At 39.4% G+C, this 144,179-nt stretch overlaps 2 protein-coding genes across 3 annotated transcripts; one reads left to right on the forward strand and one right to left on the reverse strand.

The window, feature by feature from the left end:
- The first annotated feature begins 31,172 nt into the window (after positions 1–31,172).
- LOC142390771 (large neutral amino acids transporter small subunit 1-like) lies at positions 31,173–40,609 on the forward strand. The gene is made up of 11 exons (XM_075476478.1): positions 31,173–31,698; positions 32,249–32,770; positions 32,908–33,033; positions 34,433–34,538; positions 34,683–34,727; positions 35,117–35,240; positions 35,351–35,454; positions 35,602–35,698; positions 36,814–36,963; positions 38,136–38,310; positions 38,566–40,609. The coding sequence occupies exons 1-11, from the start codon at positions 31,623–31,625 to the stop codon at positions 38,640–38,642; spliced, it is 1,602 nt and encodes a 533-aa protein (XP_075332593.1). The 5' UTR covers positions 31,173–31,622; the 3' UTR covers positions 38,643–40,609.
- A 1,687-nt stretch (positions 40,610–42,296) lies between these two features.
- On the reverse strand, positions 42,297–119,963 carry LOC142390772 (TOX high mobility group box family member 2-like). Of its 2 annotated transcripts, XM_075476479.1 has the most exons (9): positions 119,394–119,963; positions 89,873–89,965; positions 81,006–81,065; positions 67,281–67,541; positions 51,852–52,082; positions 48,741–48,821; positions 45,636–46,034; positions 44,909–45,048; positions 42,297–43,991 (listed from the first exon to the last, which is right to left on the reverse strand). In XM_075476479.1, the coding sequence occupies exons 1-9, from the start codon at positions 119,496–119,498 to the stop codon at positions 43,949–43,951; spliced, it is 1,413 nt and encodes a 470-aa protein (XP_075332594.1). In that variant the 5' UTR covers positions 119,499–119,963; the 3' UTR covers positions 42,297–43,948. The 2 variants fall into 2 exon arrangements, with proteins under 2 accessions (XP_075332594.1, XP_075332595.1); XM_075476480.1 differs by lacking the exon at positions 89,873–89,965 and having other exon boundaries at positions 42,298–43,991.
- Positions 119,964–144,179: the final 24,216 nt, after the last annotated feature.

Below are 144,179 nucleotides of genomic sequence, written 5' to 3' on the forward strand. Positions count from 1 at the left end.
ATTGTGGATGTTTGTCAAGAGGAAACAATATGCCTGGTTCAATCCCGGGTTTCGGCAAAGATTACTATGAATTGTGGATGTTTGTCAAGAGGAAACAACCGCCCATGGTAGGAAAGTGAACTGGTAAAAAGGCATAAACTCAAAAACACTGGATTAATGAAAACACATGAGGCTTCTTCCTCAGCTACAACAGTCAATTATTGCATTTTTGTGGCCTTTATCTGGCTCTCCAGCTTTGTCGTCTATGCTACACTGAGCGAGTTCCAGGTTTTACTTTCCAAATGAAAGCTGCCATTTAAGCACTTAGTAGCCAAAATAGCTCAGTTGGGAGACTGAACATACCCATGGTAGGAAAGTGAACTGGTAAAAAGGCATAAACTCAAAAACACTGGATTAATGTAAACACATGAGGCTTCTTCCTCAGCTATAACAGTCAAATATTGCATCTTTGTGGCCTTTATCTGGCTCTCCAGCTTTGTCGTCTACACTCAACGGAGCGAGTTCCAGGTTTTACTTTCCAAATGAAAACTGCCATTTAAGCCCTTTGTAGCCAAAATAGCTCAGTTGGGAGAGCGTCAGACTGAAGATCTGAAGGTCCCTGGTTCAATCCCAGGTTTCAGCAAAGACTACTATGAATTGTGGATGTTTGTCAAGAGGAAACAACAGCCCATGGTAGGGTAGTGAACTGGTAAAAAGGCATAAACTCAAAAACACTGGATTAATGAAAACACATGAGGCTTCTTCCTCAGCTACAACAGTGAATTATTGTGTTTTTGTGGCCTTTATCTGGCTCCCAGGCTTTGTTGTCTACGCTACACTGAGCGAGTTCCAGGTTTTACTTTCCAAATGAAAACTGCCATTTAAGCCCTTTGAAGCCAAAATAGCTCAGTTGGGAGAGCGTCAGACTGAAGATCTGAAGGTCCCTTGTCAATCCCAGGTTTCAGCAAAGACTACTATGAATTGTGGATGTTTGTCAAGAGGAAACAACAGCCCATGGTAGGAAAGTGAACTGGTAAAAAGGCATAAAATCAAAAACACTGGATTAATGTAAACACATGAGGCTTCTTTCCTCAGCTACAACAGTCAATTATTGCATTTTTGTGGCCTTTATCTGGCTCTCCAGCTTTGTCGTCTACGCTCAACGCTCAACGCTCAACGGAGCGAGTTCCAGGTTTTACTTTCCAAATAAAAACTGCCATTTAAAACCTTCGTAGCCAAAATAGCTCAGTTTGGAAAGCGTCAGACTGAACATCTGAAGGTCCCTGGTTCAATCCGGGGTTTCGGCAAAGACTACTATGAATTGTGGATGTTTGTCAAGAGGAAACAATAGCCCATGGTAGGAAAGTGAACTGGTAAAAAGTAATTATCTCAAAAACACTGGATTAATGAAAACACATGAGGCTTCTTCCTCAGCTACAACAGTCAATTATTGTGTTTTTGTGGCCTTTATCTGGCTCTACAGCTTTGTCGTCTACGCTATACTGAGCGAGTTCCTGGTTTTACTTTCCAAATGAAAGCTGCCATTTAAGCCCTTTGTAGCCAAAATTGCTCAGTTGGGAGACTGAAGGTCCCTGGTTAAATCCCGGGTTTCGGCAAAGAGTACTGTGAATTGTGGATGTTTGTGAAGAGGAAACAACAGCCCATGGTAGGGTAGTGAACTGGTAAAAAGGCATAAACTCAAAAACACTGGATTAATGAAAACACATGAGGCTTCTTCCTCAGCTACAACAGTCAATTATTGCATTTTTGTGGCCTTTATCTGGCTCTCCAGCTTTGTCGTCTACGCTATACTGAGCGAGTTCCAGGTTTTACTTTCCAAATGAAAACTGCCATTTAAGCACTTAGTAGCCAAAATAGCTCAGTTGGGAGAGCGTCAGACTGAAGATCTGAAGGTCCCTTGTCAATCCGGGGTTTCAGCAAAGACTACTATGAATTGTGGATGTTTGTCAAGAGGAAACAACAGCCCATGGTAGGAAAGTGAACTGGTAAAAAGGCATAAACTCAAAAACACTGGATTAATGTAAACACATGAGGCTTCTTCCTCAGCTATAACAGTCAATTATTGCATCTTTGTGGCCTTTATCTGGCTCCCCAGCTTTGTCGTTTACGCTCAACGGAGCGAGTTCCAGGTTTTACTTTCCAAATGAAAACTGCCATTTAAGCCCTTTGTAGCCAAAATAGCTCAGTTGGGAGAGTGTCAGACTGAAGATCTGAAGGTCCCTGGTTCAATCCCAGGTTTCAGCAAAGACTACTATGAATTGTGGATGTTTGTCAAGAGGACACAATATGCCATGGTAGGAAAGTGAACTGGTAAAAAGGAATTATCTCAAAAAACACTGGATTAATGTAAACACATGAGGCTTCTTCCTCAGCTACAACAGTCAATTATTGCATTTTTGTGGCCTTTATCTGGCTCTCCAGCTTTGTCGTCTATGCTCAACGGAGCGAGTTCCAGGTTTTACTTTCCAAATGAAAACTGCCATTTAAGCACTTAGTAGCCAAAATAGCTCAGTTGGGAGACTGAACATCTGAAGGTCCCTGGTTCAATCCGGGGTTTCAGCAAAGACTACTATGAATTGTGGATGTTTGTCAAGAGGAAACAATATGCCTGGTTCAATCCCGGGTTTCGGCAAAGATTACTATGAATTGTGGATGTTTGTCAAGAGGAAACAACCGCCCATGGTAGGAAAGTGAACTGGTAAAAAGGCATAAACTCAAAAACACTGGATTAATGAAAACACATGAGGCTTCTTCCTCAGCTACAACAGTCAATTATTGCATTTTTGTGGCCTTTATCTGGCTCTCCAGCTTTGTCGTCTATGCTACACTGAGCGAGTTCCAGGTTTTACTTTCCAAATGAAAGCTGCCATTTAAGCACTTAGTAGCCAAAATAGCTCAGTTGGGAGACTGAACATACCCATGGTAGGAAAGTGAACTGGTAAAAAGGCATAAACTCAAAAACACTGGATTAATGTAAACACATGAGGCTTCTTCCTCAGCTATAACAGTCAAATATTGCATCTTTGTGGCCTTTATCTGGCTCTCCAGCTTTGTCGTCTACACTCAACGGAGCGAGTTCCAGGTTTTACTTTCCAAATGAAAACTGCCATTTAAGCCCTTTGTAGCCAAAATAGCTCAGTTGGGAGAGCGTCAGACTGAAGATCTGAAGGTCCCTGGTTCAATCCCAGGTTTCAGCAAAGATTACTATGAATTGTGGATGTTTGTCAAGAGGAAACAACAGCCCATGGTAGGGTAGTGAACTGGTAAAAAGGCATAAACTCAAAAACACTGGATTAATGAAAACACATGAGGCTTCTTCCTCAGCTACAACAGTCAATTATTGTGTTTTTGTGGCCTTTATCTGGCTCCCAGGCTTTGTTGTCTACGCTACACTGAGCGAGTTCCAGGTTTTACTTTCCAAATGAAAACTGCCATTTAAGCCCTTTGAAGCCAAAATAGCTCAGTTGGGAGAGCGTCAGACTGAAGATCTGAAGGTCCCTTGTCAATCCCAGGTTTCAGCAAAGACTACTATGAATTGTGGATGTTTGTCAAGAGGAAACAACAGCCCATGGTAGGAAAGTGAACTGGTAAAAAGGCATAAAATCAAAAACACTGGATTAATGTAAACACATGAGGCTTCTTTCCTCAGCTACAACAGTCAATTATTGCATTTTTGTGGCCTTTATCTGGCTCTCCAGCTTTGTCGTCTACGCTCAACGCTCAACGCTCAACGGAGCGAGTTCCAGGTTTTACTTTCCAAATAAAAACTGCCATTTAAAACCTTCGTAGCCAAAATAGCTCAGTTTGGAAAGCGTCAGACTGAACATCTGAAGGTCCCTGGTTCAATCCGGGGTTTCGGCAAAGACTACTATGAATTGTGGATGTTTGTCAAGAGGAAACAATAGCCCATGGTAGGAAAGTGAACTGGTAAAAAGTAATTATCTCAAAAACACTGGATTAATGAAAACACATGAGGCTTCTTCCTCAGCTACAACAGTCAATTATTGTGTTTTTGTGGCCTTTATCTGGCTCTACAGCTTTGTCGTCTACGCTATACTGAGCGAGTTCCTGGTTTTACTTTCCAAATGAAAGCTGCCATTTAAGCCCTTTGTAGCCAAAATTGCTCAGTTGGGAGACTGAACATCAGAAGGTCCCTGGTTCAAGGAAACAACCGCCCATGGTAGGAAAGTGAACTGGTAAAAAGGCATAAACTCAAAAACACTGGATTAATGAAAACACATGAGGCTTCTTCCTCAGCTACAACAGTCAATTATTGTGTTTTTGTGGCCTTTATCTGGCTCTCCAGCTTTGTCGTCTTCCAAATAAAAACTGCCATTTAAAACCTTTGTAGCCAAAATAGCTCAGTTGGGAGAGCGTCAGACTGAAGATCAGAAGGTCCCTGGTTCAATCCGGGGTTTCAGCAAAGACTACTATGAATTGTGGATGTTTGTCAAGAGGAAACAATATGCCATGGTAGGAAAGTGAACTGGTAAAAAGGAATTATCTCAAAAAACACTGGAATAATGAAAACACATGAGGCTTCTTTCCTCAGCTACAACAGTCAATTATTGCATTTTTGTGGCCTTTATCTGGCTCTCCAGCTTTGTCGTCTACGCTCAACGCTCAACGGAGCGAGTTCCAGGTTTTACTTTCCAAATGAAAACTGCCATTTTAGCCCTTTGTAGCCAAAATTGCTCAGTTGGGAGACCGTCAGACTGAACATCTGAAAGTCCCTGGTTCAATCCCGGGTTTCAGCAAAGACTACTATGAATTGTGGATGTTTGTCAAGAGGAAACAACAGCCCATGGTAGGAAAGTGAACTGGTAAAAAGGCATAAACTCCAAAAAAAACTTTATTAATGAAAACACATGAGGCTTCTTCCTCAGCTACAACAGTCAATTATTGCATTTTTGTGGCCTTTATCTGGCTCCCCAGCTTTGTCGTCTACGCTCAACGGAGCGAGTTCCAGGTTTTACTTTCCAAATGAAAACTGCCATTTTAGCCCTTCGTAGCCAAAATAGCTCAGTTTGGAAAGCGTCAGACTGAACATCTGAAGGTCCCTGGTTCAATCCGGGGTTTCGGCAAAGACTACTATGAATTGTGGATGTTTGTCAAGAGGAAACAACAGCCCATGGTAGGAAAGTGAACTGGTAAAAAGTAATTATCTCAAAAACACTGGATTAATGAAAACACATGAGGCTTCTTCCTCAGCTACAACAGTCAATTATTGTGTTTTTGTGGCCTTTATCTGGCTCTACAGCTTTGTCGTCTACGCTATACTGAGCGAGTTCCTGGTTTTACTTTCCAAATGAAAGCTGCCATTTAAGCCCTTTGTAGCCAAAATTGCTCAGTTGGGAGACTGAAGGTCCCTGGTTAAATCCCGGGTTTCGGCAAAGAGTACTGTGAATTGTGGATGTTTGTGAAGAGGAAACAACAGCCCATGGTAGGGTAGTGAACTGGTAAAAAGGCATAAACTCAAAAACACTGGATTAATGAAAACACATGAGGCTTCTTCCTCAGCTACAACAGTCAATTATTGCATTTTTGTGGCCTTTATCTGGCTCTCCAGCTTTGTCGTCTACGCTATACTGAGCGAGTTCCAGGTTTTACTTTCCAAATGAAAGCTGCCATTTAAGCCCTTTGTAGCCAAAATAGCTCAGTTGGGAGACTGAACATACCCATGGTAGGAAAGTGAACTGGTAAAAAGGCATAAACTCAAAAACACTGGATTAATGTAAACACATGAGGCTTCTTCCTCAGCTATAACAGTCAAATATTGCATCTTTGTGGCCTTTATCTGGCTCTCCAGCTTTGTCGTCTACACTCAACGGAGCGAGTTCCAGGTTTTACTTTCCAAATGAAAACTGCCATTTAAGCCCTTTGTAGCCAAAATAGCTCAGTTGGGAGAGTGTCAGACTGAAAATCTGAAGGTCCCTGGTTCAATCCCAGGTTTCAGCAAAGATTACTATGAATTGTGGATGTTTGTCAAGAGGAAACAACAGCCCATGGTAGGGTAGTGAACTGGTAAAAAGGCATAAACTCAAAAACACTGGATTAATGAAAACACATGAGGCTTCTTCCTCAGCTACAACAGTCAATTATTGTGTTTTTGTGGCCTTTATCTGGCTCTCCAGCTTTGTCGTCTATGCTCAACGGAGCGAGTTCCAGGTTTTACTTTCCAAATGAAAACTGCCATTTAAGCACTTAGTAGCCAAAATAGCTCAGTTGGGAGACTGAACATCTGAAGGTCCCTGGTTCAATCCGGGGTTTCAGCAAAGACTACTATGAATTGTGGATGTTTGTCAAGAGGAAACAATATGCCTGGTTCAATCCCGGGTTTCGGCAAAGATTACTATGAATTGTGGATGTTTGTCAAGAGGAAACAACCGCCCATGGTAGGAAAGTGAACTGGTAAAAAGGCATAAACTTAAAAACACTGGATTAATGAAAACACATGAGGCTTCTTCCTCAGCTACAACAGTCAATTATTGCATTTTTGTGGCCTTTATCTGGCTCTCCAGCTTTGTCGTCTATGCTACACTGAGCGAGTTCCAGGTTTTACTTTCCAAATGAAAGCTGCCATTTAAGCACTTAGTAGCCAAAATAGCTCAGTTGGGAGACTGAACATACCCATGGTAGGAAAGTGAACTGGTAAAAAGGCATAAACTCAAAAACACTGGATTAATGTAAACACATGAGGCTTCTTCCTCAGCTATAACAGTCAATTATTGCATTTTTGTGGCCTTTATCTGGTTCTCCAGCTTTGTCGTCTACACTCAACGGAGCGAGTTCCAGGTTTTACTTTCCAAATGAAAACTGCCATTTAAGCCCTTTGTAGCCAAAATAGCTCAGTTGGGAGAGGGTCAGACTGAAGATCTGAAGGTCCCTTGTCAATCCCGGGTTTCGGCAAAGATTACTATGAATTGTGGATGTTTGTCAATAGGAAACAACAGCCCATGGTAGGAAAGTGAACTGGTAAAAAGGCATAAAATCAAAAACACTGGATTAATGTAAACACATGAGGGTTCTTCCTCAGCTACAACAGTCAATTATTGCATTTTTGTGGCCTTTATCTGGCTCTCCAGCTTTGTCGTCTATGCTCAACGGAGCGAGTTCCAGGTTTTACTTTCCAAATGAAAACTGCCATTTAAGCACTTAGTAGCCAAAATAGCTCAGTTGGGAGACTGAACATCTGAAGGTCCCTGGTTCAATCCGGGGTTTCGGCAAAGACTACTATGACTTGTGGATGTTTGTCAAGAGGAAACAACAGCCCATGGTAGGGAAGTGAACTGGTAAAAAGGAATTATCTCAAAAACACTGGATTAATGTAAACACATGAGGCTTCTTCCTCAGCTATAACAGTCAAATATTGCATCTTTGTGGCCTTTATCTGGCTCCCCAGCTTTGTCGTTTACGCTCAACGGAGCGAGTTCCAGGTTTTACTTTCCAAATGAAAACTGCCATTTAAGCCCTTTGTAGCCAAAATAGCTCAGTTGGGAGAGTGTCAGACTGAAGATCTGAAGGTCCCTGGTTCAATCCCAGGTTTCAGCAAAGACTACTATGAATTGTGGATGTTTGTCAAGAGGACACAATATGCCATGGTAGGAAAGTGAACTGGTAAAAAGGAATTATCTCAAAAAACACTGGATTAATGTAAACACATGAGGCTTCTTCCTCAGCTACAACAGTCAATTATTGCATTTTTGTGGCCTTTATCTGGCTCTCCAGCTTTGTCGTCTATGCTCAACGGAGCGAGTTCCAGGTTTTACTTTCCAAATGAAAACTGCCATTTAAGCACTTAGTAGCCAAAATAGCTCAGTTGGGAGACTGAACATCTGAAGGTCCCTGGTTCAATCCGGGGTTTCAGCAAAGACTACTATGAATTGTGGATGTTTGTCAAGAGGAAACAATATGCCTGGTTCAATCCCGGGTTTCGGCAAAGATTACTATGAATTGTGGATGTTTGTCAAGAGGAAACAACCGCCCATGGTAGGAAAGTGAACTGGTAAAAAGGCATAAACTCAAAAACACTGGATTAATGAAAACACATGAGGCTTCTTCCTCAGCTACAACAGTCAATTATTGCATTTTTGTGGCCTTTATCTGGCTCTCCAGCTTTGTCGTCTATGCTACACTGAGCGAGTTCCAGGTTTTACTTTCCAAATGAAAGCTGCCATTTAAGCACTTAGTAGCCAAAATAGCTCAGTTGGGAGACTGAACATACCCATGGTAGGAAAGTGAACTGGTAAAAAGGCATAAACTCAAAAACACTGGATTAATGTAAACACATGAGGCTTCTTCCTCAGCTATAACAGTCAAATATTGCATCTTTGTGGCCTTTATCTGGCTCTCCAGCTTTGTCGTCTACACTCAACGGAGCGAGTTCCAGGTTTTACTTTCCAAATGAAAACTGCCATTTAAGCCCTTTGTAGCCAAAATAGCTCAGTTGGGAGAGCGTCAGACTGAAGATCTGAAGGTCCCTGGTTCAATCCCAGGTTTCAGCAAAGATTACTATGAATTGTGGATGTTTGTCAAGAGGAAACAACAGCCCATGGTAGGGTAGTGAACTGGTAAAAAGGCATAAACTCAAAAACACTGGATTAATGAAAACACATGAGGCTTCTTCCTCAGCTACAACAGTCAATTATTGTGTTTTTGTGGCCTTTATCTGGCTCCCAGGCTTTGTTGTCTACGCTACACTGAGCGAGTTCCAGGTTTTACTTTCCAAATGAAAACTGCCATTTAAGCCCTTTGAAGCCAAAATAGCTCAGTTGGGAGAGCGTCAGACTGAAGATCTGAAGGTCCCTTGTCAATCCCAGGTTTCAGCAAAGACTACTATGAATTGTGGATGTTTGTCAAGAGGAAACAACAGCCCATGGTAGGAAAGTGAACTGGTAAAAAGGCATAAAATCAAAAACACTGGATTAATGTAAACACATGAGGCTTCTTTCCTCAGCTACAACAGTCAATTATTGCATTTTTGTGGCCTTTATCTGGCTCTCCAGCTTTGTCGTCTACGCTCAACGCTCAACGCTCAACGGAGCGAGTTCCAGGTTTTACTTTCCAAATAAAAACTGCCATTTAAAACCTTCGTAGCCAAAATAGCTCAGTTTGGAAAGCGTCAGACTGAACATCTGAAGGTCCCTGGTTCAATCCGGGGTTTCGGCAAAGACTACTATGAATTGTGGATGTTTGTCAAGAGGAAACAATAGCCCATGGTAGGAAAGTGAACTGGTAAAAAGTAATTATCTCAAAAACACTGGATTAATGAAAACACATGAGGCTTCTTCCTCAGCTACAACAGTCAATTATTGTGTTTTTGTGGCCTTTATCTGGCTCTACAGCTTTGTCGTCTACGCTATACTGAGCGAGTTCCTGGTTTTACTTTCCAAATGAAAGCTGCCATTTAAGCCCTTTGTAGCCAAAATTGCTCAGTTGGGAGACTGAAGGTCCCTGGTTAAATCCCGGGTTTCGGCAAAGAGTACTGTGAATTGTGGATGTTTGTGAAGAGGAAACAACAGCCCATGGTAGGGTAGTGAACTGGTAAAAAGGCATAAACTCAAAAACACTGGATTAATGAAAACACATGAGGCTTCTTCCTCAGCTACAACAGTCAATTATTGCATTTTTGTGGCCTTTATCTGGCTCTCCAGCTTTGTCGTCTACGCTATACTGAGCGAGTTCCAGGTTTTACTTTCCAAATGAAAGCTGCCATTTAAGCCCTTTGTAGCCAAAATAGCTCAGTTGGGAGACTGAACATACCCATGGTAGGAAAGTGAACTGGTAAAAAGGCATAAACTCAAAAACACTGGATTAATGTAAACACATGAGGCTTCTTCCTCAGCTATAACAGTCAAATATTGCATCTTTGTGGCCTTTATCTGGCTCTCCAGCTTTGTTGTCTACGCTACACTGAGCGAGTTCCAGGTTTTACTTTCCAAATGAAAACTGCCATTTAAGCCCTTTGAAGCCAAAATAGCTCAGTTGGGAGAGCGTCAGACTGAAGATCTGAAGGTCCCTTGTCAATCCGGGGTTTCAGCAAAGACTACTATGAATTGTGGATGTTTGTCAAGAGGAAACAACAGCCCATGGTAGGAAAGTGAACTGGTAAAAAGGCATAAAATCAAAAACACTGGATTAATGTAAACACATGAGGGTTCTTCCTCAGCTACAACAGTCAATTATTGCATTTTTGTGGCCTTTATCTGGCTCTCCAGCTTTGTCGTCTATGCTCAACGGAGCGAGTTCCAGGTTTTACTTTCCAAATGAAAACTGCCATTTAAGCACTTAGTAGCCAAAATAGCTCAGTTGGGAGACTGAACATCTGAAGGTCCCTGGTTCAATCCGGGGTTTCGGCAAAGACTACTATGACTTGTGGATGTTTGTCAAGAGGAAACAACAGCCCATGGTAGGGAAGTGAACTGGTAAAAAGGAATTATCTCAAAAACACTGGATTAATGAAAACACATGAGGCTTCTTCCTCAGCTACAACAGTCAATTATTGCATTTTTGTGGCCTTTATCTGGCTCCCCAGCTTTGTCGTCTACACTCAACGGAGCGAGTTCCAGGTTTTACTTTCCAAATGAAAACTGCCATTTTAGCCCTTTGTCGCCAAAATAGCTCAGTTTGGAGACTGAAGATCTGAAAGTCTCTGGTTCAACCCTGGGTTTCGGCAAAGAGGACTGTGAATTGTGGATGTTTGTCAAGAGGAAACAACAGCCCATGGTAGGAAAGTGAACTGGTAAAAAGGCATAAACTCAAAAACAAGAGGAAACAATAGCCCATGGTAGGGAAGTGAACTGGTAAAAAGGAATTATCTCAAAAACACTGGATTAATGAAAACACATGAGGCTTCTTCCTCAGCTACAACAGTCAATTATTGCATTTTTGTGGCCTTTATCTGGCTCCCAGGCTTTGTCGTCTACGCTACACTGAGCGAGTTCCAGGTTTTACTTTCCAAATAAAAACTGCCATTTAAAACCTTTGTAGCCAAAATAGCTCAGTTGGGAGAGCGTCAGACTGAAGATCAGAAGGTCCCTGGTTCAATCCGGGGTTTCAGCAAAGACTACTATGAATTGTGGATGTTTGTCAAGAGGAAACAATATGCCATTGTAGGAAAGTGAACTGGTAAAAAGGAATTATCTCAAAAAACACTGGAATAATGAAAACACATGAGGCTTCTTTCCTCAGCTACAACAGTCAATTATTGCATTTTTGTGGCCTTTATCTGGCTCTCCAGCTTTGTCGTCTACGCTCAACGCTCAACGCTCAACGGAGCGAGTTCCAGGTTTTACTTTCCAAATGAAAACTGCCATTTTAGCCCTTTGTAGCCAAAATTGCTCAGTTGGGAGACCGTCAGACTGAACATCTGAAAGTCCCTGGTTGAATCCCGGGTTTCAGCAAAGACTACTATGAATTGTGGATGTTTGTCAAGAGGAAACAACAGCCCATGGTAGGAAAGTGAACTGGTAAAAAGGCATAAACTCCAAAAAAAACTTTATTAATGAAAACACATGAGGCTTCTTCCTCAGCTACAACAGTCAATTATTGCGTTTTTGTGGCCTTTATCTGGCTCCCCAGCTTTGTCGTCTACACTCAACGGAGCGAGTTCCAGGTTTTACTTTCCAAATGAAAACTGCCATTTTAGCCCTTTGTCGCCAAAATAGCTCAGTTTGGAGACTGAAGATCTGAAAGTCTCTGGTTCAACCCCGGGTTTCGGCAAAGAGGACTGTGAATTGTGGATGTTTGTCAAGAGGAAACAACAGCCCATGGTAGGAAAGTGAACTGGTAAAAAGGCATAAACTCAAAAACAAGAGGAAACAATAGCCCATGGTAGGGAAGTGAACTGGTAAAAAGGAATTATCTCAAAAACACTGGATTAATGAAAACACATGAGGCTTCTTCCTCAGCTACAACAGTCAATTATTGCATTTTTGTGGCCTTTATCTGGCTCTCCAGCTTTGTCGTCTACGCTCAACGCTCAACGCTCAACGGAGCGAGTTCCAGGTTTTACTTTCCAAATGAAAACTGCCATTTTAGCCCTTTGTAGCCAAAATTGCTCAGTTGGGAGACCGTCAGACTGAACATCTGAAAGTCCCTGGTTCAATCCCGGGTTTCAGCAAAGACTACTATGAATTGTGGATGTTTGTCAAGAGGAAACAACAGCCCATGGTAGGAAAGTGAACTGGTAAAAAGGCATAAAATCAAAAACACTGGATTAATGTAAACACATGAGGGTTCTTCCTCAGCTACAACAGTCAATTATTGCATTTTTGTGGCCTTTATCTGGCTCTCCAGCTTTGTCGTCTATGCTCAACGGAGCGAGTTCCAGGTTTTACTTTCCAAATGAAAACTGCCATTTAAGCACTTAGTAGCCAAAATAGCTCAGTTGGGAGACTGAACATCTGAAGGTCCCTGGTTCAATCCGGGGTTTCGGCAAAGACTACTATGACTTGTGGATGTTTGTCAAGAGGAAACAACAGCCCATGGTAGGGAAGTGAACTGGTAAAAAGGAATTATCTCAAAAACACTGGATTAATGTAAACACATGAGGCTTCTTCCTCAGCTATAACAGTCAAATATTGCATCTTTGTGGCCTTTATCTGGCTCCCCAGCTTTGTCGTTTACGCTCAACGGAGCGAGTTCCAGGTTTTACTTTCCAAATGAAAACTGCCATTTAAGCCCTTTGTAGCCAAAATAGCTCAGTTGGGAGAGTGTCAGACTGAAGATCTGAAGGTCCCTGGTTCAATCCCAGGTTTCAGCAAAGACTACTATGAATTGTGGATGTTTGTCAAGAGGACACAATATGCCATGGTAGGAAAGTGAACTGGTAAAAAGGAATTATCTCAAAAAACACTGGATTAATGTAAACACATGAGGCTTCTTCCTCAGCTACAACAGTCAATTATTGCATTTTTGTGGCCTTTATCTGGCTCTCCAGCTTTGTCGTCTATGCTCAACGGAGCGAGTTCCAGGTTTTACTTTCCAAATGAAAACTGCCATTTAAGCACTTAGTAGCCAAAATAGCTCAGTTGGGAGACTGAACATCTGAAGGTCCCTGGTTCAATCCGGGGTTTCAGCAAAGACTACTATGAATTGTGGATGTTTGTCAAGAGGAAACAATATGCCTGGTTCAATCCCGGGTTTCGGCAAAGATTACTATGAATTGTGGATGTTTGTCAAGAGGAAACAACCGCCCATGGTAGGAAAGTGAACTGGTAAAAAGGCATAAACTCAAAAACACTGGATTAATGAAAACACATGAGGCTTCTTCCTCAGCTACAACAGTCAATTATTGCATTTTTGTGGCCTTTATCTGGCTCTCCAGCTTTGTCGTCTATGCTACACTGAGCGAGTTCCAGGTTTTACTTTCCAAATGAAAGCTGCCATTTAAGCACTTAGTAGCCAAAATAGCTCAGTTGGGAGACTGAACATACCCATGGTAGGAAAGTGAACTGGTAAAAAGGCATAAACTCAAAAACACTGGATTAATGTAAACACATGAGGCTTCTTCCTCAGCTATAACAGTCAAATATTGCATCTTTGTGGCCTTTATCTGGCTCTCCAGCTTTGTCGTCTACACTCAACGGAGCGAGTTCCAGGTTTTACTTTCCAAATGAAAACTGCCATTTAAGCCCTTTGTAGCCAAAATAGCTCAGTTGGGAGAGCGTCAGACTGAAGATCTGAAGGTCCCTGGTTCAATCCCAGGTTTCAGCAAAGATTACTATGAATTGTGGATGTTTGTCAAGAGGAAACAACAGCCCATGGTAGGGTAGTGAACTGGTAAAAAGGCATAAACTCAAAAACACTGGATTAATGAAAACACATGAGGCTTCTTCCTCAGCTACAACAGTCAATTATTGTGTTTTTGTGGCCTTTATCTGGCTCCCAGGCTTTGTTGTCTACGCTACACTGAGCGAGTTCCAGGTTTTACTTTCCAAATGAAAACTGCCATTTAAGCCCTTTGAAGCCAAAATAGCTCAGTTGGGAGAGCGTCAGACTGAAGATCTGAAGGTCCCTTGTCAATCCCAGGTTTCAGCAAAGACTACTATGAATTGTGGATGTTTGTCAAGAGGAAACAACAGCCCATGGTAGGAAAGTGAACTGGTAAAAAGGCATAAAATCAAAAACACTGGATTAATGTAAACACATGAGGCTTCTTTCCTCAGCTACAACAGTCAATTATTGCATTTTTGTGGCCTTTATCTGGCTCTCCAGCTTTGTCGTCTACGCTCAACGCTCAACGCTCAACGGAGCGAGTTCCAGGTTTTACTTTCCAAATAAAAACTGCCATTTAAAACCTTCGTAGCCAAAATAGCTCAGTTTGGAAAGCGTCAGACTGAACATCTGAAGGTCCCTGGTTCAATCCGGGGTTTCGGCAAAGACTACTATGAATTGTGGATGTTTGTCAAGAGGAAACAATAGCCCATGGTAGGAAAGTGAACTGGTAAAAAGTAATTATCTCAAAAACACTGGATTAATGAAAACACATGAGGCTTCTTCCTCAGCTACAACAGTCAATTATTGTGTTTTTGTGGCCTTTATCTGGCTCTACAGCTTTGTCGTCTACGCTATACTGAGCGAGTTCCTGGTTTTACTTTCCAAATGAAAGCTGCCATTTAAGCCCTTTGTAGCCAAAATTGCTCAGTTGGGAGACTGAAGGTCCCTGGTTAAATCCCGGGTTTCGGCAAAGAGTACTGTGAATTGTGGATGTTTGTGAAGAGGAAACAACAGCCCATGGTAGGGTAGTGAACTGGTAAAAAGGCATAAACTCAAAAACACTGGATTAATGAAAACACATGAGGCTTCTTCCTCAGCTACAACAGTCAATTATTGCATTTTTGTGGCCTTTATCTGGCTCTCCAGCTTTGTCGTCTACGCTATACTGAGCGAGTTCCAGGTTTTACTTTCCAAATGAAAGCTGCCATTTAAGCCCTTTGTAGCCAAAATAGCTCAGTTGGGAGACTGAACATACCCATGGTAGGAAAGTGAACTGGTAAAAAGGCATAAACTCAAAAACACTGGATTAATGTAAACACATGAGGCTTCTTCCTCAGCTATAACAGTCAAATATTGCATCTTTGTGGCCTTTATCTGGCTCTCCAGCTTTGTTGTCTACGCTACACTGAGCGAGTTCCAGGTTTTACTTTCCAAATGAAAACTGCCATTTAAGCCCTTTGAAGCCAAAATAGCTCAGTTGGGAGAGCGTCAGACTGAAGATCTGAAGGTCCCTTGTCAATCCGGGGTTTCAGCAAAGACTACTATGAATTGTGGATGTTTGTCAAGAGGAAACAACAGCCCATGGTAGGAAAGTGAACTGGTAAAAAGGCATAAAATCAAAAACACTGGATTAATGTAAACACATGAGGGTTCTTCCTCAGCTACAACAGTCAATTATTGCATTTTTGTGGCCTTTATCTGGCTCTCCAGCTTTGTCGTCTATGCTCAACGGAGCGAGTTCCAGGTTTTACTTTCCAAATGAAAACTGCCATTTAAGCACTTAGTAGCCAAAATAGCTCAGTTGGGAGACTGAACATCTGAAGGTCCCTGGTTCAATCCGGGGTTTCGGCAAAGACTACTATGACTTGTGGATGTTTGTCAAGAGGAAACAACAGCCCATGGTAGGGAAGTGAACTGGTAAAAAGGAATTATCTCAAAAACACTGGATTAATGAAAACACATGAGGCTTCTTCCTCAGCTACAACAGTCAATTATTGCATTTTTGTGGCCTTTATCTGGCTCCCCAGCTTTGTCGTCTACACTCAACGGAGCGAGTTCCAGGTTTTACTTTCCAAATGAAAACTGCCATTTTAGCCCTTTGTCGCCAAAATAGCTCAGTTTGGAGACTGAAGATATGAAAGTCTCTGGTTCAACCCTGGGTTTCGGCAAAGAGGACTGTGAATTGTGGATGTTTGTCAAGAGGAAACAACAGCCCATGGTAGGAAAGTGAACTGGTAAAAAGGCATAAACTCAAAAACAAGAGGAAACAATAGCCCATGGTAGGGAAGTGAACTGGTAAAAAGGAATTATCTCAAAAACACTGGATTAATGAAAACACATGAGGCTTCTTCCTCAGCTACAACAGTCAATTATTGCATTTTTGTGGCCTTTATCTGGCTCCCAGGCTTTGTCGTCTACGCTATACTGAGCGAGTTCCTGGTTTTACTTTCCAAATAAAAACTGCCATTTAAAACCTTTGTAGCCAAAATAGCTCAGTTGGGAGAGCGTCAGACTGAAGATCAGAAGGTCCCTGGTTCAATCCGGGGTTTCAGCAAAGACTACTATGAATTGTGGATGTTTGTCAAGAGGAAACAATATGCCATTGTAGGAAAGTGAACTGGTAAAAAGGAATTATCTCAAAAAACACTGGAATAATGAAAACACATGAGGCTTCTTTCCTCAGCTACAACAGTCAATTATTGCATTTTTGTGGCCTTTATCTGGCTCTCCAGCTTTGTCGTCTACGCTCAACGCTCAACGCTCAACGGAGCGAGTTCCAGGTTTTACTTTCCAAATGAAAACTGCCATTTTAGCCCTTTGTAGCCAAAATTGCTCAGTTGGGAGACCGTCAGACTGAACATCTGAAAGTCCCTGGTTCAATCCCGGGTTTCAGCAAAGATTACTATGAATTGTGGATGTTTGTCAAGAGGAAACAACAGCCCATGGTAGGAAAGTGAACTGGTAAAAAGGCATAAACTCCAAAAAAAACTTTATTAATGAAAACACATGAGGCTTCTTCCTCAGCTACAACAGTCAATTATTGCATTTTGTGGCCTTTATCTGGCTCCCCAGCTTTGTCGTCTACGCTCAACGGAGCGAGTTCCAGGTTTTACTTTCCAAATGAAAACTGCCATTTAAGCCCTTTGTAGCCAAAATAGCTCAGTTGGGAGAGCGTCAGACTGAAGATCTGAAGGTCCCTGGTTCAATCCCAGGTTTCAGCAAAGACTACTATGAATTGTGGATGTTTGTCAAGAGGAAACAATATGCCATGGTAGGAAAGTGAACTGGTAAAAAGGAATTATCTCAAAAAACACTGGATTAATGAAAACACATGAGGCTTCTTTCCTCAGCTACAACAGTAAATTATTGCATTTTTGTGGCCTTTATCTGGCTCTCCAGCTTTGTCGTCTACGCTCAACGCTCAACGGAGCGAGTTCCAGGTTTTACTTTCCAAATAAAAACTGCCATTTAAGCCCTTTGTAGCCAAAATAGCTCAGTTGGGAGAGTGTCAGACTGAAAATCTGAAGGTCCCTGGTTCAATCCCAGGTTTCGGCAAAGATTACTATGAATTGTGGATGTTTGTCAAGAGGAAACAACAGCCCATGGTAGGAAAGTGAACTGGTAAAAAGGCATAAACTCAAAAACACTGGATTAATGAAAACACATGAGGCTTCTTCCTCAGCTACAACAGTCAATTATTGCATTTTGTGGCCTTTATCTGGCTCCCCAGCTTTGTCGTCTACGCTCAACGGAGCGAGTTCCAGGTTTTACTTTCCAAATGAAAACTGCCATTTTAGCCCTTCGTAGCCAAAATAGCTCAGTTTGGAAAGCGTCAGACTGAACATCTGAAGGTCCCTGGTTCAATCCGGGGTTTCGGCAAAGACTACTATGACTTGTGGATGTTTGTCAAGAGGAAACAACAGCCCATGGTAGGGAAGTGAACTGGTAAAAAGGAATTATCTCAAAAACACTGGATTAATGTAAACACATGAGGCTTCTTCCTCAGCTACAACAGTCAATTATTGCATTTTTGTGGCCTTTATCTGGCTCTCCAGCTTTGTCGTCTACGCTATACTGAGCGAGTTCCAGGTTTTACTTTCCAAATGAAAGCTGCCATTTAAGCCCTTTGTAGCCAAAATAGCTCAGTTGGGAGACTGAACATACCCATGGTAGGAAAGTGAACTGGTAAAAAGGCATAAACTCAAAAACACTGGATTAATGTAAACACATGAGGCTTCTTCCTCAGCTATAACAGTCAAATATTGCATCTTTGTGGCCTTTATCTGGCTCTCCAGCTTTGTCGTCTACACTCAACGGAGCGAGTTCCAGGTTTTACTTTCCAAATGAAAACTGCCATTTAAGCCCTTTGTAGCCAAAATAGCTCAGTTGGGAGAGGGTCAGACTGAAGATCTGAAGGTTCCTGGTTCAATCCCGGGTTTCGGCAAAGATTACTATGAATTGTGGATGTTTGTCAAGAGGAAACAACCGCCCATGGTAGGGTAGTGAACTGGTAAAAAGGCATAAACTCAAAAACACTGGATTAATGTAAACACATGAGGCATCTTCCTCAGCTACAACAGTCAATTATTGTGTTTTTGTGGCCTTTATCTGGCTCCCAGGCTTTGTTGTCTACGCTACACTGAGCGAGTTCCAGGTTTTACTTTCCAAATGAAAACTGCCATTTAAGCCCTTTGAAGCCAAAATAGCTCAGTTGGGAGAGGGTCAGACTGAAGATCTGAAGGTCCCTTGTCAATCCCAGGTTTCAGCAAAGACTACTATGAATTGTGGATGTTTGTCAAGAGGAAACAACAGCCCATGGTAGGAAAGTGAACTGGTAAAAAGGCATAAAATCAAAAACACTGGATTAATGTAAACACATGAGGGTTCTTCCTCAGCTACAACAGTCAATTATTGCATTTTTGTGGCCTTTATCTGGCTCTCCAGCTTTGTCGTCTATGCTCAACGGAGCGAGTTCCAGGTTTTACTTTCCAAATGAAAACTGCCATTTAAGCACTTAGTAGCCAAAATAGCTCAGTTGGGAGACTGAACATCTGAAGGTCCCTGGTTCAATCCGGGGTTTCAGCAAAGACTACTATGAATTGTGGATGTTTGTCAAGAGGAAACAACAGCCCATGGTAGGGAAGTGAACTGGTAAAAAGGAATTATCTCAAAAACACTGGATTAATGTAAACACATGAGGCTTCTTCCTCAGCTACAACAGTCAATTATTGCATTTTTGTGGCCTTTATCTGGCTCCCCAGCTTTGTCGTTTACGCTCAACGGAGCGAGTTCCAGGTTTTACTTTCCAAATGAAAACTGCCATTTAAGCCCTTTGTAGCCAAAATAGCTCAGTTGGGAGAGCGTCAGACTGAAGATCTGAAGGTCCCTGGTTCAATCCCAGGTTTCAGCAAAGACTACTATGAATTGTGGATGTTTGTCAAGAGGAAACAATATGCCATGGTAGGAAAGTGAACTGGTAAAAAGGAATTATCTCAAAAAACACTGGATTAATGAAAACACATGAGGCTTCTTTCCTCAGCTACAACAGTAAATTATTGCATTTTTGTGGCCTTTATCTGGCTCTCCAGCTTTGTCGTCTACGCTCAACGCTCAACGCTCAACGGAGCGAGTTCCAGGTTTTACTTTCCAAATAAAAACTGCCATTTAAGCCCTTTGTAGCCAAAATAGCTCAGTTGGGAGAGTGTCAGACTGAAAATCTGAAGGTCCCTGGTTCAATCCCAGGTTTCGGCAAAGATTACTATGAATTGTGGATGTTTGTCAAGAGGAAACAACAGCCCATGGTAGGAAAGTGAACTGGTAAAAAGGCATAAACTCAAAAACACTGGATTAATGAAAACACATGAGGCTTCTTCCTCAGCTACAACAGTCAATTATTGCATTTTGTGGCCTTTATCTGGCTCCCCAGCTTTGTCGTCTACGCTCAACGGAGCGAGTTCCAGGTTTTACTTTCCAAATGAAAACTGCCATTTTAGCCCTTCGTAGCCAAAATAGCTCAGTTTGGAAAGCGTCAGACTGAACATCTGAAGGTCCCTGGTTCAATCCGGGGTTTCGGCAAAGACTACTATGACTTGTGGATGTTTGTCAAGAGGAAACAACAGCCCATGGTAGGGAAGTGAACTGGTAAAAAGGAATTATCTCAAAAACACTGGATTAATGTAAACACATGAGGCTTCTTCCTCAGCTACAACAGTCAATTATTGCATTTTTGTGGCCTTTATCTGGCTCTCCAGCTTTGTCGTCTACGCTATACTGAGCGAGTTCCAGGTTTTACTTTCCAAATGAAAGCTGCCATTTAAGCCCTTTGTAGCCAAAATAGCTCAGTTGGGAGACTGAACATACCCATGGTAGGAAAGTGAACTGGTAAAAAGGCATAAACTCAAAAACACTGGATTAATGTAAACACATGAGGCTTCTTCCTCAGCTATAACAGTCAAATATTGCATCTTTGTGGCCTTTATCTGGCTCTCCAGCTTTGTCGTCTACACTCAACGGAGCGAGTTCCAGGTTTTACTTTCCAAATGAAAACTGCCATTTAAGCACTTAGTAGCCAAAATAGCTCAGTTGGGAGACTGAACATCTGAAGGTCCCTGGTTCAATCCGGGGTTTCAGCAAAGACTACTATGAATTGTGGATGTTTGTCAAGAGGAAACAACAGCCCATGGTAGGGAAGTGAACTGGTAAAAAGGAATTATCTCAAAAACACTGGATTAATGTAAACACATGAGGCTTCTTCCTCAGCTACAACAGTCAATTATTGCATTTTTGTGGCCTTTATCTGGCTCCCCAGCTTTGTCGTTTACGCTCAACGGAGCGAGTTCCAGGTTTTACTTTCCAAATGAAAACTGCCATTTAAGCCCTTTGTAGCCAAAATAGCTCAGTTGGGAGAGCGTCAGACTGAAGATCTGAAGGTCCCTGGTTCAATCCCAGGTTTCAGCAAAGACTACTATGAATTGTGGATGTTTGTCAAGAGGAAACAATATGCCATGGTAGGAAAGTGAACTGGTAAAAAGGAATTATCTCAAAAAACACTGGATTAATGAAAACACATGAGGCTTCTTTCCTCAGCTACAACAGTAAATTATTGCATTTTTGTGGCCTTTATCTGGCTCTCCAGCTTTGTCGTCTACGCTCAACGCTCAACGCTCAACGGAGCGAGTTCCAGGTTTTACTTTCCAAATAAAAACTGCCATTTAAGCCCTTTGTAGCCAAAATAGCTCAGTTGGGAGAGTGTCAGACTGAAAATCTGAAGGTCCCTGGTTCAATCCCAGGTTTCGGCAAAGATTACTATGAATTGTGGATGTTTGTCAAGAGGAAACAACAGCCCATGGTAGGAAAGTGAACTGGTAAAAAGGCATAAACTCAAAAACACTGGATTAATGAAAACACATGAGGCTTCTTCCTCAGCTACAACAGTCAATTATTGCATTTTGTGGCCTTTATCTGGCTCCCCAGCTTTGTCGTCTACGCTCAACGGAGCGAGTTCCAGGTTTTACTTTCCAAATGAAAACTGCCATTTTAGCCCTTCGTAGCCAAAATAGCTCAGTTTGGAAAGCGTCAGACTGAACATCTGAAGGTCCCTGGTTCAATCCGGGGTTTCGGCAAAGACTACTATGACTTGTGGATGTTTGTCAAGAGGAAACAACAGCCCATGGTAGGGAAGTGAACTGGTAAAAAGGAATTATCTCAAAAACACTGGATTAATGTAAACACATGAGGCTTCTTCCTCAGCTACAACAGTCAATTATTGCATTTTTGTGGCCTTTATCTGGCTCTCCAGCTTTGTCGTCTACGCTATACTGAGCGAGTTCCAGGTTTTACTTTCCAAATGAAAGCTGCCATTTAAGCCCTTTGTAGCCAAAATAGCTCAGTTGGGAGACTGAACATACCCATGGTAGGAAAGTGAACTGGTAAAAAGGCATAAACTCAAAAACACTGGATTAATGTAAACACATGAGGCTTCTTCCTCAGCTATAACAGTCAAATATTGCATCTTTGTGGCCTTTATCTGGCTCTCCAGCTTTGTCGTCTACACTCAACGGAGCGAGTTCCAGGTTTTACTTTCCAAATGAAAACTGCCATTTAAGCCCTTTGTAGCCAAAATAGCTCAGTTGGGAGAGGGTCAGACTGAAGATCTGAAGGTTCCTGGTTCAATCCCGGGTTTCGGCAAAGATTACTATGAATTGTGGATGTTTGTCAAGAGGAAACAACCGCCCATGGTAGGAAAGTGAACTGGTAAAAAGGCATAAACTCAAAAACACTGGATTAATGAAAACACATGAGGCTTCTTCCTCAGCTACAACAGTCAATTATTGCATCTTTGTGGCCTTTATCTGGCTCTCCAGCTTTGTCGTCTACACTCAACGGAGCGAGTTCCAGGTTTTACTTTCCAAATGAAAACTGCCATTTAAGCCCTTTGAAGCCAAAATAGCTCAGTTGGGAGAGCGTCAGACTGAAGATCTGAAGGTCCCTTGTCAATCCCAGGTTTCAGCAAAGACTACTATGAATTGTGGATGTTTGTCAAGAGGAAACAACAGCCCATGGTAGGAAAGTGAACTGGTAAAAAGGCATAAAATCAAAAACACTGGATTAATGAAAACACATGAGGCTTCTTTCCTCAGCTACAACAGTCAATTATTGCATTTTTGTGGCCTTTATCTGGCTCTCCAGCTTTGTCGTCTACGCTATACTGAGCGAGTTCCAGGTTTTACTTTCCAAATTAAAACTGCCATTTTAGCCCTTTGTAGCCAAAATTGCTCAGTTGGGAGAGCGTCAGACTGAAGATCTGAAGGTCCCTGGTTCAATCCCAGGTTTCAGCAAAGACTACTATGAATTGTGGATGTTTGTCAAGAGGAAACAATATTCCATGGTAGGAAAGTGAACTGGTAAAAAGGAATTATCTCAAAAAACACTGGATTAATGAAAACACATGAGGCTTCTTTCCTCAGCTACAACAGTCAATTATTGCATTTTTGTGGCCTTTATCTGGCTCTCCAGCTTTGTCGTCTACGCTCAACGCTCAACGCTCAACGGAGCGAGTTCCAGGTTTTACTTTCCAAATAAAAACTGCCATTTAAAACCTTTGTAGCCAAAATAGCTCAGTTGGGAGACCGTCAGACTGAACATCTGAAAGTCCCTGGTTCAATCCCGGGTTTCAGCAAAGACTACTATGAATTGTGGATGTTTGTCAAGAGGAAACAACAGCCCATGGTAGGAAAGTGAACTGGTAAAAAGGCATAAACTCCAAAAAAAACTTTATTAATGAAAACACATGAGGCTTCTTCCTCAGCTACAACAGTCAATTATTGCATTTTTGTGGCCTTTATCTGGCTCTCCAGCTTTGTCGTCTATGCTACACTGAGAGGGTTCCTGGTTTTACTTTCCAAATGAAAACTGCCATTTTAGCCCTTTGTCGCCAAAATAGCTCAGTTTGGAGACTGAAGATCTGAAAGTCTCTGGTTCAACCCCGGGTTTCGGCAAAGAGGACTGTGAATTGTGGATGTTTGTCAAGAGGAAACAACAGCCCATGGTAGGAAAGTGAACTGGTAAAAAGGCATAAACTCAAAAACAAGAGGAAACAATAGCCCATGGTAGGGAAGTGAACTGGTAAAAAGGAATTATCTCAAAAACACTGGATTAATGAAAACACATGAGGCTTCTTCCTCAGCTACAACAGTCAATTATTGCATTTTTGTGGCCTTTATCTGGCTCCCAGGCTTTGTCGTTTACACTCAACGGAGCGAGTTCCAAGTTTTACTTTCCAAATAAAAACTGCCATTTAAACCCTTTGTAGCCAAAATTGCTCAGTTGGGAGAGCGTCAGACTGAACATCTGAAAGTCCCTGGTTCAATCCCGGGTTTCAGCAAAGACTACTATGAAATGTGGATGTTTGTCAAGAGGAAACAATATGCCATGGTAGGAAAGTGAACTGGTAAAAAGGAATTATCTCAAAAAACACTGGATTAATGAAAACACATGAGGCTTCTTTCCTCAGCTACAACAGTCAATTATTGCATTTTTGTGGCCTTTATCTGGCTCTCCAGCTTTGTCGTCTACGCTATACTGAGCGAGTTCCAGGTTTTACTTTCCAAATTAAAACTGCCATTTTAGCCCTTTGTAGCCAAAATTGCTCAGTTGGGAGACCGTCAGACTGAACATCTGAAAGTCCCTGGTTCAATCCCAGGTTTCGGCAAAGACTACTATGAATTGTGGATGTTTGTCAAGAGGAAACAATATCCCATGGTAGGAAAGTGAACTGGTAAAAAGGCATAAACTCCAAAAAAAACTTTATTAATGAAAACACATGAGGCTTCTTCCTCAGCTACAACAGTCAATTATTGCATTTTTGTGGCCTTTATCTGGCTCTCCAGCTTTGTCGTCTATGCTCCACGGAGCGAGTTCCAGGTTTTACTTTCCAAATGAAAACTGCCATTTTAGCCCTTTGTAGCCAAAATAGCTCGGTTGGGAGAGCGTCAGACTGAACATCAGAAAGTCCCTGGTTCAATCCCAGGTTTCGGCAAAGACTACTATGAATTGTGGATGTTTGTCAAGAGGAAACAATATCCCATGGTAGGAAAGTGAACTGGTAAAAAGGCATAAACTCAAAAACACTGGATTAATAAAAACACATGAGGCTTCTTCCTCAGCTTCAACAGTCAATTATTGCATTTTTGTGGCCCTTATCTTGCTCCCAGCATAAATCAAATTTTGACAGTCCTCCTCATGTTAGCAGACAGTTATCTGTTCTTCATCCATGCTCTTCAGCATCTCTGAAATGACATGAATCAAAATTTGTTTTAAAAAAAAGATTTAATATTTGTGGTCTCGTGGATTTTTAACTATTATTTTTATGTGTATTCTTTCCCCCTCTGATGTGTAGAGACACATTAGTATTCAGTTAGATGGTGACAAACCAACGGTGACGAAAAGCACCAACAGTGGACTATTTCACTTTATCTTCTGCAGATACAAGGCTGCAAAACCAACAATGGATAACCACATTAAAGACCATTCCTCAGTGAAATGCAGAGGTGCATCACAAATATTACACAATTTAATGATCAGTATTTTTTTCACAGGTATGAATCTTTTTCCTTTTATTACTGTCATGTCCAGGGAATCCAGTCATGTTAAGTTCTTGTTTTGTGTATGTTGTCTTGTGGATTCCTATTTTATTTTTAAATTTATCTCTCCTCTTGTTTCAGGTGACTTGCCCCTTCCTCTTGTGTTCTCCTGCTGGTCTAACTGTCTTCCCTGATTGTTTCCACCTGTTCCCCACCTCCTTAAACGCATATATGCATTCTGCATTCCTCATTCCCCTTTGTTTTGTGCCAGTTTGCCTTCTCCAGAGAAAGCAGGCATGTCCAAACAATTCCACAAAGGGCCATGTGGCTGCAGGGAGTGATGTTACCTCCAACACCAAAGCTTCGAAGCATGCTGCAACCCGACTGGAGAAATTGTCTAAAAAAAAAAGAAGAAACCGTTTGAACCCTTCTACTGAGCAAAAACTACTTTTCTTGAATAAAAACACCTGAAGTAACACAAGCACACGGGACTGATCTACTGTAGGCCAGAGCTATAGAGTAATATTTTTACACCACTCTGCTGTAGGCAAACTGGTTGTATATGTCATTGTCCCATCAGATTAAGGTCGCGCCTGGTGTTGCCACGCCCATTTGGGGCGATTTCTGTCAGGGTCGAATTTGCACCAGGAAGCTCCCATTGACATGAATGGTACGTCAGTTTATTTAAAAAATCCTGCTCCCAATACATTTTCTATGAGGGTTTATGTGCTCACACAAACGAAGCACAACGTGCTTTCGTCATATGTCTGTTGCTCGGGACCATGAACATTCTACGTTGTTGTTGTAACATTGTGGTTTTCAATAAAGAAAAAAAAAAAGAAAAAAAGAAAACATTCTACGAAGAAGATGGCAAGTGTCGAGTGCAACAATACGGTAGTGTTTCTGAAAGAAGTACCCTTTAGTCGTCGTACTAATGCGGAGAAGGAAGTTTGGAAGAATTTTGCGGGATTTTCGGGCTTGCCTTGCGAGGCAAAGATGAAACCCAGAGCTCCACCAACCCTGGTATTTTTCCAGGTAGTATTTGATGTAGCTAAATAACTTAACCTTTTGTGCTCAGTCATTGACTTGCAATGATTTAAATATTTTATATAATGTTGACAATAATAGCAGAATGTATAATGACACATTCATTGTTAATGGTGCAGTATTATATTAAAAAAAGAGAGAAATCTCACATAAGTAAGCTGCACTTAACCATGTTTGACAATTGGGTATGCTTTTCTAAGTCATATTTTCCAAAACTTCAATGAACACTTGACTTGGATTTATATGCTGTCATATTAATTACATTCTTTAGAATGAAAATTGAATGAATCTTATCATTAAGAGCTTATGTGTTTACTTATTTCATAGAATCCTGGAACAATATGAGGAAAATAAATAAATAATGGTTAAGGTGTAATATTAACTGATTGGCAAATTATGCAAAAAATAACAAAAAAATATTGAAAATTATTACAATAAATTATGCTACCTAGACAAATATACCTCAGTCCTATGGACTTGTATGGTACTTATGGACATAACGGGGGGAAATTGCAGAGTCACTTTGGTTATTTGGCAGACCAAATAACCCCTCGACTCTGTGTTGTGTTTATTTAAGGAAGACAAGGAGTTTCTGGACGATTGGACATTTTATTTCCTGCGTGGGAACATAACAGGTTTGCATCAGTGCAATCGGTTCATCTTCGCACAGCACACTCTGATGCAGCTTTCACAGACTGGAAATAGCCAGAGGTGTCAAGTAACGAAGTACAAATACTTCGTTACTATACTTAAGTACACTTTTTAGGTATCTGTACTTTACTCCATTACTTATTTTTCTGCCTACTTCTGACTTCTACTCATTACATTTTCACAAAAGTATCTGTACTTTCTATTCCTTACATTTTCAAAACAAACAGCCTCGTTACTCTTGGCGTCAGTTATTTTTTTTTTTTAACTCTTGGCTTCAGTGTAATGTTTATGTATTTCACGTCATGTGCGCCATCCAATACAGATCAGTGGCGCCATCCACACCTAGTGAGAACGAGTGTAATTGGATGAATCATATAATGCAAACACTCATCGGTTAGGCTACTCGTCAAATTTGTGCTGACACACAAGGAAATCGTCATTCGTCAGAAGCAAGCAGGTGTTCTACAAACTGCAAACGCGAAGCTGCGCGAAGCGTCTCACATAATCTTAGCGTGTATGCAAAATTGTTGAATTTTTCAGGCAGTAAGACTTTTTTTTAGTTTTTTTGATGGGACGAACATGAATACCTCACGACCTACCTCTTGAATACTACCTCACGTGTAATTGAATTCCAATAAAGTTTGAGAAAGAACATGCTCCTTGAGTGACTTTGTCTTTGACAGTAATGGTTTTATGATTGTTGTCTTGGGCCACATGTAGAACTAACCAGTTTTCAAATTAAGCTTGCAATTCATATAGTGGCATCTACCATTTTGTGTGTGGGTTTTTTTTAAAAAAAGTTTTATTTAAAGGTTACTTTATACTTTTATACTTTAAAGCAATACAATGTAACTTCTCAAAAAGCCCATTATGGAGCTCCCCCTACAGGCTTGGAGGTAATGTACGGTTACACTGTCGTAAATACAACACTCTTTCCTTTTCACGTTTCACGTTTGTTGACGAACCGGCGAGGAGTCAGAAGGTGCAAGCTATGTCGACCGAGAAGGTAAGAGTAATCAAATGTACCTGGGAGCGTGAGAGGGGTCTATTTGTTTTTGCGGTAGGTGTGCCAGAAAGCAAGTCGAAGTACTTCCGCTCAGCTCCCGGGCCGCTCCGGCAAAGTTATAAAGCGCAGTTTTTCCAACTCAGACCCCCGAAGGGCATAGGAGACAGGCCAATCGTAATATTAAAACTCATTCTAGCCGCACAATTTTTTTCAAGCTGTTATTTTAAGGTAGAAATGTTACAAAGTATTGCTTTAAGTAGGTTTTGGAGCACATACTTTTTCACTTTTACTTGAGTAAAGAGGTCAAGTTGATACTTCAACTTTTACCAGAGTGTTTTTAAACTGCAGACTTCTACTTAAGTAACAAATGTGTGCACTTTTGACACCACTGGAAATTGCACTACCTAAAAAAAATGTCAGGAGCCGCCACTGGTGGGCATTGTTTGACCATGATTATTGTTATTGTTATTGAATTTCCCCCATTGTGGGATGAATAAAGTATTTTTCTATTCTATTCTTCTATGAAGAGCCTGAGCCTCCCTTAAGGATTAAGCGGGTTTAGGTCTCCATCTTGTGGTGAAAGATATAACGTACAACCCGTCCATCGCAAAAAAAGAGTGCAAAACCGTAGGTGAGTAATATCAGGCAAATTAGGGTGAAGTTATATAAACCTGAAATTATGAACAAATTCATGACAAATTAAATTAAAACGTACCTTTACGATGAACAGCCTACCCGCTGCTGGTGTTGATTATACAACTTGAATTCAGGAAATGTAGTAATGCGATTTTTCGCAGTGGAATAGTTATTCACGAGTCACGGCCTGGAGGGTTTTTAATGCTTCGTCCAGCAGCATCCAGGTTAAATTTACACAGTTTTGTTTTACAGTTTTGTCCGGTTTTGAACCGTTTTAGCAAAATGTTTCAGAGCTCTGCTTGTCCACGCGTGACACATTGTTGTTAATGGAGATGAGCATGAACCAACTTCACAAAAATAAAAGACTGTGGATTCCTTTTACAGCAAGTCGATCCCTCCGGCTGCCTTCTGACACGGCTGCAGTACAACGTGTCTCTCCATTTCTGCTAATATCTGTCATCACTGTTGTCAAAAATACGTTTGTTCAACATTTTGTTAATAATAGTCACATTGGTCCTACCATGCTTGTCGTCCCACATCTTTAAGGAGTTGTTATATTTTGACTTACAGTGTTATTTTTTTCTTTTCTCTCACAACATAGGTTTGTTTGAAAAAAAAAAAAAACAATTAAATGTAGGTTAAAATGACCTGATTTGAGCCAAATAAAATGTGGGACTACTTTACGTCAATAAATAAAGCTTCACTTTGTATTTTCGGGCACTTTGCTTGTCAAAACAGAGCGAAACCAGTGTTTTAATAGAACGTAATTGAATTCTTGTATAGAATAATTATAGAATAGAAAATGAAGGGTAAAAATGTGAGAGGAGAGTAGTCTGAATTGGGTTCTGGAGCTGTGCTCCACCTCATACATCGGACTCATTTGCCAGCCGCGAGTGATTCCAAACCAGCGTACGCCACATCCACCAGAGGAGCTGAGAAACTGCTCCACCTGGCTTCTCCTGTGAATACTGCACACAACGGCCCGAATTTTCTGTTCACTCGCTCACCCATATCAGGTGATACCCTGCAAGGGTAACTATTGGCTCTTGTCTCAGACCTTCCCCGAGGTGATTGGAGAGTGACAAGCACTCAGTTTGTAACCTCTACAATGAGCTTCCTCTCACACCAGGAAGTGAACGGAATCAGGCATATATAATAGCAACCAACAACAAAGGAGACCTTGTCATGGTTTCGACTGAAATACGCCAAAAAAATCAACAAGGACAAGAATAAGAAGCAGCATTTTTCTGTGCTAGAACTCATTGCTCAATACAATAATATGAATACTCAAAACAGTAGATTGGATTCGGCAATTCCATAGGGAGCAATGCATGATGGGAAAGAGCCCTTGTCACACCGTGATTTGCTACTTTTTAGACTTTATTGAAAAAATACATTTAAAGAAGCTTCATTTTTAACTTTGGTAGTTAAAACATTTAAGAGAATGACTTAAATGCATCAAAATCTCCTAAAAGAGCTTTTGACATTGTTTGCTTACGATAGGCTGGAATTAGAATTTCCCATGATCCCTCGCGGTTGTGAATGTTTAATATCACCACTGTCAGCTAACAAACTCTATAGATGATCTTATTTTATAGCAAATAGCCACTGGTATTTGACACAACTGTTGTGTTACAGCGAGTTTAATGTGTATGACACCATGATCGTAAATAGCTGTGGATTGTCGGAGTATATATACGGCATGGGTCCCTCCTTACATCCGGGCATTCAGAAGGCTTGCACTCTGGGCTACATGCAGAGAACTCAGTTTCTCACTCTTTGCCCAGGGGAAAGTCCCCGGACTCGTGGCAGAAAGTGCTCTGGTTAAATCCAGTGTCGGCTAACGCTCTACCGCTACTAGCTGAGATGTTCTCCTGAACTGAGCTTGGTTGTCGTTAGTCGGCTTTGTCAGCATTCACAGTAATGCAAGCGTGCGATTTCAAACGCTTCAACAGAACGGGGCTCATTCTCCGAATGCTCTATTTTCGAAAACGTCATTTATTCCTTAAATACAGTCTTATTTTCCGCCAGTTATGTGAAATGGTCTTGAAAAGGTGACTTCTTCACAATCGTTGTAAGCAACATTGCCGCAGAGACGTATGAAAGGGAAAGCACGTTGAATGTGCTTCTTTGCTAATGTAAGGTTCAGAAGTTATATTTATATTTGAGTTAATTTACAAAAATGCATTTATAAGGTGATCAGTTTTATAGTTAACTATTTACATATTCATGTTACACAGTTATTATTTATATATTTAATTTATATTTACTTCTGAACCTTACACGAATTTCCTCGCAATGCAGCTGATCACGTGAGAGTGTAGCATCGACAACTTAAAGAGAGAGCAGAGCTGTTATTAATTTGTAGAGAGGAGTGGGCATTGTTTGACCATGAATAGCCTCCCTTAAGGTTTAAGCGGGTTTAGGTCTCCATCTTGTGGTGAAAGATATGACGTGCAACCCTTCCATTGCAAAAAAAAACGAGTGAGTAATATCAGGCAAATTAGGGTGAAGACATATAAACCTGAAATGATGAACAAATTCATGACAAATTAAATTAAAACGTACCTTTATTTTTCACATACACTGCATTTCACCATTTTTGTACAATGTGTTGCAGCTTAAATTGCTCCTTTTTTTGTATTCATTATATTGACCAATAAGCTTGTTATTATGCATTTTTATAGTAATTCTGGGTGTGTTTGACAACTTGTACAGTATCTTTATAAAGCTAGCCAATTCTGGATTTTTTTATTAGATTAGTAAAGTATTTTCTATCCTATTCTAATTAAGTGAAATTCAAGTGGTCGATAAACAAAAGGGGATGCAGATACATAATGTGCATTGTCATTTTTATTCTACACTGTCTACCGAAAATGGCCCTTGAGTCTCCATTTTCTATTGTATCACCTTTCTGTGAGAACAATGAGACTTTCTGTACCATCTTGACACCACTAGAGGGAGCACCATCCCTGCAGCATCCATCCTAATACAACCTGACGTGAGAACACACGCTGACACACACAACAGACTGTATGCCACAGGATTAGGCTGCACACAAAACGATTATAGTGTCACATGGTGGACCCTCCAAATGGTGGCTTCTAGTAGTTTACTTCATACTCTGAGCTATCCCACAATTCACTTGGATTGGGCGTAGGCGCACGCAGCAGCAGCATCACAAAGGTTCAGCTCCTCCCTGCTGTATGCTGGAGGGAGGGAGAGACAGAGAGGATCAGGGTCAGATGAATTCCAGCCTGAGTGACGGTGGGAGTGTGTGCGAATGAAAATACGAGTGTGTGTGCATGTGTGAGAGAAAGGACAAATCAGAGAGGGTCAGAGAGAAGAGAGCTGTGTGTTCATGTGTGTATGAGGCAAAGAGAGGCAGTGAGTAAGGCAGGCAGGAGGGGACGTAAGGAGAGGAAAGAGAAAGGGCGCACGAGTTAAAAGACAAGACAAGAGAACCCAGACTCAGAGGGAAGATGGCTGAGCCGGAGCTGAAATCGAGAAGCAGTCAGGAGAGTGTTGCCAAGGCGGCAAGCCAGGAGAAGATGGGGGGTATGTACAATACATGCATGTACTCCTGTGAGTACCACATGGCGCAGAGCTGCATTAATCCGCCACATGCTCTGATGCAACATTGCCTGATGCAAGAGTAGAACTGCAGAGTTCATATAGCTGTTGTGATGCATTGTGCTGTTTGGGGTGCGTGATGGTAACAGGTGACAAAGATGGCAGGTGTTTCTGTCAGACATTAGACAAAACAAAACAAATTAGGGAATGGAGACACGGCCTTATCAAACACTTAGTGTTTACACATAAAGGAAGAAGAGAAATGATCCTTTAGGTCTATCCAAAAAGCCTCCTTTTTTTATTTTTTCTCAGCCTTGATTCAGAATGAAAAGCTTATTTTGATATCGCAAATATCTGCATTGTTCTTATGTGTGTTGTCATATAAGTTTGGTGTTATCTTTTGTAAAATCGAGGCATGCCTCAAACATCTCAGCAAGAAACTTCCTTTCTCGTGTGTTGGTCATTTGCAACATTCAAACCTGGAAGGTGAAACTCTTTTTTTGATTTTTCTGCTCTGCTGTCGTCTCCTCACCAGCAACTAACCAAGATGGCCTCATTGAAGAGCAGCCAGCATCATCATCGGCCCTCATGGAATCTGCTCCGGCTGCCACAGGCTCCACGACCAGCCTGCCTGGCAAGGGTGAAAAGATTCAGCTCAAACGCAGCATCACCCTCTTCAACGGTGTGGGGATGATCATAGGCACCATCATTGGCTCGGGCATCTTTGTCACTCCAACGGGTGTAGTTAAGGAGACCGGCTCAGCCGGCCTTTCCTTGATCGTCTGGTCTGCGTGTGGAGTGGTGTCTACCATGGGTGCCTTATGCTATGCCGAGTTGGGCACAACCATTGTTAAGTCTGGGGGAGACTACACTTACATCTTGGAAGTGTACGGTGAACTTGCAGCTTTTCTAAAGCTGTGGGTGGAGATGCTAATCATTCGCCCATCGTCTCAGTATGTGGTCTCGCTGGTGTTTGCCACCTACCTTCTGAAACCTCTGTACCCGAGCTGCCCCGTGCCGGATAGTGCTGCCAAGCTCCTTGCCTGTCTTTGTCTTAGTGAGTAAATGTTCTCGCTGGGGTTACTTTACAGAGTTTTTTCAGAAATTTTCTACATCCCTTCGAATGCACTTGTTTGGAGGAAAATATTTACCAAATTCCCAATTTTCCTCTGTTTTGTATCTTCCCACCTCAAGCATCTTTGACGTTTGTAAACTGTATCAGTGTGAGGGCGGCCACCAAGGTCCAGGACCTGTTCACAGCCTCCAAGCTGCTCGCTCTGATCATCATCATCCTCTTTGGTTTCATCCAGATTTCTACAGGTGAGTGTCTCTCCCTCACAAAAAAATACTGTCACCACCCTCTGTTGCAAGAAGGATTCTTTGAATGCAGCTTTGCTAAGTATCTTAAGTCAGTGGGACTCCTTTGTCTTCATTAATGTTAATTGTGATAATGATGGCAATTAAAGTGGACAGTTTAAAGAAAAACACTGTTCCATTCCCTAGGTTTTATCTCATTATGTAGTGATATAATCATCCCCTCTTGACCTCTCGTATTTACATGTACAGTAAGAAGAGTTTATTTCTTTACTCCCTAATGATCAAGAAATTGTTGACCGTTGCTAATGAGCCTAACGAAGCGGGCTACTGTCCTTTCAGTTTGTTCGCACAGTTGCTGAGTCTGAACACAAGGCTTGTCTGTCTGTGGCCGTGCAATTGAGTCTGGGTGTGCAGCCATGTGCATCTATGTGGGCGTACTTTGAGTCTGAACACTGCTGCGAATAACCACTTTCATAGATGTCTCATCTCTTCAGTGTTTTATATGACAGAGCATGTTAAACAGAATTTGGTAAGAAGGACATTTGAAAAAAACAAAACAAAAAAAAATCTGACACTGCACACAACCTGCTCTTACAGTGACGAACGTTTATTCTGTGAAGGTTGCCTGAACATGTGTGGTGTCTCTGCTGATTCACGTACGTTCTGTGACCTCCATTTTGAATGAAACAAAATTTAAAACTAAAAGGAATCAGGGCCACTCCTGCCATTCAAAAAAAAAGAAAGAAGAAAAACGCAGCACCGGAAGACACTGTGGCCCTCAAACGCTCCATGCTACATCTGCTCCTCTCCCTCCTCGTGCAAGGCCACACCCACCACCATTGTGCTCCTCACTATGTTACCATGGTAACTGGATGTCGAGGCATGCCGGCTGTTGTCACACTGTGGTCTTTGACAGTGTGTGCAAGAGAGAAGGACACAGTGAGAAAATAATGTGCACATAATAAGTTTCACTGAAAGGGGAGTCATTAGCATCTGAAAGCAACAGGTAGAGGAGAGTCACGCCTAGACTTTTAGGAAGTTTCTCTGCCTATGAGCCACTGAATTTATTGGCTGCTTTGGTGAAATGAGTGGATTGAAGTTTACTGATCAAATATATATTTCTGTTCTTATTTAAATGCCAGCTGGGTTGGAGTTGATTATGTTTCTGCACATGAAAAGACATGCTGTAGTAGCTAGCGGCTGGTCCAAAATGTCAGGCATGTCAAAGGTCAGGCGGCGGCAGACTGGCATCGGAGCATGACATGAAAAGTGGCTGCAGCTCTGAAAGAGAATCTATTAAATGTCCAATGTTATAACTCTGGCATGACCTAAAGCTGCTTCTGAAATGAATGTTCGTCTTTCAGCTCTGTTCATACGGCTCTTTTCGTCTGTGAATGTGCAGGTGATGTGCCGTATCTGACACCAGAAAAGGCTTTTGAAGGCAGCAAATTCGGAGTCGACAACATTGTCTTGGCGCTGTACAGCGGTCTCTTTGCTTTTGGAGGCTGGTGAGAAATTTGTTGGCTATTTTGATTTCATAACAGTGCAGACATAGAAACTATTTCCTCGTAGTTGAAATCTGGCAAGCTTGCTTTTGGAGTACAGTAATTCCAATCTCTAAAAGTGTTGAACCACCTTTTTTTTCCTTCTAGGAATTACCTGAACTATGTAACTGAGGAGATGATCAATCCAGAGAGGTGACATAAATGTGATGAAGGTTGATTTCACAGAATTTCCTGTAAATATATGTCAATGGCATGACTCATCCAAGAATAGGCTTGTCTGCCATCTGCCATGGAGATAAAGCATAAAAAGTGACACAAACACAAGGTTTGATTGCTTGAGATAATTCAATTTTCAAATTGTTATGACCATTACTTACTTGATGCCTTGAATCTAACATTTTGACATTTAAGATTCTGAATGATGAAATCTGGCACGACTGGTCACACCAACCAGATATTAGGTTGTGCGATCATGTTGGAGCACAAATTCAATCTCTGATCTCAAAAATACAGTTCAATACTACATGGAAATTATGGTCTCAGCATGTTCTTTCTTTAAATGATTTTTGGTCTCCCCACAGGAACCTACCATTGGCCATCATCATATCCATGCCCATAGTCACGGTGGTGTATGTTCTGACCAACCTGGCCTACTTTACCACCATCTCCCCTCAGGTCATGATCGACTCAGAGGCTGTTGCTGTGGTGAGTGTTAACCACTTCAGTTTATAGCAATGTATAAGTCTTTATCTTGAATTTGGAGATTGGTTTCTTGTCACAGAATGTGAGCTGCTCTTGTGTGTGCTGTTTCGCAGACTTTTGGGGAGCATCATCTTGGTGTGATGTCCTGGTTGATTCCCGTCTTTGTTGGATTGTCCTGCTTTGGAGCCGTCAACGGATCTCTCTTCACTTCAGCACGGTGAGCAAAAACAAAAAACTGACATGAATTTTTGCCCCAAGGGGAGTAGGGGTTGTTCCAAGATCTGGAGCTGTTATTGGGTGGAAATTTTATGTAGGCCAAATGTTTCAGTGGAAAATAACCACCGAAGCGCTGTTTCTCTTCCAGCTTGTTCTATGCTGGAGCTCGAGAGGGTCAGCTCCCTGCAGCTTTGGGACTGGTTCACACAGACCTGTTTACACCCGTGCCATCCCTCATCTTCACAGTAAGATCCCTGCCTTTTTAAACGGATGATTTGACAGTTACTTGTTAGAAAAAGGTGTTCTTCTGTTTGAGCTGTTGAACATGATTATAAACTTCACAGGTGCAAAAATCTGCATTAAAATCAGACAAACCAATATCCTATTCATTATAGAACATAGAAAATATAGAAGATATTTCATAAGAACACATTAGCTCATCTTGAATGTGATGGCAGCGACTCATTTTTAAAAGGCTGGGAGGTGGTCAACAAAAGACTGGAAAAGTAAGTGCTTACAAAAAGAAACAGCTGGAGGAACATGTTGTAGCTGATTAGTTTAAGTGGCAACAGGTCAGTAACATGATTGGGTATGAAAAGTTTGGCAATTTCAGAATACTCCTTTTCAATATAAAACTGGGAAGGCTTTGAATATTCCGTCATCTACAGTATATGATATCAAACGATTCAGAGCATCTGGAGACATCGCTGTACGCAGGGACATGGCTGAATGTCAGTTTTGAATGCCTGTGGTCTTCAGGTCCTCAGGTGCTTCTGCATTAAAAACAGACATGATTCTGTCATTGAAATGTCTGCACGGGCTTAGGAACACAACCAGAAGTCATAGTCTGTGAACACGGTGCCATCCACAAATGCAGGTTAAAGCTTAATCGTGAAAAGAAGAAGCAATTAGCGATTCTGGACCAGAAACTGTCGCTTTGAGGCCAAAACTCATTTAAAATGGACAAAGTGGAAAAATGTTCTTAAATGTCATGTCAAATGATATTTGAAATTCTTTTCAGAGGCAAGAATGGGTCCCAAAGGTGCTCCAACGGGGTCTCCTCAGTTCCCAGATGTTTACACACTGTTGTCAAAAGAAGAGAGGAAACATGGACATGAAAAAATGTTGCTGCCATCAACTTAAAAATGAGCAAACAATTTTCATGAAAAAAATAGAATGTCTCACTTTCAACATTTGATATGGTTTCTATTTTCTATAGTGAATAAATTATTAGTTTATGAGACCTGCAAACCATTGCATTTTGTTTTTATTTACATTTTACACAACTTTTTGGGAATTGTGGTTTTACTACATTTATGTCAAAGACTAAATGCAGTGTTTTTTTTCCCCTTTGCATTAGTGTCTCCTGTCTATGATGTATGCCATCTCCCAGGACATCTTCTCTGTCATCAATCTGTTCAGCTTCTTCACCTGGCTGTGTGTTGGTATGGCCATAGCTGGCTTGGTGTGGCTGCGGTTGACCAAGCCTGACCTTAGAAGGCCAATCAAGGTAAAGTCTAAAGGGTGACAGCAGTAAATAATAAGTGGTTGTTGCATTGCAGCTCTTTCTGTGTGGAGTTTATTGTAAAGGATGTGAGACACACTAAGAGTTGACCTACCTGAATCTAGCCAGTTTCTTTGTCTGTCTACAAACATCAACATGTCTGCAAGTTACATAAAGCATCTATTTCTGTATTTTTTTTAAATATTTTTTTTATTTTTTATGAAAGCACCATTGTATCACTGCTCTTGTTATTAGTTGAAAGTGGAACCATACTGTGCTTCTGTGATAGGAGGGAGTGGTGTTTGAATGAATGCATGGCTGTTTGTTTCTCTTTCATCGTGGGAATATTACCTTGGTTGACCACAATCTTTCTTCTTTCCTTTGAGCCAGGGTGTTCGCAACCCATTTGTTTTATAAGATAAACTACTTGCAAGCAATAAAAAGAGATCTCTACTTCATATGTGAACATTTATGAGCAACAATTGGTGGTTTGTTGAGTCTAAATTCAAACAAACTACGGAAATATAGTAAAAGCTTAGATAGCAGCAAGGTAGCATTGTGGCTTCATCTGGATTTGAAAGTGTGATAGACTGAACCAATTAACAATATTATAGCAAAAGAAATAATCTATGACAAGTAAACGGAAGAAAAACAAACTATTATTTGGTTAATGTTCTTACTATGCAGCTGATGGACAGAATCATACATACCATGATGAAAACAAACAAACAAACAAGGATTTATTAACATACACATCACTTTAAAGTTTTAGTTCATAAAAGCAGATTTTACATAACATACCGTGGGATGACTGGAATTTTTCCACCAGAGATCGATAAAGTCTGATGTTAAAGTATTCAGAGGCATCCTGATTGATTTGTTCCATAGATTTTCTGTGAATGAGTAGAAAGTATGTAAAGTTGCTGAAGGTGTAAATACTAAAGCAAAGAACAAGATGAGTTCAATGAATTTCTTTCCACCGCTGGTTTTCATCAGTTACATTGTGATCAACATTCCCATTTTTGTTCATTAATGTTGCATCATGTCATGATGCCACAATCTGATGCTGAAGCTTTTTTAGAATATCGCATAGTTTCTCTCAAAAGTAGGTAAACATATTTCATTCTTCTCTCCAGTAACTGAAATGAACACTTGCTGCCTTTGTGATCTTTCTGCAGGTGTATCTTTTCGTCCCCGTAACTTTTGTGTTGGGCTGCGTTTTCATGATCGTCGTGTCATTTTGGGCCGCTCCGTTTGAGTGCCTGGTAGGCAGCGGCATTATTCTCACAGGCATCCCTGCATATCTACTGGGCTACAAGTGGAAGAAACCACATATGGTCAAGAAGATGCTGGGTGAGTGAGATGCTGGGCTTGTTTATTTTCAAAAGCGCCTTTGTCTGTTTGTTCAGCCGAGGCAGGAGAAGCATTCCTTACAGTTTGTTATGGAATTCATGTGTGGAAATCTGCTCGAGTACACCTGTGGAAACTGATACATTTGATTTGCTTATATTGTTGGAGCAGAGGGCAAAGTTTTTACGAATTGTTGAATGAAATCTGTAGTGACCTAGTAAAAGCAAATAGTTAATAAGATGGGTTGTTTCTCCTCAGAAATCTTCACGTTGTTCTGCCAGAAGATCTTCATGTCTGTTCCTGAGGACAAGGGGCAACGTGAAGAGGCTGAGTAATGCTGGACAATCTTGACCAGATGGAAAACTGAGTCATTCTTGGAGTGTTTACATCCATTCACCTGTGATTTTTTTTTTTTCTAATTTAACCAGGTAACTGTGTGAGAATTTTGTAATTACAAGAGTGCCCGGACAAGCTTGGAAAAGCGAGGTTTCTTTGTATTTCATGACCTCTTCAACTTGTTTAAAAATATCTACAGGTTGAATCTTAAATCAGGAATCAACATTTAGATATTTTCCCATGACACGACTTGCCAGTTAGATCTCTTTTATTGTTGGAACATGCTTGAATGTTAATGGAGAGTCCTGCTTCTTATCTTAAGATTTGAATAACTGGCACAGGCACGTGAGCATTTATAGTTATACTGCAAATGCAGAATCCACACAATGTCATCTGCTGGCCTACAGGTTTATTGTTCACCTCAAGTGTACAAATGAGTAGTTTATAGAAAAAGGAAAAGGCGATTTTCACTGCCTTCTCTTTTAGTACAACTAACAACCAAACTCCTAGATATAGTTTACGGTTAGTTAGGACCTTGAAGTTGATAGTTTTACCTGTGAGGTATAACTGAAGACTTAGCCACAATTACTAATATCTGAAGGAATGAGTATAAATGCCAGTGTATGATTAAGGAAGCACAGCACTAGTGAATTAGTGATTTCATTATACCCATACTAATGTTTTTTTCCAATGATATTTCATTTCCAGTTTTGTATTTTTTTGTACGCATTCTTATCTTAAAGCACAGACTAAAGAGAGATAGAATAACATTTATAATGTCTTCTTAGCTGAGTTGCTGTCAGGCAGGTCTGTTTCTTGTATCATTTCATTCCATTGTAAAACCATGTTAGTTTATTGCACACATGATGAAATGATGATGGAAACCAGCTCCTCTGTTCGCGAGGCGTTATTACAAGAAACGGAAGACCTGTACAGATATCACTGTAGTGGTTGTAGTAGTGTTTGTATTGAAGTATTTGTTGTCAGTGCCAGCTGTGTCAGTGCTGATATTCAGTTCTTTTGTTTTTTATGTCACTCTAAGACCAAAATGAATGTTGCAAGTTTAGAAAACACAGGCACTGATACCTCCGAGGAAAGCAGTCACAGAGGGAAAAACAAAAAAAACTGTACACTGTCCTGTGTTGTCAGGTTAGTTTTGCTGTAACTTTTGTAAGTTTTACTGGACAAATCATCCAGGAAGGCACACACCGAAGCTGGATCATAATATATGATGGTTTAAGGCATAAAACAGTAAAATAAGTGCCATTCCTCCAATAGTACTAAGCCATCAGAGTTCTTCACAATAGCAGATGGCAGAATAAAGGAAAGCCTGAGGGAAAAATTAACTCCATAATGTGTATTCTATTTGTAGCAACATCCATTTTTGTGATAGGACACGAAGTACGTGTCTTCTTTTTCAGACAACGCCAACTGTCCTCAAATATTACCTTCATTTCTAATGGAAATGGGAAGTTTAAAAATACCAACAAAGACATTTATATTTACACAAAAAGCAAGAAGGAAGTACCTCTACAATCACCTCTATGAACAAGCAAGGGCATTGCCTTCCAAAGGGAATTAATTTTCAGTTTTAGATAGTTGCAAGCACAACAATATACAGCATAGCTGTTGAGGAAATAAATGTGTTTTGCCCTTTATTGAATGTGGTCAATCTGATTGAAATATAACAAAGACCAAAGTATGTGTCTAAAACAACAAATTGATATCAACTGAAGATGAAATGTGTTTGCAGGCCCTTGTCAAGTATTTTATGTTATGCACAACATGCTGTATTTGTGTATGTATAAAATATCTCTATATGTATAAATCCATAATTCCTATAATGGTATTTGCTTGTTGAAATTTTGGAGAAAATAGAAAACTCTTATTTTTAATCTTAAACTTGAGAGTACTTATTGTAACTGTTGTATCTCAGTGTCCATGGCAGGTACATGTAACAATAAAAGTATTTTCTTCAAAGTCTGATTGTTTGTGTTCTATAAAACAGGCAGCCAGCAGAAGAAGTGTTCCCCTGAAGATAAAAAAAAAAATCTGATTTCTCACTGCTGTATGAATACAGTGGCCAAATGTATTAGGATCAGTTAACAAAAGACCAGCCGGAGCCTTACTGCAGATAACAGGAAGCAATCACAAAACACAAGAGAGCTTTGATCCAAATGAGGATATCACAAGCACAATTTTCTCAAAATCCAGTCCAACAGCATAATCTTCTGAGGCATCAAGTGTTTGGGTAGTGATCTGTATGAAAGGCTCAATCTTTCTTGTTTGCCTAGTCTTGTTTGTAGGCTGTCATGCTCCTGAAACCTAGAGTGTCAGGGGAGTTCATATCTGTCTGTAGAGGAAATGAGAGGCTCTGATGGAACTAGTATCAGACCTGCTGGACACAATATTAATGATGGGAGATTGGACAAGTGAGGAACTAATATTGCACATAGGGCATGTAGAGAATTTTGAGACCTTGTTTACAAAGGAGGATATATGCTGTTATTAATTGTAACATAATAATAAGGACATACTCTTGTGTTAATATTATTATATTGTAGACATGCTGTTATCCTTTGTAAGGTGTAAGTTTTAGCCTCTTTCAAAGGGAATGTGTCATAGCTTGGGTTACACAAAACTAACCTAAAGTCAAACAAATCACATTAAATGAGACTCATAGCGAACACTTCTGCATTGCCAGCAGGTGGAGATAGAGGAACATAAATAGTCGAAGGCAAGCTAGTAGAAAGGTCCTATCATTCTACTCATCAGTGGTGCTGCTCGTCAAAAGACTTACTTGAGATGATCTAAACAAGGGGAGACATGCACAGCCACCTTTTCACTTTAAACAGCTTTTACAGGAAAATAAGTCTCAATATATTCATTTAAATTAGTTTGATAATAAATAAAAAAATTTAAAAGTGGCCACAGTTGGTATTTAAGGGGCTTCCCCGAGGCCACTTCCGCAGCAGTTATGATGGTATGGCCTTTTAGGACCTTTTTTGGTCATTAATACACTGGACAATACACAACGTGCCTGTTCTCGCTTCCTTTTGTTAAGGGAACTGAAAATGAATGCAGTTATGTGAATTGGCTCTAGGGGGCACTGCGTCATCATGATCACTGAGAAGGGGAGCGGGATGGGGGAGCGAGGGATGTCGGATGATAGATTCCATTTCTATTCTACCTTTAATCCAACTGTGAAATTCATAAGTAAAAGGCAGTTATTTTTTCTTATAAGGTTATTCTCTGAAAGGCTGCGCACTGCTGCATCAACTCTGAGTTTCATCATCACACCTCTACCAAAAACATGGCCAGCGGGCAGAAATATGTTGCTTGATATGCTATATTGATCTGGTCTGGGTTTGAAAAAAAGAAAAAGAAAAAAAAATAGAAAGACAGTGAAAAGGTCAAAGTACATTAAGTAAAGCCTAAACTCTTCAGCTAATGAGCCACATGACAGCAGTTACATTAACTTCAGCAACATCAAAGATAATCCTCCTAATTAACCTCAGACACATGCATGTTTATAGGCGACTGCAGCTATCAGGCACTGCTCATCAAAAAACTAATGAATCTGTTAAGACGTAATAATGTGAGACGATGACAATGAGAGTAGACATGCACATCCACTTTTCCACTTTAAACATTTTATTACAGACAAAAGAAACCAAAAAGAAGTATTTGTGAAACAAAAATGAATCTAATAGTGGTACATGTACATGAGAAATGCACCAACAGCAATTTCTGAGAAAAAGTATTTATTATTCTAATAATAATGCCATTGGATCAGCAATAATAATAATAATAATAATAATGATGCACACTGATGAAAATAAGCCAAAATGTTACTTTATATAATTCATAAATAGAGGTGAAACCTGCAACCAAATTAAATAGAATGACCAAATTGTAAAACATAATGACATTCAACAAAACAAAATGGGTTCTCTCGTCACTGGCTTTACAAAATAAAGAAGTATGTTTGGCAGGTTTATACACAAAATTAAAACATCTACCTCCATGGATGTTCTGCTGCAACGCAAATCTTGCTACAGTGAAAAAACAAAATATCTCGAGAATTTTTTTTTTTCCCCTCACAAAAAAAGATAAAGATGAGTTCAACACAATGCTAAAACATCTAATAAAACTAGTCAAAAAACTTTAAAACCCACTGTTATGTTTTTTTCTTTAGTAACATTTCACATTTAGCAACTTATTTTTTTTTTATTCACCTGTACAAGTGGTGTGAGACTAAGGGATGAGGGCGGGGTTACAGGTGGGAGGGGGGGGGGGGGGTCCTTATTGACCAAGAGAGGAATGAGCTAAAAGGAGAGGTTTCAATATTTGACTCCTACAGCTCTGCAATGTCCTGAGCCCATGTGAAGAGAGTGACACTCTATCAGAGCTCCGCCAGCTGAGGAGGAAAACTGAGCACTTTTCAGTCTCTGCATTTCCCTCTTATGCGGAGAGAAACAAGACCAGTGAACATAGTTGCAACACGAGCTTTAGTGTGTGTATTTCCTCACTGAATCCACCTGCAAAGAAATCACACAACCAAACAAAAAAGGATAATAAAAAAAGCAAGGGAGTGCAGTTCAATACACACATAAGAGGGATCCTTTTTGGTGATATTTACAATCACTCTGTGATAAATAAAGCAAATGAGGGAGTCCTTTACTAAGAGAAAAATAAAAGATGACTTACAAATGTCTTATGTGTTCGAGACTATACTTTCATTAAAATGTTGCTATGCTTTCCCTCAGTCGGGGTGTTTCAGTCTGTCCCAAAGTACATCCACCCTCGATGAGGTGACTATATTATCATTTCCTGCATTAGATCTTCTACCCAAGACCCATATAGTTTGAGTATGCTTTGAGCATTTCATCTCCCTAATAAGGGCAGTCCACAGCGAACACAGAGTAATGGAGTGAAGAGAGATCATCTTTAAAAAAAATAAAAAATTCATAACACAAGGAGAAGACATTATTTGGTCTTCGTCTCCAGTATGTTGGCATGAGCTTAAAGCTCACTGCCTCCTCCAACAAAAAAAAAAGAAGAAGAAAGTTCACTGATTAGGGAAAAAAAAAAAAAGAGAAGGGAAGTGCCTCAGGCCTCTGGTCGATCTAAGTGCTTGGCAAATAGGTGAAGTTACCGCAGCAGTCTTTGGGATTTTAAAAATCCATCACAAAAAAATAAAATAAAAAAGGAAAAACAAAACGGTTTAAAAGCAGATACATCGATGATGCTGTTGTTATGTTAGAATGCTCCCTGGAGTCTGACATGTGGAGGTCATTCAACTTCAAGTGAGGTAGAGAGGCTTGTCTCGAGCTCCCATGCCACTGCTAAGGAAGAAAACAATACCCGTATTAATGTATGTCTGGATATACATATACATGTGAATGGAATAAAAATAAAAACAGATATAAAGTGAGAATACACTCACTTCATGTCTGTTTATCCTATATTCCACTAGGGGAATCTTTTTTAATGAAGGCCTAGTTTAGGGAGCAGCTCCAAAACAGACATAAAAGCTGTTGACAAACAACAGACATCAATAAGCATGAAATCAAAATCTGCAGATCAGTTGGTACTTGAAATGTCAGATATGAAGTCCAATCTCCAGTTATCTTTACTGACAAACAGGATATAATGGAGCACCTTCCAAAACTCCAAACTACAATGATCTGAGACACGGGGTGAAGGTTTAAGTAAAGACTCAATTCACTTCAAAGAACGTCAAACATGATTTGACCCAGGCGTGATCCCATTTGGCATACAGATGAATCAGCTCTGAATAAAGGAGACAACTGGCTTCCAGCTCAGCTGCCTCTCTAACGCAGACACAGAGTTTCAGGTGTGAGACAAAACATTCTTCTCATTCCTGCTTGAATAGCTTGATTCAATAAGGCAATGTGCGTCGAGCGTAACACACGGAAACTTAATTGGATGTCACACTTTTTCCAAAATCTGTAATAGCATTGTTCTGCTGCTGCATTACTCATTTCACTTTCAAGGAGATGCTTTGCTTTAGCAGGAAAATTGCAGTTTATGATTAATACTGTCTAAGTCTTTGGGTGTGAAGTGGTTTAGAGAGTAACCCACTTGGAAAATAAGTGTCACAAAGCTACTTAATATTCTTAGCAATCAAACATATGAGAATTACACTTAAATAGGGACTGAGCTGCGTCGTCTTCTTCTTTTTTCCATTTTTTTTTACCACTAACTTGATAGTATATGGTAACTGTTGGGATGAGCTCACCCGCAATGGTTGGGTCCACAGTCCCTGTTGCAGTAATCGCTATCCCAGTCGGGGTTCTGGCCGTGCACTGGATTGGGGGCCCCTGGAGACTGTGAGCCCCCGACGCTGTTCTGGTAATCAGCCTGAAGATGGGAGAATCCCTGTAGATCAGAGGAGAGAAGCACAGGAGGAGAAGACGTTATATCATCTGAGCTTTGCGATGGCCAGCTATCAGGGTGTGCTGAGCCATGATGCCGCATGAAGCCTAATGATGTCAGCGGTCTATATCAGTTGCAGCTGAGAGTAGAAAACATTTTTTCTCTCTCCATTTGCTCTCATTGCTTGGTTAAAATGGTTCTCCAAATCACACGTCTTACTCTGACATGACACCCTGCTGCTGGATTGGACACTTTATTGACTGAGAGAAAGGAGAAAATAGTTGGTTTGCCACTAAATGGGTAACTCTTTTATGTGTTAAAAGGGTGATTGAGACCCATTATACGATAAGAGGGAACTGGGAGCTTTTCCATGTGAAAAACAGCAACAGCTGAAGAAAAACCAATAACTGAGTTTGAATCAAAGCATATAAACAATGCTTTTGGGTGTGAAAAATATCTCACAATAAATAAAGTTTATCAGTAAATAAATACTGCCAATGATTACACTTTTCCACGTTTAAATTTGGTAATTGAATCCATCTCTTATTGAACAAGTATATGTCACAGACTCTAATAATGGCCACACTAACCTGTTGGCTGAGAGGAGGGGAATGCAGAGACGGCTGGAGCCCCATTTGGTGTGAGATGATTGGCTGCGACTGCTGCATGCGGATTGGCTGGTTGAGCAGGGAGCTCTGGTTCAGAGAGAGCTGAGCGTGTGGGTGCAGAGGTGGGCTGATCTGAAAGGGTGCTGGGGGAGAGGCACTCATGCTAGGTGAGAGCATCTGAGACTGGCTGAGAGTTGAGGCCAAAGTGTGGCGGGGCGGCCCACCGTAGCTCTGGAGCTCTGAAAGAGGGAAGGACCCCGGTGGGCCCAAGTAGGGTGAAGAGGACTGAGGTGGCATGCTGTACAGGGACTGCTTAGGGGGCAGCAGGTGGGAGGGTTGGCTGGTCTGCTGGGCACTTTTTGGTTCCGGGTCATTGTAAGTCTGTAGATAAAAAAACAAAAAACAAAAGATCACTTCAAAAATACGGGAAGTGCTCAATTAATGAAACCCAAACCCGAAACTCAAAACCTTTCAAGACATTATTTGTATCTCGATCCTCATTCTGAACAGAAGCTTCCATTACACATGAAACAAAAATATTACACATGGCTTTTAGGGGAAATGTTAAACATTAAAGGGAAATGTTATTTGTCGACCTGGATTTAATACACGGCTGACACAGTAAAAGCAAGCCAGCAGAGGCTTACTTATGAGTTGCTCAGATTTCTTGAAATCCTGAGGACAATTTGCTGTCTTTACCTTTTGTTGGACTTGAGTGGTTTGGAAAATGCAACAATCTGCAGGGTGAAGTCAATAACATTGATCATCTCTTTACAATGCAATGTTCTGCTGAGACACCCTGGGTCCGAGCTTTAGATGTTACTTTAACAAGTATCCTCCATTTAACATCGTTACACATCAAGAACACACCTAAGGGTGGTTTGAGATTTTTTTTATTTCTAATCAAACTGAGTCAAACTGTTTTCTTCCAAAATAACCCCATACAGGTTAAATGTCATGCTGTGTTTTGCTTGTAATAAACATGTACAGAATTTTTTTGTCGTTCAAAGTACTTTCAAATACTTAACAGAGCTAAAACAATCCTGCACTGATTGAGATGATTAAAACACAACTAAAGCAGAGAGGTGATGTTGGAACATCATTATTGCTAAGAAAGACCACCCTTTCATAGAAACACCCATTCCCAACGGCAGCAGCTTCACCCTCTAGGACAACGCACCCACTGTGTCACAAAAAAAAGAAGCTCAGCAACAGCTTGAAATATGACTAAGTGCCCAAAGTATTTATCTTACCACCTAAAATCCATAGATCCCAATCTGATTTGGCACAACTCACAAAACTAGCAAAGTACCAGAGCCAGACAACACAGAACACCCTGTGAGGGGCTCCATGACCTGATGGGTTAGAACTGTTTTGGAGGCTCAAGAGGGCCTATGAGAAGGTGTTTTTACTGCTGTGCTGATTATTTTAAGCTTATCAGCTTTCGAGTAGATTTAGATGAGAACAATTACATAAACTAGGCAAGCTGTATCCAGTGTTTCTAGAATTTCTGTTATAAACTTTACCTTCATTTTCGAAGGCCAGACACCAGCGTGGCTTTGATGTTCTCACCTAACAAGAAAGCGAATCCATCTATCTTCAAGTTGTTAATCGAATTCTTTTTTTTTCTTCACAGACTGGTTGCTCTATTGAGTCTTTGTTTACCAAACTAAATCGTGCAGGGTTGTGAGTTTATGAAATCAATAGCAATAATCACAATGAAAATAACCTAAAAATAAGATGGAATCGAAAATTAAAACAGAGATTTTCTCTCATATATGTCGTCATCAGCATTCATCAGGTGCTCCAGCATCAAAATATTATTTTCATTTAATTTCCCTTGGGCAGTTGTCCAGTGCAATTTGAGCGGAGGACTGACGCCCAAAGCTCGTATTTGAGCATATTCATACTTTTAAAATCCTCAGGTTTTGCTTCGCCTGGTAGCTTCAGTAATCCTGTTTGTAACACTTCACACACTAATGTGAAGACTCGCAGATAGTGAAACAGGGTAGAGATTTAAATGGGCTGCATTGCTTTGAGGAAAACACCAAACTGCACCAAAATCTTACAAACTTAACCTTTCTCAGTCAGGACAGAGAGCAGGTGCAACACTCAGAGAATACCCCACCTCCACCTCCACCTCACCCTCTCCTGGGCTCTGTGATGAGCTGTCAGATTGCTCATCTCCAGCCATCAGTGTTGATTAGAAGGTAATGGAGCCCATTTGTATGAATAGAGCTGGGGAGGAGGTAATGATCAATAGAAACCTTGACAGATAGATGGGGAAAGGAGAGGGACATGCACACCCGCACATGCATATACATGTACACACACGCACACATACATATATGCAGGACTCTAGGCAGAGAAATGAGGCTGTTTGCCTGCAGAACAAATGGAATGACAAAAGGAATCTTCCCCACACTACATTGTGTGCTGTTAATACAAGGAGGCACTAAACAATGCAATCCACAACCCTCCTTGGTTTTCTTTCCCCCCTATGTTACTATGCGGGTGTATACAAGAAACCATCATTCACTGGGCAAGAAGGATGTCGTAGATCTGAATTAGCAGGAAACTGTCAGAGGTGGAAACAGCAGCAAGCCAATGATTGCCTGTGTTGATTTTGATGTACTTCCTGTTGTAGATGATGAGGGGAGGAAATTGATGATCTAATGCATGACACAGGTGTCTGTTGGTGTGAGATGAGTTGAGGATTTCTATTTTCTGAAGAGGAAAGCTGTATGAAACAGATTCATTTGATAGGATGTGTATCGCATGAAAAAGCTATTCCTCTCTATCCCCCAACCCACATCATTGATATGGCCATATGCTTGTGTGCTCTGGCAGGGTGACCCCCTCCCCCTTTCCTATATTGCCATAACTACCAATCCCAACCCCCAATCTGCAACCTATGGAAATCAGGTATTGTTCTAAAATATGGTCTGCTCTTTTTTGCATGAGATGCCCCCACCCTCTCTACCACTGCTGTCTCATCCAACAGAGGCCCCTCCCAGCCCATTAGCAAGGATTTTCCATCGAATCCATCATCAGTCTTAGCCAGGGCCTGTGTGTCATAAGCGTTACCTTGGAAACCAGACTGGCTCGGTACGTGGCCAAGGCTTTCAGGTACTCTTTCTTAGCTGCCTCGGTTTTCCTCTTGTAGGCCTGTGAAGAAAAAAGCTTTGGGTGAGAGGAGAGGTTGACATGTTCATAAACGTACAGACACACACATACCGCAATACACAAGCACAAGCGTTTTAGCTCACTGTAACACTTTCTTAAACACATCTTGCACACATGGACATGCACACACAAAAACACACACACAAACATATCCCGTAATGGTTCCCTTTCCATCAGAGCCAATGGTACAGAACACCTCCATTTCCTCATCACAGCACTAATACTCCCTCATCTCAATGTGTCTTTCTCTATTGCAGCAACACATCATTTCCATTCCAATCCACCTAAAGAAATGAACTGGAACTCCTTGTTCTTCCTCTCGTCTCTTCAGCTCCACAATAACACTTTCAGTACACTAGCATCAGTGATAAACCAGAGTGGTTGTTGCCATTTGGTACATTAGGATCCCTTTGTATGAGTTCCCTATTGTTGTATGGATGTACAAACCTCTTCTGTCACACAACTACATGCTGTTGTGTTTTCAATGAATGCTTATATTAAGAATGTGGGTGCATACAATTATCCAGGTGTGCAGCTATTTTTTTTAGTCAATGCACACATAGTGCTTGTATTGCATGTAACAGAATTACAGAAACATATGCCAACCAGCGACAGCAGTGACGGGTAAAATCCTGTCTACTATGGAAAACCAGGGCAGAAAAATGTCTTAATGCGGAAAATGTGTTTTTTGTGATGTATTTTGTCAATATTAGAGTTGAATACTTCAGTATGCCCAAAATGATATATCTATATACAGTATATAAACTACCTAATTGATGTACTCTGAAAAAGCACTGAACTGGAAAACATATAGGAGTTCTTAAATACCTATGAAACACAACATCATGACCTCATATATCTCATCATTAGTGTTTCCTTCCTATTACTGCAGAACAGGAGATGACATTAAATAGCAACAAAAACAATAGATTGTTCTCCTCTGAATAGCCGACATGCCCTTCAGCTAAATCCAAGGAAGAGACGATGGTGGAGAGGGATCACTAATTGTGGATTCCAGGTGGGATCAAAAAAGCAGGCGAGAGAAATAAATAAAGAGAGTGGAAATGAGAACTTCACACATCCAAGCTTGTCAGAGGGCCAATGAAGACGCATTGGTGGGGAGATAGGAAATAGGACAGTGACCTGGCCTACAGCTTTGTGGGAGTTTTTAATATTCATTTATTTATTTATGACAAATGTAATTTTCACCTTTTCTGGACTCAATTTTTGGGTTTTAATTTTGATGGGCACTGCACAGTGAAGTAAACCTCAAAAGATACCTTTGCATCACGATGTGAAAAGTAGAGCAAGAGTGAGGTTTACGTGTGTTTTCATATTTGAATGTCTGCTTTTAAACCTGCACATGGTTTGTTTGTGTATTTACCCAATGCGATATGTATCATTCCTAGTCTCCTGAAATCTCCCTTGGCATGTTTATGTTTTCCCCATACTGACCATTATTTGCTTGTTAAATGTCCTACTTTGTCAGTCTCAGACTGTTTTATGGCTATTGTTGCACGAAATACTCCCCCACTCTTCCTCTCTTTCCTTTTGCTGGAATTAAATTTAGAAAGAAAATCATTTTAATGAGAGCCAGGGGATTGGGGATAAACGGATGGATTATCATTAGAATAAGAAAGAACTAGCTCATTAAGGTGAGCTGTAACTCACAGCAATGTTCTGGTAATTAAACAGCAGATAATGACAAAGGCTCCTCGTCTGCTGCAGCACAAACGCCGTCGACTGGTGGGGCCAAAATTTCATCAGTGTATATTTGGGTAATTTGAGATAGATTACTGTGAAAATAGACACAAATGTAAACAAAATGGTCTCCAAATGAAAAATGTAAAGGACTTTTGTTAATGCCCCATGCATAAATACCAAAAACAGTTTGAACGTGTGTAAAATAATTCTACAAGTGTACAGATCACAACTTGAAAAAAAGGAGATTTTGTGTTTTTCACAAAGTTAACATAAGTTTCTGATGTCATCTGAGAAAAGGTTAGCTGAATCCTATAGTCAATATCCAAGGCCACTTGAAATATTGAGATTAGAACTGTTCATACCGCAAAATGTCCTGCAAGATTCTGTTATATTTAGAGGAAAATCCACTGTTTTTTTTTTATTTTTATAAATGAAGGATGATTCTTCCCTTCTGTATATCAAGAAAAATGTCTTTTCCACTTTGAAATAATGCATGAATCCACTCAAAGCCCAGGTATAACAGTTTTACATTTGCACTCAGACACAGTATGCGTTCGTGGATCTGTGTGGACCTGTTCACATATGTAAACCTATTTTTTCATTTAATATCAATTTGTCACAATTTCTTAATTATTTATCTCCACAATGTTCCTCAGCATGGTGAACTTTCTATGTCTAAGCCTATAAACACTTGACTTATACACTTTGAATGATTAGATGTTAAGAAAAGATGCCGCTGGGTGCTATAGAGAGGAAGGCATTTCCGTTAGATTTTTGAATTACACTCTTATCCATTACGTATTATTATTGAGGAGATTTGTGATTGGTCCGAATTAATTCTGTATCATAAAGATGACCTAATATAAAGTTCATGTTACAGAGAAATTTTGCCTCTTCAGCAACTAGCAGAACGAGGAGTCCTGCTGCAGATGGTTTGGCGCACACTGAGTCCCCATTGCAACATGATTGAGTCAGTCTGGCATCACATGCAGAGACAGAAGAAAGTGAGACAGCCTGAATCCACAGAACTGTGGCATGTTCTCCAAGATGTCTGTAACAGCCCATGTGCCAAGTAACTTGCTGCTGTTCTTCAGGGAATGCTGATTTTACATGTTTTTTTTATGTTACTACATTGTTTGCGAGTCAAATGGTAAATAAAAACTACTCATGTTGTGTTAAAAGTAAAGTTCTCACTTTAGTTTTCATCTCTACAACCTTTACACAGCACTGTAAATTTAATAATGCAGTGTCAAGCCATGAACTGTGCATCACTTTTGACTACATCTACTGGTCCTGAACATTTTCTACCTGCTTCTGTTCCTCCCCTAGGCTGTCCCACATGGAGGCCACAATTTTGGAAACGTCTCCGAACGTGGCATTTGGGTTTTGGCCTTTGATGGCTGCCTGGGTGTCTCTGAAGAAGAGCGCATATGCTGAGACGGGTTTCTGTGGCTCATTGGGGTCCTTCTTCTTCTTCTTCTTTTGAGGTTTGGGTTTGGGCTTCATCATTTCTGCTGAGGGTCGCTTCTCGCTGCTTATCTGTAGACAGAAAGAGGGATGGAAATGAGGTGAGACAAAGAAACTGCTGGTCATAAATCATTTAATAATAGGGTCTTTTGCTGCAGCTACTACAGAAACAAGCTTGGGAAATCTCTTTTATAATGCAGTGTATTTATATGCATGATGTATTGACTGGATATTACACTCCCTCCTTTGCAATTTAAAGCACACATAAACACACAAGTTTGCTCTTATAAGGAAAATTACTTGAATTCTTTATGGACAGCGTAATCCCAATCCTTAAACTATTACCAATTCATGGCTACTCTTAACCTTAATATAACATTAATTACGTATCACCCCACACTTTTACCAGGGCCCCAGAGATTAAATTTAGCCTAATTTGGAACAGGCTTTGGTCCCCACGATGACAGCTGGACCTAACAAGGTCAGTTTTCTCCAAAAACAAAGCCCCAAAGAGGTAAACGAAAGTGCTGCTGCTGATTTTTTTTTTTTTACATACTAGACACAGGTTCACCCCTGTTCATTAACAAGAATCTGGTCAGTGAAGGATGTGGGTAGGGAAAGAACTGAACTAATTAAAATTCAATCGGTAGAATTTCCATTTAGTCTCGCATTGGTTATTTTATCAGCTGTTAAATGACTGACTTCAAGGATATTTTGAGACGGATATGGATATTTCCCTTTTTCATGGAGAATAATCGATAAAGAGTTCAATCATGTGTTTTGAGGAAAGAAAACAAGGATTAAATGCATATTTTTCATAGTGGGTGCAAAGTTATTTTGTCAATAACAACACACTACATTCTCCCCGCATTTTCACAAGGCAGAACTGCTCCCATCTGTGTGATGATCCAATACACGCAAACACACATTTCATTTTCCAGGTAGGGCTTTGACTGTGAGTCAAATTCAGGTCACCTGATCCTGGACGTGATTCTATATGGAAATTTCCTTCTTTGCTCAGGGAAGAACATGCCAAGCACAAGAGACGGAGACAGGAGAAGAAAGGAGAGGGATGAGGGATGGCTTGATGTTGCCATCAGTATCACTGGGACATCAGTTAACTTGATTCTCTAGTTGCTATAAATGCAGAAAAAAAACAATCCAATTTCCATTCATATGCTTGAGGATATAATGAAATGCTGAATATAAAATGACATACATTGGTATTATGTCAAATGAAGGATGTTTATGTGCACTCCGTATGGTTGCAGGGTTATGGAGAGTTACTCAAATGTTGTTAGGAGCTCTGAATGATGTGACGCTCAGTTTCTGTCTTATTTGGCTAAGAAACACCATCTCCAAGGCAAAGTCACTATCTTATTATGCAGCATCGAAGAAATTTTAAGCATCTTTGAATGTTTGCTTTCTTAATCCACTGATCCAGGGTTTAAGTGTTCAAACTCAGCAGTGGGGAGAACAAATCATGGAAAAAATATGCCACTGCATCAGTATCAAAACAGCAACTTGAGGACATTTAAAGACTTTCGTTTCAATCTAATACATACTTATCACAAGATTAAGGAACAAACGTGCCTCCCTCCTTTACTGTCAATTGGAAAACAGGAAATGACTGCTTTAGAAAATGACATTGTTTAAGCAGACTATTGCCAAACAACACACTGTAGTCCACACAGCATGAAATGAACTAATCAAAATTCAAAGTCCGGGAGCACATTTGGCAGTTAAAGAGAAACTTCAAAAAGGCTTTTGTGGTGTGCGGAAATGAATGAATGTTCCCATTCTGGGTTATGCGAAGTACTGGTTGTCTATTTCACAGCTTACAGGTAAAATTCATTTTTTTGTGTGTGTGTGCAAGTATATGTGGTTTCATTAAAAAATAATCACCCTTCACTTTTAGGCAATGAGGCAGAAGACAGGCATTTGAAACGACATCTGTTCCACCCAAGCCTTTGAAGTGAAAATAGAATAAACTGACGGTGGAGCTAATGGAAGGACAAAACAGGAAGAAAAGAAAGCTAAATAATCTTCAGGAAAATTCACATGTATTCATACAGAGGAAAGAGTAATGACACACAACAGCTCACAGCAGCATGCAATCGACCAACAGAATAAGGAGCATATTCTCGTTTTTTCCTTCATTTTCTTCTCTTATTATTTGGAAATCATGTTCATGAAATCCAGTATATACAGTAGAGGGCCGAGAGACAATAATTCAATTTCAATTAATCTGGAAGACCAGAGAGATCCAGGTGAGAAAAATTAATGCGGAGAGCTCAACATATAGTAAAAAAAACAATAAATGATAACACCGTTCTTTCTGAACATCTGCTGATATCTGCTCCTACAATGGACTGTTGATCAAACATTGTGAGAATGTGAAGCTTTTAGATTGTGATGTGCTGAAATCTCTATATTTTCTTTTTTTATTTATATAGACCGATGTGTCTTGCTCTAAGATTTTTGCTTTGGCAACATGACATACCATGTTGTCATTTTATTAAGTGATTTGCATTTATTGAAACTATGTACTAAAGCATCAAACAGGTTCCCAAAATTACAAGTTTGAATCACCCACTTTCCTTTTTATTGGGAGGTTCAAGTTATCTCTGCAAAAACTCTGCTGCCATTAATGTGGAAATAATAATGGCAACCCCGTCTGCTGAGTCCCAGTGGGTTTGTGGACGCAGACATGGAAACCACAAACACAGCCCTAGATACAGATGAGTAACAAATTAAGGGTTCACGTGTGATATCAGGCACCACGTGCCAACACAATAGCTTAAATACATTCATTCTACAAATCTCAGTAACTCTTCTAAGACAAAGAACTAAGTTGTTCAAATCAGGTGAATGGGAAAGTCATATGATTTACATAATCTTAATACTCATCAAACTGTGACGTGACCACACAAGTTAAATGGTCCCATGCGGTAAAACTCAATGATCAGATGAAGGACTGGAGTGTCCTCGGTTAAAGTCTCGAAGCTAACATTTGCCATTACCTGCCCTTAAAAAAGTTCAAATGTAAACTGTCATGACATATTTATAGGCAATAATGACCTAGAGACTCAAAGAAAGTGGAGAAGGGCAGCTGGTGGCCATATCTATGAAAGTGATAACAAGTGATAATGGTAATTTAATAGACTGATAACATCCATACATGTTAACCGCTTAATAGCACTGTAGTGTGTACCTGTGTGAAAGCATCTGCATGTATTTGTTTTTCCATTGATTAACTACTATTTCTTCTTACATTTGTCATTTTCTATGTCTTAATAACTTCTCTACAGTTAAATAATTTCATGCGAACCTTTTCTACAAGACAACTCCCTTGCCCAGCTGGAGAGCAGACCAACACTAACATAAAAACGTTTGTAAATTCTGCAGAAAATGGCTGCTGCTGGGTAAGATCACCATGTCCTGTGCAGAGCAGCAGATTCTAAATATATTTTGTCCAAAGCTTTCTAGCAAAAGATTGAACTACAGTGTCAGCCTTCGCTTGCTCAACCCATCAGCATTTCTGTTGTCTGAGAGAGAAAGAGATAGAAGGGATGGTAGGTGAAGAGAGGGGGACAGGGCGGAGGAGGGGGTAGCAGTAATTCTGAACGGACAGCACAGCACTGGCAAGACAAGATTAGAATTGACAGTCTGATAAGTGCATCACTATCAAAACAGCAGAGAGAAAAAGAAAAATAGCTAGAGAGAGAATGAGAGTCAGTGAGTGACTGAGCGAAGAGCAAGGAACTAAGATGCAGGGAAAAAAAGAGACAGAGTTGACATAAAGAACATATATAAAAGAGGGGGGGGGGGGTTGATTTACAATGAAAAAGACAGATAACAACAACAAGAACGATGCAGAGACAAACAGAGTTTGAGAGATGTAAAATAAAAGCCGGTAATATAGTACAGAAGTACAGAAGAGGATAAAAGCATTTGTCCAGTAGCAGTGTTTTGAATACATGCATCATAATCATCATCATAACATACACTGAAAAGGTACACACAATGTTGGGAGAATGAGGAGAGTGTTTCATTTTGTACTGATTTCACAAGGCCATAAAAACAGAGACTAACAGAGGTGATGCACGGATACAGAGTGACGTCGGTACTGAATTTAGATCCAAAAAGCTGTAAATTAGGGGAAAATGCAGACACACACGCACAAAGACACACAGGTTCTTAGTGTTTTATGCAGTTTATGCTACAGAATTAGTGCGCAAGCATCTGCGAATACGTGATAAATCTATTCTTGCATTTTTTTCTTGCAATTTTTCGCTGGAAAATATCGCCTGGATGTGCAGTGGTCTGAGAAATGAGATCAAGCGAACGCAAACCTAAGCAACTGACTGTGATACAGAGGAGGCTCCTAAACACTGCAACACAGCAGTTCATGAACATCAATCAAAAGTTGACAGTGAAATCTTTGATCTTGAACTAAACAGGAAAATAGCTCATATAATGCTTATTTACAAGTTGATACATTTGTATAGATAGTTTGCTAGAATAATTTTATACAATTAATTTTTAACAAATATATATCTTTTTAAAACTGTACACCATTGCTGTACCCTGTTGTCATATTCTGTTTGCAAATCCCCGGTTTCTTCTGTCTCTTCAAGGCCTTCGTCCTTAAAAGCCTGGTCAGATGAGCCACAAGGCAGCAGGGCTGTCACTTTTTGACCAAAGTTTGAACACTCGATCACTCGATTCAACTAGATTAGATTTAGATTGTAATGACTTGCTCAAATTCAAAATGTACAGTTGCTTCAAACAAAAAACTATGTGGAAAGTTGATTCAATTAGCAGCAGATTATTTTGAGATCCAGCAAAGGGTGCTCTATAACGAGCTTGACTGAACAGATGACCTTTTGACTTGTAAAGGTAGCTAAAAGATTTGTTTGCTATGAAAATGGAGAAAACTAGCAAATAGAGGCATCCCGAGAGGACAGTCTGAACACTGAGGCATCTGTGATGCAATGTTTGGAAGTATTCTGGATTTATGGTAAAGTAGCGAACAAATGTAAGGCTTTGTACAAGGCAGCTGTGTAACTCTGCAGCAACAAGACAACTACAAAAAAAAATAAAAAATCTAATTCCATTTTGTTTAGTTATTCTTTGGAAAAAAGATCTTGGCACGTATCGTGCAAGTGTTCCGCACTTCATTTCCTTTGTTGATCATTTACATTCCAAAAAGCTATTACACACATAAAGAAAATGGAAAACATTTTATGAGCAATATGTCCTCTTTAGCAAGCTAACTTTTCAATAATGAATTATCAAACATAGCTTTTCTGTGAGCACAATGAGAGCTGTGCCTATTTTCAAGATAACAAAGTGTGAAATTTAGCCATATTTGTCTTAGAAAATCCCAGAATTAAAAGCATTGCATTCACTGTGCTTATGCTTCTTAGTATTAACAATCCCACAAAGTAAATTACCCACAATCCCGCAAGTGTTGCTTGACTCCAAACCTGTCAATACTGAGGGCAAAATGATGACTTTTAAATGTCAGATTTCATTTTCCACAGTGAAATGAAATGAGTGTTTGTTATACGGGGAATAGAAAAGCACTAAATGATGAAGCGATTACAGTGGCAATTCATGTAACTTTTACAGAGAGTGGTCACAACTGATGATTGCTGGGTAATAACTGAACAAGTGAATAGAAAATTCTCAAACACGCGATTACGGTTGTTTTTGCTTTGATTCCGTAGATAAAAGTTGTAAACACATCAAGTCTGAAACAAACAGAGCCTGCAATATTTGCTGTGTGTAAAACTCACAGGAGGAGGAGTGTTGAAGGACTAAACTAACTTAGAATATCGATAAATTAGGTCGAGCAAAGTTAAATATTATACCCACACTTGAATAGATAGGTTTGTATTGTACAGCTCAGCAACATACAGTTTTTAAGAGCATCAGTACTCATTGCATTGGGCTTGTATATTGAAATATTAACCCAGAAATAGTATGAACTTTGCATACTACTGAGTTCATATGAAAGCCTTACATTTACTTACATGTACATATATATCTCACATACCATTTTAGAATTTGAAAGCACATGTTATTAAGAACCTACTTATGCATATGGCAGATATAGAGGGGTATTATTATTCATTTAGTTTTTCTCAAATGACCGTCTCATGAATGTGACGTAAATCCAATGCTCCTTGGGGAAATCTGGCTGTTTAACAGCATGCTAAATGCTACATTATATTCACCGACTGGTTGCTAATCTTGACTGTCGGCCTTTTGGTGCTGGGCAGGAAGTGTAATGTTTGACTTTTCATTGGAAACACCTGGCTGCTCTGGCTGAAAATGACTCAGGAAAGAGGTGAACACTTTAAATAAAAAAAAACAAACAGTTTTGGTTCAGAGGTTTAAAAAATACTTGAGAGATGCTCTATAATCAAACTGTTCTTACAGAGATTATTATCTCTATTAGGTTGATGAGACTGTAGTTTCTTATTCAAATATGAAAAAAGGCACAAGTGCCACAGTGTGATAGATCTCTGAAGCAGAAAGAACATGTGCCTCTTGACACCAGCATATGGGAGGGAATCACAGCTCTAGGCCTTTGTGCTTTACAAAAAGATAAATGGCCACTGCTGTTAAAGCAGCAGCTATGAGAATAACAACAGGATGGTGCTTTTAATTTTTCTGAAAATTTCATCACAAGCTGCAACTTAAAGCTGTGAGGAGAAAGTTGTTCCTCACAAAAAATATCAGAATAAAAAACTATTGTGGTATACATCTTTCAAGAGCGTCAAAAATGCAGTTGCTTCAAGAATGCAACAGCATGTTTGTCAACTGAATCATCCAGCCAGTTACTTTGAGCTAGCAAAAATGGAGATGTGAAAAATGATGAATACCATCCAAAGTTTGACAGATACAAACATAGATTTTGAATATTTCAGTCTGCTCAACTCTATGATCAGATAATTATGGAACATAAAAGACTAAAAGCTTAAGTGGGTCTTGGAGAGAAATAGGCACATCTTTTTAACATTAGTATAACCAAGATCACATGGGCTCACATTTAGATTTTTATGACATGCATGTCGTTATTTACATGGCAGCAAACATTTCAAAGTGCACCTGGATTTAATGCTGTAAGGACTGGTGCCTTATAAAATGTTGGCAGTCAGGACTGGAATGTAAACTAAGCTGTTTGAAAACTAAAAATGATTGCAGAATCCATAATTCAAGATGGCTGTTCAAGTAGTTCCTTAAAAATAGTTTGTCAGCTTTAAATACAAGTTTGTACAATTCCTTCATATCTTGTAACTTCCTGTCAATTATTTTACAATCAATTCTGTGTTAGACTTGTCTCAATGTATTGCTATCATCTAGCTCAGCCCTAGATGGGTTAAAATAATGTCTTAAAATATATACACTGCCCTCCTCATCTGGAAGCAATTACAACTCAATGTCAGACTGCTCATCTGCATGCAATGAGCAGGACTGCATGTCAAAGCCGCTGCACAGATCTCTGAGCAGAAACAGGCACTTGTCCAGAGAGCAGCGGTCAGCAGATAAAAACACAGTCCAACTCAAACAATAATGAGCCGGAAGTGCAGAGTCTTGATCATGGCCTAAAAGGCATGAAAGGGCATCAGTAGGAATCATACAGTAATGATTTATAAAGTGGTCATGATGGAATTTGCTCTCAGCTCTGGTGCCACGCCATTACTAATATACAAAGTCTTCATGATGTGGGGGTATTTCTGTATTTCTGTTGGTGTTTCCAGACAAGCTAACTTGAATTGCTGAACATTCCCATTGCAGATTTTTTCATTCAAACTCAAGACCAAAGCTATTGCCAGATTAAGATGCTTGATTAATTTCCACCATTGGAAAATGACTGACAGCTCTGAGGAGCTCCTCCCCACAAGCTTTTCCCAACAACATTGGACCCACTTAATCAGCCTAAATTGCAAAGTCGGGGCCCTTGTATTTAGTAATGTGGTGAAAACAGTGGCAAGTGAGAGCTAATTAGATTAACGGAAGTCTAACAAGCTACTGGAGGTGCCCCCGCAGATTGGATTTTAATAAATACGTAGTGGCAAAAGCATCTGCTATGCACTTCCTGGCTCTGTTGGCATCCTAATTGGCCCCAGTGGGTTACTGTAGCTCAGCCCTACATGGAGCAATTTTTTGAGGGGAAAAAAAGCTAAATATTTATCTTCTGACCAGGTAAGTCTGGGAAAAGAAATAAAGAATATGCTTTTAGGGTAGTAAAGCTTCACAATCAAGGTTTTATCAATATCATTTCAATACTTTAATTTCCTCAGAATTTCCTCAAAATATCAAAGCAGGAAGAGAGAATATCTCAAAATCCAATTAAAACAGATTTGGACATATTTTCCCATTGTTTCGTTTTAAGATGATGTGTTTCAGTGCAGAGGTCTTTGTGGGGGCAACAACACTGAAAGGAAAAAACAATTAATCAAACATGAATGAGCAACCATCACAGGGTTATTTCCATAGCAACAGCCTGAGGGGACAACTTGAACCCTTTAATGTGAGCTGGTGATGTCTCTTTGTAAACATGTGCACAGCAGGGGGGGGAGAAAGCCAATGAGAGAGCCTGGCAACAGAGGCATCACAGGGCAGCAACCTCTTGGTATCAATCGAAGTTTCCATTATCTAGTGGTGAAAGGACTGAAAAGTGCTCTGAAACATTGCATTAGTGTTTGGAGTTGATACGGAATCTTTCTAATACTGCTGTTAAACATCTAAAAATACTGAGAAAACTGCTGAGCAAATCCAATGGCTGTCGAAACATGCAAATCACCAGAAAAGAGTGATGTTACAAGAAATAGCCCCTTATTATGTAAGATTTTTAAGGTCCTATTTCTTGATACATGTATGAGATATAATTAATCTAGATGCTACCTGAACAATCACTCCAACACTGATATCTGTCATGCAAAGTTTTTCAAAGTTATGCCTCTCAAATGAGTCAACAATTCTTAGTCATATACTCTATAATCATTCTTTTTGGAACCTGGTACCAGTAGGTTCTTTCAGCATCCAGCTGTGACCACAGCAGGCGCTATACAAGTGCACAAACAGCTTTTATCAAGGCTTGCCTGTTGGTGGCAATGACTGTCATTTCACAATTCGCAGACAGGGCAGGGTGGAACTGTAGTCAAAGTAATCTGCCTTCTTTGTCCACAGATGTGATAAAAATGAATGAGAAAAATATTCAAATTCACAACAAAGATTATAGAGTAATGAGAGCCATGCTTGAGCTGAAGAGAAAATGGTGCTTCATGCTAAGAAAGCAACCTGATTGCAGTCTAAAAATGTCTAGAGCACCATAAGTATATAGTAGAGGGATAGTAATTCAGTCAACCACAATGCCCTAAGCATGTAAAAGTGAACATGAGCACAGTTTTCAGTGTTTATAGCTCAAGTCAGCTACTGTTGTAAGAATCAATTCCTTGTGAAATGCATGAGCAAATTCTAAGATTTTCAGGAACAAGGAACTCGGCAAGGAGAAGTCTTTAAAAGCTTCAGAAAAGATGTAAGTGAAGATTCTTTGACTCTCACAATTTGTGACAACTCATCAATGACTGGGCTGTTTGTGGAAACTGGTAGCAAAACCGTCTGGCAGTAGCAGGTATCTGTTACTTTCTTTTAAACACTCTTGTCCCAGACCTCATTGGTTCCTTGGGCGAGAGTAATGGCTTCTTTGCACTGGGCAGCGAAGTGCTATTGTAGAATCACAGAGCGGTTAATTGAAACAAATGACTCTAATAATGGGACATTATCCCCACAGGCTGGCTTTGTGGTGGGCCTAATTAGCGATGCGGTGGAGGCGAGGAGGACAAGTCACCATGCTGATCCCTCAAAGGAAGCAGCCATGACTCCTGTTTAAGAGGCCAGTATGGGATTCTCCTGCTTACAGTATGCAAAGGTGCCAGGCTTTTTTAAATGAGGCTTTGTAAACGTAAACATGTAATGTAACCCCTGGCTGATCCAAGGGTCCAGTCAGGTGACTGCTTCAGTATTCCTATACCTCAACCCTTTCTGATAGAGCCAGCTTGCAAGGGTTTGGGGTCAGGACAAGGAAATAGATTACATTCATGAGCTGATCTGCAGTTAATTTTCTTTCGTATTTAACTATAGCTTGCTATGTTTCAGTTAATCAACTTACAGTTTAGTCTACAAAGATGCTTGTTGGCTGTTTGTCAAAACAATTGTTAAAATCTCAGAGGTATTAATTTGCAAAGCCGAGCAAAGACATTAATTTAATTTGTAAGGTTTGAAATGAAAAAAATTGCATTTCAACAAAGTGAAGCGTTTTGATTTAATAATTGTTGAGGATTCATATTCTGACTTTGCGATTAATCAACTAATCTCCTCAGCAATTATAAGGATTATTGACAATTTTTCATATTGTTTTTCTCTTGCATGTCATTATGCTCTTCTTTAGTGCGTCAATGGTGCGTAACTAATGTGACAAACATGGGATTTTTTTTTTCCAGATGCGTTTTGATAACCACTGAAATCTGTTTTTGCCATCCTAATTGTTTACCATTGTACATGATGATCCCAGAAAGTAAGATATAATGCAGTGTTCAAATCTCTGTGACCGGGCTTTTTTAAATATTCATTAGTTGTAACAGTCGCCTAAGGTTATTTGAATTAGTGACATGAATATTCATGGTCTGCAATGAATGTGCATTTGTTTTAATGCTCAATCCGTTAATGCTCGTCTTCATTACTTCACTCTGAAGCCTGTATAATAAGCTGCACAAAACAAAGCTTTGCTTTTTAGCACATTTCTGTTTGGAGGCCTATTTGTTTCTGTTTAAATGAAACAGGGGTGCCCTACCAATTATCTCGCTGTCATTTCTTTTGACAACTACAAGACACATTGTTCACCTCTGCTGTGGAGTGCAGCACTGAAGGGCATCTGTCTTTTTACGAAATGGAGAGTCGGAACAGAAAATATTTTTACTGTTACAAAAAGTGATTTATCGGAGAACGTCACAGAGATGTCAGTGAAAGGCAGCAGAGCAAGCAGGTCATATGAGATATGTCTAAACCCTACAATGGAAAAAAAAAAGATTGCCGTTTCAATTATATCAAAAAAAAGAAAGCATGACAAAAAACACAAGTAATCCAGCTGCACTGAGCAAGTGATGTCAAGTCAAAACTGCAATTTTCAGCAATATTTTTAAGATTGAGTTCTCTCATTAAGTAACAGACAGTGTGGTGAGCGGGGGATGAATAAAACAACAGTCTCCCAAGTTGAAATGAACATGATGCGCACACAATCTGTGTATTTCCAATTCTGGATATATTTGTCTGAATGCCACTGAACGAACATCCAACAAATAATTGCTCACATTGTTGAAAATGCAACTCTGACCTCTTTAATGGTTTGGTTGGGTTCCTGTCTACACTATCCCTGCACTTTCAACAAGCACAGATGTCAATACATTTTTTATGCCACTGCTTTAAAACAGTTATGGCCTGTTCCCTTGCTGTCTATGTCCTAAATGCCAAGTGAGGCAAAAAATTTTTCCTTTTGCAGATTAAAGGAAGTCAAATTAACTCAAGCTAACATAACCTTATAGCAATCAGTGACTCTGACAAAGACAGATCCTGGAAACACACACACATGGCAAACACACTTATACTGAGCACACAAATGCTGCGTAACCAGTGCCACAGTGCAAACATGTTGCGCTAATGCCTATGTACAAACACCTACTAACGGAAGCCGGACGTTATTTTTTCAAACACTAAGGCACTACAAATAAATACTTACAGTATTTTAGATATGAATAAAAAACGATTCTATCAAACCAAAGATCAGGGCTTGGGCCAGAATAAATATCTGACACATTACATGTTTAGACAAATGCTCTTACTCCAGGATTGCTAAATATCAAAGGAAGTAAGTGAAGAGTCTTTGCTGTGGAGCTCTTCCATCCAGATGTGGATGTAGTCGTCAATTTAAACATAGCAGCATATTAAAAACATCTAGTTAAAAACATGTTAGACAGTCTACACCCTGCCAAAAATATTAATCCAGAACCAAATATTTAACGACAAAATTCCCAACAAGAGTCATCTGTGTGAATGTATCATAAACTTGTAAAACTGGCAGCTGCTTTTATGGTAGTAGGGGTTTTCCTCCTCCCTAACCAGCCTCATTACGCTGGTAATGAGACAAGGGCTGGTACTCTGTTTCAATATTTAAATGCACTGGCACCCCTCAAGGCTCCACATTGGGGCCGTTCTAAAATCTCCTCCTGGACCTCTCATTACCGTCTGCTGGATTACCGTCTGCTGGTGTGGGTCCCTCCTCCTTAATTCATTAAATTTTTCAAAGAGATAGATCTTGCTGACAACTCCCCTAGCTGTACCACCGGCCAGACCTGAATGACAGGGGGGCTTGTTGAACATGAGACCCCTGGGTGCCACCTCTTACCATGGTGCCGTGATGGCAGAAACACTGAAGGTGAGACAGGGATTCTCCCTCAGCAATGAGCATTCGCACGACAGCATGTCATATTTCACGGTATCCAGTCATCGAGGACTTGGATCTTTCTGCCTCAGTTCAGAGAGGCTGACAGAGCAGGTCAGTGGTGTTGGGAGGAGTTGTGAGAATGTAAGAGCATTTCTGATGGTACAGCTTTATGCTTTATAATGCCAGTGTTGATACCCAGGCTTGCTGGGGTGATGCAATTTTAAATCTAAGAAATGGTTCAAACTGTAGCAGAGAGGATAAAAAAAATTCCAGCACAAACAAACAAATAAATAATAATAATAAAAAAAGCTCAATATAGCAGATTCTTTGATTTGCCAGCAAATATTTCAAGTGCCTGTGGCGTTATAATTAGACTGTCAGAATAAATTTAATCTCAAAACACAAAAGACACATTTGCCTTTCGGCAGGTCAGAAATCTGCAGATTATAGAGTCACCATTAAGTAAGAAGAAACTAAGGACCATATGCCAACGTAGTATGATGATGGTCAATCCATTGCTCTCCATCCTGCAATGATTTAACTCTGTTTGCTGTGGGATCGATGCGTGCTGAAAAAGAGAATCCCAAAGCAGGGTGAAGTTTACAGAGCTTTAGCCTTAGGCTAAATGTTGTACAAAAACCAGCAACAACATCCCTTGAGATGAAGTGTATCTGTTGCTCCAGCTGAGCTTGTACTTGTAGGAGGTTTTAAATGTGCAGTGAAGGATAGCTGTTATTGAAGAGACATGTATCCTTAAGGTAACGCTGTCGACTTTTTATTTGCTTTTTCAGCGGCGGTGAAAGAAGACTGCTGAATGATCAGTGTTATAGTTTTCCAGCCATCTCCTCCAATTTTAAGAGTTTATTGTGGGGCTTTTGTCAATACAATACAACGAAGCCAAAGGCTTGTCTATTCATTTCTGACCCTGGTTGTGTGGTTATGCCAAGAGCCTATTTCCACCCACTCTTATTATTCTTTAAGCATGCAGCATACATAAATTCAATCTTTGTTATTATACCTTTATCAGTATGAAATCAAGGTTAATTGACTTTACGGAGGAAACATCAAATGAAACATCCCTAATGGAAGTGAAATGAAACTAACGTCATCTCCAATTGCTTTAAAATATTTCTCAATATACAGCCTACTTTCCTATTCCTCAGCTTCAGAAATAAGCTCCTCTTGTCCCAAGAGATAATAAATGAATTGAATCCCCCTTCTCCAGCCCCCCCCCCCCCCTTCTTCCTTATCGGTCATCTATTTTTCCAGAGTAAGCTATTACTTGCTGGGGTTGCTAGGCAACAAGAAATATTAATAGCAGCTATTATTAGCCAGCCTCTGCTAGAGTAGTACTAAAATGTGGAAGTGGGAAACATGAATGTGTTACATAAATCTCTGGACCTTTCACATTGTGTGCAGGTCTCTGTTTGTGCGGTGATTTATTGCAATGACGGTTCATTTATGAGAAAAGGGGGTGTGAAATAAGAAAATGGAACATTACCCTGAAGGGCTATTTGAAAATAAATAATTGCAAAGGTGAAACAAAAGCTGTTTAAGAAGCAGGCACTCCATCCCGGTCTGCTTCCAAAACGTTAGTGACTTTGTTACACATTCTTCTACATCCCACAAGCACAAAGTTTTAAGCACAAACAGATCACATGCATTCAAATACTTTGTGCAGATTTTCACGCTATCATCAGTTCAATCAGATCACTCTAGTTTAGTCGCAACTCCTCTCCACACTGACCAAATGTTCTCGTCGACAGCCTATTTCTCATGAACCATGCGTATTTGGCTTTTACAGCAGCCAGAGGATTGTGACCTTATCCTAAAGACTGGCTTTAATGGAGGTCTTAGCTACCACCCACACAAAAAAATGGGCCTTCAACTTATGCAGTTTGATTCAGAAAATCACATAAGACCTGATTAACAGAGGATAAATGCCACGGATGTTCACATTAAAGCATAAATATTCATGAAAGAGGGCAGAAAGAAAAAAGTAATATCTATGTCAGATGAAAGTATATAACACTGAATAATTTACCACACAGGCCATCTATAATTCATCTGATTCGATTCTATGATTAAAGCATTTGAATGTGTTCGCCAGGGGTGTTTACATCTTGGGTCTGAGGCATGTTTAACACAAGAGAATGGGCATCCTCAGTATCCCTTTGAAAAGAAAAAGTTGCTGACAAGGGATATATTTTGCCTCCCCATCAAGATTTTCTGTTCAAAACCTGTGCCCCACTGCACCCCCTCATCCTTACCCTCTTCTTTTTTTGCTTTGCCAATCATAGTGAATGAAAATGTACAGCATGGGGTTTCTTGCTCCATTTCTCTAGCTCACTTTGAATTGTGCAGCCGTAAAGATTCTAAAGACGCTCTGCTACAAAGGAGGAAGCAGGTTTCTGTATTCACAAAGGATGCATGTATGAAGAATTCAGTACCGATTGTCTCGTTGGAAGTCTCTTTGCTAAAATGAAGAAAAAAAAAGGGTCTCATAGTATAAAGAGAGGCACATCTTATTATTATTATTATGTCAAGATTTATTTTTTTTTTCAGTAAGGTATGACACGAACACGAAAAACACTCACACAAAATGTTCTCTTTTTGACTCGATGGCTGTCTTCCAACACTGACCACAAAGACTAACAGCCCACAGTAGCACAGTTCTTGACTTACATGATCACGAAGGGCCACAGCTTAAAAGAGACAATAAAAAAAAAGAAGAAGAAAAAAAAAGTACTCACCGAGTGCATAGGCCCAGAGAGGAGGTGAGTGTCCTGACCCAGCATGTTGGACATCATCAGGGCAGGCAGCTCAGGGTAAGAGTAGGTGTTGAGCAAACCATTGTGAGGCAGAGAGTGGAAGGGGTAACCTGACTCATGCTCCATGAGATGGAGCAGAGAAGGGTCGGCATGGTTTGGGGGTGTGATGGGGGGAATCTCGTAGTCTTCATCCCCTGCTCCTCCTCCGCCGCCACTGTTGCCTCTGCCCTGACTGGAGTAGCTCTGACAGAGAAAATAAAAGAAACAAGTTTTTTTGGGAAAGGATGACAAGGAAAGTGCATACACAGCATCCCCTTCTTGTTCATTCTCTTTTTAATGTATCATTAAGATTGCAGGAAGATAATTATTGATTAATAATGTTGTCAAAATATGTGGAAAAAACAGTGAAATCACAGATTGACGCATTCAGACCTATGGGTAAATATGGAGCTTCTAGCTTATTCACAATAGTTTGCAGAAGTGATAATCCAAATGAGCACAACATGACAGCATAAACACATCTCAAAACTGCCACTTAAAGGAGAAATAAAGAAAGAACGAAGGCTTATTCATACACATTTTAGTGATAAACCGAAATGCAACAATCTATAGCTGAGAAGCAGCTTACCAAAAATGCTCCAAAGTAATTAAAAAACTCCCTAATTAGTTTTTAAATGCACCTGTTGATATTTTTTGCTAAGTCTTTGGTGTTTGCTGCATTTGCAGATCCAGAACTGTAACTGTCAATTCAGTTTGTTGTGCTGAAAATAATTAGAAATGCAAATTGTTGCACTGAGGAAAGTGTAAAGAATTCATTCAACAGAGATGTAGACAGCAAATTAATTAGACAACAACAGCTGCTGTACAGAATAAATAGCTTCAGAAATCTGGACAGCTTTGAAGCAACAAACTGTCAGCCTGCACGCCTTGAAAATACAATTTATCAAATTCATTACATGGAAAAACACCACTAAAAGTCATTTAGTGGCTATATTATAATCCCATAATTATAATGGCAATTGTGCTTTTATACATAGAAAAACACGATTAAACAAACCCCCCAGTTCTCTTTATTTATGCAGAACATCTGAGTGACCCCGAGCAGTCAAAACAGCACAGATTTTATGGTACTAATAGGGTGATACATGAGTAGTGTATTTTCCTGGGCCTGTCTTGACATAATATTGCTCGGAGAAATATGGTTTTGTGCTCTCAAAAAGCATACTGAGGGTATTCGCCAGGGAGTGAAAAGCAATTTTGTCAGAGGCAATCTGATGCCAACTCCCTTTTATAATGACTGAACAAAATTAATCATCACAAATAATATTCCAGTGTCAGCCATTCAAGAGCTTTTTAATAGAATTTTTATTATTCATGTCTCGTGGTACACATCAACTAGTCCGTTCTGCAACATTTCAGAAATCAATTCAATATCATCTTCGTGTAGGTTGTCATCTCGCCTGCCAGTGCAGCAATTCATCTTGAAAACAAATACTTTTAGCAAACAAATGGCAAGAAACGTTGAGGAACAGCTACAACATCCCCACAAGCAGAATTGGTCCTTGAAGATGGGATAAAAAGTCTCATAATGTTCACTATCATTAGGGAGAAAATAATCATAATAATAAAAGGGAGTATGTTTACGATCAGGGGGTGATGTGCCATTTTCCTCTTCCCAGAACACTCACTTATTGCTCGGTGCTTGGTTAAAAATGTTAGCACTGACAATTCCTTTTTCCCATGATGAAAGTTTTGTCTCTTTTCTTTGTCATCCAACATTCAAGGCTGTTGTCAATAGCTATTCAAACATTTGATGCCGGTTTAATTCAATGCAAACAAAAGCCGCTCTCATCTTCCCTGTCATCTTCTGTGTCCACGATCTGCGTGTATGCATCAGCACACGAACCCCTCAATCTGAGGCTGGACACATAATCAGGTCACAAGAAATGGACTACAACTGTAGAACAAGTGTTTCAGTGGTGATGACTCACTGAAAGACTCACAAGAAACTTTAACGGCTAATACAAAATACTAAAAGTATCATCCATGACCCCTTTCCTGTAGTATAAAGCTGAAACAGTTTTATGTTCGATTGTTGATGACGACTGTAACTGGCCTCACTTCAGAGGTGCATGTAAAGGAGAGGCACTGCCTGGATATTTGGAGGTTTCAAGCTACCAAGCCTGGGAATTAATACTCTAATGTATGAGCCTGTCGAAGACAAGCAAAGGTGAAAAAAGAAAACTAAAGCCTTGTTTGTAATCAATGAGCAATTAAAATTGTTGTTTCCTGTCTACATTTACTTAAGTTAATCAACTGTGGATATTAAATCAGCTCATTTACTTTTCACCTCACGTGCTGAAGAGCAAAGCTATGTTGTTGATATATCTTGTGTAAATAACAGAGGAGTAGTCCAATGTTACAGTCAAACACATCTTAGACTTGGGGCATCTCTTCTCCCCGCGATAAAACGCATCTTTTGTCATACGCCTATAGCAAGATTGAAATGCTGTGGGAGGCTATTTTATGTCTGTGCCTTTCGCTGCTTTTGTGATTTTTTTTCTCTTTGTTTTGTCTTTACAGTTTCTTATGATGCCCTTGGAGATAAGACACAGGACAAGGACGTCACAAGTTTAACATTTTCAAACAGAGATAAATAATTCATAAATATACTGTCTTTTAGGATATGGAGAAGAGGAGATAAAAGAGACTGGGGTCAGAAAGAAACGGCAAATGTTGATTCAGCCTTCTCTTGCTGTAACCTTCCACCCCCTCCGCAGAGGTCAAACTCAAGCAAATCTGTCATTTTCCCTGGACAAGGGCATTACTTTGGACCTTTGAGGTTTATACAAAGAAATACTTCTCTAAAATTTCTATCTTTGACATTAACATGATAGTGCCAAGGCTTGTTTTGCACATGGCTTGTGACTCAACATCAAAACACCATAGTGTTCACACTCTTTAACATAGTTTACATATGTTAGATGTTGCTGAGAGGCTAATTCACTGTCATCGTGTATAAGCCATATCAGGTTCTTTGAAAAAAATAAATTGTGTGTGATGACTAGCCCCACAGGAGCAGGGCAGAGTTCTTATTTAAAGAAAATCCAGGCACACAAAAATGCATGACTACCAATGTCCTATGCTTAGCTCTTAAACAAAAACTAGTTGTAAGATGAAACTGAAGAGAACAGTTCATTTTTACATGTAATGTTATTTTCCACCAAAAATAACTTATTTAAACGTGCATTGCTATGTTGATAAAGCTCAGATTTTGTCACTAAATAAATAAAACTTCTGAGATCCAATATCACATCCTCAAAAACTAATGCTGCATCAGAGATGGCAAAGAAGGAATGTGAACTATACACTGCAAACCATGTTTAGAGGGGAAATAAGAAAACATTGTGGACCAAAACAAAAATAAAAAATTTGAATTTAGTTTCAAACAATGCTTGTGTGACTGAAGCTGATCCGCTATCATGACCTCCACAACAAACTGTTTACAGCACAGTTTCAAACTCTACCGGAGTTAGTTTGTGTTGAACTTTAACATATTTTTAGTTCGGCTCACTTATTCTACTCGTTGTCCTCCAAAGCACTCCGCTAGCAGCAGCACGGCTTCCACTCAACACTTTACTGTGGCTGTGACATTGGTGTTGTATGTTGCGTTGTGTCGCAATGACAGGTGACACAAAAAAATTCTTTGAAACGCAATTTAAATGCGTAACAACTGAAGAAATCAGATTCAAAAGTCCGAATGTTGATTTTGCTTTTTTTTCCCCCGGAAAAAAAGGATCTATCGTACATCGTGGTTACTATGTGGACATACCATAAAGAAGATAAGGGCTCGCCTCCGACTAACACCAACACCGTTTTAACTAATGTATTGGTAACTGTCAATCATTTAAAATTGGCTTTAATGCTCTGACAAGTTATCAGAACAGTTCTACTTTTTCATTTATGGACACAAACTGATGAAAATGTTGAACACATATATGGTGCTTTTACCATAACATGCAAGAGAGTGGACTGAAACGTCTTTGCTACCAAACTTAGCTCCACCTTGTCAAGCCAGCAAAAGTAATTAAGTTACCTTTAAGTGGAAACACATTTATCAGCTTAGCTTTAAGTTTTCTTGACACAAATGACTGAGAAGATGAGATGAAGTCATTAGCTTGGCAATGGAGTCATTTATGGCCCATGAGGTGTTTAGTGGAAGACAGCTCATCTGGGAACAATGATGTGTTCGTCAAAGGGAGGAGAATGAAAATGATGCACATTGTACCAGAAAGCCTGTCATGGCTGACAGAGGGCAAATTGTCCATAGACAAGAGCTGTCTGTCTTGATGAACTTTGTTATTAACACTTTATCTTTCCTGTAATAGGAAAAACGAAAAACTAATCAAATAGGAAAAAAAAAATCTCCCTTGTGACTCAAAATCATAGAACTTTGAATGAGTGTACAGTGTCCTATGGAAAGTCATCCAGCCATATGCCTCTTTGTACAAAAAATGACAGAACAGCACGGTGTGGGTGACAAACAACAGCTGGTCATGAATACATAAAGATTTTTAGGCCCGCTCTGCGTGCTCCGGATAGATAGGCGGCAACGGTAAATCTTTTAAACATCTTATGGGGGGGGAGTTTCAAGATTCACCTTCAAAGATGAATGTTGCAGAGCAGAGAAAGGGCAGAAATCAAACTCATCATCAATGGGTGTCAGACCTGAGGCGGACAGCACAAGTGACCATTACAGCGATGTGCGCTGCAGGTTCCACAGAGGCTATCTGACCTGGCTTTGAAATGACAAGAAACTCCATTTAGATGATGTATCAAGAAAGGCAGACAGTAGTACAATACAAGGAGAATGAAACTGCAGACCGAGTGGCATTGACAGACAGAGAGACAGAACTGGGATAAGTTGTGTGTGTGTGTGTGTGCGTGTGCACGAAGGGGGTGGTGGGGGCACTAAGGGTTATGGGTAGCGTCCGTCACTAAAGGACAGGTAGGCTGTGGTGGGCCTCAACCAATAGCAAAGGAGTGAGGTAACCTCTCTCCTGCTCTCCCATGCACTGGTAATTCTCTCAAATGTCACTTCAACATGGATCTCATTTAGGTGGGTAAAAAGGAACTGACTCTTCATTGCAGATGTGGGTGGACCCGTGCTGGTGTGTACATGAACTCTAAAAACACAGCCGCAAAGGAAGTGTTTTGAAAAGGTGTGAAAATGGGGCACGTGCAGCACACTTATGTCAGTTCAATTTAACTCGGTCATAGATGAAAGATAAGGGGTGAAAAACATCTTTGATCTTTGTGCTGAATTTTTTTTTTCAATGTTTGGTGCAAAGCCTGCAATTTTATTTTATTTTTTTTAAAGAAAGAGTGTAATACTCTGGTCTAAGCCATATTTCCTATTCGTATTCATTAGAGAGAATCGCATAAATAGATAAAATATGTTGTCTCATAGTCACTCATCCCCCTCAGGGAAACATGGAAGCCCCAGTAATCACATATGGCACAGTAGCTTGCCCATAATCCCCTTTATTTTTGTTTTCATGATGTCACTCTCTTTAAACCCATTGCTTTATGAGTCGCAAACAGAGAGGAGAGGGGAGAGGAGGAGGAGCAGAGAGGAGAGGAAAAAGAGAGGGAGGGGTGAAAACAAATGATGTGGATCCCTCATTGTTCTTTCTCTATGCCCTCATTCCAGTCAGGGCAATAAGAGAACATTGTGATTTACTGTCAGTGAAGCGCAAGAGTGCATCAGAGAGAATCCACTGCGGCAGGGGCCATTAAAATAGATTTAACTTCCCACAGTATTAGGCCAGATGTCTACACTTCTATTATATTTCAATCAGCCATGACCTTGGTCTCCACATGATGAAAAGATCACTGGAAGAGAGGGAAAGAGAGTGAAAATATATGCAGAAAACCAATAGAAATATCAAACTACTTAGTCCCACTAAATCCCTCTGCACTGCCATGCTGCATATACATAGAGTGAGAGAGGCTGGGCCCAAAATAGAGCCAAGGTTTCAAGTTCTTTGAAAAGAGTGTATGAATCACTGAGTGCACTCTTGCTGCTGATAAGTTGCTTTTTTTGTTTTTTTTTGTTTTTTATTTTAGGTGGGAGGTATGTGTTTGAGGAAGAACAGAGGGAGAACTGCAGAAAGAGTAGGACAGTAGGTTGTTTGATAGTATTTAAATCCTCTCATATCAGAACACAACAGATGAATCTGTTCATATTCTTCGAATTAAGCAAATCTCGACTTCTTACATAACCATGAATTCCTTTCTAACATCATTGCAATTTTCTTACCCTGTCCTTTACACCCTTAATATCTTTCAATTTGGAATGAATGTTTATATAATATCTATAAAACCCTTCCTCTCTGGAAACTATCCAATCATTTCTGCCCAATGAAAGCAGAGCAGAGGTCATCACTTGTTCTACTTCAGAGACCAATGATAATTGGACTTATTGGCTGACATGGACTGACCTACATAAAGAACTACCACAACTGCAACCCACAAACCCTCCTAGCATGAGATGTTGTGCAGATGTTACTCTGATGTTCTTCCAGCAGAGTTTTCAGATATCGATGCTCTAGTGCTGGTTAAGAGCTGAAAACAGTTTTAGCCTGAATTCAGGATATTGAAATTATACACTCTCTTGAAATTTAAATACACGGCATACAATATGTATCTCTACTTCGTTCTGACGACCTTGCCAGTGGCTCTGTAGAGCCTCAAAGCAGGAGTGAGATGTGTGTTGGCGTTTTCATACCCTCAATTTTCATTTTTCTTCCTTTGTCTCAAACGACCCCCTATTTTTTTCTTGCAGGGAAAGAATGTACAGATAGAGAACACATTCACTGAAGTATAAGGGGATGTTTGGTGGGGAGGGCCAGTGTTGTGAAGTGAGGAGAGTATTGCAGTTGTGGTGGTGGGGGTATAATGGTGCACTGTGAGTCACTATTAAGTAACGGTGCTTTTTCACATCAGTATCGCCCACATTGGGTGTACGGTGCCAGGGTGTACTGAGGTGTCTCTGACTCAGAGACAAAGACGGAGAGAGAAAGAAATACAGATATAGAGAAAGAGAAAATGAGGGTGGTCTGGTCCTAAATTTCAATTTTTCAATTCAGTTTATTTGTATAGCGCCAAATTACAACAAATGTCATCTCAAGGCACTTAAATAATATAGTCCAATTCAAGCCAATTGGAGTTCAATTCATTGTAATCATAATTAATTTCAAAATAAAGGCCAAACAACATCTGTATCAATGTTCATGTTTGGTTAACTCATCTGGGCAGTTTCTTTTGAGAAATAATTTCCATTGTTAGATAATTTGCTTTGTTATATCTGAGAAATGGTCCTTCCAAACTGCATGGGAGAAAGCTGGATCTTTGCTGGAAAAGAAAAAAATTGCAAAGTGATTGGATGAACCTTCGGCCTATTACAGTGAATCTTGTGCTTTATTCTAAAAATCTGATAAATTAACCATATAATGAAGTGGGAGCACGCTGAAAAGGAAACTAAATAACAAGCTACATGATAGACCAGAGTCAAAGTCTGTGTTAAATGTAATGTGAATTTGAGTTAAACTTTTGAAATGCCACAAAAAATCTGTTTCCAGTTAGCAAATACAAACTTTCTGTTGGCTTAAGTTTAGACTACAGACATTACAATCTTTTCATCTTTTTCTAGGGCAGAAGGTGATTGACCACATATCCCAGAATGTTTGACTATTCCTTTAAGTTAACTTGGAAAAGTTATTGGCATACTTCCCAGCACACACTGCATTTGGGGCAAACTTATCCAAAAAGCCTTCCCTCATTCATTGATGGAGTCCTGCCAGTTTTTTTCTTTACACTAAGCTCAGATAAGTTACATATTAAGTGTTTGATATATTTCATTCACTGATCCGCACTGATCCTGGTTTACTGTACAGTTAGCCACTATGCACTGTGTATCTTTACTTTGTGTATGTGTCCCTGTTCTTTGACAACATCATACAACACAACTACAATAAAGCCTCCCTGAACTTAACTGATGTGGACTGTGGGAGCAAGGGGCTGGGTGGGTTAACACTGGTGTAACAACTGTGAAACAATAAAGTCAGAAAATGTGACAGGGTGAGGGAGTTTCAGAGTTAATAGAAATACAAAAATAAAGAGAAAATTATAGCCTGAAACAGAGATAAACAAAAAAATACGAGAAGGAGAGTGAATCCAGTCAGTTCAGTTTTTTATGCTGAAGTCCACCATCAGCTGTTCTTTTACAGCCGTCCAAATCAATAAAGACACATGGCTCAGCAAGACACTTGGAAGCAGAAAATGTGGTGGCATAAACAGGCTGAAACTTGCTGCTTCTCCAAAAGATCTTAAGAGCCCTTAAGCTTTTCTTTTTTTCCTGCAAAGGTACACAGTGCAACAAGTGTAGCACAAAGGACTCTCCTTCCTGCCGCTGGACGGTTTTCTACTTCAAGCGCCACGTCTAACCGGCTATTTCTCCACATCTTGCCCTTCTTTTCTTCTTCATCTATTGTGTGCTCATCGACACACATTGGAGACGCATCCGCGTGGACTGATTATACTGCAGAGAAAGGAGAGGCCAGCCAAATCATCCAAAAATATACATGAAAGAACAAGTCTGCCTAACCACTCAAACTGATCAGGCCTGATATGAATCCAAATGAATAACACTTATTGCCCATTATACAAAATTAGAACTTGTGTTGGCGTAGTTGAAGGGAACCATTTTGGTTTGGCTGTAATCATTCTCATGCAGATATTATAGTGCTGCAGAAATATACACAGCAGTCGGCACTATTTCACATTTATCTCGGTGACGGGTTGATAATGCGTAAACTGCCTACTACTTTTCATTTTCATTTTCATGTCTATCCTGAAGGCAGTATTTGCTGTTAAAGCACCCTTTTAACACTATATATTTAGAAACTGATGTCCATATGCTTAGAAGATTTGAATTGTTTTAAGAAACAACCAAATTTGATCAATTCAATGAGCACACAACAAAACCGTGTTTATTATAAAAATATTCACGATACAGGCATTATCTGAGAGGTCCACAGCAAGGGTACTTGTGTAATTTAAAACAATTTTATTGCTTACATAAACATTTCCAGTCAATAAAATTAGGTGTTTAATAATCTTTGATTCAACAATCTATCCCCTCAGTAGCTTGGTGTGTGGGCACATACAAACAAAGCTGGTCAACAAAATAACCCTCCCACACTTTTGCTTATGTGCTCAAACCTCAACAGACGAACCAAATGGAAAACATTAATATCAAACTGCTTAAGAGCTCCATATGTGCAGCTTGCATGCATATTTTGCAAAGAAACCATACAATATTTTAAGCCTTGAAAACATCTTGTTTGAATGGGCAGATTGCATCCAAGCATACAGCAACCGGCCTCTTTAAAGCTGTTTCTGATTAGTGGTTTTCTCTCTTTAAAAGCCCTGAGATGTTATGTGTAATGTAATCTTCTGGCTGTGTCAGACTGCTACCTCAGTGCGTTTGCTGTAGAAGACCCCAGACATGCAAACAAAGGAGTCTCTGTTCTGGCTACATGCACCGTTTTCACAGGCACACATCATGTATGGGGTCGGGTGGGCATCTTACCGCAGTGTTAAAATGTGCTATAAAGCATATGGCTTCCCTCTTCGACAATATGCTTGACCTGATGTGAAGGAAGTGTAATTCCCAGCATTGCTTTCGCAAGCAAGAAATAAAAGTCACACTAAAGTGGTGCTTACTCGGAAATGAGGAAAAAAAATAAAAAAATCGACGAAAGAACACTTATTTTTAAATACGCGCACAACTAACCGCTGCACAGCAAATATATGTAATGAGGATAGAATGAAGAAGTAAGGGACTGACATTCACACCAAGCATGAATGAATTATGCACGATGCAGTGAGAAAACGCAGACAATCTCTGGGTGTGTATTAAGTTAACCTCTTCATTACCTTTCAGTGGGGTAAACAGGTATGTTTACATGACTTTGGAACCAATCCAATTGTTGTGTTTGTCTAATTTAATCAAGACATTAAATTACATGCTAAATTTGAGCCTGTTTCTAACTAAAACAGCCATTAAACAAATTTCACAAATTTGGCCTAAATATTGAGATTGAGAGTCAAATTATTCCTGCATATATACATTCACTTGGAACCAAACTGGCCAAGGCACTCTGCAAATGCTTCACAGTTCCTGTTTCAGGCTTTTACCCAGAAGTTCGAGAAGTCAGTAAACAGAGGAATAACAGTGAACAACCACAAAGGGTTGCATTGATCTCCATCCATCTATTTTCTATATGCTGCTTAATCCAATTCAGGGTCACGAACCTATCCCAGCTGCCATTGGGCAAGAGGTGGGGTACACCCTGGATAGGTTGTCAGTCCACCACAGGGTCACACAGAGATAAACAACCATGTATGCTCACACTCACTCCAAGGGTCCATTTAAAGCCATCAATTAAACTCAAATGCATGTTGTTCTACGGTGGGAGGAAGCCGGAGTACCTGGAGAGAACCCTCACATACACGGGGAGAACATGCCAACTCCACACAGAAAGGCCCCAGCCGAGATTCGAACCAGGAAACCTCTTGCTGTGAGGTGACAGTGCTAACCAAAACACCACCATGCAGCCCAGTATTTACCTCATTTGTAGAAAAATAAATGACGTTTTGAGGCATTCAAGAAATGCAGCCATCAGCTAAACTGCCAGTTGTTTTGTTCTGCGACATAATAGGTCAGCTGGAAAAAGTTCAATACCAACAAGCTGAGAGGGGGCATATTGCCAACTATCACAGTGGAGTGAGACATACTTCAAGGTATAAAATCGATTCTCCTCCTGTGCTTGTATATGAGGAGAAGGGCAGTAATCCATCTAAACGACCTAGTCAAGCTGTCACTGTAGCTTGACTTAGCTATGCATGTAAACATACTGAACTCAAAGCCATACTGTTCAAATCCACAGAAGTTACACGACAGGACACAGTAAACTCTGAGAGAAAATGTGCAAACATGTATATATATAATAATATGTAATATTTGAAGGGTTCTAAGAAACCTAATTAAATTTTCCAGAAAACACTGTGGTTAAGGATTTTTATTTTGTCTAGAAATAGCAAAAACAGTCCAACAGCCAAATATATTAAGCTTCCAAGAGAGAAAAACATAAAAACTGAACCATTTAAATATTTGTTTGATTTTATTTTATTCACATGTTATAATCATAGCAGTTAGAAGGTGACAAAATGGGCTGAAATCTCCATGTAGCTCTGCCCTGCTCCAAAATCTCAAATTAAATGTGCTCTATTAAGGGATAGGACTCCAAACAGAGAGCTATGTGTTCACAGGGCAATTCAGAGGTTCTGTGTAAGCTACTATTTGACGGCACTGACAGAGCATCAACTGCAGCTGACATGTTTTGAAAAGCCCAAATTGCCTTATCCAATAAGAAGGTATTTGTTGACACAACACTGCAAATCTGGAGAGGGTGTTGGTGATTGACGCATGACCACTGCAGCAGCAAAACTACAAAGCTGGACAGTTATCCCAATTAGTACACACAAGTATGCACGCACGGTGACATAATTAGGGCAGACCAGGAAATGCGTCAAACAAAGACGGACTTCATGGTCTGTGATGTGCGCTGTAACTAAACAATAAGCTGCTAAAGCTCCCACTCGACCCCTTGTTATAGTCTCTCAATCCCAACATCAAAGAAAAGACAACCTTATGGCTATAGGACGATGGTGTGTGTACGTATGTGCGTGTTTACGAGGGTTTATGGGAGCATGTGTGTTGGGGGGTGTTTATGAGCACATATGTGGAAGTGCGTGTTGAAGTGCACATACACATGTTCTTGTTCATCAGCCTTTGCAGGGCCCAATTTAAGTTTTACACCACAAAAGTAAGCACATTTTTGGAGAGTGAGGACATTCTGGCTGGTCTTCACCTCTTCAAAGGGCTGCTACAGAGTTAAGGCATGCTTTTAGGGTTAGTGTTATAATTAAATTCATTTCAAAGGGTCAGTTACACAAATCTAAAAAGAAAAGGGGTGTGATGGAGGGCAGTTCAAGTAAAACCATACAAAGTGCTTTCAGATCAGTCTGGAATTTTCATACATCGTATTTCAGCATTTAAGGCCCCCCCATGTATGAAATTTCATTCTTTCCACCACTAAAGCATAGGCAGAGAGGAGGGGCATGGTTAGAAGAAGCTGACAACTTTACCTGCAAATCATACAAATCATCTTTTTAAAAAGTGCAAAATACTACACTAGTTTGAGAGGACGGGGTGCTCACTGAATGTTCCTCATGTTACAAGTGTAATCAGATGGTAATTGAAGTTTTAAAGAAGGATTTGAACATACATCCAGAACTATGTGCATGCTGAGATATCACAAAAGAAAATGTCTTATTTCTATTGCAATGTTGCTGAACCGATCCTTTCATGTCCTTTAAAGCATTAGGGTTCATAGTTCTCATGGTTAGACAGAGGGTTGTGGTGAGGGAAACATTAACGCCAGAATGCACATTTGCATTTGGGTGAAACTACACTTTGTCGCAGGGAGTGCGTCACTTCCTGTTACAGTAAATGTGGGTGTGTTTGTGTCACAAAAATAAACTGCGCGTTTGTGTGTGTGAGCCCTGCTGTCCTGCCCCCTCGCTTCGTCCAGCACCACTTTGACTTATTTGGCGAGGTGCTAATTGACATGGAGCCTCCACCTCATCGTGTTTTGTTAGAACATGAACTCCGAGCTGCTGGATCAACAAATCCTTGAGCTCCAAATTCTGCCATATGTCCAGCCATGTGTTCACATCTTCCAGCTGGGAGCACTCAGCGCTGTGCCTGTCTAACTCACTGACTGTGTGACTGAGACTGCTCCGAACTGACGACCAGAGCGTCAGTGAGCTTGGGATGGTGAAATGTTTCTGCTACTTTAGCTGTGTCTTGGGGTTAATTGGTCACCAATACTGTCATGTCCACTCATTTAATCCCTCTGACGTTACAGATATGTTAATGTACAACGGATAAAATCATCAAAAGGCACATGTTTTGTGGAGGATAAAGGGGCACTTTGGCTTATGAAGGAAAGAAGGTCAAAGTCATGGATGCTTTTTTAGGGTTATGCTCACTTCAAGGCTGATCTGACGCTGGCCATCAGTTACTGCTCGAAAAGAGACCTTTCAAAAGACATTGCTTTTGCTTAGCGCCTAAAATATCAAATTATATATATATACAAATATATATATTTGAGAAAACTGGGAATGAATAATCTGGACATTAAACACTAATGCCGCCACATGAAAGCCATCTTGATGGGAAAGCCCTTTTTTCCCTTCAGCACAGAGGCTACTGTGCAACGGTGTGGACACATCATCCCCACATCAGTTGACAATGGAAATGTTTTGCTTTTGAAAGTGACATGTCACAGTGACTTGTGTTTTCCACTCATATAAACCAGAAACTGTTTAGCCTAGTCCTGTTCTACTGATTAACAATTATGTTTTAATAGGGAAATGTATACATTTAACATTCTCTGGCATAAACAGAACCAACATATGTAAATCTATAAACTCTCCTTGTTAAATGCTGAAAGCAGCAGACATTTATTTATATAAGTCTGGGAGGTTTATAGGAAAAAACATGGGCTGTCTTACCTGGTTTGGCGACCGAAACTCCTGGTTACTGTCATTCATGTACATGTTGTCAGCATCAAACTGTGGACGGAAACAGAAAGGATAAACAAACAGTCTATGCATTAGAAACTTTGAAAAAAAAAAATTAAAAAGGAGAAGGGGGAGGGGGGTGTCTGGGGAGGTGGTACAAAGAGGAAAAGCTCTTTACGGGTGGCCTCAAGTGTGAGACTAATGACTTTGTCACTTCGGTTAAACCTCGTGGTGGCATGGCAGCGTGGGTAATTACTGTTCGTCAGTGGGCCGGTAATTAGGCTACATGAGCACAGCGACGAGAGATGGGCTTTTCCCTTTGGGCTCTGCTGTGTTTGAGAGAGAGAATGAGTGTGAATGAATCTGTGAATCAGTGTTCAGTTGGAAAGTGTGGGCCTGAGTGTCGTTAAGGCTGTGCATACACCGTGTGTGTGTGCGTTTGTGTTGTGTATACTTAGGGCATGCTGCGTCTTCATATTTGAGCTAATCAGGTAATGAAAGATCACTTACTGCAGGTGCCAAAAATCTGCTTGACATGGGGTTAGGACTCACTAACAACAAATGATTCAAAGGTGCTGGGAAACAACACGGGGTCACCAGTTGAGCACCATGTGCAATATGCTCTAGCTCTACTTTCTAATTTGTAGCAGAGCAAAATCCCCATTCAATTCCTCAGTCAGATTAGTTTTTAGTGTGCTATAAATTAATAAACAAACACCACAGATCTGTTTTTAGATTTAGAGGAAATGAGACTGTGCCCCACAAATAGCTGAATAACATAACCTGTGTCATATCAAGATGATGGCTACGTTGACATCCAGAGACATGAAGATTTGTCATAACACACTTGCAGCAAATGGAACAAACCTGAACTAGACAGGATAAAAACCCAGACATCCTATATGTCAAATGGAGCCACATTTTTGTTTGTTGACTGAGGCCATTTTTTGTAATATCAATGCACAGGAGACTTAGACACTGACAGCAGTAGAAACATGATCGAACTTGACAACATTCCATGTCAAATTCCTCAAATGTGAAAATGCGGGGGGGGGGGGGGGGGGGGGGGTCGTTTTTTGTTTAGGATGGTCTTCTTTGTGACTACAGAGACAACAACCAAAGGCTTGAGAGATAAACAAACGCTGGACGAAGAGAACGCAAATGCATGACAAGAGTACCTGCTCAGAACAATGACTAAATAGGTATCCTAATGGACGGAAATGAGCAGGATTCCTCGGGGGGAAATCTAATATCTCTACACTGGTAGACAGGAAAAAGCCAAAGTAGCTAGATGAGCATGTGAGTGGTGTGAAAGAGAAATTACTGTGCATTATTGCAGAAGAAAGGCCGGGGAACAAGCGTCAGCCTCAGGGCAATGGTTGGTTAACGATGCATATCGTGGAAGCCCTAGTGAGGATTCGCTTGGTTATTCTAATGATTACATTTACATTCAACCACACACGGAAACATGAAACTGACAACAGCTATATACAGTATCCTGCATTTAGGGCTCACATTTATATGATTAGTCCAAAAGCAGTAAGGCAGCACTTTGTTTTCTTTCAAGTGAAACTCAATGCGGACTAATTGTTCATCACTACATGTTGTAGATAAAGACACTAATTTGTTTAATTATGCATGGGAGTGTCTATCACCTGACGAGCCCACTGATAAGGGACTGTTTCTCAGGAAGAGAGCCAAAGTAATGTTGACCATAGTGACACATCTGCATAAAACTCTTCGATCCTCATGTGAAAGTCATTGCCAAACTGAGCAATTTCATTCCACTGAAATCCACTTTGATTTCACTAGTGATGTAAAGCCTGTCTGAGAGCATTTATAGAACAAGACTGTCTGGGATGAAAAGACAGTGTAGTAGCTGAACAATGCCACCATTATCCCCGCAACACTTCCAGATCTTTCATTATAGCTAATCTTGCAAACTCACGTGCAAAGTCTCCCTGACGTTTATTTCTGCTTTAAATAAAGACATTAATTGAGATAGTGCTCACTTTCACCACTTAGATCTGTAATGCAATAATTGCCAAAAAGGCCAGAACAGCCTCGAAAGGTCAGCCATTTTGTGCATCAACATGGCTGCCAATATATTGCAATGTAAAGCTCTTTCCTCTTACTCCTCTCTCGATAGCCCTTCTTTTCACTTTCCCTCTCTTCCACTTAAAATGCCAATTTAGCCCTGGTTCAAAGCTACCAGCTCTGCCATTACTCCACATATACTGTAGAGATCATTTTCTCTTTTTCTGTTGTTCCCCATCTCTCCATTTTCTCCACTTAATTTTCTTCTTTTCTTTCCATCCTTCTCTCCTTGTGCCACTTTCTCTCAGCTTATTTCTCTCCTCTCAGTTCACTTTCACTCATCATCCTCATGTTCTCATCATCCCCACCTCCCTCCATGTTATAACCTCCCTGTTTCTACTTCGCTATAACCCATCCTACCCCTCTTTCTCCCTCTTTTTTTCCCTCTTTCTTCAGCAGGCCTTGGCATTGCTTTCTCATCGGCAGCCTAATTGGGCATTCTGCCTGAGACAAGGGCCTCATTAAGCAGTAATTACACACATGTTGTTTTCGGCAAACATCTCTATTTGGATTGCTTTGCATGGTAATTGTTCAGCGGGGACCACTGCTCGCGATGTTTCTCTCCGTGACACACGTGGTGCTTGTAGAGAGGAATAAAAACATAGAGAAGACGGGCTGAGAGGCAGAGAGAGGTGGAGGGAGAGGGGGATGTGAGAACAGAGAAAAATAATAATAGGTTTGAGAAGAGAGACAAATTGAGAAATAAAGAATGCATACATGAGAGAAAAAGAGGATGACAGTCAAACAGAGGCAGAAAAGAGACAAGCTGAAAGGATGAAGGGAATGCAGTAGCTGTAAATGGATAGAGACAATGAATAAATGACAAAAAGTATAAATTCAGTGTGAAAGGGAAATGAGGTGGAGAGGGACAGAGAGAGAGAGACAGGATGAGTAAATGAGGAAGAAAAGTGAGAGTGGAAAGACAGGGAGAAAGAGAAAGAGTGAGTCCCAGAACTAGGTCATACATCGCACAGTCATCGACAAAGCTGAGCGTTTCAAAAATAATGAAGCCACAAGGTGGAAGTAATGCTAACTAGCATATCCAGGAAAAACATGTAATATCTACACATTTGTAATGGTGCAATACAACCCTGGAATCTTTTCATCTTGGAGAGCACCAGTGAGACAGATGATGGCGGGATTGGAGGCTCCACTGAAGATTGTTTTTGAGTGATGGACAATTCATATAAGCCCCTCACTAAGCCCTCTAGGCAACATCTGTTTATGAGGAGGAGGGGTGGGGGGGTGACGGTGGAGGGGGCTGGGGAGGGGGGGTGTTGAAGATCAACTGCTCGTGTGTCGGTGAAATGCCATAACTATTTAGTCATTAGAGAGAAAAATGACCTTGCACTAATGAAAATCTTACAGGCTGGAAAACACTTTATCCACAGAGCACATTACAATAATAGTTGTCACATCTTACATAACTGGACCTAAATATCTGAAAAATACTAACAAAACCCTTTTTGAAAGTCTTATATAAGTCCTGTATTAAGAGCTCCGCCACATTTGTTGGATATTTTTTACTTCTACTTAAGTAAAGGCTTTAGTCTGTTAAAAGCATATTGTGTCGTTATAATTTATGCCACTTTTTACTTCTCTTTTCTACATTTGACAAATCACTCCTTTTACTCCAGTACATGTTGTCACAGATCATAGTGCTATAAGGACGGACATAATAAATGTTTTTACAGATTAAAACTTTAAATCAACACTGAAATACTGTTTATATTTCAAGGCATTAGTGTAGTAATTCAACAAATGAATTAGGAAACAATCTGAAAGGGCAGATTATTTCAGTGAAGACAGGCTTTAACAGTTTCTTCAGCTGAGACAGCACAGCTCTTACCTATTTAGATAGTGACAGAACTTTACACACTAATTGTAGTCCAGGTTGTAATCTATGTAGTGAATGATATGATAAGATGTACCTGAGAACAAAATAAAAGAAAAATTAAAAAATGGTTTTACCCAGTCAACATTCAATCAGAATGCCCCAACAGACTGTATTAGAGTGTAACAAAAACTAAAAGAGAATGACTCCAAAGAAGAAACTCAATCAACTTTTTGAACTTTTCAATTAATAGGAGAAAATCTATAAGCAGAATATGAACTACTTGCGACTTTAAAAGGCTTTGCCAGTACACAGAGTCTCTAAAAATAATTCTCTCACCGAGCGGAATTAATAAGCCCAGAACAGTACACAGCCATTCTGTGAAGAATGGGTGTGGTGGTGGGGGCTCATGCAATATGTATGCCTGTTAGAGCACCCTTCTTTCTCATCTTCCCCCTCTTCTCTTTATTTCTCTTTTCACATTGCACTCTTTTCTCCGCAGTCCTCTGTTCAATTAAGCTGAAGGAACCACCCAACAAACCTCAACCTAAGACAATGTGCCACTGAATTTTGATGTTGCCCAACTTGTCACTGCTGGTTCAAAGCCAGAAAGGATGAGGCAGACACACAAATGAACACACAATACACACACTTAAAAAAAGAACATGGATGAGAAGCAGAAGGAAAGAAAGAAAGAAAGAAAGAAAGAAAGAAAGAAAGAAAGAAAGAAAGAAAGAAAGAAAGAAAGAAAGAAAGGCTGCAGTAGGTAGTTTTCAGAGTTGTATGGAAGGAGAATAGAAAGTAAAAGAGTGAGAGAAGAGAGACTACGGTAACAATTCTGGTGTTGCACCACACCCCAAGCAAACAATGAATATGGGCAAACAATGAACCTGGCATACACGTACACACAAACACACACACACACACACAAAGCCCATAAAAAGCACAGCCTGTGGCCATGGTGACACACGCTCTGTTGTCGTTAGATAAGGGAAACAGGGCCTCTTCCTGGGTGTGAGAGTTTGATCCTACATGCACATATATGACAAACACATTACACTCATACTACATGTGTGCAGACAGCTGTAGCAGCACTAGGGTCACATCGATCTTTATCCAGCAATTTATGTATCCCCAGCTTTTATTGGCTGCATGGTTCATTTTCATATGCAAAACCCAGCCTGTGTTTATGTGGATGTATCAGATACTGGAAGGATCAGGATGGGATTCTGTTTGTTAGTTGTTCTGTGGGTTAGTGCCAGCAGTAAAAGTATCTGGTGTTAGGATTCCTCAAAGGACTTCTTCAAAAGTGTTAAAAGACAAACTGTTTTTTGATTTTGTTAAAGGAACATTCTGCCTTATATTCAGTGATAGAGCAATCCATCAGCTCACCAATGTCAATCAGCTACACAGTAAAAACAACACACACGGTCTCACAGCACATTTCCCCTGAAAAACAACTTTAAAAGAATCATGAAATAGGTTTCATCTGCTTCTGGCGCTACCTACGCCTTGGGATGTGCAACAATGAGAAAAGACAGGTTGAAGCTCCATTCAACCACTTTGCTGTTGCTACACTGGAGTAACCACAAAACAGAACCAACAGCCAGAAGCAGAGACAGTGAGAGATGGGAAGAGAGATTGAGAGTGTGGGGAGGTGGTGTGGTGTGAGGGGCAGGCAGGTTGATGCTAAATAAGGTTGTGTTTCCATCATGAACTTGGGTAAACGAGCGGTTCACAGCAGGATAAAAATCTAAACGGATGATAGTTTACACCGTTAATCGGCACTGTGGTCAATAGTCGTGAGAGTATGATGAGATTTTCTGATTTCATTTTCTACTTTTGATATATTTAAAATGTCACGCTTTTTTTGTTCAAGTTGCAGACACGCAAGACCAAACAAAAGAGAAAACCATGTAAATGCCATATCAATCCAAAGACATCTGGAAACGACACTACTTATGGTTTACAAACCCACCGAGTCTGTGATTGTTTGAGTCATAGCGTTTGATATTAAACGCGTTGTCAATGTTTTCCAGAGACAATTATATGTACAGGTTTTCTCATTGTGTCTCAGGGTTTCTTTAGCGGTCCATTCTTGTAACTTAAGGTGGATAGAATAAACATTATAAATAAAACAACCAGATCATTTGACTCTGTGTATCGGGCTGTTCAAAGTCTTGAACAGACAGAAATGCCACCTGACGCTGCAGTTTCACTCAAATGAGTTAAAGAGAGCTCAGTTCACTTATTTTTTGGTGTTTGTGTGTGTTTTTCCAAATACATGCATTAGCACGAAATTCCCGAACAGCCCATGAAATAAACAAGAAAAAGCTATCCTACATTATTTACTTTCCATCAGTTAAGGGGTTCTATAAAGAGTCAGAGGACAACAGAATAATAAAAGTCAAAAGCAACATGAATATTGAACTTTATAATGTGAACCATAATGATTTCAAATTAACGCCAATTTTTGTCTTTGCAAACACAGTTGACACTGACACACAATCAAACAAGTTCACACCTCCTTAAGATGAAGCAACCACACTTCATCAACAAGTGAATCGGTTTATGAAGCATGGATAAAGAACGGTTAGAACACAGTGTTGTGTTTTCAGCTTTTTTTTTTTTGTTATTACAGGTTTTCAGCTGAAGCTCTCTGCCGATTGACTAGTTGGTGGAAGCACGGTCGCTTCGATTCAAAGAGGTGTCACCACACATTTGATTGTGTATCGTCAGTCTCATCAGTCTGTCTGCGCAGTAATAGGAGCAGAGTGCAAAAGAGATCACAACCATGTGTGAGCACATGTGCAAAGGTCGAACAAAAGAATATGTCAGACTGAAGTGCCACCCACTTGGCCTCCCTCATCCTGCTTCGGTGTCCTTCAACGGTCTGTCTGCTAACCTGTGCCGGGAAACACTTTATCAGCTTCAATAGTATAGCAAGCGATTAACAGCTAGTTTCAGCTCGAGCTATACTTAACAAAATGGGTGCTACTACTGGGAAAGCAAATATCCAACAAGTCTACCTGACACTTACACTTTGGAGTGAAAATGCATATGTGTGAATCTTGAGGATTGTACAAAATTGTATCTGCACAGTACGTTGATGTCTCTGCATGAGTGTCTGTCGATGAGGTTTCAAGAGAGGATGCAGAGCGCAAGCCACTTTTAACTGACTGGGGTAAACAGTGATGAGAGAAGATAAAGGGTAGAGTGAATGTCACATTACCCCAGCCCTTTGCCTCTGCTCACCGCAACATCAGATAACTGCAGCAGGAAAAAAAAGAAGCCTGGTTTCCTCTAGCATATAATTGGTTATCTTATTGCAATCTACTGCTCTCTTAGGTCTGCATAGAATAAAGTATGAAAGAGCAAAGGGAGAAGAACAAAAAAAGGGCTGAAGTTGGACTGTTTTTACTGTGGCTGAAAGAAATAATTACGGGAAAAGTAAATCCATCATTCAATTTCCATGGATGTCAACATATCATGGACATAAAGCGCGAAACAGAACAAATACTGCTGATAAATAGGTTGTGATGTGTTCACTTTCAAATAGCAGGTAATTATAGTACAAGTAACATAATGTTCAGAAGGTAACACAAAACACTTTTCTAGTTTACTAAATAGTGTATATCATTTTATGTAATAATATGTTTCAGTATTATCAATTATATGACCTGTGTATCCAACAGGCCAAGTGATAACACTTTTAGTTTTAACAAAAGGTATGACATTAACTGGAGATTGTATTAAACACCTTATTCTGAAATCTATTTGAAAAAGGATCAACAGTATGTGTTATATGAGATGCTTAATTAGCATCAGCTAAAATAACTTTCCAATGTGCTCATTTTAGAATCACTGAATCAAAAAGATGGTCAAGATCTGATGTAAAAGTATCTTCCAACTTTCAGATTAAAAAAACCTATATGGATGCCCACACAGTGCAGCCTGGCTGTAAGAACAACAGAGGTGTTTTTCACACCTTTGAATGTTTTCACACATGTTCCTGCAATTACGAACATTGTGATATCATCTGTTAATTTCTGTAAAAAGGACAAGCTTTACATACAAATCCAAATGATATTAGCTTTGTGTTGTGATAAAAGAGTAAGGACATTTTTTTAATGTATAACACTTTCTTGTAGAAAACAAGGACAGTCTCTATATGTGTGTTGTTGTAAGGACTTCCATGTGTTTTCTAGGCCTAAACTGACTGTCAGCTGCTTTTTGTTGGAATTTTTTGACCTGGTGAAAACACAAATATCAGTGTAAACTTTCTTTAATTGAAAATTGAACTGGATTCTCTATGAAATATTTGCTATTAATTAACTTCAAAACTACAACAGGTTACTTGACCTTTTTTTCAAAGTAGCCACAGTTATTAAACAGAGCATTTCAGTGCAAAAAATATCTGATTAAAAACAAATAAACAGCGGTATATGAGACTTCTTCAGTATACGACACTATCTTAAATGAAAGACAGCAGAGGCCACTGTATTGTGGCTGGCTGTGTGCATTGGCTACCTACACTTTGCTTTCGCTAGCTTCTTCGAATCAAACGCCTTTAACAATGTGGGGATGTTTTGAGAATCTGATTAAGCGTCCATGGTTCTGAACATTTTTGTGGTTGTTCTGCAAGGGTTTAAGCCTTATGGCAGAGTTGTTGACGGTTCCTGTGAATTATTGAGCGCAAAGGTTCATACATTCAACTTGAATGCCGCAGAGTCTGACATATCTGAGACTGAGGCTGTGGTGAGTTGTACCTGGTGAGGCTGGTACGACTTATTAGGCTGTGCTTCATTCATAAAAAATTTGACCATTGAGGGTAATTACATCCCAAATCCAGTCATACTCGTTTTGGAACCTCTAAAATTCCTCAAGAGAAAGTTTCAGAAATTGGGGCTTGGCTACTGTATCTCACCACAGCAGTGGGTAGTCTTTTCCTAGATGGATTGATGCCTGAAGGGGGTGCAGTGTGGAGCCTAACCCCTCGTTCACCCACACTGTACCGGGCCTGTGGTTAGAGAGACAGAAAGCAGGTAAAGGAAGAGAAAGAGGGGACAAAAGTAGGGAAGGAAACGAGATGGGAGGGGGGGGCTTTAGTTTGCAAGGTACAAGCAGGGTATTTGTAAAGAACCTATCCCTCATTTTCCCATTCTCCGGTTGCTCTGCTCTCCATTTATTCCGAGCAAATACGTGCAGGGGGAGGAGTAATTACACAAGACTTACACAGCGACTGTATGCAGCACCCCGGCTAGGGAAAGAATGGAGGTTAATGAGCTGACATCCCATCCACCCCAGAACACGCCTACTTTCCGTGCCCCCCTCCCTACTTTCTTATGCACACTGACAAGCGAATTATACACAAAAGGGTGGGGCTGAATGCTGGCACTGAGTCGAGGGGATCAAAGAATCATCAAGGGTCAGGGTCCATGCACCTTATATACAGCACATAACAATAGTTTGCATATCAGCAACTGTTAAGAGTAACCTGATAATTATTCAATAATAAATCTGATCTCAGACCTCGGCTAATGTAATCAGGAGCATATTATCTGGTATTTTACTGAAATACGCTTACAGTTAAATTTGCATTCAATTGAAAATAAAATCCTAAAAGTCATGTTGTTACCAGAATCAAAATAAGTCCTCCTCTGTACAATAGTGGTATCAGGGAATCTCATCTCTAAAACTAAATGAAATTCATTAGATTGATTGATTAATAGAAGATGCTTTATAAGAGCAGATACTTTGGGACTATGTCAATACCAAAACTGTAAATGTAGAGCATGGACTGGATATACTGGCTCTCCTCTAACCTCTGAAACGAAAACAAAGTTTAAAGAATTGTTTAAACCCAGTTTTATTAAAACTGACTACTAATGTTTTGGTGTTGTGACATCCCCAGCTTTTAAGATTCACCCTGTGTGGACATGAGTGTGTTTCCAAAATGTCGCTGTAAAGCTCATGAACCAAACTGAAAAATTTGGTGAAGCCTCAAGCACAACTGTCCTTCCTAAAGCTAGAATGACCAAAAAAAAAAACTGTCCAACCACAAGTTTTATAATCTTTACCAATGGCTACATAATTGTTGAGTAAATAAAAACGAGCACGTCTTATGCCCACACCACAGACCACAGACTAAAAACATCATGCTATTATAAAGCAGAGTGCTGCGAATAACCAATTAGACCTTCAGATTCTCCCCCATTTCTTGGTTGTCACGTGGTGGAGAGTGGGTGTATAAGTCGTTGAGAAAAACCTCATTGGCCTTTAAGTTGCATCACCGGAAAACCAACATGTAAAGGTGAAAACTTTTAAGAGATATGAGTCCATCTGCGCTGAAGTATGCACAGACTAAAATTAATGGCACAGACACAAGAAAAAAAAACTGTGGTTTAGAGGCAAGCCTTAGAAAACCTATCGGCAGTTAAAACTTTGATGAATGCAATTTAATCTAAACAAAGGGATTTGCATGAGCCCATATGATGACAAATATACAGGTGCAGGGAACACTGACATCAGACCAAATTTCTTTGTTTGCCAATGAGACATCCTAAGACCAAGATTGTTGAATTTAAGACTTGGTTGTCGCTACTTAAAGGTCTGCTGCACGCCTGGTTGAGAGCTCGAATACACTCATTCAGAGCAGAGGAGAGACAGGATGCTACCATTTCAGCTCAGACCTTTCAAACCTTTTTTTTTCTCTATGTAATTCTCAATATTTTCTAATGAAATGCATGCATTCTGTTGTGGATGAAGAGTCCTTATTACCTCAAATGGAATGAGAAAAAATCATGAAAATAAAGTAATAGCCTTCATAAAATAAATGAGAATTACCAAAAGCAAAAATGGAATTGATAATGGTGAGGCAAAACACTCTCATAGAGCTTGAAAACAATGGAAGACGAATGGCTAGTCATTAGCACCCATTGTGAATCTTTCGAGTGAGTAATTTGTTGGAAGGCTTGTGCATTTTTAATAGTCTTAAATTGAAGAGCCCTAAGAACACAAACTCTATAAAATAATAACAGGCATTTCACCTTAGCACGATCCGAGCCTCTCAATTATTTACCACTAATGAATTGCCTCAGGCTACACTCTACAATATCAACCATCCCAGAGAGGCTGAATCAGCTCGCTCAAATACTTAAACACATTTACTCAATTATGCTCACTGTCCCTGATATGAGAGAAACCGCCATGTCAAGCTTACTACTGCTTGTTTCATAAGCTCTGAATCAGCCTTCGTATTTCAGGAAAACCCTCACACAGAGAACAGTGATTAATTGATAAAAGGCAATAACAACGTCCTGGACTTTTGCTCTGAAGCACACTGTAGCAGTATTGCAGGCCAGTTGCCAGGCATCTGTCATGCAGTTTGCACCAGTTGCAATTTTGTGTCTATTCTTTTGGGCTTTTCCATTCATACATGTGAGTATGCTTCAGCTAGTGTTTATAAATGCGCATATTTTACATCTGTAGTCCACTCAAAGTGACTAGCTGAGCACTGAACTCTATTCTTAAATTTGACATTTTTATCACCACTCAATCAAAAAATGTTGCTACTTCTAATGCATAACGGAGCAGCTGTGGCATGACTAGCTTTAGTCAATTCCACGCTATTCAGTTGTAATCATCAGTCTTTGGCTGTAACTACACCAAGGGGAAATTTAAGTGCAGAGGATCCCATTCCTCGACAGCTGGTAGTTGCAAATTCCTATCAGGGAATATAAAAAGAAATTTAAAAAAACATGGAATAAGGAAGGGAGAGAGTTTGAAAGAAAACATACACTATTTTCATTTCAACTGCTTTAGGGATTAAGGCTTGAGGCTCTAGAAAAAACTGCATTAAAATAATCCACCATTTGCATGTTTTATCTCACAAAGGAGGCTCACATAGACACACATAGAAAACCAACCCCCACTCTCCCTCCCCTACCTTCTTCTCCTCCCTCCCCTCCCCCATAATGGGTGAACGCATGCACACGGGCGCGCGCACAAACACGAGCTCGAACACATTTATGCATATACACACTGTCATCATTAAACACACACGCACCACACACACACACACACAAAGATCAACCTGCTGCCATCTGCTCTACGCGCTCTGTACAATCCTTGCAGAATACATTATTCACTACAATACATCACATCACATTCCCTGAATGTCATAGCCTTGTGCTGAAGAAGACTGAGAGAGAATGGAGGGGAGAGGAGGAGAGTCAAACAGCTACTGTACCGATAAGAGAAGTAGGAAAGATTTGGCCTGTAACGTGGTATGGTGGCAGAGAAAATTAAAGACTTTTAAGTGTAACAAGGCTGTTGGAGCAACATGTTCCTGTTACTGCCACTGGGTTGGATCTCAAATCCACACAATGAGCTTAATGTTTGAAAGTGAAGGACAGCAGCTACTGAGAACATGAGATAGACTGACACTTATAAAAGACTGACAGACCAAAAGAACCAAGAGAATCTGTTTGCAGCCTGCAACACTTCCAAGTTTTTCTCACCTTTGCACTGTGCCATGTTCTTAAATGGCCCTTTGGGGACAATGAGGCTTTCATATCGGCTGTATATAATAGATGAAAATAGCCACCAAATGTCAACCAAAGGCAATAAGGAAGTGTTTTAAGTGCAATATCACTGATAGCCAGTAGGGGCTGAAAAAACAAGTCAAACATTTTTTTTGTTTAAATCTTTTACTCCAGAGGCTACCATTAGAGCAGCTACCACTTGGGCTTCAATTTAGGACTGTTTGGATTGTAGATTATTCAGTTTATTATAATTTAAATTAATCAATTACTATACAGAAGTAAAAACGAAAAAAGCTAAATTCTAAAACATCAAACAACTTGCATTTTCTTTCTTGTGTGACCGTAATATCGTGTTTTTAAAAAAACCAAAAAACATCCACAGTCAACGCAGCTCCTTTCTTCCGTACCTCTTTGTTTCGTTTAGCCATACAAGATATGCGTCAATACACTGTTCATCCACCCACACATCAACACTCACCACTGATTACACTGATTGCCACATCTTATAGCTTTCTTTGTTCATTTTGTGTTGTATTTGTATATTTTGTTAAAATAAATACATTCATTATTTCCTTTCAACTTGAGTCATCCCTTTTGTGAAGGCTTTCCAACGAGGTCATGACAATGCTCTCCTAAATCAATTATGACACATGGTATTTTAGTTAAAAAATGTAAGATGTAAAGGCCAAGAGACAGGGCTATTTCAATAAATTCAATGAATCCAATTTAATCTTATAGGTGACCTTCACGAAGATGAAAAGAGGAATGCAATTTATATAGAATAAATCTGATTAGATTGTTTCTATTGGGAAAAAACATAAAAGTTTTTTTTTTTTTTACTACTGGCATGCTTCTAATGACTCTTCAACCTTATTTCAGTCAATAATTGTGAGTTAACTGTGACGACTGTAGCAGATTTGTGTAATTTCTATGGACAAATATTAAGGTGCAAACATAACTGTTTTATCAGTGGAGCTGGGCCAGCCTGAAACTAACTTTATTAGGGGCTCGACTTCTTTGATCCATCAGGGAAGATATTTTTGTTAAATAAGCCTGTTTGGCTGTATTTTTGTCAACTATACTGTTTATTTCTGTTTTCGCTATTTTTTCAAACTGTTATTCTAGAGACAGCATTACTTCCTGTAATTCAATTGAGCAACTCAACTTCAGATGTCGCCACATGACGTGACACAACTAATCGTGAAATTTAGAGGCAACGACTGATACAATTGATTTCAATCCATTTAATCACACATTTAAATAGTTATTGCACCCCTAGCTGTAGCCCCTAAGTAATTGCAAAGGTGCAATAGGACATTCATTTCAAGTTTTATGTTGCATATACATTTTACATACATGTCCGTACACTTCAATATTTAAAACATTTTATTTAAAACATTAAATGCATCAAAATAATATATTTGTGTACACCACCTTTCACCTACCACAGCACTAAGACTTGATATAACACTCAGAGTTAAACACGTATGCACTTTGAATGGTTTTGTTGCCATAAGCCAATAGAAATCTAATGGTTGAAGAGAGAACAGAACAAAATCTCCCAAAATCAACATAAAAATCCATAGTGGTACTCTCCAGGTATCTCTATTGTCGCTACATGATCTGTCATAACAATTCTCTTTGACATCTCATGTGGTTCTGTGTAAATTGGATAGTCAGCTTATGCTGACAAGAGACAAATCACTATCAGTTGAACCTGTCTAATTTTTTTTTTTTAAAGAATCGAAGGAGAGGAACGCAGAGAAAGAAAGAAAAGGAGTGAAATGGTTGTAGCATACAACATAGGAACAGTGCGGCTTCATTGTGTTAATCATTTTTGGCTGTATCTTTAAGTTGGATTCAGTCTGTTGACAACGTGGAAAATATAAAACCTAACCGTTTAAGCAGCTGTTCACGTGGTATTTGAACCTCTTTTATGTAACACTGTTTTGAGCATTATTTTACTCTACTAAATTTGCTTCACTTAATCTATTTTAGAATAAAACAGAAACACATAAACTGCTGGGTTTGCTTACTGTACATGTCTCTCCCTGCTTGTATTTCTTGTGTACAAATCATGAACATGTTTGTGAGCGTCCATGTGTGCCGCCATTGTGCCAAGGCAGTGCAGAGAGAGCGAACAGCTGGCAGGCCTACACTTGATTACATATTGACCTGCTTTGCATTCACCTGTTATTCAGCCAAACCTAATGTTTCCACTTAGCTCTGCTGCAGCTGAGCTGCAATTAACCTTGCAGTGAGTGCAAGCAGGTCTTAAGTCATTTTCAAAGCAATTTGTGGAACTTCCCGAAATGTCAATCGAATGAAAATGAAATTATTTAAATTTTCACACCTTACAAAAATAAGTGGCAAGTTTGTCACAAAGGAAGCCTGCTAACCTTTCTGACATTTATCATACCTGTGAATACAGACTATTTTCACACAGCAAAAATGTTTTACTTTCCCAGGGTTTTAAAAAAGATTGGACAGGATGTCTGGATTGCAGATAACTATCATCTAAAAAATGTCATTTTTTAAATTCAAACTCATTTTCCTGTTTAAACTATCTGAATGGGAGAAAATGCAGCTGCATCAAACACTTCCCTTATCTGCACTTCACTTCTCCACTTCGCCTTCTCTCGTTTTTTCCCACCCTCCTTCCCCCTCCCTCCCTCCCTCCCTCCCTCCCTCCTCTTTTTCCCAGATGCCCTCTCAGCTCTTGTCTGTGTTTGGGCTGTGACTCCGAGGGGTCACTGACTGCCTTGTCTTACATGTGGAGCTGTGTGTCAGTCTGTGTGTGTGTTGTCTGTGTGTGTGAAAGAGAGAGACAGAACACAGTCATCAGATGATTATATGAATGAGAGTGTCAGCACATCAGACAAAAAAAAAGAAGTGCGGAAGTGCGTGAATTCATCCCAAAGTGTGAGTCTCTTTCCCACAGTGTGTGTCTCAAAGTGTTTGAATGTGTATCCTCGTGTGTGTGCATGTGTGTGTGTGCCTTGCGAAGCTCAGTGCCAGGTCTCTCTAATGAGTCTGTCAGGCGCTGTTAGCGACGGCGTGCTCCCCTGGCTCAGCACACTCCTACAGACACACTGTGATTAGCCGGGCCAACGGCACGCCACCAGGCCAGATTAAACACTCACCATGCCGCCAGGGAACACGCACACGCGCACGAACACACAGACATCAGAGCGAGTGTTGCACTCACTCCCACAAGCAGCACACACAGACATACTTAGACACACAGCTTCATCATCATCGTGCCTATTAGCCTGCTGTGATACAGTAACACGTACTTGCCCTCCAGAGCCAGGTGTTGATGACGCTGAAATTGAAAATTAATGTGAAATATAAACATAACAAAAGCCACCAACGGTACAGGAAAAAAATGCTAGTATCTCATTACTCTGTCCACCCTTATTGAATTCCTGCCTGCCACTAATCTTGAACATCACTCAGAATTAAGGCCAGCCCTTCTGGCTCTAACAGCTTTCAACATCTTCATTAAAGCGACATGATTCACTAATTACAGGTAATTACCTTTTAATGAGCAGACCAGATGAATGAGTAGATATGCAGAGGAGGGGCAGGCATGACTGCACATCCTTCTTCATTCCTCAATGGCCAAGAGGGGACTTTGATTGACTGGTTATTAGAGCTTGACCGTTATCTAAGTCATGGTGTTCTGTTTGGAAAAGGCTGGTTCAACCGTCACACATCTTTCACAGGGTCTAGACAAGGTAGTGGAGCTGATTTATCTGACGACTTTAACCAGATGGCTTCACGCTGGGTCATCTCTGGTCACACACAGAGACACTTGCAATTGTTCTGTCTACAACACACAAAAACTAGTAGAGAAATGTAGAGGTAGTTGCATTTTAGCATTCTAATCCCTTCTGTTTAATATGGTTTGAATAAAAAAAGCATTGCTGTGTTTAAGTCAATAGTGAGTTTATGTGATATAGCAATTTTGTGATATATGCAAATGTGGTGGTGGGGGGTTGTTACTTGTTTGGAGACTTTTAAACTTTGACATTGTTCAAGACAAGTTGCCTTCATGAAAACAAAAGTCTGGTTCTAATTGGACAAATGTCCTTTTTGGGATACTGGTTATGGGTAAAGTGTGCCTTGAAGTTAGATTAAGGTTATGGTTAGGTGTTACGGTTATGACTGGGGTTAAGGTCTGGGATAGGCTGTTCACAGTAAATGCAAGTCAATGTAAAAAAATGCTAAATTTTTCCATGTCGGCATGGAAAAATAATGGCAACTGTGCAAACTTTAAAAGTGTGTAAATGGAGGTTGAGATCAAAGATGGATGTGGCTTAACTCAAGAATAAGCCTACCAAATAAACAGAACTGGAAGGTTATATGGTACAATGCTTTTTAAATTTGTAATATGTTTGAAGATGGGTGTGTTCCAAGGAATTTATTGGTTTCACAGCTGGTGTGATCGCAACATGGTCTCCAGTCTGTTTTTCTGGCAAGAGTACAGAAAAAAAAAAAATTACAGGTCAAGTTTAATAAAATTTGGGTGAGAAGTGGACGATAGCCAAAGGAAAAACTCATAGGAAGTTGTTATAGTTCCAGATAACTTTCTTGAAACTGCAAAATAGGGACTTTGAATTGGAAGACAATGTGCTCTCCAGCTGCACCTCTAATTCTAATAAGTTGTTTTATAGATTCACCAAATTACAAGTAAAATGTTGGTGATATTATCATTAGTTAAGTCCAACCACCAGCCTTACAGCAGCCTGCTTAAATTCGTACAACATCTTAATTACTGTAGACTAACCTCAGGTAAACCTCACACAAGCACCAATGACGGGTTTTCCTAAGTCTGCATTCATTAGGAATATAACTGACGCAAGTTAAGAAGTGAGAGAGGTGAAACCCATTTTCAGTGTCACGGTTTGAATAGGAGCTTTTCTAACTGTGAGGGTGTAGGAGGTGCAGTCTATAAACTCACAAAAGAGAGCTGTCTGTAGTACATATGCTGTTAAACAAGAGGAAGCAAACTCACTTTTTTTTTCTCTTCCTTTGTCTCAGAAAACAACCAGTAAAATTTTGATTGATCTAACAACTTGCTAAACAGTGAAGTTTCATGTCTCGGGCCTCCATAAAAAGTCCCTGCACCAAATTTCCTCTCTTTCTGATTCTTCTCCTCCCCCACTCTTACCGTCTCGCGTGCCAAGTGGCCTATTTTTACCCCTCCATGTGGCATCTCATGGTTTTCCTTGTCACCACCACAGTTCCTGTCATCAGTGTGTTGAGACAGTTGAACAGTGCAGTTACTGAAAAGGCCCTGAAACTGTTAGTCTAACAGTCTCTCTGTTTTCAGATGTGGTCACAGATCTTTGTCTTATGTATCCAAAGCAGTGTGGCATCGACATCTTTTCAGTTTTTGCCATTCATATCTTAAAGTTTATTTATTAGAAATATACATTTTAAAAAAGGTTTGATAAATCAGTCATTTTGGGCTAAAGTACTGGAAACATTTGTTGTTTCACTATCTGCTTTTTGTTTTCCCTTGATCCAGGGCCTCGAAGATTAAAATATTTACAGTATATCTACTTTAACGCACACTAATCCACTCTCAGCACTATACTTATTTGCACTCTGAAAATGACCCCTCCTCCACCACTTATCCTCTAAAGCATATTTATCATGATGCCAAATGCAACAACCCAACACTGTCTTCTCTCTGGCTGAAATGAGCAGAATGTTATATACTGTACTGTGTGGCACAATCGAGTAATTGTGTTTTGTCGCTTGAGGCAAAGAATGAGTTGGAAGAGCAGAAATATCAGCGCAGGATGTGTGCTTTCCAACCTCATAAGAAGCTCCAGTGTGAGTAAGAGCAGCTTGTGGAGATATAAATGAGCAGCTAGATTTCTAGGATGTAACCGTATTACAGAAGGCTTTAGTGGCTTCCTTAGTATTAAAGTCAACCCATATCATATTTTTTTGCAGCACTTTACTACAGCCCCATTTAATGACCTTTCTTTCTGGAGGGCAATTAGGCCCATACACTTCAAACTGTCCAAAATCAATTCCAGATGCATATGAGTGAGCAGAATTCCTTTATGAAAAACAAATATACTCTTGGACTTGCAATGATAAACGATGAAATGCTAACAGACTGGATGAAGTTAGCTGTCTTCTTTGAGCTGCATGTCTCCTCTATGTGACACACAGTGCCTCTTTTGTTCTGCCAGTCACTACTTATGTTATTGTAGAGCTCTAATACACACAGATCGATAGCATACTTTCCATTTCAACACATCGAGCTAATGTTCAGACACACAGTTGCAATTGATCCCGTTATGTCAACACAAAGTTTTATGTCTTTTTGTCTTCTTTCCACTGTGAACTGTTTGAATAAGAAGATTTATTTCACTGCCATCTTGAATCTCTTGCAGTTTGATGCTGAGATCTTTACACTACAACTGAATGACTGCAGTGCTAATGATGTGAGGGAAAATGGACGGGAAAGGGTGCGACACTGGCATTGACACATCAACATCAAAAGAGAACATCTGGCGCATTGATATGAATCAAGTTTTAAAATGTTCCGTCACTTCCAAATGCATTCTCTTGCACACAGTAGACATTTTATGATTGGAAGAAAAACATAGCACAGGCTTAAATAAAACTATTCTGGCACAGCTGTGAAGTCATAACAACCATAAAACATGTTAATACACCAATAAAATCCTCAGTAAAGAAATATATTAGCTATATGCTTAAAACAATAACAAGGAAGAAAAAAGCATATTTCTTGTTGGTCTAAAACAAACAAACCAGCAAAGCCAATCTTCTTTTGTCACCGGATGTCCAGCACATGCTGGCAGGTTTTTACAACCATTACTAAGAGGGGCAAAAAAACACTTGGACATGCAAGTAAGCTATCAATCTGCACTTGCAAGAACCTCATAGATACACACAGGCTGGATGTAAATTAGCTTGAAATCTCTCCTAGGATGAAGGAAGAAAGCAAGAATTGGCTGTTCTCACTCAAACAGATCATTGTGTGCAGTTTTAGACAGCTGTATAGTTGCAGAAAAGATACAACAATGTAGAAGTTCAAGGACAGTGGTCACCTGTCTCTGTAATTCGTGTCTAACAAACATGTATCACACAACCTGCATTGTCAAATAATGTTATCTTCCCTGATAACTTGGCACAAGCTGTACCACAAGTCATTACACCTTACACAATTACATTTGTAATCTGCAATCCTCCTTTTACACAACTACGGATGAAGAAGAAAACCAAAAAGAATTACAATGTGTGTTTTTTCCTGGCTATAAATCATATAGTGGTGTTTTAAAAAGATACATTGTAGGAGGGAATGCTTTAAATATTGTGAGACTCTCAGCCCACACAACACAGTAGGTGCTTCTTAAACCATGATAAAATGTTTTCAGTGATCACAATAAAGCAGCTCTGCTTGGTTCGATGAACCCAACCATCAGCTCCTGAAAAGCAGAAATGGAAGGAGAAACAGAGAAAGGGAGAGCACTAATCTCATTATCTTCTCTTCCTGGCCCGAGAGAGTAATCATTTCTCTGTGGCAATCGGCAGGAGGGTGACAACGAAAAAAAAAAAATCAATTGTGCACTCCACCATTTCATTTTCCATGTAATTAAATCAGTTAAATGTTATAAAAACATGTAAACTCCATCAATGACTTTGAGCCATTTGCATTTTTAATCAGGCTAGATTAATTCTAATAAGCATGCTGGGCTAAGGCGATGACAGAGCAGGCCTATTGTGTGCCTGTCACACTCATTTAATTCTTTCATTATGCCCCATATCCTATTATGATAATTGGCTTTTTATTCTCAATCAACAACCAGTCAAGGTTATTAAGTAATAATCTCTGACGAGAGCACTTTGAACCTCAAACCTGTTAGAAGTTTGCCACCTTAAAAAGAAGTGGCTGTTAACAGGGGAACATTCAAAAACAGTGCTGTGCCTTGGCTTATCCAACCTGGCTGCTTGCTCCAAATGACAAATGACTGTCAAGAGGCTGGATGTTGACACTTGGCATCGGGTGTAAAGCAAACACATTAGACAGAGGAAATGGGTATCTCCATCTTCCCCCTGAAAAGTAGCTAAGCAGAGAAGATGAATGTTTCTGATGTGTTCAGCCATTTCCTTTGCTCCTTCCTTGGGGATCCAGTCAAAAACAAAATCTTCAAAGAAACTGCACCTTCAGTTTAATTGAAAGACACTGCTGCAAATAAGTGGTGAAAGGGCCAAGAAATAGCAACTATGGAGACATACAATAGGATATACATAATATATATAATATATACAAAAAGTGATGTGATCAAAGCCATGAAAAAAATAATGCAGTGTCTTCATGGTTTAGGTACAACAGATGTTTAAGCAGAGCCGCTAGGAATGCAGCACTACTGATAACCAGCTATCGAAATAATTTCAGAGTTTCGTCATATCTAATTAACACATTAACATCTAGAACCTTTTTTTCTTGTACCTCGCTCATTAGGTCTGACTTGTTCCTTGAGGATCAAACTAACGAATACATCATTTCTGCCACTGGGATATGTGGAACCTCAATTTTCAAACTATTGTTAAAACCTGATTAATGTGGACAAACGTTTGCCATAGAGAGCAAAATACTATTCGCCACATTTTAATGCTGCTTCACAGAGCAGTAAACCCCAACAATCCCACAAATGGATGCATCAGCAGTAAGATGAGACAAAGTTGAGCAGTAACATGTGATGTGTGGCATCAGTGCAAACATGGGGGACAGAAAAAACCAGCAGCATCACTCCTCATAATCCAGGTCATGAAGCATTGAATATGTGCTGAGGGACATTCTCAGCAGTTACAACACTGCCATGGTTAAGTTTTGTAGCATTTCTTTGAAACAGTCATACAGGAAATGTACCTTTCAGCTGCATCTATTTGACAACCACAATCTAATTTCAATATTGAAATGTTTCTTACAAGAGATTAAGAGCCCACAGTGAAGTTGGCAAGAATATAAAAAAAGAAAAATCCAATATGCTGTATTTGATACTTTCAGCAAGATAGTGCGTGAAATATTATCTAAACAGCAATCCTTTAAAAAAACATTATTAAAGTTGCTTAGGTACAGATTTAAAACAATACAGACAAGTATATGGTTACATGTATTCATAGATTTTCTTGAACTCAAGTTTTGTGCCTTCCTCGGATATAGAGATGATAGCATTAATTAAACAAACACCTCTCTCGATCCGTAACTGAGGTCAACTTGGTTGTTTTGTTTAACTAAAAAGGGGTCCTGACAGCACACTCATCCATTAAACTTCAAATGTTTATATTTAACTGTGACACAGTCATTCCTTTTTGTCAGGGGCCAGAATAATAATGGAAAAATGTCTTCCATTCAGTAGCTCAAAATGTACAGTAAACAATGCCAGGAAAACAGTGGGGGCTGGGAGTGATTTGCTTCAACAGAGGCAGGGCTGATGCAATCGACAGCTGAACCTTTAATGTTCTCAGCTTCTTCTCTCTTCTCTACAAAATGATTGTGCATTAGACTCACTTTATATGCTTCAGTCTAAAATTAGCTGTGGTGTACAGCAAGCTGTCAGTGCTGGTTTTACTGGACAAGTAGAGCTAGAATGTATTAATTTGCTCATAGGGAAGGAAAGTGCTTTTTGAGGTTTCAATACCCCCCACTTCACTTATATCTATGTGCATTAGTGTATTTTCGAGAAGCCACTTCACACCAGAGAAGATTTTTGAGAAAGTTTAGCCAGTCCCAAAAGACAGACGCAAAACAGGAAAGTAAGGCCTCTGAAAAAGCTGAACAACACGTGTTCTGCTTTTTCAAACAGAGAAAGCCATACTTTCTCAACTCTCACTCGCTTATGTTATGACTTATATGTCTAACCTCAGTGCATAGATGTGTCACACTGCCACAACCGTTTTCACCTTAACACTCTAGAGACCTAATAAATATTTTCATTTCACAGTCAGACCTAATGAAAGTGCCTTACAATTTACGTTTCACTCACTACTTTTTTGTACGGAAGATTTAATAAGTCCCCTGTTGAGTCCACACAAGGTGAACGTTACTATGGGGATGCAGAGTGCTCCTCTGTGCTCCTTGGTACTGATGCCTGCTCCATTGTGGCGGGAGACAACAGCTGTCTTTACCTTTGGCTGGCAAACAGACTCATTAGGGGCAGCCATGTTTGTTTTTGTGCCTGATACCTAGCCTTAAGCAAACACTGCCATATCTCCACTCCACAGCCCTTGCAGTCTCAACATTTCCTTCCCCATTGTGGAGGGAAGCCCTGGCACATTGAGCCTACCCTACACTTTGTTCCCAGTGAGCTCTGACCAAACTGCCAATTGCTCTCAAAGAATGCATGCTTAATTGAGAAATCTAGCCGGGATTTGAGCTGATAAAATGCTACAAAGCTGGTAGCACACTGTAGTTATTCTGTGACTATTCTGTACATGTTATAGACATAATGTAAGTCATTATACTGCCTGATACAACATCTTCTGGTATGTCACAAGAATGCCTTCTTTGTTTGGAATGCCATAGATGTAATAAAGGCATCGTTATTTGGTCTGCTCACAGCCAACAGTCAAATCTGCAGTGAAAGGTTTCATTCGCATATTTTCTCCCCTCTCAGCAATGTCTGTGCCTTGAGTGACAAGGCAGGTTGAATTCATAAGGCTTTAACAAAAATTCCATTTAAGAGGGAAAATGGCATTGAATGTCATTCCATTACTGCAGTTGGCAAACATGGGAACACTTTAACCCAGAAGGCATTCGTATTAACTTAGACAAAGGAGCAGAAATACTTTTTCTCTATCTTAATATATGTACAGTACTGTAGTATTTTCAGCCAGAGCATTTCAAGAGTAGTCATCCAAAATGTACTCACTTATTTGATTTCCTCCCTTTTCACCATTTGTCAAGCCCAAAGTCAAAATGCATTGTGAAATGAGTTCTTAATGTGGAGTAATGAGGCTGTCAAGGCAAAGCAGTCGCTGCTTGTTTGAGTTTGACTCATGTCGTAGATTCAATTAAATCAGCTGAAGTCAAGCTGGCCCCAGGCCTGATCGGTAATGGTTGACCTCATTCAAACAATGCTCTGACATATTGAAACAATAAGAGGAAGGGCCTTGAGTCAGTTGCAAAAGCAAACTCTACTCAAAGGCGATAAGGTAGAAAAAATACAATGAAGTCACCGAAGTGTTCGAAAGCTTCATGTAGGCATGTGTCTTCAGGGGACTTAGTTTGTTTCTCAGCAATGTCATCAAAATCACATGATGGAAAACAATTATTCCGAAAAGTGACCAAAATACAACACACATACATACTGTATGTTTTAAGCCAACCTTGTATTTGAAATAAAAAGTAAACTTCTGTATGGCCAAAACACCAAACCTCTTGCTTTGGGAATTTTTACACTCCCTTTGCCTGTAATAACTTAAAACAGATTTGTTTGGGCTTTCGAGGTAAAACTACATAAAAGGATTTAAATACAGCAGGCCGATTTCTTCATTTAGAGGTTTACTTGTCCTCAGAAGTCTAAACTGATTTATTTGGATGTTGAAATGCCTGGAATCTAAATCATGACACAAACATCCCCAAGGCAATGTAAACAACCTTTCCAGTTCCAGTCTACAGCCATGCTTTCTGAGCAATAACATGAGTGCCGAGGGCAAAAGCACTTCTCACTTGTGTTGGGGTTTCCACAGTCATATTTCTTAAGATAGTGCACTTCTCTAAATGTGTAAAAGGGAGTATGTATCTCTAAAATACTTATGCTGCTCCTGCTGTCAATGTACAGTCGATTTAGCTTCTTATTAAGGGTGTATTGACCCTTCATTACATTTACATTTGAGTTTGGAAAGACAAAGACGTTCTGAGTGCTTTGCAGAGCAGAAATTAGGTAATAAAATCAAAACGGAACTGCTGCTTTATTCACACTTGTTTTTCTATTCACAAGGGCAATAACAGTTACAGTAAACAGATAAAAGAGCACACACACACACACACACACACACAGCAACAAATAGTAACTGCAGCTCATTAAGCGGCATTCCCTCTGGCCCCTACTCCATTAGAAATTAAGAGACGGCACAATTAGTGGCAGATTGGTCTCGGCTCGGTGCGCTGAAGTCACACTCTCAAGACTCTGAGATGACTTAATTACAGGTGCTTCTGAAAATAGTATGTGAAAAGCAGATGATGGTATTCTGGTGAAGCACACTGTGAATACTTGGAGCAAGTCTCAGCCATAACAAGGTTCAATAAACAACAAAATTAGGCACTGGAAAAGGGGGCCATATGGTGGCATGGTAGTTAGTACTGCACAGCAAGGAGGTTCCAGGTTCAAATCTCAGCAGGGATCTGTCTCTGCAGAGAATGCATGTTCTCCCGGTCAGGTTAATTGGTGATTCTAAATGATTCCTATGAGTCTGTGTGATTGTTTATCTTGTTTGACAAAACAGGCAGTGCAATCCAGCTGGTCTGTGATCATTTCTTTGGATACAAATGGATGACAGACGTCATTCTTGAGTTTTGCTTGTCACTTACTCTTGAAGAGGTATAGATGTTAAGAAGAAAAATAATAACTGTGAATACAAAGTAACAATTTTCTAGAAACATTTCATGATTACAGTTTGCATGTTAATTTTGACGTCTGTTATTTTTCTTTAAATAAAAAAAAGCTTTAAAACCATACTGGCCAAGTTTCCGTCAACGTAAGCATAGAAAGCAAGGTATATTATAAAAATCCTGAGGGGAAAAAAGACAAAAAGCTTATATTTCATGAGCTTCATCACTCTGCTTATGACAAGGACACAAAGCACATTTTTCTGTGATTGAACCAACCCTCATTTATGTAACGACTGACCGCTATGCCCTTCAAGCTGGAGAGAGACAGAAAGAGCAATTTGATCACTCCGTGGAATCGCTCTTCTCACGTGACACCATGTCCCATTATATTGTGATGTTGTCACAGAAAGAGAGGAAATTAAATGCCTCAAAGCTAGGTGGGAAATGTGTGGATGTGTGCGGAGAGGGGGTTAGAGGTGTAAAAGTGTGTGTGGTCCTGCAGGGTTCAAAATTTGTCCTAATTATCTTCTTTTGTTATTTTCTCCATCCAATCACATCATTTATGATTCAAACACGTCTATTCTTCCAGTTTGAACACACTAAATAAAACATAAATGATAGACGATCAATAACATTGGAAAACTTGAAAAATGAAAAACCCCCTAATAATGAGATCGCTGTGCGGTCCACATACTTTCACACTGGCAACTCCAACCTGCATTTCAACATTACATGCAAGCCAATCATTAAATTACTGAAGCCTGCAAACTAACACTTTCATCTTTTTACAGTGATTTGAATACTGACTTATAGGGTGGGCTGTTGGGCAGATTTACAGTACTGGGTATAGACAACTGGCTGCATCTAACGATGACTGATCTTTTTTTTTGTTAATTTTGTTTTGCCAATTTGAACGTTTGTATCTTTGAGATTCTAACACTCTAGATACGTAATTCACCTGCAAAGCTAAATGTGTTTTCATAAGAAAAGAGAATAATATTTGTCTGGCTGTTTTGTTTAATCTGATAAAAATATATGGTTGTGTGATTAGAAAGAATGTGAAAGACATATCAACTGTCAATGGCCAATTGGAAAAGTTTTACCAATTTCCCAACTCTACTACATGAAATGTGGATTACATTATCATCAGTTATACAGAATGTTACCTGGATGTGAAAAATTAAAGCAATGCTTACCCCCAAAGTGGATGTTTCTACGACAATCCCCCAAAGGTATGCAGAACAGATTTTCAGGCCTATTTGATGATCATCACATTAAAACATGCTAAGAGCATTTCATTAACTAATTCGACTGACTGACACGGACGTCAAAGTTCCTCAGACCTAAAACTGATGTGATGTGATGTGAGCCCTGATTTCATCTGTCTAGATCTAATTTAACATCTTAACTGCAGTCTTCTTGTTTTGTTTGTTTGTCTTTAGTTCATTACCAACAAAACCAACAATATATGCAGACTGAAAGCAGCAGTAAGAGATTAGCTACGTCAACTCAGAAAAGCCTTCTTGCCCTGCCAAAAACCACACTACTTGAGCATTTTGGATATGGCTCAGTTTTGCATTTTGAGATATATGTTTTTTATGCAAATGTAGTTGGCCTGATGGTACATGAGATATTTGAAAGTTTTGTTTCCTACATGACAGCAGTATGACCATGTTTCCCTCTGAAATACTGTGCATCAATAAATGACCATTTGCAAGTCCTTCTATGGTGACTCCAATAATTAAAGAATTTAATGCAACGTATGTGGGTGAGCACACATCACTGAGTTAGTGTTTATTATTTGGGGTTTATATCTATGACAATACTATTATCAACATGTACAATCAACGTGACAAGAAATTAACTGGGACACTTTGTTCAATGATTCATTTAGGGCATACTGTAGGATGAGGTTTTGTGAATTGCCACTGAGATAAATACAGTAAATGTATATTGCTTCTTTTCAGTGGGTTTATTCATTGCTTTCATGTATTATTACTTGCAGTGGGGATTTTTGCTCAAACCACAAGACATGACATGAGTTCTCGGGGAAACACGACATGAATTCAACACACAGTTGCAGTTTAAACAGGCTTACATTCCAGTGTTTGCCCTGTTTCTTTAGTCTGATGCTTTTGCACTAAAACTGAACCAGGCTGCACCACTTCCTACCTGAAATGTGTTGACAGCTCAATAAATTGGTTGTTAAACTTAGACTAAGGCAAGTCATTATAGTACCTCACTGACTGTGTGTGTCTCAAAACATGGTTACAGTTTTACAATATGATAATAGCTAAATCTAGATGCAGAGAAAGGGAAACATTCCTCTGTTTTTTAACAACAGAAAAAATTGGGGACAAAGAGCGATGAAAGACGCTGTTGTTTTTTTCAACAAGTCATCGTGTCAGTTGAGAATTTCCTTTGTGTGCCTCTCTGTGTTCAGGGGATGCTGCATGAATGGGCAGTCAGCATTTAGGGTTCAAAAGAAAACAGCAGCCTGAGCTCCTGTCTGTGTGAAAACCAAGGCTGGCCTGCTCTGTATCAAGTGCCATTGTTTTGGTAATAGTAAACCTGGGGCACTTGCCAGGAGGCATTAGTCATTCATCTAACAAGTTCCACAAAGCAAACCACAAAGTGCTCCACTGTCGACTTCCCCTTATTGAATTCTAAGCACATAAGCACATTTCCAAGTATCTCAAAGCAAGGTGAAAAACTTTCTGATGAGTAGCCATCTGAAATATGGCTGCCATGCTGGTGTATTTTCATGCAGGGTTTTTAGAGAGTGACAGCGGGAGACAAACAAGGAGGTGGTGGGCGAAAGGCAGATAGGAGGGGATTAGGGTGGAGTGCAATTATTCAGCAGGCCAGGCAAATGACATGATCTCTAATTACCCACAAAGCAATGTGTAACCCAAGCCACAGATTGGGCTACATTATCAAGCTTAATAAAACATGACCATCGCTCAGTTTCATTCCCTTTCCCTTCCTGGCTGCCACAAACACTTGTTTCTGGTTATGACATTCCCAAAGCCTTTCCAGACTTAGAGTCCTAACTGCACCTGTTGCTGTTTCACTGTGAAACTGTGATATCGGGGTACAAAAGTCCAAAGACTTACATGTATTCTTGGGGTAAAATAAATAAATTAATAAAATGTAAGGGTCAATTTACCTTTTTTGAAAAAAAGTGTGTTTTCACATGCCTTTGCAGATCATTTTGGTTTATTTGTCAGGGTTTTAGATTTTTGGTAGTTTAGAAGAACACTTCACTCAGTCATTGAGGGTCCTCTTTTAGCACCTATCAGCCGACTCTGCAAACTGAAAACTGACGCTAAAGGTGTATCCTGTTCGGTAAAAAGTCACAGCGAGGGGTCCTGGCGAAGTATCTGCATGTGATGACAGAAGTAACAAGTTGGTTTTGGGTATTGGTTTAATTGATGATTTTGAGGCCTGACAAAAGCAAGATTTTCATCTTTCACCTGCATACATTAACACACATTTGAGCTTAGTTTTCAGCCAGATTTATAAAATGCAGCTTGCATTTATTAGCAATGACTATCTAACAGTATGTGATACAGTATATGTAGCATCAGGACACGATCAGAGGTTATTTGCTGGGTGATGAGAACTTTTACTTTTGAGACTTTAATTATATGTTATTTGTTACCACTGTTTTAAGTAGAATTCTGAATATGTTACTAAAGTAAAAGGCCTGAATACTTCTTTGTCCATTGCTATGGTACAAACAACTCACACACATACAAAAGCATGCATACACATGCTTACACATACATATGTACTTGTTTAGTTCATGTGGGTTGTTCCAGTAAGAGCTGCTTTGGGCTATGGTTTTTCACTACTGTCTACTGTGTTATTAACAATTCTATAAAAAGATCTGCTCAAGTTTCCCTTTCCTGTGTGTTAACAAGCCTACCGAGCCTCTGTGAGGCTGCTGAAGCTTCGTTAAAAGACAGACAGTCCTCAATAGCATAACACCAATGACCATATGTCATAATTTCCAAAATCCTACTTTTCTTTCCTCTGTTTGTTTTTCTTAGCGACATCACTCATCGGCATGGCTCATGGCCAGCTTCAGACTAAATAGGTCGACAACACAAAAAGAGGGCCTCTTTCTTTGGCTTTCCCTCCCTTTTCTAAACCCACAAGTCTCCTCAAAACTCTATCATCTATTTTTTTTAACATCTAGTTCTATTTTTTTTTTTCTGCTTATAAATTTAGAATCAATTTTCCCTTTCTCTTCTGTTTCAGGCAATTCCTAGTAACTAAAGCAAGGATAATACCACTGACAGTAGTAAAACCATAGCATTACCACTGTACTTTCTGTCACACGTTGCTCTCTGCCCATTGAAAACGACCATAGAGCTCATCATTAGCTCTCAAAAAAGAACAATAAGCCTCGGTTTGATTACCTCTGTGGCTTTGTTGGCTCCCACAGTCTTCTGACTGAATTGGACGGAGACGATTACAGCTTTGCACAGGCAATTATATCTGCCAGCTAAATATGTCACACATAATAAACACATGCTCTTGACTGACAAGGGACAAGCTGAGGCAGTCGCAACTGGGGAAAGAGAGAAGATTCAGGAACATATGGATTTATCAACCATTCCTTTCTTCAGGGCACCCTCTCACAATCCAAATTGCAAACTGCATGCCAGTGAATTCATAAAGAGCTCAAGTACTCAAAAAATCTTTGCTTGACTCAAATGTCTAGCTTTTCATAAGATGATCTCTGAGCATTGGAGTCTGTATGTCGGTCTTGGTTTTGACCATTAACTGAATTTTCTTATAAATCCCGTCTCTTTAGACCTCAATGTAAACATGGCCGATAATATTTGTAAAAGATATTCAGTGAAAACAACTGAGAGAAAGAGCCTTAAATCCCTGGCAAGGAACTTATATCATGGCCTTTGGTGTTTGCACAGGACATACCTCAGGAAGCAGAGACAACTGGAATTGTTTGTCCAGCTTTCAGGCTTCTACATGCTTACATAAATATAAAGGCTATATACTGTACAATATAGTGTATACATGGGAATATTTAAAAAAAAAGATACATTTCTGGTCAGAAGTTTACATGATAAGTTAAATATTGGGATTTCAATAACTGTTCTTTATATTGGATAAGAGTCATTATTCGAAATGCATCTTTTAGAAAAAATAAATGTTTCATTTATTTTTTCTGAAATCAACACAGGCTCATAACTATAATTACAGGGCAAAAATATCTGTACAGACGCTCCTGAAAATCCTTCTAATTTGTCTTTTCACCTTCTGTTAGTGATCATGAGTGACTACATCTGGTAGCTCCTCTGTGCAAACAGGCTTTGGTTGACAGCATTCATTGGATTGACCAACACACAGTGTAATTAGAATCCAAGGAGCTCACAGCACAAATTTAAGAAAGAAGATTGCAGAATTGAGCTACGTCATAATATTACACAACGCAAGAATGTCAAATGAAACCATTTCTAAACAACAGCAGATTCCAAGATCATTAGTTCAAACATTTGTGCTTAGATACAAGTTATAGAGGGGTATTTGCCAAGGTTGGGAAGAGGACACAAATTCTAAACCGCAGTCAAAAGGAAATTGGTTCGAACATTCAGGAACAGCTACCACCAAGACACTGGTCTGCAATGAATTTGAAGCTGCTGGAACACCAGTGTCATGGTCCACTTGTGATGGGAACTCCAGCTCTTTTCATTTGGCTCAGCTAAGTAAAAAGATCTGGCTCTTGTGGCACCCAACAGCTCTTCACTTAGCACCAAGTTCTAGCCTATGTAATTTAGCCAAATATAGCAAAGTTTTGACATATGATAAGTATATATGCTATATATATATATATGCTATATATATGCACTCCTCCCATCAATGTGGTCTTCTCTGCCAACAGCATCCCCCTCATCTTTTTAATCTGATGGTGTGGTCCTGGTCTGTTATTGTGCCTGATTGGTTGCATGACATCAACACAGAGAGCCTTTGGCCATTTCCAAGCAGCGGGGCTGTCTATCATGCATATCTATAGCTTTGTTGACAGTGGAACTGGAAGACTGAATAAAGGGCTTGGAATACTGAAGAAGAAGAAACATACCATCAAACATCAAATAATAAGTATGTTTGGATGCACCTTCGGTTGTCTGCGACTGACTACATGTGTCAACAAGAACTGCCGGTGCCGTGAGAGGTGAAGTGTAAAACGACTGAAGTCAAGTTGGACACAACATTGGACACGAGTAGTTTACAAGAGCGACTGATCCCATGGGAATCCTGAAGCAGACACCAGGCACCACCATCTCTCCCTTGGCTGGCTTTTCATCCTCATTCACCTGAAGGCATCCTCCTAAGATCTCAGCTACACAATTCCAACTCCACTCTGGATGGCTGAACACAAGCTAGAGCAACACTTTTAGAAAGAATGCTCTTATTATTGATATTTTTACCATTCTTTTCTTCTAAATACTACCAAATCACTTTGCCAAAGAGGTGAAGAGAAAGCGACATGGATATGGTTAGTGTCATGGATAAAAATGTACTCTCAAAGTACTCTCAAAGTCTCTCAAAGTATTTCTATGTCTGTAGCTTTGATGTAATTAGAAATTAAATTGCAAAACTTATTTAGTTCCTCTACATCTCACTGCTTTCTTAAGACTGCTTAACTCGTTAGGAAGGTAAATAGATTCTGCAGTGAGTGACTAAGAATCTTTTTTCAATATCCATTCTTATAAAATATTTCCATAGGTAATTAATGAAGTTTCAAATATATATATATATATATATATATAAGAATAAACAAACTATTTATAAAATGCTGTTTTAACCTCACAAAACACACACTAGAATAAGTCAACGTTGAATGTAGTCTGCAGAAACAAATTACGAGAAAAAATATCATCCATCATCTTAATAGTAGTCTCTATGGCTTTTGGCGGAAAAAGCAGAGGGAGCTTCTCAGTTCTAAATCTGAGAATAACCCCTATAACTGGTCTTGAAATTGATTTTTTTATTTTTGTTGATAAGATGAACAGTTCAGCAGCGAGGGCACATCTTAGGTCAACTTTTTGCTTGTTCAAATCACCAATACAATGAGAAACCATCCTCAAAGTTAATAAATCACAACACCCCATGCCAAAATTGTTGTTTTTATTTTTGTGCATTTCACGTTAAATTTATCAATGAAATGGACAGCAAAGTTCTATGTTGTTCACAGCTGACCAGACATGAACGTTCACACATCATGTGCGTCAGTGAAACCTTCAACCAATCCAGAGCTGTGTTGTCATAGAGGTGGATCTTAGGTGCACCTGCAGCATCTACCTGTGCTGCCTCCAGCCACCTCATTCCCATGAGGCTTTAGTGTCATGTGACATTCTTTGGTGCTAACGAAAGTCCGGCAAGATTCCTTACAAGTGCGCATTGCTTCAAAACCGTCTTGCATCAAGTCAAGTCAGGACTGCACAATGCTGCATAAAGTCAAGCACGCCTAATGACTATACAACACTGTTTATGGAGTGTATAAAGCTGGTTCATATTAAGGTTTTTCAATGGTCTTCCCAAGTTGCTGACCTCACCGCTACTGAAAATATATGGACTGTGCTTTAAAGTTGGGTCCATGCTTGGAAACCAAACAATTCAAAATCATCTCTACCAGTTCTACCGAGGGGAGTGGCCAACGAATCCAGAATTCTGCCAGGGACCTACTGCTGGCCACCAAAGCATCTGTTCGGGGTGCAACTTGCTATGTGAAATTTTTTTGCCTTTATGTACAGATTAGTTGATTTCAGAAAACTGTCAGTAACTTTAAATTTTTATCCAAATTCTTGATTTTTATCTTTTTTTAATGCTTGTTGTTGTACAGTTTTTCGACTTTTCGATATTTCAAAATTCAGAACAATTTTGTACTAAATTACGTGACCCTCAGTTCTAAGAGGAAAAGTGTAGCCACCATGCAAACAAAAGCCCCTCCTGTACATAAATGAAATATCTATGCAACAAAAATATTGTACATGCTGTACATTTATACCATGGCTTTGGCAGATAAGTAATTAGTAACTCATTGGTATTACTTAAAAACATTTTGTGTCCAAATATCCTAAGTCTCCTTAGTAGAAAGGTAACGTGCACCGGTGTTTATGGTGAGGTACTGATTCCTGAAAAAAGATAAGAGATGAAATGTACGTTGAATTCCTCTTCATTTGTCTACGTTTCGGTCTTCAGGCCTTTTTATAGAACAATGCAATAATTCACCAACTATAATTATTAACTATAGCTATCAGGACTAAAATGGTGTTAAATTTGTAGACAGACACAGTGTGCTTCTGAAGTAAGATGTAATTGAAGACAGTTGACCTATTAGAATTATAGTCGTGCTGATAATGCCCAAAAAAAGGAGACCCCATTACTTTTTTGATTTTGGATAAATGTTAATAAAAATCTTTGCAAATGTATACCGGTCTACTAGATTATAATACCCATACCCAAAACCCTATCGTCTGTATGGGTATCTGCACTGAAAAGACACATCAGTCGACCCTACTTCTGAATGTTTGCAGCCATTTACATACATAATCAACATTTAACTCAACACCCAGGGGCCCACTCTGTAGCAGGTGCTGGCTCTGTTTCTTTTTCTTTCTTCTTCTGCTGGAAGAATAAGAATGCCATTGCATTGCCCCATGGGAAGGCTTGGGCTGACTAATGTAAGCACACTACAGTGGGGCGGCTGGTCTTAATTATGGTAACAGACGCTGAGGGGGAAGCACTGGTACCCACAGACGACAAAGTAGTTTAGTACTGCCACGGCCAATAATTAGCACATGGGTAGGCCCCCTCTCCACCTCTGCCACACACAGTCACACTCATACTCACAGAGCACATCAAACACAAACACTGCATTTAAAGGTCAGACAAAGAGACATGAGGCATTTGAATGGTGAAAAAGTGATTAATGTTCCTCCACGTGGACCAGGAGTCTTATCAATATTCATGCTTGTCTGTTTACTGTATACACAGCTGCAAAAGGAGAAAAAAAGATGAAGACACCTAGTGGTTAGCTGGGAAAATGACTTGTCAGATAAAGTCACATACAATGTGGAAAAAAAAAATCAGAAGGCAAGAAATCTATGTGCCTTATACAGGCTCAGTGAATGAAATCATTTCAAATGGTTGGAATCCCTATTAAAAATCTCTTCTGTGTGTCGGGGCAGTGGGAATATGATTTAGCGGCTGTTTTTGCTCTGCCCCTGCTCACAGTGTGTCACTGGCCCTTACTGTGGTATGCATGGGCTTCCTCTGCACAGGGCTATGAAAGCAATTGTGATTGTGATTCCGTAGTCAGCAAAACGCTTGAATGGTCCCGAGTTAGCATGCGCAGACACACATACACACACACACACACAAACTCCCCATGTCCCCATACTGGCCACTGATTACTTCAACCCATTTGACTCTCACTCATCCTTTCATTCTCTCTCTCTCTGCTCTAATGTCACATACCACAGAGTTTGTCATTAGCTAATAATGAAAACACCACTCACCACAAAGGGATATTATAGCCAACATTATGAGGAATAATCTTTTTTATCAGCCATGTACAAGCTCTAAGGATATTACAATTAAATCTCTAACATTTAACCACATCTAATACCAAACTATGTTTGTGTTTATTCAAGGGCTTGCATTACTTGAGCATGATTACTTAATGGAAAGTCACCGCATATGTTAACAGGAGGTTATCAAACCTTTGCACGGCATACATAGGGCTGTACTCTAATAAAAAATAAAACTGCGATAAGGCATTCAAATGGAGCACATCATTGCCCAGCTTATCTGAGGCAGAGGAGACCACCAACTAACAAAGCCAGCTCTTCAGTCATGCTCTATCTAAGCAGATATCAGTTGTTGGGAGGATATATGAGCTGGGTGGGGCCAGTGTATAAACACAGGCCGTACTCTCTCTGCACTCTATGCTATTGCCGTACTGTAGGCAGCACCTCACCCCAGCAGCAGCAGCAGTCAGCACTGTTTGATTAAGGTATTCAAATAAAGGAGCAGACACTGTGTTCCTATTTCACAGAGTAAACTAGAAGTGCTGGAGACACAGATAGCCACAATTACAGTTGGGCATGTTGTATGTGTATATGTATGTGTTTGCTTTAAATGTTTACTAAAACATAAATTGCAGAGTATATATATATATATATATATATATATATATATATATATATATATATATATATACATATATATATATATATATATATATATATATATATATAGATATGTGTGTGTGTGTGTGTTTGACACAGCAGGCAGCTGAGAGCATTAGAACATTACAGTGACAGTACATTTAGTTTTGTACCACCATCACCACAAAACTGATATAAAGTTATCATTATGTGTAATTTCTTTTGAGCTGTGGTAAAGCACCACTGTAATAAAGACACTTAGAGCTAAATAAAGTTAGTATCGAAAGTACTGAGGTATAGATCTTCTGGGGTATTTATGGGATCTCTCTGAATCATCACAATCTGCACTTAGTATGTGTTGTCTGCTCATTTTGTCCATCTCATTTTTGGCACCTTTTTATGTGTTTGAAAGAGCAGTGTCTCAGTAAATACTGTCCTAGCACTAACTGACAAAATGAGTCATTTTGTTTAAGGGCTAACCGATTGCAAACATCTGTCGCCAAATACAGGAAAAAGTTCACATTTCCTGCCTTCAAGTTGTATTCTCTCCTGTCATAGACAAACTGATTTATGTTGTTACAGGGGATAACAGCAATCATTAGCACACTGAATCAGTGAAATCTATCTTGACTATGAACAGTTATGAACAAAACAAGCTGCAACTCCAAGTGAGCAGTGTGACAGAAGCTGAAGGCACGACAACGGCACGTGTTCCTTGAAAGTCACATAAACTTGCTGATTACTCAAGAGTTGTGCCCACACGCAGCATCCAAAGTAAGCCAGTGATAAACGTAATAGGTTTAGACATAAACAGTCTGTTAAAGCTGAAATAAAAACACATGCTCATTTTATCCATATCAACTGACGCGTGACTTGCATTAACACCTCTAAAGTCACAGCGCTGAAAAGAGAGATGTTTTTCTCACATTGTGAATTTTTGAAAAACTGGAGCAGCAAGAGATATAATGGTCCTAAATCTTATTCACTGCTTCTTTTTATTCAAATAATTTGAGCGTTTTACTGTAATACCATCCTAATAGAAAATACTCGAGCTAAACTGGAAGCCAACAGTTTTATCAACAATTCAGCTACAGACCAAAATATCCACCTGAATATGCAAAGTAAGCCCTTAAAAAACAATTGACCTCAATAGTATCATTAGCCTTTTGCATCACTGCCGCTTCAGAAATGGACTTCAAAATTTATAAACTGGAGAACCACGGCTTTTAGAGATATTTCACAGTCGGCAGATCTGATCCATACATACAGCACATCCACAACGAATACGATGTCTGTTTTATGACACAGTCGTTTTGACGAGAGTGTGAGGGAAGGAACTTGACCTTCTGCACTGTGTTAACAGGACACCAAATGATCCCTGCGGGTCTAATTTGCATTGCTATTGAAGGTAGCTTGTGTTACAGATGTGATGATAGAAAATTGCCCCTCCCTTTGAATTCCAAGTAAAAAGAGCAGGGAGATTTCAATAATTCCAATTAACACTTGTAATTTTGAGGGGTACCACATTTTCATGTCAGTGACAGCAGTTAGTGTCACTTTCTCCCTCATGAAAGCTTTTTATTTCATCTAATATATCTAGTGGCTTTGTTTCAGGATTCACGCCGTGGGCATGGATATCAGCATTTTCTAGGGATTATCCGCATGGAGGATGATCCCAATTCATTTGACCTACAAAACGATATAGCCTGTGCAGTTGTTTGAGCCTATTTGTGTGTCACAGGAGTAAACCTGCCTCATCAACGTTTTACATAGGACTGGTTTTACTAATGATCGTATGCAAGGTCCTGAATAAAACTGCATGATGCCTATTTTTTTCCAGCCATTGATGCTGAAAAACTTATTGTAGCACTACTTTTTAAGACCTGAACCTGGAGATGTTTATCACTGGAATGTTCCGTTCAGTTACAGATTTTCCATTGCCCACACAGTGAACGGCAAACATCCCCAACTGTCTTTTGCATCATTCCCCCCGTTGTCATACTTGACAGCTATCTTTATTCTGAGAAAGAACAAACTCTAGAGCATTTGGTCAACATCCCGAGCCTGAGCATTTCTCATATTCCAACCATGGTAAGTGAAAACAAACTTTAATTCATTAATTGCAGATGGATGACGCTACTAACACTACTGAAGTGTTATTAATGGGTTTAAATTGTTTTTCTAATATTTCCATGTGTTGTGTTCATGGAATTAATTAGTACTTCTATAATAGTATTTCCTTTGCGGAGCTTTTATCTCATGCGTCACGCATTTTGTTTCAAAATTCAAATTTCTAGTGTCGATCATATCCCTCTATTACAGTACAGGTTGTTTTTTCCTTAAAGAGGGCTGGTTTATTAATTTCTTCATTCATCGTTTTTAATTCGTAAAGCATTCGTTATCTGTTTTAAACACCACCTGCGCTCCTTCAATTGAGTCAGCTCAGGTCAAGAAGCCAAAAAGCCGCAGGGTGTCAAAGCTGAGAGAGAGAAAAGAGTGATACTTGTACCAGCCAGACTCCGTGGTTTCTCGTTACAAAGTAATTAACACTACATTACTGGCACGCATCCATTTAATCGCTGACCTCCGAGCGGAAAACAACGTAAGCTATATGAAATCATAGAGAGAACATAATGAGGGACGGCAGAGCAGAGTGGGGCAGTATGGAATCTATACAGCCCCTGGTATTCCACGTCGGGTGGGACATTTTATCCCGGCTTTATGCAAAACACAACTGTACAACCACACAGGGCTGATAATATCATACCTTGGTACAGAGATAAAAAAGTTGGACTAAACCTATTCTTACCAAAAGAAATGGGGAAAAAAGCCATAGCACATTTCAGTTTTAAAGTTTCGTTTCGTTTTGCGTAATAGTCCTACATTAAAACCACTCCGTTCTAATCCAAGACACTTGACCTGCTGACACTTGACATTTTTTGTAAAAGAAGTGTGAGCGTTTGTGAATAAAAACGCGTCAAAAACATGCATTTGCATGGCATGAACATTACAGGAACTATTGGTTCACATAAAGACACAGGTGAGACGTTAACTATCAGAGGGCATGAGAGTACACGGAGTGTTATCTACCTTGTTCGAGTGATAATAGTCCAGCGAGCTCAGGCAACTTGGATCAGTCGGCAGGGAGCATGAACCCACATTTGCCGGGGGCGCAGGATAAAATCTCACGTCCATCTCAGGTTGTGCGAGACTGAAGGCATGAAATCACTTTCAGCGTCTTTGACTCACTATTGTTTTTAGCAAACACAACACAACACCAAAGCGGGAGAGACAAAACACAAGTGGGGGAGTTTTACTCGACACACTCTTCCCTCACATCCGTTCGCGGCCGAACTTCGGCACCAACTCTGATGATGCGCAGTCCTCCTCAGAGCCCCGCACCAGGATGAGAAACACTCACTCACTCAAAACGGAGAGGGCAAAATTCATTGATGCGCACGTGTTGGCAAAAACAATGCAGACCTCCAACTTAGATCCCGTCTTATAAGATATTTTTCATGACTGAAGTGCAGCCCACAAATCTGCCGCCTCTGTTTTCCAACTGCTCTCAGGGATCCATACAGGCTTTGTTATGGAGGTGCATATTCTTGCATTGGTTCCAGCACAGAAGTGGTTGGACTTCCCTCTGCCATGCGACCTCTGCCGATAATAAACGGGAAAGAGGAACGAAGGGAGAAGGGGGAGGGGAGATTGGTGGCTGCCTTGGCAACCGCTCTCCTTTCTGCAACTGCGCGCCTCTGATTAGCTGGAAATGTAGTAGTGAGCACGGCTGTGCATTATAAAGCGCACTCTGCTTCCATCAGTGCTTCATAAAAGCTTCCATTTAGGTTATTGTGTCAAGACGGAGGGGAGGAGGTTGCACAAAGTCTCTGTAGTTCGACCATGTTTTTACGTATTTTCATTTTTTCTTTGCTTTACAGACCCCAAAGCTGCCAACAACTTGAATCCAATAAATGCAACCTGAAATTTGGTTTGCATGCTTACAACCTCAACTTGTTCTATTAAATGTTGACAACACCTGATTATTCATAGCTCAAGACATTCCAAATGAAAAAAAAAAAGTCACTACTGAGTCTTCTTACTCCTATCATTTGCTGGTTAGGTTAAAGCAAAGGGACACGACTATTTGAAGTCTTATAACAATCAAAATGTTATTACTAAACTGTAAGGAGTTGAATCAGTGTCCGGTTAGTGGTATGTGAAATAGGTTTTAATAATTGTAAAGTTTTGTGTCTCTTTTTGTTCAGGCTATCGAAAGGTTTGTTTTCATTTTGATGACAAGAAGTGCAAGAAATAGATTAAACTGTTAAAAAGATAAGCTCTAAATAGCGCACTAGAGTGCAAAGCAGCACACTTGTATGAGGACTTTCTTGTGTGTGTAAGGGTGAAATATATACAAGGAGGTTTAATCTTGTACAGCTACAAATATGTGTGGAGAGAGGCTGGAACTGCGAGAGCCACCTCTGACAGCTCACTGACTCTGATGGATAGCACACCCTTGCCCTGTGATGTGCATGCACATTTGATGTTGAAATGGCCCATCTACGGGACTATTGTCTTTCAATCATGTCAAGGCAAAGTACAGAACAGAGCACATTTTCTGCTGCATAGCGTTTTGCCACAGTTTACAGCACATACATACACCCTGCCTGCGCAAAAAAAATGCTCTTCTGTCCCTTGATGCTGTTTTGTTTAGATATCACATTTAATCTCTTTTTGGGGTTCATTTGCATTAAAACACTGATAACACAGGCTCTTTATAACCTTTCCAGAGTGTTGCAGACAGGCTTTTATTAGGTGAACCTGGTTAATTTATAAAGGAGCTTGTATCTAAGAGAAGGCTGCAATTGTTTTCATACAAACCATGACAGGAGCATCTGCCCACTGCTGCAGCTCTTATGCTCCCAACCTACTCAAATCCAAAGAGCTAGTCATTATTACAGAAGGTCTATTATATTACAGTGAAACCTCTTTTTTTATAACAGGGAGGGCCCTCACTGGTAGGCACGTCCTGCCACTCTCCCTGGCTTAGCACACAGAGGGTTAACCACATGGCTCAGTGCCATGGCTTCATGGGAATGGAATGTGGAGTGCTGTGTGTGCAAGGCTTCTTTCCCAGCATCCCTCACTGCCCAGGCGCATGCTAATGATCAGTATTATTGAAGCACAATTGATGGGTTAGCAACCAAACAAGAGAAACTAATTACTACTAAGGCGTTATTGTCCTTTAATTACTGAAGCTCTATGGCAATTAGTGCTGCACAAAGACGCAGCCCTACTTTAATCTCAAATAAAATGTGATGCAGATGAAAAATTTGAAAGATGAAAGGTAGATAAGATAATTTGGCTTTCGATGCGTTCTGCAGAAATGATGCCTGATTTGAGAAAAGCGTGGGACAACAAAAGAACTGCTGAGGGCCGTGTTAATTTAAACAGAAAATCATCTCAAAACAGAATCAGTGCATAATATTTCAATGACCTTCAGAAAAAATGTAAGTGCTGAAGTTACAAAAGAAAAAATAGTCAAGCAAGCCTCCACTCTGAGATGTCCTTAAATGATGACTTACAAAGTTTTCATTACGGTGAAGAACATAGTTTTTTATAGGCAGACTGTTCATTTGAGGTTGATTTCTTTCTGCTGAGCAAACTGTTCAGAGCGAGTGAGGGCAAGTTATGCAAACTTTATAGAATTCAAAGTGGCTGTGTACACTGCTGTATTTCTTTTTACTGTATATTCAGTCAAACTTCAATTTTGATTTTGAAGTCTAATATGTCTGTTGGAATTATCTTATTGTTTACATTTCATTTAAAAATTGCCATTCAAGTGTCTCCGTCAAAATAACTTGAATGCAATGCACATAGATTGCATTTGAATGCTAAAAAACAATGAAAATTAGATGTGCTAACAACTAACCCTAATCCAACAAAACACAATAGAGTTAAATTAAGATGCTTCTCTCGTGCCCACAATATAATTGTTGGGTATGACCATTTCTAGACAATATCAGAGATGGTTATCTTAATCTAGATATTTTGAAGCAATCATTTAATTATGTATGATGTAAAAAAGTAAGGGTACCTATGGAATATCTTGACCTGTTAAACTTACTTTTTAGAGGAAACCTTTTATCCTCTTTGAAATACAGAAGCTCCCAGAGACAAAGATGCTGTGCTAACTGAAATGGTCCATCCTGCATGGTGATGAGGTGGTTAGCACCTCATGGATGGATGGACGGTCTTTTTGGTCAACAGAAACTTTTTCCTTTCATCCCCAATATGGGATGCATGCAGTTTGACAGCTGCAAAAGTTGCTTGTAAGCTTTGAGGAATTCAGGTTCATGGAGACTTTTCTTAGTTTGTCTTAAACTCTTTGCTTTGCTGTGGTGGCTCGTCCACAAAAAGTTCCCGAGCATCCTCACCCACAAAAGCCAAGAGAGCAGCAGGGTCAGTGTGTCAGAATTGTAATAGGTGGGATCCACTTTCATTTTTCCAGGAGATTGTAATGGCAGCTCAGCTGGAACTAATATTATACTGATATGATGACAATAATTTAATGCGATTTTAAGGTAACATAATTGTCAAGTTGTTCTTACTTTTACTTTGTTACTGATTTTATTTTCATTCGCCTAAATAATGACCACAAAAATCCTTTTGTGGAATTTTTTTGAGTATATCATCCATTTTTCTATACCTGCCTAATCCCAGCTGCATTTGGGTGAAAGGCAGGTCGCCAATCCATCACAGGGCCTTGTGTATATCACCTTTATCAATTGGCACTGTTTCAAAGAAGATCAAGTTTTTGCTTGTTTAAGTATGTTTGAAAAGTTATCCAATTCCATGTTATATAGAGCACCTCTTCTTTCACATGATTTAACGAATAAAAAAAATGCCAACCCTCTACATCAAGGACCTGTCATAGAGAATGACACCAAATGGTTTGAGTGAAGAGCCAAGTTTTCATTCATAAGTAAAGTAAATGCAGGCTATAGTGCTAGTGACTGCAATTTAGTCAGTAGTTGGCTTAAATGAAATAGAGCCTTGAGGACAAAAAAAACAAACGACGGCAACTTAAGTCGACATTAACAACAGGAAAAGAGAGGTATTCTTCAGAATATCTGGGATATTTTATGATATCTGGGAAAACTTGACTTATAGCTAAGTTGAAATGACACACACTGGTTTGTTTAGATGCTATATTGTATTGTTGCTTGCTCTCAGGCTGTCTTTTATATGCACAGACTGAATTCTGACTTCAGGATAATGTTTCTGAATGGCTGAATGTATTTAGAATTTATTTTATTATCAATTTACATTAGAAAATTAGCCAAAAAAGATGGGGTCGATTTTCAGCGGGAATCAAATTTCAGCGTTCTGCCGAATTACTATACTATACCCTATAATTTGAAGCCCTTGCATTCAGCACTGCAATTTGATTACTCCCAGTAAGGAATATCTTCTTTCTCATTTTTCCTTTTTTCTCCATCTCAATTCTTCTCCACAAGATTTTATTTTTGCTAAACAAAACAAAAAGCAACCCGGCAACAATGATCTTAAATGGAAGTAATGGTAGAGCATTCTTTACAAGATGGCTCTACCATCCCAACATACAACATGGTGTTTACGCATCTCCAAACTCTCTATTGTTCACTGGTTCAGAACAAGACAGTTGCTGAGTCACATGATTTTAATCTTTGCCAGGAAAAATTACACATGAGAAGCTGTTTAAACTTCGCCCTAATGTGTGATAAGTCTTTTTCTAAACAAAAGCAAAAAAAACATCTACAGTGGGTGTATAAACCTTTTGCACATTAGTGGAAGCTTTTCTTTCCATGAGTTTAATTTTTAACATTTCTATTCACCTTTTTTGCAGAATTCAAATACAAAAATGAATATGACAATGGAAACGCAGCAAGTATAACTTTCATAGAAACCCCACATCAAATAGCATCACAGTTGGGTTGCTTGGGTTTTTAACACCTTTCTGTCTTCTTAATTTAGGTTTGATTGTTAATAATTCAGCTCTCTACTAATCCATGGCAGTTGAATAGTATTTCCTATTTGTTATTTTTTCTTTATTGTGACACTTCATAGCTATCTGCTTAGAGAATCTGATATAAGGGAAAATGACTAAATATTGCAACGTGCAGGAAACCTTTACAGTAACACTGTAAGAGTGAAAGATATTCAAAATAAACATGTTTTACATTTATTACAAACAGAAAGTATTACCAAACTTCACCCGATGAGAACTTAAGTAATTTGGGTAAAGCAACTATAAAATTTCTATTTTCTGGCTGCCTGCAGTTGGGCTATAATAAAGTGAGCAGACACATCATTAAAGATGTAAAAGGAACCTTAGTGGCATCTCTTATTTGGCAATGTAATCAACTTATTTAATTTAATTTGCAATGGGCAGTAAGGATAAATAAACCCAGCCTCAGATGAGTGGATGAAAAGGGATTGATGGATATTGTTTATGAAAGTCCTTTTTTACAGTTGGGAGGATTTAAAAATTGTAAACACCGAATCACGGATGAATTTTTTGACAGATGATTCGAATGGCATTTGACTACTTGCTTTGTTTTTGTGTCGGGAAGTCTCAAATGACACACCTTCAGAAGTACAGGACTTTCTGCACTTTTTTGGCACAGTTTGACCTGTATGTATGTAAATGACTAGCCTGGGTGCCAGCCAAACTTAGCCCCGCCCATAAAATATTTGGTCGGGAAGTTCGGTCTGGCTCTGCTCAGTTGGGAAATCTCTGTGCTCGACATCAAAACAGTCGACCCAATCAGATTGCCAGGGCGGGCTTTATAAGATGATGGACAGATGATCAACAGGGACATTATCGACTACATCACTAAGGAGCACTTGTTTTGAATTCGTTTGAAACAAACATGGCTGCCGCTGGAGAGCTAGGGTGTGTAGATTCTGCCATCGAGTCTGTTCTACATGATCTCCACATTGCATTCATTTTGAAAGACGAACAGAGGAACGCGATAAAGGCTTTTATCGATAGAAAATATGTTTTGTGCCGTCCTTCCTACAACAAGTGTGTGTCGCTTAATCTACGTCACATACTACGTTGCTCTGATTGGTTGTAGGTCTATCCAATTGGGCGAAGAGGCATTTTTTCTCCTGGTTCGGTTGAAACACGCCCCATACTCAAAACTCTATCCAGCGGTATCAGACTCACACTCTGACTGGAATCGTGAGTATGACGTAGTCAGGCTAGTAAATGACACCTCTCACAAAAGAAATTTAGAACAAATCTTCCTCGATCAGTCTGTCATTCACACACGTTAAACATAAATTACAGAATGGTTTGGAGTAAATTAAAATGTAGGAAGGTTTAGAACCAATCCATTTGGAAAACTAAGTTTTTGCATCTCTAACCCGAGAGATACTTTGGGGCAGCGCTCTGTCCCAGCTTGCTGAACTCTGACCCCTTTGGCAAGTCTTATTGACCCGGCTTATTTCAACAGGCCATGGGAACCAGCAGATTGCACTGAGTGTGTCAACAACCTGATACAAGAGCACAAACAGCAGTTAAGATAATGAGTTTGGCACCATTTTTTGTACAACAGGACAAAAGAATGACTTTTTAACTGCAAAAACGCATTATGGAACATAAGCCAACGTTTTCTTATTTCCAGATTTCTATTAGACAGCATGTAGTAATATATTGCACTCAGTGGAGCTGTCCAGACAAGGGGGTCATGACCTAATTTCCCCAGGGTCAACTTCCTCACTCTGTTGCAGGACTTTAAGCCTCTGAAATCCCAACCACTAAAAGATTATGTCTGTGTGTAGACTTTTGTTGATTTACTCCATTCAAAAAAACATTTCTAACTTCCTAAAACAAGTCAAATACTGTAAAGTACAGCTCCAAAACTGAACTCGCAATGGAAAAAAAATGCTGGGATTTTATTTTGACTGACATCATGTCCTCATTGTGTCATCTACCTTGCAAAATCATCCTGAAGCATAATTAAGGAAAACTACCACAGGACCTACATTCACTGACTCTTGAATTGCTAAAAGGGTTATGTATAACCCCCCCCCCCATCCCTTGCACACAGAGCTGCAAGGAGAGAGCAAAGCACAGTAAGAAAGACAGCAGACTTGTCAGTCTGACCACGTTTCATTTAACACCTTTATCAAGGAAATTACAGACACTCCTCTAATTGTGTGCAGCATTTCAGCCCTCAGTGGTGAGAAGGATGTATTGCATTCTGCTCAAGCTTTCTTTGGTGTCTGTTTTGTACAAATTAAATCTTTAAATCGGCCTACATTTGCACATGGTGATTATGTAATGTGAGTTCAAGTTTTCGGAACATTGTTTGTATAAAAACAATGTTCAGAGAAAGAGAGAGTGCTTTTTGTTTCCTTTGTTTGGCATGAGTGATCACAACAAGTAAGTGACATTTGGTCACGGTTTCCTCTTCGTTTTGGACTCATTCTATCACATGCTCTTGACTGAGTGCATGTTTTGTGCTCATGTAGGAAAACAGGGTCTATTCTAATTTTTTAGTCATTGAAGCACATGGCATGATTTGCCGCTGAAAATTGTATGTCAGTCAAGCAGAGGAACTGTGAGTCATTCCTATATAAAGTAATTCGAGCATCCAATCACAGTCCCTTTCAGATGAGCAATTAGGGTTCTTTTGAGTAGCTGAAATTACAGATGTTTTTTTTTTCACAGAAAGGGGGAAAAAAAAAAGACAAGGGATAAAATGTAGCGTAATTAGAATTCAGGCACATTTTTAATGTGAACTAAAAGCAAATAACAACCAGCATTTTATTTTCCAGTGCCTACACTTTTTGGAATTCATGGAGTCACAACTCACCATTTAATATCTGTATGTATTTATGAGCTGTTCTCATAAACTTTCCAGCTTTGTTGTGAAGTGTTTCTGAAATCCTTTATTCATGCAGATTTGTAGATTGGATATGAGCAAAATTGCCCAATATACAGAATGTTTCATTTTTTCTTTGTCTTGAAGTCACAACATTCAGATTCTGTGTTATCTCTATCATGCATGGTGGTGAAACAATGCTTTTGCTTCTCATGTTCTATCTACTTATTAAATGAAGCATGTCTGATCTTTATCAGGGCTGAAGGATGATGCCTACACTGGCCTCCATCCAGCTCCTGTAGGCTGTGCAATAAGAAGACCATAAATTTATTAGACATTGAAATGGTATGTATGTCTTAGGAAATCTGTGGATGGAATCTGAAAGTTTGGTTTGATCCAAACACAGAAGTTAAATGGACTATCACCCAAAAAAATATGCTATCTACTGATATACACAGAAGCTATAATCTATAAAGCATAGCATCTATAAATTCTTAATCTAATATATTGGACTAAGAATGTTTCACTTCAAAATTATATAGTTCACTGACTGAAAACGAATATTTGACTAATTAAGCCCAGACGACCAGATTTTCCCTAATTTCTGTAGACTTTGTTTGGCTTTGATACTTAGATATAAATCATGTTGCACATTAGCCAAGAAGATTTTCTAAAGTGTTTTGCAAATGTCTTTTTATGACTTTCAAATCTTCAGGCCCAGAATAATCTGACAACAAAATTATTTGTATCAGCACTCTAAATGGTGAGGAACTGACACAAATTCTGTAATTGCAGGGTATGATATCCTTTTGATATGAAAGATATGCTCTGACAGAGGCTCTGCTCTGGAAAAAAAGCAAAATTAAGCAAAGTTTATTAAAAAGGAAAAATTCACAGGTATAAATAAGCAGATAGATAGATAGATAGATAGATAGATAGATAGATAGATAGATAGATAGATAGATAGATAGATAGATCGATCGATCACTGTTGGAAGGCTTATGCATACGATCTTATTTCACAACACAACATAATCAAGCACGGATCCGCTTGGGAGACACCGGTCACATCTTGTCTTGCCAATTACACTTTCCATGATTCCTCCCCCAAATTGGGATGAGCCAGACGGACTGACGGACGGACAGACAAACAGAAGATAATGCTTAAAAAAAATTGGAAATACATACAGCTGTGTATTTTTAACCCAAGTTTGAATGTTAGAAAATAGAAAATGATTTTGTCCAACAGGCAGCTGAACACAGAAAGAATTTAAGGTTTAGCTCATAATTCAAGGCTGTGTTCCAAATGTCTGCTCACCTTGGCTTTACAAAGAGCTGTTGACATTATAATCTCACTCCACAAGTGGATTTGTGTGGTGAGAACTGTCTTTGTCCGAGAAAAATAAAAAAATCCCTCACTGCTCATTCCCATGCCTATAGTGCAATAGTGTACCAGTCGAGCTTTTGCAATTTTGCTCTAAGTAAGCGCTTGCTGGATGTGAATATATAATTCTACTACTCAAACAATCTAAGGTTTAGTGCAGTGTACACACAATAATGCATTGCATCTTTGCTTGTTATCTATACTATATTTTCCTTCATTTTCTATTTCTTTGTAAAAACAACTTGCCTCATTCCTGGCATTAGATACCTCGGTGATACAAAGGAGATGGTTATGCAGTTTTGGCCTATTGTTGAGAAGCCACCCATCGAGTGCCCGGTGATGTATAAGCCCACTTAACAATGACAGTTGGACCTCTGTAAACTTGGTAGGAAAGGCATAGTTGCACAGCAGCACGCAGGATGGAGAAAATAGTTTCTCAGTGGATCTCTTGAGAGATTGAAGATTAGAGTTTTATCGACGCTACCTTTCAAGAAGAGGAATATTTTCCTTCACAGACAGAAGCTGAAGTGCTGTATGGGTCTGTGTGTTGGACATGACTGCTCGCATGAATAAAATATAGCCACTGAACATGCTGTTCAACACCGGAGGAACAACAATATCCTTTTAAGAGTAATTCCACTTAGGTAATGTGTGCTCGCCAGACTCATTCTTTCTTTCTTCGTTTTTGAGAGACACAAACAAACGCACACAGACTTAAATTTTCAAGGGTGAGAGAATGCTACAATGCCATTAACAGCGAACACAGAGGCTAGGAGGAGGGAGAAGAAAGAGGGAGGGGGAGTGATGGGATAAAGTCCATCAGATTTGATGGCATGGTGATGTAGATAATGTTTTCTCTTTTCAGCTCAGCTCACAGAGAAGAAAGCAGAACACAACCACTTTCACTCTCTCAGAGTCTGCGTTTTGAATGAAAGGAAGCACAATGTACAGAATTTGTGTGTCTAACATGTTTCTTTTTGCACAAACACCATGCCCCTTTACCCATCAGAATGATTGCCTCACCATTATGTGATTTAATGGCGAAACACACATACTCTTAATCCGGCTACACCACTCTGGCAGAGGAGCTGAGCTCATACTCAACGGGTGGGAAAAAAAGAACACAATTATCCAGTTTCTCATGTGTTTGCGCAAATAGGACAGAAAACCCCTCAAAAAAATGCTCAACGCCACGGTAATTTGCTGCAGAGAAACACTGGAAAACAAATGTGTTCAGGAAATGTAGATGGGTTTTTAAGGTCTGAAAGCCACAGCTGCTTGGCAAGCAGGAGCTGCCTCCTTTTGTCTTTTATCTTCTTCTGTAATGTGCACAGGTGCTGCTTAATTCAATTGGAGAACGTTGCCATGGTTTTACATTAATATATTTCCATGTTACCATTACGACTGTTGTCATGGAGATGATAGGACCTATTTGAACTGAAAGCAGTGATGGTTTTATGGGGGTACTGCTCTCTCTCCCTCCTCTCTGCAACTCTCTTTCATTTGGTTGCTCCATGTCAAGTCACATGGTATGCAGCCAGATTTAAGGCTTGACTTCACTGTTCATCATACCCCCCCCCTTTTTTTTTTGTACTGCTTTTACAGTAGCTCAGAGTTGCAAGATGCATTTCAATCTAACATGGCAACCAACACATTCAGGACTAAAAACAAATTTGCTTAAAACGGGGCTTTCACAGTTTTGTGTGTTTTTGCTGTGATGCAGACATCTAATTCAGCATTGTGAACATTTCTTGCTGAAAAGGATTTTCCCTTATGTTCCCACTAACTTTTTTATTACCACTGAACCCATGCTGATTGAATGTCTTTCGAATGCCCAGGGAAAATGGTTACAGAGGAAAATGAGTAGGCTAATCAGGTACAAATGTTGGGTTGCACTGGAAATGGAATATGCTCAAAATCTAAACAAATACATACAAGACAGAAATTTTTTGAACATATTCTACACCGAACATATAATCTAGACCTGGTTATTCCAATTAAAGTAATTGCACACTTTCATAAAATCAATACTGCTCCCTGGTAGTGTAATTGCTTCTTTCAATCAATTTGATGCATTTTCTAGAACAAAAAGGCAAAGCAGGGGTATTCAATTTACTCAAGCATACCAAAGTTGATGGAATTGTTGTATTGGCTATTAAAGCATTGGTTGTTTTCTTCTTCTTAAGGATTCCAGCGGAATATCTTTAGAGGTAAGTTCAAAGTCACCTTGTTATCTGTGGATTCTATTTCGATGCCACTGTAACTCATTATATCTGCAAGCACAGGAGTAGGAACATATTAATACCTCTTTGCAATGAGATGCAAAATGTATAGCAGTGTTTAGTAAATTTGCTTTAGCCTCTGATGATGAATCTGCTTGCATTTATTCGTACCACACATATACACAGACTCAAACACCACAGTAAAGGGTCCAAACAAATATAGAGAAAATCAAACAAAAGCACTCTTTAGAAACTAGGCTGTACAGACAGCTTTGATCCATCGGCAAACCATGATGCAAAGCAAAGTCAAATGTGCCCTACTTCTTTCTGCATTAACTGAGCTCAAAGATTCAGAATTTTTACACATGCAGTATTTTAGCTTGCTCTTCCATCAGGACTGTTTTGAAATAACTTATGAGTTAGAAATGGGTTATAGTTGGTGTATCTCTCTTTATCTCTGTCACACATGTTCACACACACACACACGTAAAAAATAGACTGACAAACTCATGTTTAAGGCACCACGACCATTTTCTTATTATTTTCTGCATTTATTTTTATTTTTTTATTTTTTCTGGGATATTGAAAAATGTCTGATATGAAAGTCTGGACTCGCAGCGCAGCACCAAGCTTTCTGCTATTCTTATACAAACACAAAGTGACAAGATGGTTACTCTCTCTGCACACTGACAGTTCATTCCGGACTAGGAAAAATGTCAAAAATGTTTAGTTACGGTTGAGTGGACTTAATTACCATCCTCTAGGCTGCGTCAGAACTCAGTGCCACTAATGGTCCCGAGCTACAGATAAAATTCCATTTGCAACAATGTTTCAGCCACGAGATCTGATTAGCTAAATATGAAATATTTACTTTGGTGCAATTAAAGCAATAACTCATTGCCTATTTTGCTTAAAAAGAAGGAACTGCTCTGTTTAAATAGATAACAATGATTGCTGGCCTTTAGGATTAAGTCGAGTTGTAAATTTAGAAATTTGTTGCATCTGGGGATAATTGGAATCGTGCCAATACTGGAAAGTGAATACTTTCATTTACATGTTGCTGAAGGGCATAAACATTTTTCATCATAAAGGCATTTGTGAACTCATTGGACAGTAATTATGGCTATCACTTTCAAATGATTGACTAATCTGTCAATACCCGGACTACCACAATCAAACCTATGTGATCAAGATGTATACCATATGTATACATTTTCAATTTTCCACAGACAAACCCAAAATTCCATAATCTGCAATTTATAGGCTGATAGAAACATTTTTGAATAAGTGCAACCTAAAATATTAACTGTTTTTTCTTTGAGGAAAAGTGCATAAATTCATGTCAGTTTTTAAAAATGAGACAAAGCTTAATTAATTTGACAAATTTCAAAATGTAAATACAGTGTATCAGATATTTATGAATACTTTGAATTGGCTGTTCACTTAAAATTGATATTAGAGTAAATATGATATTAGAGGCGTGTAACTGAGGGTAAGAGCGTTCATCTGTCCATTGGGACATTGGTGGTTCTCTGGCTTCCCCTGACCACATGTCCAAGTTTCTATGGATAGAACATTGCACCCCATGTTGCTCCAGATGTGTCCATGTGATAGAGAAAAAGCCTGTAACGGTGGAGAGACCAGGAAGTGCTGTTTGAATGTAGGTGTGAATGGGTGAATGTGGCTGTTGGTGTAAAGGTACTTTGAGTGGTCAATTTACAATTTTTTTGTCAGTCCGTGGATGTGTGTTTGGTTGCCTTGTTTTTGGTTTAGGGATAGTCACATGTTTGTCAAAGTGTATCACTGCTCAAATGAAGGTGACTTCCCAGGGACACCAGACTGTGATTATGCAGCAATTTTCCAAAGACCACATCCGCCACTTTTCACATGACTTTAAGGTAGCAATGGGTTATTTTGTACAGGCACTAAATGAAATCAACATTCAATTTTAAAACTGTAATCAGTCCTGCTCAGTCAAATATGAAGGTGCTATCTTTTCACTGATGGAAATGGTGGGACTTGATTTACTCTTGCCAACAGGAAAACTCTATCAAATGATATCAAATGTTTATGTGAGTCTTTAACCTTAGAAGAAACAGTTTGGTCAGACCCTCTGTACAAATGTCACAGTATGTTGATATAAGAAACGAGCTGAAACGGTTCTCAATAAAAGACATTTTCTGTTCTCATCTGTTCTTATCATGAACCTATCTTTGTGGGCACTCAATAAAATAATGCATTCCATTCCCTTTTACACTTAATGCTATCTAAAGATGAAAATATGTCACTCATTTATTAAATACATGTACGGAAAACTTTTGTGCCTACACTGCAGAACAATGGTGGTGATTGTTTATGATGCGCAAAGCCTTCAAAAGCAGAAATATCTCTCGTTGAACTCAGCGTAATCATTCTGACTTTTCTGACAGTGTCTGTTGCCATCCATCTGAAGCTTCTGAAAGATGACAGGACCACAAGGGAAATTGAACTCACTTCTGTTGTATCTGTATAAATCTAAGAAATAGATTACTTTTATCTTTGAACCGTTTATCACAATGCCAGTACCAAGAACAGATTTTGTAGTGCACAGATGCTTTTATGAAGCTGAAATTAAGTTGTGTAGTTGATGATATCTTTTACAGTTTTACAGTTAAGTACCTAAATCCAGTCTCACAAAGTGGACATGCCAATAATAAATGGGAATAATGTCATCTTTTTTTCTTTTAACCAGATGGTGAAACTAGATGGAAAAGTCAGTTGTCTAAGCTTATAATAAGAGTATTTTGAACATTTCTATCAAATCTATCAATTAAAAAAACATTTTAATCAATGAACAAATATAGAAATGTGGACAACACATGGAAGTGAAATGTACACTCATTCTCTGCATATAATCTATTTTGGAGCAAAAAGTTTCAGAGAACATTTAAAATCTAATTGTCCTTGAGATTTCTCTCACTCAACAAAATGATCAACTGCCAAACATGACATTATGGTTGGTGGTAAAATGCACAGGAAGTTACTGCTCACACTGACAGCTGAGCGGCTGAGCGAGCCGATGTGTCTCTCCCCATCCCTCGCATCCATCATGTGAAAATGAGTTCATATGCATCACTGCTAACATAATGTTCTTAAGAGGCTGAATGAAAGGCTCACCTAACTTGCAGGATGGCACAATAAAAAAGAACCCACTGATATTAATGAAAATGTATACCATTTAGAAACTAGCAGAAGCAACAGCTGAGAGGGAGACAGAGCATTATTTATTGATAGTGAATTACTAAGTGACTGGCTGTCAATGGAATGGGCTATTTTCACACCATCTCCTTAGACCTGATGTTCTTTGTTGTCAGTTTTTTTCCTCAAAGAAAGGGTATAATATATATAAAAAAAACTATACCTACTGGAGTTGTGACACTCATATCCAGAATTTTGGTATTAGTAATATGATATCTAGAACAGTAAATAAGCTGTTTTTTAAATTATTTTTTATCAAAGATTCACAGAAACATCTATTATAAGAACTTTATGTAACGCAAAAGTTCTTATAAAGCCACAAGTTAACTTCAGGTTTGAGACATACGACATTCAGAAGGGAAATTTTAAAGAACTTTCTAGGCTCATCAAGTCATTCATTCTTTTGCATTGGTTTATGGCAAAACCCCCAGTTACCAGGGAATCTGTGCAAGCAGAGGTACAGAATAGGGATTTCTTTTCTTAATAATGAATGTCAGGGTAAAAAACAAGATCCTGTGCACCGATATATTCTTATTCTTTCTTAGTCCTTGTTTTATAGTCCATCTTTACTTCAGTGAATCTAATATAACCTCCTATGATGCAATGTCTTCAATCTCCCTCCAACCTTCCCTCCGTGTTCTTCCTCTCTCCTCATCCCCCTTACTTTGTAACCTGAATACAGTAGCACAGTCCACCAATCGATCACAGGGAGTCCTTTTTTTTCATCCTGACAATTTTCCTCTGAGGAAAGAGGGAATAATGTGAGCTAACAGTGTGGAAAATCAATGCTCCACTGGCATAGAATAACTTGGAGCCTGCCTGGCAGAAAACTGGGCTCCGTGAGGCCAGTGTGAGTGATAAAGCCACCCCATGTCCCATCTCTCATCCTGCATAATATGCAGCTGCCCCTGCAGAGTTACACTCACTCTCAACAGTAGGTTAACAGTTTTATTTCTCAAATCCTGTGGATTTATAAAGTGCTACAAGGCTCCGAGTACATAATGGCTGTGTGAGAGTGACTGTGTCTGCATGTTTGTGTATGTTTCTGTGTTGTATCTGTACCTATACATTGATGCCATATCACGTAAAAACCTTTCACAAGTAGGTAACTTTTACCTGTCCGAGGCCGAGTCATTGCAAACTCGTGCTGTGCAACATTGGTCAGAGCAAGAGAGCTTCTTCTAAATTGTAGTAAAACTCATACTGAGTCATGTTTAATTCAATATATATTCACTGTAGTTCATGAAAGATTTTAAAGGGTAATTCTTCCCCCCCTGGAATCTGTGTCCTAGGATAATATAGATAGATAACCATATATAAGAATATGTTCTCACAGTAGACTGTAAAACTGTCATGAAAGCATTGTTAATATGTTTATTGTTTAGTTATTAACACATTGAAAAAAAGATGTGTGACAGACGTCTGTGTGTGATGTGGAAGTTACACACAGCTGTCATCCAATAGTTGTTGCACTGTCTAACCCAGTGCAATTTAAACATATATTACATAGAATTTGTGTCCACGAGCACAAATTAAATGATTCTCCCTCTGTGTCCATTTCACAATCTTACTGAGACAGATATGCATGACAAAGCCAAAAACTCCTTAGGTTGTCACAAAAATGCAGTTTTTCCTGACTTTCAGTATGATGTAACTGAGTAGATTCTTTCAGGACAGCACCACACTGTGTTTCATTGTTAGATGGGTTGGACTTGTCACCCTGTAAGCCAAAAATATGATATTTTTAACACTATATAGAGAGACAGTGTGAGAGAGCTTATTTTAAGGCAAGCCAGAATCTTTGACCAATGCTAACCACTGTGTTTTAATGCCTAAACCTAATCACACATTGAGTGACAGTAAAAGCAAATGGCAAGTTAGGATAAATGTGAAAGTGTAAAATGTTTGTAGTGGTCCGGATGGAGGTGTACTTAGGTTTCCTGGATTTCTTCACCCCTTAACACTAAACAGCCATGCATGTATCTATTTTAGAAGAGTGAAAGTACCTTTAAAAACCCCAAGTAAACCAATAGAAAGTCATTTTCAATACCATCAGAAGGTCATGACAGTTTCACAAACAGCTGTGAGCCGACGATGGCAAAATTCTATAAAATCATGCAAAAATAGTTTAATTTGATGGAAAGATAAAGCCACATGAAATTCAAATAAATTCTGGTGTTTGAATAATTGTCTTAGTTAAACATGTTAATTAAGAGATTAAACAAGCAAGCTTTGTAAGATGTTGTGAAATGAGAAATTATTTTTCTTTACCAAATGTCATAAGAAAGGTGAAACCCAGAGGAAACAAATGTTTCCAAATGTGTTCAAGTGGAAGCCAACACGTTATAAATCAGTACAGTATCAGCATCAGTTGTGTTGTGTGACACCTTAACAGTTTAATTCTACATGCACTCTGTACGTGCAAAGTTTGAGCACATGCAGAATTGCTTCAGTTTCTGAGACAGGTTTCATAATCAACAAGAACACCCTATCATCTTTCATAACAGAACTGTCACAGGTACACCACAAAGTGAGCTAGCCTGCAAATATGTATGTGTCCTCTCAGTGGTATGTAGTCCCTCCTTCAGCACCACCCACACTGACCCAGTCTGTCTGAAACCTGCAGATGTTTCTTTTAGTACAGTTAGAGGAAAAAAACAATGAGACAGACAGATATAGATAGATAGATAGATAGATAGATAGATAGATAGATAGATAGATAGATAGATAGAACACTGTTAGAGGACTTATGCATGAGATCTTATTTCACAACACAACATAATCAAGCCATCTGAGTCTCTTCATTAAGAACTGCATGTTGTAACAAAGCACGGATCCGCTTGGGAGACACCAGTCACATCTCGTCTTGCCAATTACACTTTACATGATTCCTCCCCCAAATTGGGATGAGCCAAAATAGAAAATGATTCTTGGCATGTCGTGGGCCCTAATTATCCATTGAACAAATGGAAATATCATTGATGTTGTGTTCTTAATCCATCCGTTGACAGAGAGAAACAAAGCACTCTGACACCTTTTTGGCACATGAAATATAATGCAGGAGTGCAGAGCAATATGTTAGAATGAGAGCCTGAGAGATTGAGCACATACCATGTCATTAAAAGTTTATTTGTGGCTGGCACAGACCTCTAACTTCATCTTTCTTTTTGTCTTTTTCTTTTTGTCTTAATAGGACAACATATTTGTTGGCTAATAAACAACAAGAAAAAGGAAAAAGACATCACAAACACTGAGGTCATGATGCTTGACAGTGACAAACACAGTGCAAAAAAAAAAAAAACCTTGTATTACAGGAAGTTCTCAATTGTTCTCTTGTATTTGAAGAGCAGGCTTGAATCATAAGAAAATACTCAGTTTGAATACAGGAAAAAAACAACTTCTCAAACTCAGATTGGAAGAAGAAAATATCTCCCATCCAATTTTCAAGCATCACTTCTATGGTGAGACACAAACAGATCTCTGCAGCTACCTCCAAGCACCTCACAAATGCACAGCACAATGAGACAAATATTGTTTTAAAAGAAACTTTAGATATGTTGTGCATCACCAAATTTGACTTTATAGGAATAGCAGTGAAATAACATTACCATAAGCTTGGTGCAATGCATGCATAATAGATTGTTGTTTTCACTCTGCATATGGTAGGAGCTGGATTCGCTTCAAAGTGCACCAAATTTGCATGATTCGATGTGAGGGATTCTGGGATTAGAGAGCACCACTTCCTCCCCCCACCCCCTTTCACACAGCTACAGAAAGGTATCACATTCCCACAGATGGTAGGAAACATTGTGAGAATACTGCTGCTACGAATCAAAAGAGTAAGCACAGGAAGCTAAGAAACTAAACGCAGTGAGATTTGTTTTTTCATTCTGATACTTGCTTTTTAAATGAAACACACATTAATAATAAGTTCTGGCATAAATTAGTAATTTTTTTGTTCAGCTTTAAAATGATTTTTTGGAAGGCTTTGTGAGATTTGTGTTCAAAGATTTTAAATGTAATTCAAGCCTCTGAGTTTTGACACCCAAGCTCTTGTGATTGAAAGGAAAAGTGACAGCTCTTACAAGCGCCAGGAGAGGCCAGCATCAACAGAAAACACACTCCTGTACAGCTGCTTGATGCTGACATTCTTCACCCTTGTCTACAAACACTTAAAAATGACAGAAAGCAGAAAGAGAGGAAACAGCCTGTTTGACTGTAGCCCCCGAGACTGCTTCTGAACAATGTCTGGCAAACGAGAACAAAGTGATTCACAAAGAATTAACAGCACTCAGCGCAGTGGTATTTATGAAAAAACAAATGGTACAAGAAGTGAACTGCATCTCTACAATGGTTGTTATCATTATGTTCTCTTATTTTCAACCGCGTGTTGTCTCGTCACTTTGGGATTTTTGCACTGTGTATTCCTAAATAACATGAATTAAGGGCATAGGTTAAAGAAGATGGCAGAATTCATGGTAAAATATACTTTCATGCAAATTATATGCCAATCAGTGATGAGCTGTCCCTTTTCTCGCTGGATAACCTGATAATAATTTACATCAGCATGTCCATCTGTTGGGTGAACACCCACGCATGCTGTCATGCATATAGAATGGATGAAACGGCTGCATGTTCTTCCTGTTACTTACAGAGAAACAATATCAGAGAAGGCAGAAAAGATTTTGCTTACATCTATATATATATATATATATATATATATGCACTGAGATAACCTGGAACAAGAATGGCATAGTGAATAAACTTTAACCAGGATAAATCCAATGTGGATCTGACAATGAAAACAACACCTCATAGTGGATCATGTGGTGATTATCACAAAATCCATCTAAGTTTTACATCAGGTGATCTTTTATGCGGTCACAATAAAACTAAATTTAGTCTCTCAATCTTGCGTTGATATTTAGTGACATAAAGAAAATAACTATGTGATGTGATTAACACCACATAGTTTTACAGTTGCAACCCAATTCTAGGAGATATTTAATAACTTTTGAAAAATGTTACATTTCCACAATTAAAGGTCGAAGAACCTTGATGCTAATATTCTGCTATATGTTGTTGACTTGTGTACATACATCATCCCAAACGTTTCCAACAGTTTTTGAACGATGAGAAATCCATGATTTTATTTCGTGTCACAAGCTTTTCATTTTGGTTTCTGGTCAATGGTTAATAGCCCCTCCAGTTGTGTTTTCTCAGGACGTATGGAAATATGTGGGACAAACTCAAAACGTTATTTTTGATATAGATGCTCAGCGCTGGCCTACATTGAAATAGGTTTAGTTAAGTAACAGGCAAAATTGAAAAAGCATCACACTGCTTGCTTGAGGTGTTTTTTCTTTCTTTTTTTTGGGCCTTTTTCAGAGAGGATTTATTACATATTTTGAGGCTAATGGAAAGGGCAGTTGGGAATCAGTTCACTCACTGGTCACAGAAATGATTACGTAGCTGTGTCTGTCTTCAGAAAATAAATATGGCTGATACTCAGTGATTTTAGATATATTATGAAATGTAGATATGTATGTACTGCTGGTTTTGTCTTTTGGAGTGATATGGTTTTCAGCACCTCACAACAAGAAGGTTTTGGGTTCAAATTGCAGCTGGGGCCTTTCTATGCGGAGTTTGCATGTTCTCTCCAGATCCAGCGAATTTCATCAGCACACAGGCCTACTTCTTCTGCTATATATGTATATATATATAAACAGTATAGTTGGACCTGTACAGTCAAACAAGATTGACCAATTTTAGGAAAGTTTACTTTACCAGAACTGGCCCATTATCAAACATTATCATCAAACATTGGCTGACCAGACACTATCATCAATAGAACCATCTATGTCATGTCTGAAAACACAGCTGATTACAATTATTACAACCATTTGGATCACTTTGACTTAATTTTGCTCAAAATTTAAAACACAAGTATCTGATATTTCTATCCTAGGTGATAGTGAGTTAAATGTGTTTTTGAAAAATTCTACAACAGTGCGTCATTTATGTCAACAAATTATCATAGCAAAACATAAAATAGACACAATTTGACGAAGAGTGTTTCCAGGGTAATCAACCTCTTGATATTTGGCTTAATTTGATATTACCATGAAATGAAACAGAAATGGTCACTTCATCACTTTGCAGCCCTGATTACATAGAAAACACTACAAGTGTTTTTTATAGGCAATTGGTTGCAGCAATAAACACTGATTTTATCAAGCGTTACCTTGAAACAAACAAACAAAACAAAAATGTCCATAAAGGATGAATTTCATGCCATCTTGAATGTAGGTTAATAAACCTAACCTAATCTAGATACTATAGAAACATCTTCCTATACTAGCTCATTATTATTAGGTTTTTACCAGATTTATGTCATCATATATTACCATTTTTCTTATCAAAATAGCGCACCAATATAAGCATTTTATTTTTAGCAGGTTAGCACTTCTGAAATGTCATAATATTATAACCAGATCGTTTTGCCTTGTTGTCATCTATGACTTTATTTCCTTATTGTTGCTCTTGGTTTCAGGCCTCCTTTAACATCGTAACTTCAGTTCTGGTCTGTTATTACCATGATGTACGCATTGTTTTTACCAAGGTATTACCAGCACAATCTGTTTTCTGTTAGACTATTTTGCCACTATAGGTAAAGCAGAGAGTCTGACAGAGAAGTGAGATTTCTGAGCAGGTGCTGGGGGATTGGGTCTTGTGATGCCCTTGACCTAATATGGCCAGGTCGGTGCTATCAGCTGAGAATCAGGTGCTGGCTAAATATGCAGGAGGACGAAGACTTCCTGCTGGGCTCAGGCACTCATAAGGCAAGCTCAGAGCTGATTTTCCTTGTCTGTGTCTCACTCACTTTCACAAACTCACTGCTGTGCCCTTGTTCTACACCACTGATGTCCTCTTTCTTGCGAAATATCCCATCTACAGTACGCAGGCATCCCAGAGATTTGTGTGGGAAGAAGGTATTTTGAGTGGGTAAAAAATTTGAGGACTTCCAGTTTCTTATAAACTCTTTAAATGTTAGATATTAAAGTTTTCTTCATTGTATTGTTGTTAAATGTATTATTATTATTAGTATTTTTTATTATTATCTAATTCAGTAACTTGGTGCTGACAAATGTAAGTTTAGTCCACTTATTCAGCTTACGACTCTTATAAAAAAGGCTATACTAAGTGTCATTTAAAAAATGTAATTAAAACTGAACTGTGGTGACTTTAAATATTCTGTTGTCTGTTTTTTCTTTTCTTCACAGTTTGCCGCTGAATCCTCACGAATTAACTTCCATGAATCATTAGACTCACTCATGTGCAAGCAATTAAAGTAAAAGTCTGATCAAATGGTGGTTCAGTGTCAATCAAATATAGTGACATGCAATTTAAAATGTCCTCTTTCTATGGCCCTCCTGTGCCACTGTAATATGAATCTTTTTATGAACAGCTCAGGTTTCTTAGCTGAAGCAGGGGCGTAGATGATACTTAATCAACTAATTGACGCAACAAAGACCTTTTCAAATGCATGTGTTCTGTATCGTCTGGTCCTTCTCATGTTTAGGATTAAATTATTTACTGGCCAAAGCTATAATTGTTTTAATTAAAAAAAGCTGCAACTCATGCTTTCAGCTGCCAAAGAGCAAGTCATGCTGCAAAGGTTAAATGTTAAAATAAACACTGTTGCAGCGTAGCAAATGTATTTTTAAACAATCACTTTTACAAAAAATATAATGAAGTCTCAGTTTTATTGATCAGCTATAGTATTAAGTGCTATTACTTGTCAGGTTTTCTGGATAAAAGGTAATTATTCATGATTCACCTTTGCAAAATCCTCTGTACTACAAAAGAAACAGAGAACACAGGATGCAATTTAATGGATTAACACTTTTCCTGTGCCTTATGACACAATGACACAATTACCTTAAAGCTTATTTTGAAGGCGGGCTAAAGAGGATTGGGTGACAGAAAAATAAGGCGGATGATATTCTCCATCTATTTAAGTTTGACAAACTTGCAGGCTCAAGGCGTTAACCATTTCCTGCTCCTTTCTGTCACGTTGCATTGAGTGGAGAGGGCAGTGTGTGCTGCATCTACAGGTCATTGTTGGCTTAAAGATGAACTAAGTGACAATAATTGAGTTAAGAGGGGCTACAAAAATTATGTCATGAGTGCATGAAGTGGAAAGAGTCGACTGATGTATTTTCCAAAAGAATACATGCCACAGCGAATCAATTTTATTAGGAGGTGGAGGGGGTGGGGAGTCAAACAGTAGATGTGGTTTTCACTGCAGTGCCACACAGGGTGAGTGCGTGCACCAAAGATAAACTGCTCTACAGTCAGACAAAAAGCCACTTTGTCTTGCAAAGTGTGAAAAGTCAAGAAGAGGTGGGGAAAATATTCTGATGATGTATTCATGAAAACATGGCAATATGGCAATCTAAATTTGCACCTTTACATGAGCAATAAAATAGAAGATTTACTGATGCCCCAAAGTTATTAAAAGAACATATTTTGAGTAAAAAGAATCTCATATTGCCTCTACAAAAGCAACATTTGAGATAGCTGCTGGTCAAGATGGAGAGCATTATATGAATAAAAAAGATTCATCCAAGGTGGTGTTTGAAAGTTTGGGAACAACATGAACGTGACCTTAAACATAATCAGATTTTCAAAAAGGTCCAGCATGAAGTCAACTGCTTTATAATTAAAAAAAAAAAAAAAAAGTAGTAGTATATGAATACAATTCTTCGTGATTCAGTTGAAGGAAAGGATTTCCCATCGTCAAAATCTGTGAAGCTCTGGGATTAATAATTAATTTAAAAAATGTACTTAGCATCTGGTGTGTTTAGAAAAAGACGACTTTTTATTTACTGATTGAGTTTCTTTTTTTCCCTTTTTTTTGGTGACTTATTTTTGTATGCTTAGCTCTGCACCTGGTCTATTCCTGCGGTTGCAATCACCCAATTTCCCTGCTGAGGGACAAATGAAGGATAATTCTATTCTTCCTCTATTCAATCATTGTTAAAGACTTGCTAACACAGATTTTGTACAAATGGAGTACATATTCAGGACCTTTTTTGAGGTTGATCAACAAAGATCACTTAGAGAGTTTGCTGTGCTGCTTTATAAGGAGCCAGGGTGACTTTTGAGCAAGTTAAAAGCCTCTCTTGCATTGGCAAATGGTAATTGAACAACAGTGGTGAGCATGGGAGGCTGGAGTAGAAAACTGCTGCACTCTAAAAAGAACATTTCTGCCTGTCAGCAATTTGATTAAGATCACATGAATAAGGCAGAAAGCAGCTGGGAAAATGTCCTGGTTTAAATGAGAAGCTTTAGATTTGGAGGAAGAAACTGAAAACACTCCATTCCAGCATAAGAACCATGTCCCATTGGTGAGACATGGGACTAACATGGTTTGGGTTTATTTTCATGCATTTGAGCTAAGGCTGTCACAAAATCATATTTTCAAAAAACACAATAAACTCACATGAACAATTTTTTAGGTGACATGTCAGTAAAATCTTAAAATATGAATAATATAATCTACCAGTCAAATTAAACTTTGGTAGTAGGGCTAATTAGTAATTACAACTGTCCAAAAACAATGTAGACAAAGAGCTATTACAGTACAATAAATGTATTTATATTGATTTAGAATAAGCAAAGATGAACTCGTAAAAAACAGCCACATCGTGCTTTATGAGAAACATGTAGGTTTTATTTTTGTGATGCCATGAGTATTGTCGACACTAGCATACTGAGACCCAACTATTCTGAAGCAGATGTATGGCACCACACCAGATATTTCTGGGGGAAAATATCAATAAATGACAAGACTATGAGGTAAATTTCAAGCGAAAATGAGTCCTCCAGCATATCAAATAGTTTAAGAAGAGTAAATGTATGTAATATTGGGTCATTTTCTGTTGTTTACAATTCAACATGTTTCACATAGTCACATACAGTTTTGTCTGTGCTCAGAAAATCTTAATCCAGTGACTGCTACTCTGCAGCTGTCAATGTTGAGTGAAAAGTGTATTATCAACAGTTTGAGAGCACTTTGATAACAAAGATGTGAAGATGTGACATTACTCAAAAAAGAAAACTAACAAGAAAATAATGCGTTGCTCATA

Source organism: Odontesthes bonariensis, chromosome 10 (genome assembly GCF_027942865.1).
Source record: "Odontesthes bonariensis isolate fOdoBon6 chromosome 10, fOdoBon6.hap1, whole genome shotgun sequence".
Lineage (NCBI taxonomy): Eukaryota > Metazoa > Chordata > Actinopteri > Atheriniformes > Atherinopsidae > Odontesthes > Odontesthes bonariensis.

Excerpts from the sequence above, each read along its gene's own strand:
- LOC142390771 (XM_075476478.1), top strand. The coding sequence starts at position 31,623 with ATGGCTGAGCCGGAGCTGAAATCGAGAAGCAGTCAGGAGAGTGTTGCC. Across the intron at positions 35,455-35,601 it reads TCTCTCTTCACTTCAGCACG|CTTGTTCTATGCTGGAGCTC; the intron begins GTGAGCAAAAAC and ends TTTCTCTTCCAG. Across the intron at positions 36,964-38,135 it reads ACCTTAGAAGGCCAATCAAG|GTGTATCTTTTCGTCCCCGT; the intron begins GTAAAGTCTAAA and ends ATCTTTCTGCAG.
- LOC142390772 (XM_075476479.1), bottom strand. The coding sequence starts at position 119,498 with ATGGACGTGAGATTTTATCCTGCGCCCCCGGCAAATGTGGGTTCATGC. Across the intron at positions 81,066-89,872 it reads AAAGACTACCCACTGCTGTG|TTTGATGCTGACAACATGTA; the intron begins GTGAGATACAGT and ends TTCCGTCCACAG. Across the intron at positions 67,542-81,005 it reads AGTTTCGGTCGCCAAACCAG|AGCTACTCCAGTCAGGGCAG; the intron begins GTAAGACAGCCC and ends TTTCTCTGTCAG.